Source organism: Trichosurus vulpecula, chromosome 2, assembly GCF_011100635.1.
Source record: "Trichosurus vulpecula isolate mTriVul1 chromosome 2, mTriVul1.pri, whole genome shotgun sequence".
NCBI lineage: Eukaryota > Metazoa > Chordata > Mammalia > Diprotodontia > Phalangeridae > Trichosurus > Trichosurus vulpecula.
Window position 1 is genome coordinate 1,327,000 of NC_050574.1, and position 143,235 is coordinate 1,470,234.

The window sequence follows — 143,235 nt, forward strand, 5'->3', positions numbered from 1 at the left end:
CTGACACAGATTGGGGGGAGCTATCTGTGCCTCCTGAGGGCCGGGGGTGGCAACCTCCCCAGAAAGTTTGTGTCAGAAATGGGGCTGCCTCCTCCTACCCTTTCCTGCTTTCCTTTGGTCCTGGCCTAGGGAAGTCTTGGGAGGTCAGAAGGGCCACCAAGTGCCCGTGGCCAAGCCCAGGAAAGAGGCAGCCCTGAGGAGTGCATTGCCTGACCCAGTGTATTGGCAATCAAAATGGGCTCTTAGCACTTAATTCAACCAAGTGCCCTTGAAGTGTTTGGCCTTTCTGTCCTTGATTAAATTAGGAGTCCTTAATGACCTCCTTGCCACAAGGGAAAGCCTAGGTTACATGGGATCGAGTAATATGTTTGTGACATCAGAGGCTTTTAGACCACGTCGGTTTAATTCGCATTTTTGTGAAGATTTTAGGTCACGTGGGTGAGTCACATGTATGACTCACCTTTGACCCTGAACAAGATATATAACACCAGGGGTTGGCTTTCCTTTTTCGGAGCTCTGAGCTGCAGCAGTAGTGACGCGTGACTGAGCCAGCCGTTGTCGAGCTGCCCGGCTGAACTCAGATGTTGGTAACTACGGATTGTATTTGGTCTGTTTGTAATTTGATTGTATTTGCTCTGAAGTTCAGGGTGCTGGATTTTTCCCCTGAACTAAGTGAATGATGTTTTTATGTTGGATTAAAGTAAGATTTTTAACTGCTTAATGTTGCTTTCCTTAGTAAAGCAGATCAAAAGAACTTGGGCTTTTGCAGTGTTCTGTGTGCTGGTTGTTGTTGGTTTTACACCCCCAAAGCAGCCGCTAGCCGCATTGTTGAAACACCCAGCCCTGCAAGAAAGGGCTGTGTCACCCCCAGTAGTGCCCTCTGTGCTAAAAAGGATTGCAGCCAAGGGGTTAGAGGAGAGGGAGATGGGGGATGGGGTGAAGGTCATTTTGCATTTTGGTTCCTGCTATATTTTTTGTGTCAACATCCTTTTCTGTAATCTAATTGTGAGTATCTAGGCTAAATCACTGGGGGAGAAGAATCCAGGGAGATTTTGTCACTGGAGAAATGATGCTGGAAGAAGGCATAGGAATGGGAGAGCCTGAGGGCCCCACACAGTCTATGAGGACCGGACTTTTATCACCTCGTGGGCCATGCCAATAGCTAGGAGAGAACACTTGAGATTGGGCTCAGGCTGGGAACAAGGTCAGGAAGCCAGAAAGGCCCACATTCTACAGCTCAAGGCTGCTGGCAGCACAAGCCTCTAGAGCAGAGAACTCAGACTAGTACAGAGCACTAGGGAAAAGTCCCACAAGCTCATGTCTCCCCAACCCCAAGGATTGAGTTGCTGGAGGTGCCACGTTAGGCCATGTGACTCCCAAGGAAGATACTGAGGGACCTGTGTTTTTGCTTACCTAAATGTTTCTCTCGATATTCCTCTGTCTCTTGATCTGTCCTGGACCCTCTTAGCTTCTCTGTCATAGCTGTGAAGATAATTTGGACACCCTTCCTCAATTTAATCAGCATTTATTCAGTTCATTGTGAATTGATGAGTATCAGTGATAGTATTAGTGAATTAAGTAGAATAGGATTGTTTGGGTGAGTTATGTTGGTAAATGCTATTAGGATAAGAGTTATGATTGATTAATCCACTACGTATTGATGATTACATTAGTTATAGTTGATTTATCAGCTAGATTCATACCATATCATTCAGGTCCATTCCAAGGATACGATTTTTGCCTCATCCCCTACCCCACCCCACCCCTCTCCCAGTGTAGTACCTGAAATAAGGTGTTACCTGCCACTCATTCCCTTGGTCCCTAGCAAACGGCTGGCCTAAGACTGGAATTTGATGGTTCTTATGACCTTTGGAAAGCCCCAGCTAAGACAGCCTACAGTTGATGTCCTTCATGGATATTTATAGCTTCATGACCTCAGAAAGGCCTTTGAATGAAGTGGTTGTGGTTGATGGATCTTGCCCTTGTCCAGTGATAAGAGTTTCCGTGCTACTGAAGAAACCTCCCAGGGATTCCCCAAGGTCTATAAAATCCCTCAATACCTTAACATCAGGGTCCTTGACTGGAAGGTCTAATCATTAATTGATTAAGGACCACCAGACTCTCTAATAAATTGATTGATCATGCTTGGAGCTCTGTCTAGGTGGCTTTTGTTACAGATTGGAATTTTGTGACCCATATGATAAAAATCTCTGACAAAGAGAAACTGAGGCACAAAGTTCCAAGCACAGACTATTATAATAGCTTGATTATTGTTCTGCCTGCCATGAGGGTCTCCCCCATGTAGTCTACCCTCTATCAGCTGCCCAAGGAATCTTAAAGGCTTGACTGTGTCACCCCCTACTCAAACAAAGACCAGTGGTTCTGTTGTGATTTGGGGTGCTGGAAACCCCAAAATGTCGGTACAGGGTAAGTCTGCCTGGAAAGAGTTCAACCACTCAAGCCTTCTTTCAGTCAGAGGAGCAAGGTTTATTGTGCCAATAGTAGCAGGCAGGATTCTTAGGCAATCTGAGCAATTCAATGGGGTAAGATTGGTACAATATACAAGAAAATACAGTGAGAAGATCTGGATGGGATTAAGGACTGATAAATAGCCCAGGGTGGGCCAGGTGTAGATAATGAAAGGAGTTAAGTGGTCCTGGAGCCACAGGGAAAGAGCAGTTAAAAGGATTATTGAGTATCTTGGTGCACTGGGGTGCGGCCAGATGCTTTGGGCAGAGGCACTAATGATCTGGGCTACTGAAATGTATGGGAAAGTTCAGGGTCCAGGTCCTGATGGAGTGCTTGGGTGCTTGTGCTTGGACCTAATTCTAACAGCCTCTGCTTGGGTGCCTGTGCCTGAACCCCAATTCCAAAACCACATCCAGTTCTAAAATCACATCTCTCCTTAGCTTCAAAGCATTGGCCCCAGCAGTTTCTCTCCAGTTCAAGGGCAGCATGACACCTATCTCTCCTCCTGATATTGCGGCCAGCTGCACCTATAGAATTTATTGGTCTGACTCCCTATGTGTTGCTAATTGGCTGTGCACTGGGACATAACAATATTTACTGCCTACTGACCTTACTGATATGTATCCTAGACATAGTTAAATGTATACTCCCTTACATTAATCTTAACTAACAAGACATTTGATGGAAGCAACCTGGATATTTCTAGTCAGCCCTAACTGTTAGTTGACTTAGTGAAATTTAATGGTCAAAACCACACCTCTTCCTAGCCCCCTCCCTTTGGCTATTTCCCAATGAACTCTGGGTAAGACGCCTGTGTAGTAGATACTAAAAGTGCATGTTCCTTTAGGAAGTAACCACTCCTTAACCACGCCTTAACCGCTCCCTAATCCCACCCCAAAACAACTAATCAAGACCGTTGACACGTTTCCCCCCAAAATGCCCTATATAAGATATTATCGTGTCCCCTTTTAGATTTCAGTTTCCCTAAGAACTCTTGCTGCTGTAAAGTGTAACAATAAACTTTTGCCAACTTGACTTAAAGATTGCTTGGGTCCGTGAATTCATTCTAGGTGACCTTGCCCTGGGAACTTTAGTTTTGGGATTCCTGAATCCCTGGGTTCTTTTCACCCTCAACAGTACCATCACCCCATCAACTCTCCATCACCTTCTGGATCCAATATAGAATTTTCTCCTTGGCATTCAAAGCCCCTTTAACTTGAACCCCCTCCCCCAGCAGTTCTATGACACTGGACCCCTTGTGGTTCTTCATGGAATGCCTTCCCTCTTCTGCAGCCCTGAACCATAAAGTGCCACCAAAAATCCCACCTTCTTAATTCCAGTGTCTTTCCTCTGGGAACTGTCTCCAGCCAATGCACTGTTGCTTGCTTATTGTATGCCCTGCTAAACTGTCAGCCCCTTGAGAATGGGATCTGTCTTTTCCCTTTCTTGGTGTTCTCAGCAATTAGCACAGTGCCTGGTAAACAGAAAGTGCTTAATAAACATTTACTACTATCGAGAAAGCCCAAGGATTTGTCCAGTCACCCTGGGGAAATGGCGATAATAAAAGTAAGGGCAGGATTCCAGCCCATGGATCCTTTACTCCGGGTGATCCTAGACTCAGAGCTGGAAGAATGGCCCGGGGGACATCTCTAAAGGAGTCACCCAAGCCTCACAAGAGGAGCTCCGAAGAGGCAGAAGGCCTCCTCTAAGGCAGCCCGTACCCCCTTTGGGCAGCTTCGAAGCTCAGCAAGCTTTCCCTTTGTGGAGGGGAAATCTGACCCATTCTACTTTGTCTAGCCAGGGCTTATTCCCATCAGCCACCACTCCTGTGGATCAATGGGGACAGAAAAGGGGAGAAGGCAGGAGAGGGGAGGGGTCCCTGTAGTCTTCAGGCCCTACCTCCCCTAAGAGATAAAGCATATGCAGACCTCTAAGGGAGAGGACTTTCTACCCCAGGGCTCCCTTCCCAGAAGGTATAAACTAGCTCTGAATAAGGGGAAATCACATCCCCTTAGGTAAGACCAGCTTGGCTCTGGGGGTGGATCTGGGGGGTACTGAGGCCTGGGATAAAGGCTGAAGCTCCAAAGCCCAGGACTGAGAAGGTGCTGTCCAGGTGAGGACCTCAAAGGCACCTCTTTTCCAGTCATGAGTCCTCTTTGGGAGAGTTCCCTGTTTCTGGTGCTACTCCTCTCTGTCTGAGGCTTCTTGCCCCCTGCAGGGCCAGTCCCTCCCAGGCTGGTTCTGCTCCACTCTCTCCTCCCATAGTGCTCCCTCACTCCACTGCCACGGCCTTCATAGATGTCCTATCTCCCATCCAAAGTCTCCCCAGAGAGGGCCCTGGGAGAAGGAAGCTGAAGGGTATGCTTGCCTTCAGATCGAAGGCAGCCTTGACTTCCTGGGGGCCTCAGGGTCTCAGCAACATTCAGCAAAGTAACCCATGCCTGGTGGGGGCCACACCCATCCGCAGGGTTGAGGGGTCAGTCAGTCAAGAAACATGAGTTTAGTACCTGTGCTAAGTGTTGGAGCAGGGACCATACTGGTGGGCATTTGCCTCCTACTCCGGGACACCCAGATGAGATATGGGGAATTAGAGGAGGAAGACAGTCTGTTCTGACAAGGGAGAGGGAATCTGGAGGAGGGAACACCTATGCTAGTCTTTACAAGGACCTGGGGTCCTTACCACTACCACTTTGGGTAGCTGATGTGGGGGGATAAGAGAAGACTTCACTGGGGGAGGAGAAGGAAGAGGCAGAGAAGTGTAGAAATATCCTTGGCACAGAGATTTAGGTATCAAAGGTAATTTATTATTATTGAGGAATCCAAAGGAGCTGGGCTTATGTTCTTGGCCGGGAGCAGGCTTCACTCTTCTTTGGGAAGAGGAAGCGGGGAATGCATCCATACTGATGATTCTCAGATCTATTCATGCAGCCCTAACCTCTACGGATCTCCAGTCTCCAATCTCTAACTGCCTTTCAGATATCTCGAACTGGATGTCCAGTAGATATCTTAAACTCAAAATACCCCAAACTAAACGCATCACCTTTTCCCCTGAACTTCTCCCATCCTACCTCCCCTATTACCGTGGAGGGTAAGGTTGTCCCTCTACCTCCTGAGGCTCCCAACCTTGTAGAGATCCTGCATGCCTCACTGCTTCTCAGCCGCCATATCCAATATGGCTCCATGGCCCATCCATTTCGCCTGGTAACAAATGATCTGGAATGAGACATTTGTGAAGAGTTCGGTATAATGCTGGTTTGTTGGGTTCCAACGCTGCCGATTCCTCCTTGTCTGGCCTTTTCCTTTGAGCTATCTCTCTTTTTAATCTCTCTGTTTAATCAGAAACAGGTAGTTTTGATGGTTGTTGGTTTCTAATATAATTTGAGGTCTGGAAGCGCTGTCCACCCTTCCTTCTTACCTCTTTTCATCATTGTTTTTCCAAATTAATTTTATTATTTTTTCAAGTTCTATAGTGTCCCCTTAAATCTTAGCTTCTGTAGGAAACCTTCCCCAAGCCCTCTTAATTCCAGTGCTTTCCTTCTGTTAGTTATTTGTGATTTATGCTGGATACAGTGTGATTTGCACATGGTTGCTTGCAGGTTGTCTTTGCCATTACACTCCTGAGGGGCAGGGACTAATCTTTGGTCTTTTTGGTATCCTTAATCCTTAGCACAGCACCTGGCACATAGCAGGCCAAAGACTGTCTTACAGAGAACTCACACAGGGCATGTGCTCACATGGAGGCCAGAAGAAGCAACATAAGGACACTCTCAAGGTCTCTCAGAAGAATTCTGGACAGGACAGATGTTCGCACAGGAGTACCCAGCATGGCATGCCTGCACCAAAGAAGGCATTGTACTCTAGGAACCAGGCAGAATGGCAGGAGCTCAAACAAAACGGGAGATGTGCAAACTTAGAGCCATCTCCACTCCAAATGTTCATGTGGGCTATTTGTGCCCTACCTGTGGCAGAGCTTTCGTGTTGGGGTTTAGGCTCTTCCCACCCAGGGATGCCAAAAAGTGTTGGGGTTTCATGATGTGTTCTGGTGGAACCATCTCAAAGAATTCAGAGTCAGACCACCTCTAATTCAAGTACAGGCATTTATTGAGATTGATGCCTCTCATGAAGTGGCTAAGTTCCAAGAGGAACCAGCAACTTCAAAGAAAGCAAGATGGATTTTCATAGGATAAAGACGCAATTACGGAACAGGAATGATGAATATTAAAAAGCAGGAGGGGTTTGTTAAAGGATTAGGTAATAGGGGAGGGGTCCCAGCCATGGTGGAACTGTGCATTTGATTACCCACAATGCATACAGAAAAACCCATTGGGGAGGGGGGTACATATGTAAGCCTCTCTATGTCACACGTTCACTCTAGGTCAGTTCTTTACTATTACCGCACAGGTACCTACTTAGGGAAAGTCCCTTCTATTGTTTTGGGGTCCACATGCTGCTTGGGGATCCTGGTGGTGCTGCTTTTTGATTCGCTGAGTATTGTGGTCCTGTGTGAGGCTAGATGGACAAGATTGTGATTGAGTGCATGGACACACCTGCTGTTTCCGTGGGAAATATGAGGAATGGGTCTGGGGCAGTGGCTAGCTAGAGGCAGTGGCTGGGATCCCCTCATATGGACATGCCTGCTGTTGTGTGAGAAATATGAGTTCGTGGACAGACCTGTTGTTCTAGCGAGCAGTGAGGCATATACAAAGAAATTAGGATATTTGCGGGGGGAGTGGCTAGGTAGGGGCAGTGGGCTTGCTGCTTTGTGGGGCCTATAAGGAAGTTAGAAGGTGGGGGCTGGGGGCAGCTTTATCAGGATTGCATCATTCGGAGCTCCTAGTCAGCCACGATCAGACATGTTGTACCTGAACTGCAGCCAAGTGACGGCATTTCGATCATCCTCGAGCATGAAGGATGAACAACCAACATTTCCATCTGTGTGTCTCATGAACCTTTCTGCCAAATCCATCCCGCCCCTACTACGCCTTTTTCTGTCGAGCACTTCCACCCTCTCGTCAGCAAAGTTCCCAATCGCAGTGGCGTCTGCCACCGCTACTCGCTCTCTCCCCAAGCACACCACCAGCTGTAAGTCCTGCTCTACGCCTCCGTTGTCGTGTCTTGTATACATTCCTAGCTTCTTCGAGAAACCTTTCCTCACTCCCCCAGCTTCTAGTGCTTTTGCCTGGAAGGCTGCCCTGTGTCCACCTGGGATATACCTACTTCTAGATACATTATGACCATTTTTAGAATTTTAACACCTTGAGGTAATTAAAAAAAACAAAACCAAAACAAACCTGGGAAGGAAGAGACTATCCATTTCGGATCGCAAACTATATTACAAAGCAGTAGCCATTTTTTAGGGAGTTATTTTCCTCGGTAAATTTTTGTATATCTTTTCCCATGCTACTGACTCTTTTTCCCATGATTCTCTTGTATCACTCTCATTTCTTTTCCTTGGACACATATAACCCATGTCAAATTGCTTGCCTTATCGGGGAAGGGAGGAGAGGAGGTAGAGAATTTCGAAGTCAAATTAAAAAAAAAGAATGTTAAAAATTTTTTTTACATGCAATTGGGAAAAATGAAACATAAAATCCAATTACTATCTCATCTGATCCTCATAACAACCCTTTGATGGAGGTGCTACAACAATCCCTATTTTACAGATGGAGAAATTGAGGCAGACAGCATTGAAGTGACTTGCCCAAGGTCCCTTAGCTAACGAGTGCCTGAGGCTGAACTCGTGGCCCAGCGCTCCATCCACTCAATCACCCAGCTGCCTCTCTTGTAGCACATTGGCAGTCGAGGAAAAGCAGTTCCCTGCCTGGCCACGTTCAGAAAGCACGCCTCTCATCTTACTCTAAAGCCCTCTGTATCAGGAGGGCCGAGTTTATAATCTCAAAGAAGATCATAAACATGTCTGAAAGGTTCGGAATCGCCGGATAGAAGAAACTCTCAAAGTAGAAGGCAGAAGAATCAAAACATTTATTTAGGCTCCACAGTAACCAACCCATGAACCAGAAGCCCCATTTTGATATGTTGGTCATAATCTTCCAGGCCCAATAGGTACGCCTTGAAAGAGTAACCAGGAGGCTACAGAGAAACATGATTGCGTAAAGCAAAATCATGTTTCCCCCTTGATGGTAATAAGATTACCCACTGGACTGAAGTCTTTGTTCAGCTTCCTCCCGTAGATCAGCTCTGCTGCTGGCAGCTCCTGCCTCAGCTGTGTCTGTTTCTGAAACTGAAGCTGCAACTGAAACTGACGATGTAACGGTCGTAACTGCCTCTGTAACGGTCGTTGTAACTGCCTCTGGCTCCAACTGGAAAAGGAAAGAGAGGAAAAATCTTCAAGCTGTCCTCTCCCCTCTTATAGGGTTTCTGACATCATCAAGCTCCGCCCAAATGACCAGGGCCGATTGGTTCCTGAGTTGGCTCCTCCCCCTAGGGTAGACCAGGTTCTGGAGCTAACACCTCCCCTCAGCCAGCCCCATGATTCCCCACACAGGAAGCCGTCTGCCTCCCGGCATGCTCCCCGGGCCTCCTGCCCCGGAAGAGCAAGCCACAGTGTCCAGAGGCTCAATGAGGCAAGCTGAGCCATTCAAAGAAAACAAAAGCCATTATGGCTACATTCCACCCCTTGTTATAGGATACATAATCTAATCAGCCATGTATCCTAGAACATACATTGTGATTCAATTACAAAGGAAACTAAAACATATCATTCATTATAAAGCAAAACATATCATTTGGTGACATTCCTAAACATTGGTTTAACGATTCAAATGCGATCCACCCCTAGGTCCCAGCAAAATAATCTCTTCAATCAATCATCCCCAAAATAATTATTAATAATTTAAATGTCCACCCCTAAATCCTTGTATCCATTACATAGGATCAATAATATCATAACAATAAAACAACACAGCAAGGATAACACAAAATAAGTAAACAGAACACTATCATCATTTCCACCCCCCTTGAACGATTGGGGCTCAAAATCTTGGGGTGAGGGGTGAAGGTCTCATTTTCCATAGATTCTTCATGCTGAAATTGGATGTAGAGATGGCCCTGCCCCCAAAAAGTCCCATTCCAGAGGTCATTTCTTTAAGGAGCTGGCAGGAATTCCAAGAATGCTACATGCTTAGGCAGTCACCGGAAAGTGCAGGGTGCTTAAGCCTGAAGGAAACAAAACTAGCAACAAGGTTAGCCAAAACAAAGGACAAAAAGAATAGTCTGTGAATCTATTATTATAACCTATTCACGGTAAAATATATGGTTCAGGGGTACGATTTGGTAATTATTTTCCCCTGAATAAACAACTGTTACAGTGTTGTCCTTCCCATGGGCTATAACTTCTGCAGCCTTTGGAATATCATCTGGCTTCCGTTTTACCCATACCTTAGCTCCTGACTTTATTCTATCAATGGAGCAAGACCCTTTTGCCCCTCTAGTAGTTATTTTGGGAGGAGGGTCAGTTTTCACAAAGGGTATTTTTTCACAGGGGATAATAATGACTTGAACCATCCTATCATTTCTATAAAATTGTACAGGTTTTTTACCCATATTCTGGAGTGTCACAACAATTTCTTTTTGATAATTAGAATCTATCACTCCAGCCAATACATGTATTCCTTGAGCCGCTAATCCTGGTTTAGGTAATATCCATCCAAGATGATTCTTGGGGATTCTCATACATACTCCAGTAGGGGTTTTTCTTATCTCTTTCCTATTTAACCTAAAATTCTCTATACAATGTAAATCATATCCTGCTGAACCAGGTGTTCCTGGACTTGGTAGTGGGACATCTTCCCTCACAGTCCAAAATTCAATGTTTTGAATCTCACATGTTTGCTGTTCTCTGATCTGCAGATTTGGGGTCATCATTATGGCTAGAGGTGTACTCCCCCCTAAGGGTCTATTATTCAAATTACGTAAGGCAATAGACAAATTATCCTTCCAATGTCGATATGAATTATTTGAGCTTAATTTTCTCAGCTGTTCTTTCAACAATCCATTCATTCTTTCAATTAGCCCAGATGCTTGTGGGTAATATGGAATATGATATATCCATTCTATATTATTCAACACACAATATCTTTTCACTTCTTTGCCCTTGAAATGTGACCCATTGTCACTTTGAATCTGCATTGGGGTTCCATAATATAAACTTACAATATCTAAAGTTTTACAGGTGTTTTTCTGAGTTGCGTCTTTATAAGGACAAGCCACTAGTACACCTGAATAGGTGTCAACACACGTACATACATATTTACATCCTTTATCCTGGGGTAGTGGGCCAATATAATCTATCTGCCAAATTTGGGCTGGAACTTTTCCCCTTGCTATTTCTCCAGTAACTATCCTAGGAAGAGTTCGTTCTTTTTCTAATTGGCATATACAACACTCCTCTGTTATTTGTTTTAACAACGCATGAGAAATACTGATACCTCGATCCTGTGCCCATCGATGGGTGGCCTGGACCCCTAAATGGCCAGCAGTCTGGTGGACCCATCTTGCTAAGGCTGGGTCATCAGTTGGAGTCGGAGTAGGGACAATACATTCAGTAGCAATCTTTGCTAGTCGATCCACATGTGCATTGTACTCACGTTCTGGTGTGGTCAGGGTTGCATGAGCATCAACATGAAAAACTGACAGATCTGTAACCAAAGACATGTCCCATATATTTTCCCATAACTCTTTACCCCAAACTTGTTTGCCATGAATCTCCCAATTCTGATTCTTCCATATAGGCATCCACGTAGCTAATCCATTAGCTACCGCCCACGAGTCAGTAAATATATGACACTGTCCTCCTTTCTCTGCTCTGATGGCCTGATGCACTGCCATCAGTTCAGCATATTGGCTACTTCCACCTATCCCAGAACTTTCCAGAGTTCTCCTTGTACAGGGGTTATAGGCTACTGCTTTCCAATGTCTCTTCTGTCCTAAATATTTTGCTGTCCCATCAGTAAACCAAGCATGTTTCTTCTGTTCTTCATTTAGTCCGTCATATCCATTATTCCATTTCACTAAGGATGGTACCATCTGTTGCTTAGATTCAAGGGGCTTTTCATTGCTCTCAGTATCAATGTTCGCCACAGATTCATGTAGAGCAGAAACTCCATTTTTGCCTGCTCTGGACCTATTCTGAATATACCACTTCCATTTGATTATGCTTGCCTCTTGTGCATGTCCAATTCTGTGAGAAGCTGGGGTACTCATTACCCAAGTCATAATTGGAATTCCAGGCCTTAATACCACTTCATGACCCAGAGTTAGTTGCTCAGTTTCTACTAAAGCCCAATATGCAGCTAACAGCTGCTTCTCAAAAGGTGTATATTGCACTCCAGATGAGGGTAGTTTCCTTGACCAAAAGCCTAAAGGTACACTTCGGCTTTGTTGTTTTTGCCACAGACTCCAATTTGCATAGTCATCTTGTACAGTCACTTGTAACTCCACTGGCCCATTTTGCATAGGCCATAAGTCTAGAGCTAATTGAATAGCAGCCTTTGCTTCCTCAAAAGCTCTACTTTGTTCAAGTCCCCAGTCAAATTCATATTTCTTTCTGGTGACTTTATACAAGGGTTTTAAAATCTGTCCCAAATGTGGGATGTGGTGTCTCCAATAACCAAACAGCCCTATGAACTTTTGGGCCTCTTTCTTATTGGTAGGGGTGGGAAAATCCTGGATTTTTTGTCGAGCTTGTGGGAGAATTTCTCGCAGTCCTCTATTCCACTGTATCCCCAAGAATTTTACAGTTTGAGCTGGCCCTTGAACCTTTGCGGGGTTGATTTCCCATCCTTTGCTTTTCATATGGTCAATTAATAATACTAAACTCTCCTCCACCTCCTTTATATTCTTTCCTTGTATCATGATGTCATCTATGTAATGTGTAAGCTGTACACCAGGTAACTTTAATTCATCCAAATGTTCAGCTACAATCCTGTGGCAAATAGTTGGGCTATGAATATATCATTGCGGCAGGCGTGTAAATGTATACTGTCGGCCTTGCCAAGTAAAAGCAAACTGATTCCATTGCTTGGGGTCTATTGGGATTGTAAAGAAGGCATTGGCCAAATCAATAACTGCATACCAAGTCCCTTCACGTTTTTGTATTCTCTCTATTAAAGTAACTGTGTCTGGGACAGCAGCATACAAGGGAGGAGTCACTTTGTTCAGCTGTCTATAATCTACTGTCATCCTCCATGTTCCATCTGACTTTCGGACTGGCCAGACAGGGTTGTTCCATTGAGTAGTTGTAGGGACTAACACTCCTGCCTCAACACATTCTCTTATAGTGTTGGCAATTTCATCTTGCCCACCTGGCACACGATATTGCCTCAAAGTAATTACTTCAGAAGGTTCGGGCAAAGTGATTGGATCCATCTTGATTTTCCCCACTAAGACTGCATTAATGCCTATTTTCCTCACAGCAAATTGGTATTTCCCTTCAGGTAAATTTAAGGTCATACCCTTCAAAATGTCTATTCCAATGATGTATTCAGGAATAGGCACAATAACCACACTATATTCTTTCTTGGGCAACTGTCCAATTTTCATCATCAATTTAACTTGTCTGGCTGATATTTCAGTCCCTCCTAGTCCTGTGATGGTAATAGGAGTTCCATGGCTGAACTTGTCTGGATTTCCATAAATAAGGGTGGCCTCGGCCCCAGTATCTATTAATGCCTCAGTTACCGTACTTGACCCATTTTTCCAATATATGGTCAAGTTAATGTGAGGTCTACAATCCAGCCTGTGTATTTCCTTAATTTGGACTGGGGCTCGGCCTATTCCCTAGTATTCCCTTTCATATGATTCACTTGGGTTTGAAGGTTCAACATCTGTAGCATTTGCAGGAGCAGTTCTGATTTCCCTATCTCTCGTGTTATCAAGTCCTCTATACATTCTGTATAATTCATTGGTTGGAATTCCATCTATCATTTCAAAACCTACCCCTGCTCTCAATAAAGTAGTAAACATTTCTTTCCTTGTTACTCTCCTTTGGCGCCAAGTTTGCTGGTTATTCACTCTTCTCTCTCGAGGAGATCTATCCCTTCCCCAGTCACCTAAGTCATATAACTGTAAAATCTTATTTATCACTGTTGTAAGACGGCTCCCTACTTCTCCAAGTAATAAATTCAAAATTAGTTGTTTATAAGCAGGGGGAGCTGTCCTAATTATTAAATTCCTATGAGACAGTCCCATTGGATCATTGTAATATTTGTCTGCAGTTCCTATCATAATGGCAGTCTTCATTACCTCCTCCTTTAGTCTCATGATACAATCTCTAAGTGAATACCAGGGTCTGTGCTCAGTGGGCCACATAGAATCAGTATCATATCTCTTATTGCATCCCACAGCGGCTAATGCCAACAGAGTAGTCTTGCTATCACCATCTCCTTGCTGATGATGTTCCCTAAAAGCTTGTTGAACTAGAGGATCATGGCTGATACCTATGAATCTCATGCAGTCTGTCCCATCTACTGATATTCCACCGGCCCCTTGATCACTGAGTCTTACCATCCAAGATATCAATGGTTCTCCTATTCTTTGGCTGAATCTACTCAAAATATCTGTGACCTCTTGCGGTGAGAAATCTTCCTGAATTTCCCTTGTAACTGAATCTTCACCTCGGGTTTCTGTCTTCCTCCTTTGTATGGGTCGAGCCCTTGTCTGATCATTTAACCATCTCCTATTCTCTGTGTGAGGCACATCCTGAACCCCAGTAGTGTTTTGTGCCTCAGCCGGCTCTTTCTGGGCTGGGTTGAAATGCACTCTGGGCTTTTTTGGTCTCCTGTTGCTCTTAGCCACATTAATAGAAAAGTTCTCATTTGAGTCAGTTTGGTCTTCTGCTATCTGAGATTTCCCTTCTTCCTGTGGGGTAGGAGTGCCCCCATGTCTTTCACTTAATCTCAATCTTTCGTATACTAGCCGGTAGGCTGATAACACTATCCAGCTTTGCCTAGATAGTGATGCCCCTGACTGAATCCCAACTTCTCGTAAACACTTTTCTAAATCCCTAGGATCTCCTCTCCGTAGCCTTGGTTCCCAGTTTTCACAGGGTCCAGCTTTTTTAGCCAATTCTTTTGCTAGGGAGGAATAAAATGGATCCTCCCATCCTGGGATATTTATCTCTTCCTCTGAAATTGTTCTGCTTCTAAATAGAGATCTTATACCTAGCGATCCTGTTCGTGACGCCAAATGTATCAGGAGGGCCGAGTTTATAATCTGAAAGAAGATCATAAACATGTCTGAAAGGTTCGGAATCGCCGGATAGAAGAAACTCTCAAAGTAGAAGGCAGAAGAATCAAAACATTTATTTAGGCTCCACAGTAACCAACCCATGAACCAGAAGCCCCATTTTGATATGTTGGTCATAATCTTCCAGGCCCAATAGGTACGCCTTGAAAGAGTAACCAGGAGGCTACAGAGAAACATGATTGCGTAAAGCAAAATCATGTTTCCCCCTTGATGGTAATAAGATTACCCACTGGACTGAAGTCTTTGTTCAGCTTCCTCCCGTAGATCAGCTCTGCTGCTGGCAGCTCCTGCCTCAGCTGTGTCTGTTTCTGAAACTGAAGCTGCAACTGAAACTGACGATGTAACGGTCGTAACTGCCTCTGTAACGGTCGTTGTAACTGCCTCTGGCTCCAACTGGAAAAGGAAAGAGAGGAAAAATCTTCAAGCTGTCCTCTCCCCTCTTATAGGGTTTCTGACATCATCAAGCTCCGCCCAAATGACCAGGGCCGATTGGTTCCTGAGTTGGCTCCTCCCCCTAGGGTAGACCAGGTTCTGGAGCTAACACCTCCCCTCAGCCAGCCCCATGATTCCCCACACAGGAAGCCGTCTGCCTCCCGGCATGCTCCCCGGGCCTCCTGCCCCGGAAGAGCAAGCCACAGTGTCCAGAGGCTCAATGAGGCAAGCTGAGCCATTCAAAGAAAACAAAAGCCATTATGGCTACACCCTCCATGCACTTGCCTCTTGAACAATGGGCAGTCCCTGGTTAGGCTCCCTCGGCTTTCGTCCCTGGGGGTTTCCCCAGCTTTTATGACGTCACAGATGTTCAGCGAGCGCGGTGGTGGGTCCACCTTGGGGCTGCTCATGCCTCCCAGCGTAGCCGCTGCTTCAGGGACACACACATTCCAACGCTTTCAGAAAGGTTGGACTACTTGGACTGGGCTGCCTTGGGGGAATGGGGGGTGGGGGGGGAGGGGACTAGTCAGGAAGACATGAGTTCAAAGTCAGACTCAGGCACTTGTCAGCCGGTCACCTCGGTCTGCCTCGACTTCCGCATCTGTAAAATGGTGATAATAGTAGCACCTGCCTGAGCTCAGGTCCTGGCCTGAATGATCTCTAAGAGCCCCTGAGGCTTCTGTGTTCAGCCAGGATCCTTGTCTCTCTGGGACTGGAAGATCTCTAAGCGTGCCCTCCTAGCCCAAGCCTCAGGCTAAGAGAACAAAGGTCCCAGGAGGAACTGTAGCCATGGAGACGCAACGCCATCCTAGGCAGCCTGAATCTGATTGGTTAAGAGGCTACTCTGCCTCACCCTCGCATTCTAGCCACTCTAGACATGCGCAACAGATCAAGCTGAGAAGGATGGGAATCCTGAAGGATTCTGGAATTTGTAGTCCAGCCTGTCCTAGGCGCAGGCGCACTATGCTTCCTGAGGCCAGGCTGGGCAGGCACCCGCGTCCGCCATTACAAGTGGCTTCCACTGTTACAAGCCTTGTCTGAGTGGCAGTCCACCTGTGGTGGCTTCTTTTTCACGACGCAGAGAAGCGCTTTTCTATCCGGTAGGTGTGGACTTTAACATCCCGGGCCTTCTGGCCCCCAACCAACCTCTGTTTCCCGGGCTGGGCACACGAGTTGGGGAGGAAGAAGTGTTTTGAGTGGAGTGAAAGGATGGGGACAGGTGACGTCACCGGTTGTTGTGGCTGGTGGGCAGAGTGTAGAGCTGAGGCTGCTGATGTCACTGGTTGCTAGTGCTGGTGGGGCAGAGTGTAGGGCTGGAGCTGGTGACGTCACCGGTTGCTAGTGCTGGTGGGGCAAAGTATATAGGGGAGGTTGGTGACATCACCGGTTGCTAGGGCTAGTGGGGCAGAGTGTAGGGCTGGAGCTGGTGACGTCACCGGTTGCTAGGGGTAGTTGGGGCAGAGTATATAGGGCAGGTTGGTGACATCACCGGTTGCTAGGGCTAGTGGGGCAGAGTGTAGGGCTGGAGCTGGTGACGTCACCAGTTGCTAGGGGGGTTGGGTACCATGTCCCTGATGATCTCGGCCTCTTCCCCATAGATGAATCGATTGACCCTCGTTGAGCTTGGGTGTTTGGGGGTTGGTTCTCTGCTCACTCCATCGCCTCCCCCCATCCCTGTCTTGATTTTCCTGCCCCTTCCTGGGCCCTTTGGGGGAAGCCCTGCGGAGGACATTGGGCAGCCCACCACCCTGGTACAAGGGTCAGTGCTGCTTTTTCTCCTTGCCGCCTGCTCAGGGCTTTCTGGGAGCCAGGAAGGACCCTGATGCTGTTTGGGCCCCACAGGTAAAGGCCCTGTGGCTGCACTGAGAGCTGACCACTACACGGCACTGTCATTCCCTCCCCATTGGAGCTGCTTAGGGAAGAGCTGAGATTGGGGGGTGGGTGGCAGTCACTCCCCCCAGGACTGATTTGGCACCTACTGGCCATGCTTGGGGCCAGGATCTTGAGACAAAAACATAACCAGACCCTACCCGTGGAGACCTTACATTCTCCCAAATGGCCCCATCTTGGGGAGGGCTTTGTAAACTCCATCCTGGGAAAGAATGTGTTCATCCTCCTGTGTGCCCTCCCTGTCCTCTCTAAAATAGTGAGGTCTTTGCCCAGACCCGGACCGCTCTCCCACCCCCTTCTCTGGACCTTCAGGGCTAGCAAGCTTTCCTCACAAAAGCCTTGGCAGGGCAGGCTCCATAAAGATCACAGATGGGGAAACTGAGACTGGGAGAGGCCAAGGCCTCGTCCAGATCCAGCCAAGACTCCCAGAACAGAGCTCCTCCCATATCCATGCAGCAGAGAGGAGTCAGGGCAGGAGAGACCCAGCTTCGAAAAGAAACCCAGACATGTGGCTCTGGTACGGGCCTAGGCTGGTCACTTCTCCCCCTTGAACTTCACTCGTCTCTTCTGTGAAATGGGGCAGTGATGCCTGTACTCTTCACTCACCTCCTTGGACTTTTAAGAGGCTGAGGGCTCAGGGGCTGGGATGCGACCCTCTCCTTGGGTCAGGGGCTGAACCCCACTGACCCTCATTCTCTTCCTCTGGATGAGGAGCCGGGGCCCAGCCCTGCCCTGCCTCCCTGGGCCCACTGGTGATCCTGGGCAGAGAGAGCTCTGTCTTCCCTTTCTGTTCCTCTGGGGCTTTATTGAGGGGTAATCAGGGGGACCCACGCCGGTGCCTGGAGGGTCCCTGTGTGGGCCTCTGAAACAGGCAATAAACACAGCATCAGTGATAATCATGACTCTACCTGTGTAGTTCTGTATCACAAAGTACTAGAGACTCTCCATAAAGAAGGTAAAAGAAGTGTACCACTTATTCAGACACCAGAGAACCGTACCCATAACCAAACGTTCATCTCCCAGAGCCAGTCAGCCCACTTCATCATAACAGCAAGGAACTTAAAACACCCTATCACAGCCTGGAGCCTCGCCATCCCAAAACCCCTCTGACCCCCTGCTGGGGTCTTCCCCAAAACAGACTCACAGTACAGCTGAGTCAGCCTGCCCAGTTCTGACAATCACGAGAGTGGCCATTAGCAGCCATAACTGTGCGCTCACTCTCTCTCTCGCGCTCTCTCTCTCTCTCTCAGCATTTCCTGTGACATAACTTCCTTTTCCTGTCATTAGGCTTCCTGTGATGTAATCAGATCACAATAGCCTATTAATGGGTGGGAAAGATCTTTAAATCTAATTGCTACTACAGCCTCCTGGGGCCAGCTCCTGGAGTGCTCAGTGGTAAACAGGGGGAGGGGTGGGCTATGTCCCAGGAGATGGCCGCCTCCTCAGAACCCCCCGCCCCCACTCCCTCCTGCTGACGTCTCCCCCTCTGCCAGTACCAGGGCCCCAGCGGACCAGAGGAGTTGGCCAAGGCCAAGGACCCAGGGCTTGCGGAGAGATCGGCCGACCACCGGGAACCCCTGCTGAGGACGGCCTAGCCCTGGTGGGCCGAATGCTGGAGGAGGCAGGTGAGAAGGGGCCCGGATTCGAGTCCCGCCTCTGTCACCTTGGACACAGCCTTTTCCTTGGCTGAGCCTTGGCTTCCCCTGCTGTAAAAGGAGGCCCCTGGCCTCCATGATCTCAGAGGCCTTTGAGCCTCTGAACCCATCAGGATGGGAAGGGAGGGGGCTGGCAGAGGAGCAGGGACCCGCTGGCTCTGGTGGAATCTTCCCGGCCTGGCCTTGCCAGCCTCTGGGGGATCGCAGTCAAAGTTGTCCTGTTCCCCGGAGCCCCAGGAGGCCCTTCAAGCATCCCCCAGGGCAGGGGGCTATGCCTCTCGTCCAGACCGAGGACCCGGGTCTGGGCTCTCCCTGGGGAGGAGCAGGGCTGTGCCCTCTGTAAGTGATGGCGGTGGCCTGCGGAGGCAGGCCGGGTGCTGGCTGTGCTCCTGGTTCTCAGGGTCCCTCCCATTGGCTCCCACATGTGGCCACAGCTGGCCAGTGAGGTTTGGGGGCTGGGATTGGACCCCAGCTCCCTCTTTCCTCCCTTCCAGGAACCTTTCTGCTCCCACACCCAGGATGAGCTCTGTCCCTGAAGCCCACTAGGAGCTCAAGCTGGTGCAGCCTCCCCCCACGGCAGGGTGGTGCCCACAGCTCCCTCCTCTGATGGGCAGTCTGCCAGGCCTGAGGCCTCTCTCCCTCACGGCTCCCTTCTCCTCCCCCAGCTCTGCTTGCTGAGGGTGCAGCCCACCCCCCAGAAGAGGAGGGGGGAGGGTCCCCGAGAGCCGCTCCCCAGGTGAGTTGGGCCTCCCTCAGGGTGGACACGGGCCTACTGACCGTTGTGATGGTGAACAACACCGGCTTCTGTGTTCCATCTCTGTTCAGGGTGCTTTTAGCAGCGCTGTCTCGGGGAGGTGGAGGGGGTCTTTGGGGTCATCATTTGTCAGAAGAGGAGACTCAGTGAGGCTCAGGATGGGTTCCCGGGGGGCCAGCTGACCCCGGACCTTACATCCCCTGTCATCCCTCCCCTCCCCAGAGGCAATTGCAAGTTATTTTAAAGCTTAGAGAGATGTGTGCCGTGGTGGGGCCCTATGCTCAGACCTCTCTCTACCTCAAGACTATGCAAGGTCATGGTCCCAGGAATCTTGAACCAGAACAAGGTCCTGATGGGTTAAAATGCAGACCGTGTGCCCCAGCTGTGGGATCCCTTTCCTGGGGATGGGCTTGGCTGGGAGCCGCCCTCCCTACTTACCAATTAGGGCTGGGCCTAGAGGAAGACCCCCTGTCCCTGTCTACTGCAAGGTGGGGCATGTGGGTACCTGGGGAGGGCCTGGGGGCTGTTCTCCCCGTGGTGTCACGGCTATGGGCTGGCTGGTCCAGCCCCCTCGCTTTACTGAGGCATGCTCCTCGTCACACCCAAGCCCTTCTCAGACTGGCCTCTTCCTGCCATTCCAGGCTTCGGAGCCTTCGTTCCCATCCCACCCCTTCCACAGACCAGTGACTGTGACCTCCTCCTCCTCCCTCCTCTTTTGGGGCACCTCCTGTGGTACCCCCTCATCTCTGCCTCCTAGCCTCCCTGGTCTCCTTAACATCCCTGCTGAAACCTCACTTCTGCCCAAGACCTTTCCCACACCCTGCTCCCACCCCTGCCAGGACCGCCTGCCCTCAAGAGACCATCCATTCACACCGTAGGGAGTTTGTGTGGGGTCTCCCCATTAGACGGGAAGCTCCTCAGGGCGGAGACCGGCTTTTTGCCTTTCGTTGATTCCCTAGCTTGGCATTAGGCTTGGCGTAGAGCAGGGGCCCCTGTCACTGGACTGTGCTTCCTGCCCAAAGTGCTGCCACTGGAGAGGGAACCCAGTGCAGCACAGGGAGGCAGGTTCATCCCCGCAATGCTGTCGGTCAGAGAGGGGAGCCCAGTAAGGACAGGTGACCATCCCAGTGTCACACAGTCAGGAGGGGCAGCATCCTGGGACCTGCCAGCCCAACTCAGAGGTCAGGATCACAGGAGCCTTGGAGGAAACAGGCCCAGGGATTGCCCCCAAGTCATGCAGGTAGTAGCTAGCAGAGTCCACGTGAATAAACAGGGTCTTGTGGCCCCTGGCACTGCATGGCCTCCATGGTCTGTGTATCCATCCTGATCTGGTCTTTTCCACAGCTGAGTCTCCCTTTCCCCAAGAAGACCATCAGCCCCTCAAGGCATAGACTATGGTATCTCCTGCATTTGGACCCCACTCCCCTCCCCAGGAGACCCTTGGTAAAAAGCCCTGGGTCCCCAGCCCAGCCTGGCCCTGTCCAGGGCCCCTGGGGGTCTCTGTCCTTCTGTCCCCCAGCCAGCAGGCTTGTGCTCTATGTTTCAGGAGCCTGTGACCTTCAGGGACGTGGCTGTGGACTTCACCCCTGAGGAGTCGGGGCGGCTGGGCCCCTCTCAGAGGCAGCTGTACCGGGACGTGATGCTGGAGACCTACTGGAACCTGGTCTCCCTGAGTAAGGAGGCTTCTCCCTGCATCTCTCCAGTCCCTTAATCCAGTATCTGCCCATCTGCTTCCTGGGGACAGGGTAGTGGGTGTCTAGAGGCTAAGCTGCTCTTGGTCTTGGGGTTCTTGCGCTGTCGTCATCAAGCCCAGTGCCTGCCTCTCACAGACTAGGGAAGTGGAGCCCAGCAAAGATAGGAGATGTGCTCAAGGTTCATAAGCCATGGAGCAGAGACTTGAACCCAAGACCTCACCTGGGAGGGGCCTTTCCTTTATTCCAGGGTCATGGCCCTGAAGCCCCTTGCCCCCAGGTGTCCCTCACCATCTCTGTGTCCTGACCCCAGGGACGTTGGTAGCTGGCCCACCTTCCCCTGGCCCAGGGGTCTTGAAGGAGACACTGGATGGCCCAGAGCAGGCCCCCAGGTTCAGCCCTGGGATGGCACCTTAGCTGCCCCAGCTGCCGCTACCCCCGAGGCCAGCAGAGCCCTTCACTATTGAGGCTTCTTGGCAGCCCTGCTCAGTTCCCAGCCCCTAATGTGGGCAGATAAGAGCTCTATCTGAGCTCTGAGCAGGACTCCTCAAAGCAGAGCTCCAGGTAGTTCTAACCCTGGGGGACCTGGCTGCTCTCCCAGTGCTGGGGTCCTCCCACCCATTGAGGGAGTGTCGGCCCAGAGAGGTGGCAGAGGACTTTGTCACTGTCCTGGGTCAGGGGGCTTCATTGCCTTCTCTTAGCTGTCAAATGGAGAGGTTGGATAAGATGGTCATAGGAAGGGTCGAGGGGGATGGGAGTCAGGATCCCAAAAGATCTGGACAGGCTGGTGCTAGAGCATGGGGGTGAATCTCATTGGTCAAAGGTCAAGTCTTGCACTCGAGCACCTTCTTCAGTCTAAAATGGGGGGGGGCAGGAATCAGTAGCAATTGTTCTGAAAAGAATCTGGGGGTCTGAGTGAACCATGAGCTCCATAGGAGTCACCAGTGGCATGTAGCAGCCAAAACAGTGACTGGGGTCTTGGGCTGCCTTGGGAAGGGCTAGAATGGAGTTAGGGCAGAGTCCCACCATCCTGTGCCCTGGTTCCACCTCACCTGGAAGACTGTGGTCAGTTCCAGGCCCCATGGTTTAAAAGGACATTGATAAGGTACTAAGAGGGGCCTTGAGCCCATGCCATAGGAGGAGGAAGGCGTGGCCTGAGAAGGGAAGATTTGGGAAGTACATGATAGCCATTAGGTGGAGGAAGGATTGGGCCCTAAGGGCCAGACCTGCAGCAGGAGGCAGGGAGGTCCAGGCCTGACCCTGAGCTCTGTCCAAGGGGAGGCTGGACAGTCTCTTAGGAAGGATGCATGTGGGGCTTGAGATGGGTTAGTCTGTGATCCTCTGCCTCCTCGGAGCTGTTCTGCAGACTGTCCAGAGCTCCAGAAAGAGGATTTCTTCTGCAGTGCCCAGGGCTCCTTTTCTGAGGCCCCAGGGGCTGGTTAGCTCTTGGGACATCAGCTCTAACTGTCTTTCTCATCTCTTTCCTCAACAGGTCTGCCAGTTTCCAAACCTTCTGTGATCTCCTGGTTGGAGCGAGGGAGTAAAACCTTTGGAGCGGCCACCCAGCAGCCTCCAGGTCCTTCTTCATCCTTCCTCAGGGAACTCAGTGCTTGGCCCTCTTCACTTACCACCCCATGGACCTCTGGCCTCCTTCAGGCCCACACTTCTCTCCCTTTCCCCTTATCCCATCTTGGATCTTGCCCTCAGGGATCCCAAATTCTGAACTTCCCTCCAAATTACTTCTCCTCTCTAGCTTCTCATTTCTCCTCCTTCCAGGACCTTCATCCATGTGTTTTCCAACCTTACTCCCCATCTGAGGCTCCTCCCTTTCTGCCCTTCCTAGCCATGACCCTAGAGTAGAGACCTACCTTTGCCTTGACTGAAGAAGCTGTGGCGTGGCTTTTCTCCCTTTCCTTGCATCCCAGGAGCCAATCCCCGGCTCCATGGGAAGAGGAGGCAGTGGGAAAGTCCAAGGTGGGGGGAGTGGCTCTCATGTGCAGGGAGCAGGCTGAAGGTGCTGTCAGGTGAGAGACCATCCAAAGGCCATCCTGGCCAGAGACTGCTGAGGGAGACTACCATGCAGGGGGACCAGGTGGGAATTGGGGTGGAAGGTTGGAGGGAAGTGGGAAGAGAGAGGTGTGGGCCACTGTGAGGCTTAGTGTGCTTGGGTTAGACTCGCTGAGTTTGAGACGCCTCTGGGAGGAGAGCTGGGCAGCCGTGCTCTTTCCTGCTGGTCAGTCTCTGCCATCCATCCACCCCTGAGCAAAGAGCCTATTCCTTCTTTGGTCCTCATCTTTCCTCCGGAATCTGTGACCTCTGGGATGTCATCAGCCTGCATGACTCTTAGCCGATATTCTCCCAAAAGCTTGCCATATGGAGTCCGCCCACTGTGCTGAAGGCCTTCCTTGCTCTGCTGTCCTGTCATCCCTGCCTGTCCCTCTTCTTCCTGTCAAATAGTCTGTGCCTCAGGGCTCCTCATGGTTTCCCACCCAGTGTACATGTCTCCACTGCTCATATTGGGAAACTCCTCTTCGGTTCTTTAGAGATGTGTGGCCCAGTTGGTAAGATGTTAGTGTTGAAAAGATGGGCCTTTGCCTTCAGGGGAAGTTGGGGCTGGTCGATTCCTGAAATCTTTCTAGCCTGTTGTTCTCCTTTACATCTCTTGGCCCAGCTAATTGTCCATTTGTCCTATCTGGCCCAGACAGGCTTGTGTAATGTTGGGCAGGCTCCACAGGCATAAGTCCATTCAGATGCATGTTGAAATTTGGACCACAGCCATTCTTCACCCACTTGGTCTTTCCTGTGTTGATGAACAGTTCATATTACTTTGGGTGACCCCATGTCTCTTCCTGGGGCTCCTAGAGAATTGTGGGGCTTGAAGCAGTCCCAGACAGGGGCCTCTTTTCTGCATGTCCTCCATCAAAAGGGCCAGCATACAGCTTCCTGGCAAATGTCACACCTCATGTTGATTATCAGAGGGCCATCGAACAGGATTACTCTGCTCTTAGGTCTTCTAGGAATCTTGGACAAACTTGATGTATGGATACAGGACACTTTGCTCTGGAAGTGCATTGGGAAGGCTCAGTCAGTTCTACTGAGTCAGTTTTGGTTTGGTTTGGTTTTTATAATCAAGAAACAGTCTGTACGATGAGACCTGATATTCTCTACATTTTTCAGTTAGTTGTAAGATGGTCAAGATGCTGTGGTTCCTTGTTGAATGTTTGTGGAAGAAAACCTGCTTGTTCCTACTGATGCCCTCCTTGAGAATGTCCTGCATTTGTGCATATATGACTCCTCAGGAAGAGTTTGTATCAATGGAGGAGGAAGCCTTGGGTTGGTGGTCACTGCTCTTCCCTAAACACATCTGGGGCTGTGACTGGGGCCTCTTAATGTCCTTGGAGCTTTCACCATCCTAATGAAGAAAAAAGTTCCATTTCCCTTCTGTTGACAGTCCTTCTGTTTTCATCCTTCACTTTCTTTAGAGGCACTTACTCTCCACCACTTCTCTCTGCTTAGTAAGATGGTAGTCATGATTAGCCATAACCTTCTTTGTAAGATTTTATAAACAATCCTCTCTCTCTCTCTCTCTCTCTCTCTCTCTCTCTCTCTCTCTCTCCCCCCCCCCTCCCTCTCTCTCCCTCTCTCTCTCTGTCTGTCTAATAAACCAGATGTTCACTGATTAAGGTGCTTTCTGGGCTATTCTGATCTCCTTGTGGCTATTAATTTATACAGTTAAACATATAGTTTAAATAATTATAGTTAGGGCCAATGCCATTTATTTGCAAGTAACACATATTTTTAAATTAATCTGTCCCTCCATCTACCAACCCCCAGCAAATTTTAAAAAACAAAACCTGAAAAACAAATCCCTCAGTACATATGTATGTAGTTTGGCAGAACAGATCCCTACATTGGCTGCGTCTGAACATGGATGTCTCTTGTATTCTGAGTGCATCCCTTCTCGGGAGGCAAATAGTATGTTTCTTCTTCATTCATTTGGTCTCATGGTTTAATCATTGCATTGGTTAAGGCTCTAAGGGCTTTCAGAGTTGTTTTTGTTTATAAGTTCTCATTCTGCTCACTTCTCTCTGAATCAGTTCATAGATGTCTTCCTAATTTTCCATTTTACCATTTCTTATGACACAGCAAAAATTTATTCCATTTACAAGCCACCATTTGTTTTGCTGTCCCCCTGAAGGAGAACAGCCCCTTCATTTCCAAATTTTGACCACCATAGAAAGGGTTGCTATCAATATTTTTGTACATTTGGGTCTTTCTCCACTTTCTTTGATTACTTTGGAGTGTAGGCCTAGTCATGGCATTGCTGGGTCAGAGGGCATGCAGCTGATCTCATTTCTCTTGTTCATATCCTATTTTTTTTAATGTTTTTTCCCAAATTTTATTGAATATGAAACATATCTCTACAGTTTCTATTGAGGAGGTTGACCACGTCCACGACCAAATCCACCTCTAAATTGGAATTCTGTTGCTGACCCAGCCCCGGCCTCAGCCTTCTTGTCAGCACCAGGAGGAGCAGCACTTCGTCTGTATGTGTCTCTGTCAGCTTCACCCCGAGTAAGCCGGGCAGGTTGCTCGCCCTCCAGACCTTTGGGCCTTGGCCTTCCTGTCTCAGGACGACTTCTTCGGAGTGTGGCAGGCACAATCTCAGGGGGCAGGTGAAGGTAATCCCGGAGGTACTGAATGCCCTCATTGGTGAGGTACCAGTAGAAATGCCTCCATGCACACTGCTCCTTAACATAGCCATGAGACTTTAGAGAATGCATGGCCTTCATGACATGGAGATTGGGCACATTCTTGTCTGCCAGATCAGGGTGCTTTGGCATGTGGACATCCTTCTTGGCTACCATCACTCCCTCCTTAAAAAGGAGTTCATAGATGGCAGTTCGGTTCTTCTTGGGCATCAACATCTCGGCGGTGCAGCGGGTGCTGCTCTAGACGGAGCCCGGGCTAGAAAGGCTCATATCCTATTTTTAAGTTTAAATTCCAGGTTAAATTGTTTCATTTGTATGCCACAGCTTTTTTCTCATCTTTATGACTTTTTTTTTATTCATTCTGGTCTGAGCTCAGATGCAGCAGTGACCTGCTTCTACAGGTGGTTTATTCAGTGATCACTCCTACACCGGTCACAAGTCACAATGACTTCCACTCATTTCACTCTTTGTGGTGTTATTCGGTGTTCACTGTGTCCAGCACTTAGCAATGTTTGGGGGTTTTTTGTTCAAAGAAAGTATTGCTTAGATGAGGCAGTGTGACACAGTGGCCTTGGAGTCAGAAGACTTGGGTTCAAACATTACTTCAGACACTAGCTGGGTGGCCGAAGGCAGCTCAGTGCCCCTCTCTGTGCTTCATTCAAATAAGGGGACTGGACTTGAAAGCCTCTAAAGCCCTTCTCATCTCTCACTGGAATGGGGCTCGAGGCTTCAGTGTCATCTGCAAGTCTTTGGGGATGCTCATCTTTCTTCTGAACCAAACCTCCCCATTTCTTTCTCCCCACCTGTTCATAAATCCTTAATGTCTGCTGACTGACTTGTCAAGTCTTGTTAGGTCATTTGTAGATTTTGTAGCCACTCAGTAACCACTACTGGATTACTACGTAAGCGGCCATTATTGGCATGGCAGTCTTGGAGCAAGCACTTTTCATTAGGACTGCGGTGCCCCCTGAAGTTGCTTTTTGTGGCCCCTGGGCACATAATACAAGCACCTTACCAACTCTTCTCTGTCTCCCCATGCGAGCCATCCTCCTGTTCAGCAGCTTCATGTAGGGCAAGAGTGTCATTATGGGTGTCGTTTGGTTTCTCCAGCAACATGTCCACTTGTAGGCTATTAGACAAAATCTCATATTCAGCTTTGATGACGGTCTAGAAGGAGATTCTGCCCCATTTCTTACCCGTCTGCCACCATCCCTACAGAAAGAAAGGACCCACGTGGCTTCCACGAGGCCCATATTGGAGGAGGACTTGGTGGAGTCACTCTTAGAGGCTTTGACTTCCCTCACCAAGATCAGCTGATTCTGAGCTTGAGCACTCTTTGTTTGTAGCTTGTTGGATGTCACCGTGTCTCTATGTAATGAATTCCCTCTTCACCAGTCACTAAGCTGAACAGATTTTACTTGTTGAAACAAGGGGAAATAGAATCAGGTAGCACCGGACATTCTTCCTTTTATTTATATGGCACAGTTGTGCACTTTTATATATGCACTTTCTGAGAGTGTGTGTGTGTGTGTGTGTGTGGGGCAGGGACATCTTTGAACAGCAATTCCTTTGTTTACATTCTCAGATAGTTTGTTTCACCAATGGCTATATGGTTGTCATATTGATTCAGATTGTCAAGGTTTCACCAGGATGGAGTTGATCTTATTCCACTTCAGGGCCTTGAATCTATATCCTCTGAAAACTGACTGACAGACCTGAGCCAGGGATGTTTAGCCAGGGATGTTCAGCCAGGAGAAGAGAAGATTCAGGGGTGACATGATAAAGGGCTGTCATTAGAAAGAGGTACTGGCTTGTTCTGTTTAACCCCAGAGCAGAGGACTAGAAACAGTGAGTGAAGGTGTCAAAGGGACATTCAAATGTGATATCAAGAAGAACTTAATAACAGTGAAAGTTGTGCTGGCTCAGGAGGGGCTGGGTTCTGAACAGACAATTGTCCTGTATGTTAAAGTAGGGAGTGTTTCAACAATCCGGCTAGCAGCTTCTGTGGGGGTGTAAGATCCACCCACAGCCAGCACCCGGAAAGCTGTCAACAGCATAGGTTCTTTTGATCTGCTTAACTAAGGAAAGCAAGGTGAAGGGGTTGACAAGCTTACTTTAATTCAGCATACAAATATCATTCACTTAGTTCAGGGGAAAAAGCCAGCACCCAGAACTTCAGAGCAAATTACAAACAAAGTACAAACATCAACAGACAGACCCAATACAGATTCATAGTTACCAGCATCTAGGTTCAGCCTGGGAGCTCAGAACAAGGGCTGGCCCAGAGTCATGCGCGTGCCACCACTGCTGCGGGAATGAGCTCCAAGGAAGAGGAGGCCAACCCCTGGTTTTTATATCTTTTTCAGGTCAGGGTTGAGTCACACATGCGACTCACCCACGTGACCTAGAATCGTCACAAAGAGGTGACTTAAGCCCATGTGGTCTAAGAGCCTCTGCTCTCCCAGACATGTGAAGTAGGCCCTCCCTGGAGTTAGCCCCACCTTGGGCCCCTCCTTAGTTGCCAATCCACACCCACTAAGGTTTTACACCTAATAGGGGTTTGGGCCTGGGGCTTAGCACCTAGTAAGGCTCAATGAAATACACTAAATTACTCAAAGGGAACAAAAGCCAAACTATTCAAGGGCACTTGGTTGAACTAAGTGCTAAGGAGCCCATTTTGCTTACCAACACAGGGAGTTTCTCCCAGTAGAAGCTGAGGTCTCTCTTCCTCTAAATTCTATTAATTTTACATATAAGAGTTTGGTCTGAGATTCCAGAGCTCAGAGGTCATGGGGCTAGGATTTGAATATAGGACTTCTGACCCAAACCTAGGCCTCCTTCTGCTACATGGTGCTTTCTTTCCATACTGATGTGTGGCTTATGGGCATGAATTGATGAAGGCCTGAGTCCTGGATTCATAATGTCCTTTCTGATCCTTGTACTTCCTTTCCTATTCTCCTTAAATTATTGAGTCTTTTGAGCCTAGAAACCCAGTCCTACCATAGTTTTATCTCCAAATCTCCACATTCTGCTTCTCCTAGAGGATTTCCCCAACACTCTGTATTCACCTTGCATATGAATTGCCACCCCCCCACCCTCCTCGACTTTTTGGCTTCTTCATTTATTTCTTGCCAACTTCCATTCTTACCCCAAAATGCAGACACACCTAATGGTGTTCACTATTGAATTCTTCTTGCCTTTGGGCATCATTTTTAGTTGCATTGCCACATTTTCACTATAGTAGTTTCCTTTCTCCAATCACAGGGCAAGGTGGATATTGACAACTTATTTTAATCTCTTTCAGACTCATATTCAAGGACTGAGATAAAGCAAGCCATTGCAGAGAATGAATCATCCCAGGACTTGATAATAGAAAGACTCAGAAGGGTTAATCTTTGCTATTCCATGTGGGGGAATGACAGAGAATGTGAGAACCAGTTAAAGAGGCAAGGAAGCCAGGAGAGACTTGTGAGACCAGTGCCTGTGCATCAGAAGATTGATCCTAGGGAGAACTGTGAATGTTATGAATGTGGGAAAGGCTTCAGTGACCACAGAAATCTAATTGTTGTTCAGAGCATTCATTTTGGAGAGATAATTTATAAATGTAAGTCATGTATGAAAACCTTGACACAGAGTTCTCATCTTACTCAGAATCAGAGAATCCATACTGGAGAGAAGTCGTGTAAGTGCAGTGAATGTGGCAAAAGTTTTAGTCGTCATTCACACCTTATGCAACATCAGAGGATTCACACAGGAGAGAAGCCTTATCAATGTGATGAATGTGGGAAAGCCTTCAGTCAGTGTTCACACCTTATTAAACACCAGAGGATTCATACTAGAGAGAAGCCTTATCAATGTAATGAACGTGGGAAAGCCTTTAGCAACCGCTCACAACTTATTAAGCATCAGAGGATGCATAATGGAAATATGCCTTATCGTTGTAATGAATGTGGAAAGGCTTTCAGTCACTGCTCAGATTTTCTTAAGCATCAGAAAATGCACACAGGGGAGAAGCCTTATAAATGTAATGAATGTGGGAAAGCCTTTAGTCATTACTCACACCTCATTGTTCATGAAAGGATTCATACAGGAGAGAAACCTTATAAATGCAATGAATGTGGAAAATCCTTCACCCAGTTCTCTAACCTTATTCAACATCAGAAAATTCATACTGGAGAAAAGCCTTTTAAGTGTGATGAATGTGGGAAAGCTTTTAGTCGACACTCATACCTTACTCAGCATCAGAGAATTCATACTGGAGAGAAGGCTTATCAATGTAAAGAATGTAGTAAGGCCTTCAGTAACCGATCACATCTTATTCAACATCAGAGAGTTCATACTGGAGAGAAATCTTATAAATGTAATGAATGTGGAAAGGCCTTCAGTCATTGCTCACACCTTATTGTACATGAAAGGATTCATACTGGAAAGAAGCCTTATCAATGTAATGAATGTGGGATAGCTTTCAGTCAATGTTCAAACCTTATTAAACACCAGAGGATTCATACTAGAGAGAAACCTTTTAAATATAATGAGTGTGGGAAAGCCATTAGTCACCATCCATATCTTATTAAACATCAGAGTACACACCTTACTCATACAAGAGGATTCATACTGGGTTGAAAACCTAGTTATTTCTAATTTAATTGAACTGTGGTTCTGAAATCCTAATCTGAGGCCTCATCATGCTGTGGAAGTGACCACAGTTTCTTGATCTCTATGGCATAAGAAACAAGTTTGGGAAGATTCTACCATGCTGTAAAGGCTTTGAATATTGTCCAAGTAACAGACTGTGTCTGCTTTCCAATGCCAGCCTAAGCATCTAGAGACATGTCACCATTAAGCTGGCTACTTGGTGATGATTTCTTTGGCCATGGCAACTTATATAAACCTAATAAAGCAAAATATAAACTGGCCCCTAGGTCCACATGGCTTTGGATTCTGAGATAATGGTGACTGTCCAAAAAAGGGGATAGAGGGTCCTAAGAACCAGAGTTTTAAGTCTGTCTCTAAGTTTTAATTTTGCTTTAGTGTGAGGTCTTTGTCTAGTGGCCAAGAAGTGGACACACCACTGGAAGAATTTAATAGTTGTCGTCGGTTTTGACACTCTTACTACAGATAGGAAACCAAAAGACAAAAGGAAGTTGCAGCTAAGTAGAAGAATGGCTCACAAATTAGAGAGGTAAATGTGGAATTTCACAAAATTGTTTTTTACAATGTGTTTAAAGGCACCAAGAAATATTTCATAAGATTTGGAATTTTTCCTACTTCTGTGCTAATGATAAATATTTTCAAAAAAGACCATTGTGAAATCAGTTTCAACTTAGGTACCAACATCAATGACAGAGGATGAAGAGGTGAAAAATTCGACAAGATCTCAATGAGATCCTCCAAATTAAGTCAGCATGTACTTTAGATACCCAGTGCTTTGAGCACAAAATTGGGGATAGGCAAGGATGAAGAAAAATGTTGGGAAATACGGTTCAGGAATTAAGAATGAGCATAGACTGTGTGGACAACACAGAATTCTCAGACCTATACAGCAGAAATTGGTATCAAAGTCACAGAAAGACTCATGGACTAAATTATTCCTGAAAAATGGTGACCAAGACAGCATCAATTGCTACTATTCCATCATACCTGCTTTCCTATTATGTAAGAAATTTATAAGAATAGTCCATGCACTCAGTAAGGCTATTCTTTATAAGAGCATTAGAAAGGAGAAGGCAAGCTGTCGTAAGGCATACTCCACAATAGACCACATCTTTACCATCACACAGTTGACTAAAAGATTAGCAAATACAAGGTTCTCCATGCTTATTTTTGATGGCTATAGGGAAGCATTTGGTTTAGGAGAGCAAAATACTGCCTTAAGGGCTTTTCTCCAATGTATCTTTAATGCATGTTTCAAAGTCAGATAAGTTCTCTTAAAAGATGAAAGAGTAGAGATGACCAGGCTCAATGCCCCTTTAACCATTAATATCAAACAAGCCATAAAACAGGGAGAGATATAAGCCCACCAGAGCTGTGCAGCCTTCCCATTCTTTGGGAAAATTATTGGAGAATATGGACCTGGTGTGGATTGTGATCTGTATCACTTGAGGCAATACTTCTATCAGTGAGGTGATAGATCCATTCGTACATGTGTAGAGTTTATTCCTTTGCATTAAATGTATTTCCAGTAAGCGACATAATGATGTTTGATTCCATTGATTTAATGCAGAAATTCATTTGCTGTGATAGAGTTTTGCTTTCTGTCATTTATGTTCGTGCTTCCTGGAAAGGGTGAAATCTTTTTTTTTTTATTGATTCCAACTCTTGGTTTTAGTTAATAAAACATTCTCTTTCAGTTTTTTTAGGCAATTTGTATACTTTCCTAATGCTAATTCCTTTTGTATACTTTCCTAATGCTAATTCCTTTTGTGTGTGTATATATATATATATATATATATATATATGTATATACATATATATATATGTATATATATATACATAGTAGTTATATTATTGACATTGCTTCAGTATCTCCAGTTTGGTCAAGTGACTAAGGAATGGCATGGTTCTCTCGCTCCATTTATAAACAGCTGTCAGCTTGTTGATGATCCTCCAGTGATGAAGTGCTCCTCTTCCTGATTCTAAACTTCTTGCTGACTGGCCCCATCCATACTACCTCCAAACACATCAACATCTCTCCTATTACTTGACCCATTCATCCTCTTAAGACTGTCCAGTAGCTCTTCTGCCAAACCCAAAAAGTCCTTGAAAAAGTTCTCTCCATTCACCCAGCAAGCACTTATGAATGCTGGGTCTGAAGCATCTAGGATATATAGACAAAAATGAGGCCACCCCAGCCTTCACAAAGCTTATATTTTATAGGGGAGGAAGGCAGTGGCAAATGGGAGGATTACAGATGGCCTCACATGGGAAGTATTTCGGCTGTTTTAAAGAAAATGGATTCTAAGGATTCTGAGGAAGAGCTTTCCTGGAAGGTTGGAGATAGAACAAAATGTGTGAGAACCAAGTAGCAGGCTGATTATATTAGGAAGGCAGAATTTATGATTTCAAAGAGAATCTCATATGTGCCTAAAAGGTCCGGAACCGCAAGATACAAGGAATTCTCTAGGCAGAAGGCAGGAGAACTAAAGCATGTATTTACACTCCACAATAACAAGCCCACAAACCAGCGTCCCCATTTTGATATTTTCATCAAAAGCTTCCAGGCCCAATAAGTCCGCCTTATAAGGGTAACCAAAAGGCCACAGAGAAGCGAGATAGTATAAGGCAAAATCGTATACATGCTTCCCCTCTACGGTAAGAAGATTACCCACTAGCCTCTAGTCAGCTCTGCTACTGGCAGCTCAGCTTCGGCTGTAGGAGTCTCTGGCTCCAACCGGAAAAGGAAAGGAGGATCTTCAAGCTGTCCTCTCCCCTCTTATAGAGTTTTTGACATCATCAAGCGCCGCCTGAACAACCAGGGCCGATTGGTTCTTGACTTGGCCCCTCCCCCAGCGTAGACCACGTTAACACACCTCCCCTCAGCCAGCGCCACGACTCATCACACAGGAAGCTCTGGTCCTGCCCCGGAAGAGCAAGCCCCAGCGTCCAGGGAAGCTCAACGAGGCGAGCTGAGTCATTCAAAGAAAACAAAGTCCATTCTGGCTACACTCCACCGCTCACAATGTTCTAGGATGCACAATCCAATCATAATTCAAATTAAATTATATATCCCAGAACATTGTGATCCAATTATGCAGGAAACTAAAACATATCATTCACAATAAAGCAAAACATATCATTCAGTGACATTCCCAAATATTGGTTTACGATTCAAATGTGATCCACCCCTAGATCCCAGCCAGATAATCTCTTCAATCAATCATCCCAAAATAATTATTAATAATTCAAATGTCCACCCCTAGATCTTTGTATCCATTACATAGGATCAATAATATCATAACAATAAAACAATATAGCAAGGATAACACAAAATAAGTACACAGAACACTATCATCATCCCCCCCTCAAACAATTGGGGCTCAAAATCTTGGGGTAAGGGGTGAAGGTCTCATTTTCCATAGCTTCTTCTTGCTGAAATTGGATGTAGGGGTGTCCCTGCCCCAAAGAGTCCAATTCCAGAGTTCAGTTCTTTAGCGAGCTGGCAGGAATTCCAAGAATGCTACATGCTTAGGCAGTCACCGGAAACTGCAGGGTGCTTAAACCTGCAGGAGACAGAACTAGCGACAAGGTTAACTAAAACAGAGAACAAAAAGAGTAGGCAAGTATGGGCTGTTATCCTTCAAATAAAATCATCTCCAGTTTAGTTGAAATTTCAGTTATGCAGAGATCCAATATCAGAGCCAAACTCAGATGGGAAATGTTTCTTTTTAAACGGAACACAATGAGGAAACTAAGCCAAGAAGATGCCACCCTAGATGGAGACCAGGATTGTCCTCCCAGCCTTTCCCCAGATGTACAAGGGAAACCAGGAGGATCCCATCCTAGATAGACTAGGATTGTCCTCCCAGCCTTTCCCCAGATGTACAAGGGAAACCAGGAGGATCCCATCCTAGATAGACTAGGATTGTCCTCCCAGCCTTTCCCCAGATGTACAAGCTTTCATCCGTTAATCACACAAAGTCACCTTCCCTCTGAGTGGCTTGTGTCAATTACCAGCATCAGCCATACCTGTGGGGTCCGTGAATCTAATATTATAGCCCTATTCATGGTAAAATATATGGTTCAGGGGTACGATTTGGTAATTATCTTCCCCTGAATAGACAACTGTTACAGTGTTGTTCTTCCCATGGGCTATGACTTCTGCAGCCTTTGGAATATCATCTGGTTTCCGTTTTACCCATACCTTAGCTCCCAACTTTATTCTATCAGTGGAGCAAGCCCCTTTTGCCCCTCTAGTAGTTATTCTGGGAGGAGGGTCAGTTTTCACAAAAGGTATTTTTTCACAGGGGATAATAATCACTTGACCTATCCTATCATTCCTACCAAATTGTACAGGTTTTTCACCCAAATTCTGGAGTGTCACAACAATTTCTTTTTGATAATTCGAATCTATCACTCCAGCCAATACATGTACTCCTTGAGCTGCTAATCCTGGTTTAGGTAATATCTGTCCAAAATGATTCTTGGGGATTCTCATACATACTCCAGTAGGGGTTTTTCTTATCTCTTTCCTATTCAGCCTAAAATTCTCTATACAATGTAAATCATATCCTGCCGAACCAGGTGTTCCTGGACATGGTAGGGGGACATCTTCCCTCACAGTCCAAAATTCAATATTTTGGATCTCACATGTTTGCTGTTCTCTAATCTGCAAATTTGGGGTCATCATTCTGGCTAGAGGTGTACTCCCCCCTAAGGGCCTATTATTCAAATTACGTAAGGCAATAGACAAATTATCCTTCCAATGTAGATATGAATTATTAGAGCTTAATTTTCTCAGCTGTTCTTTCAACAATCCATTCATTCTTTCAATCAGCCCAGATGCTTGTGGGTAATATGGAATATGATATATCCATTCTATATTATTCAACAGACAATATCTTTTCACTTCTTTGCCCTTGAAATGTGACCCATTGTCACTTTGAATCTGCATTGGGGTTCCATAGTATAAACTTACGATATCTAGGGTTTTACAGGTGTTTTTCTGAGTTGCATCCTTATAAGGACAAGCCACTAGGACACCTGAATAGGTGTCAACACACGTACATACATATTTACATCCTTTATCCTGGGGTAGTGGGCCAATATAATCTATCTGCCAAATTTGGGCTGGAACTTTTCCCCTTGCTATTTCTCCAGTTACTATCCTAGGAAGAGTTCGTTCTTTTTCTAATTGGCATATACAACACCCCTCTGTTATTTGTTTTAACAATGCATGAGAGATACTGATACCTCGATCTTGTGCCCATCGGTGGGTGGCCTGGACCCCTAAATGGCCGGCGGTCTGGTGGACCCATCTCGCTAAGGCTAAGTCATCAGTTGGAGTTGGAGTAGGGACAATACATTCAGTGGCAATCTTTGCTAGTCGATCCGCGTGTGCATTGTACTCACGCTCTGGTGTGGTCAGGGTCGCGTGAGCATCAACATGAAAAACTGACAAATCCGTAACCAAAGACATGTCCCATATATTTTCCCATAACTCTTTACCCCAAACTTGTTTGCCATGAATCTCCCAATTCTGATTCCTCCATATAGGCATCCAAGTAGCTAATCCATTAGCTACCGCCCATGAATCAGTAAATATATGACACTGTCCTCCCTTCTCCATTCTGATGGCCTGATGTACTGCCATCAGTTCAGCATATTGGCTACTTCCCCCTATCCCAGAACTTTCCAGAGTTCGCCTAGTACAGGGGTTATAGGCTACTGCTTTCCAATGTCTCTTCTGTCCTAAATATTTTGCTGTCCCGTCAGTAAACCAAGCGTGTTTCTTCTGTTCTACACTTAGTCCATCATACCCATTATTCCATTTCACTAAGGATGGCACCATTTGTTGCTTAGATTCAATGGGTTTTTCATTTCTCTCAGTGCCAATGTTCGCCACCGACTCATGTAAAGGAGAAACTCCACTTTTGCCTGCTCTGGACCTATTCTGAATATACCACTTCCATTTGATTATGCTCGCCTCTTGTGCATGTCCAATTCTGTGAGAAGCTGGGGTACTCATTACCCAAGTCATAATTGGAATTCCAGGCCTTAATATCACTTCATGACCCAGGGTTAGTTGCTCAGTTTCTACTAAAGCCCAATATACAGCTAACAGCTGCTTCTCAAAAGGTGTATACTGCACTCCAGATGAGGGCAGTTTCCTTGACCAAAAGCCTAAAGGTACACTTTGGCTCTGTTGTTTTTGCCACAGACTCCAATTTGCATAGTCATCTTGTACAGTCACTTGTAACTCCACTGGCCCATTTTGCATAAGCCATAAGTCCAGAGCTAATTGTATAGCAGCCTTTGCTTCCTCAAAAGCTCTACTTTGTTCAAGGCCCCAATCGAATTCATATTTCTTTCTGGTGACTTTATGCAAGGGTTTTAAAATTTGTCCCAAATGTGGGATGTGGTGTCTCCAATAACCAAATAGCCCTATGAACTTTTGGGCCTCTTTCTTATTAGTAGGGGTGGGAAAATCCTGAATTTTTTGTCGAGCTTGTGGGAGAATTTCTCGCAGTCCTCTATTCCACTGTATCCCCAAGAATTTTACAGTTTGAGCTGGCCCTGGAACCTTTGCGAGGTTGATTTCCCATCCTTTGCTTTTCATATGGTCAATTAATAATGCTAAACTCTCCTCCACTTCTTTTATATTCTTTCCCTGTATCATGATGTCATCTATGTAATGTGTAAGCTGTACACCAGGTAGCTTTAATTCATCCAAATGCTCAGCTACAATCCTGTGGCAAATAGTTGGGCTATGAATATATCCTTGTGGCAGGCATGTAAATGTATACTGTCGGCCTTGCCAAGTAAAAGCAAACTGGTTCCATTGCTTGGGGTCTATTGGGATCGTAAAGAAGGCATTGGCCAAATCAATAACTGCATACCAAGTCCCTTCATGTTTTTGTATTCTCTCTATTAAAGTAACCGTGTCTGGAACAGCAGCATACAAGGGAGGAGTCACTTTGTTCAGCTGTCTATAATCTACTGTCATCCTCCATGTCCCATCTGACTTTCGGACTGGCCAGACAGGGTTGTTCCATTGAGTAGTTGTAGGGACTAACACTCCTGCCTCAACACATTCTCTTATAGTGTTGGCAATTTCATCTTGCCCACCTGGCACACGATATTGCCTCAAAGTAATTACTTCAGAAGTTTGGGCAAAGTGATTGGATCCATCTTGATTTTCCCCACTAAGACTGCATTAATGCCTATTTTCCTCACAGCAAATTGGTATTTCCCTTCAGGTAAATTTAAAGTCATACCCTTCAAAATGTCTATTCCAATGATGTATTCAGGAATAGGCACAATAACCACACTATATTCTTTCTTGGGCAACTGTCCAATTTTCATCATCAATTTAACTTGTCTGGCTGATATTTCAGTCCCTCCTAGTCCTGTGATGGTAATAGGAGTTCCATGGCTGAATTTGTCTGGATTCCCATAGATAAGGGTGGCCTCGGCCCCAGTGTCTATTAATGCCCTAGTTACTGTACTTGACCCATTTTTCCAATATATGGTCAAGTTAATGTGAGGTCTGCAATCCAGCTTACGTATTTCCTTAATTTGGGCTGGGGCCTGGCCTGTTTCCTAGTATTCCCTAGCATGTGATTCACTTGGGTATGAAGGTTCAACATCTGTAGCATTTGCAGGAGCAGTTCTGATTTCCCTATCTCTCCTGTTATCGAGTCCTTTATCTCGGTACATCCTGTACAATTCATTGGTTGGAATGCCGTCTATCATTTCGAAACCTACCCCTGCTCTCAATAGAGCAGTGAACATTTCTTTTCTTGTCACTCCATTTTGGCGCCAAATTTGCTGGCTGTTCACCCTTCTCTCTCGAGATCTGTCCCTTCCCCAGTCTCCTAAGTCATGTAACTGTAAAATCTTATTTATCACCTCTGTAAGATGGGTCCCTACTTCCCCAAGTAACAGATTCAAAATTAGTTGTTTATAAGCAGGGGGAGCTGTCCTAATTATTAAATTCCTATGAGGGATTCCTATGGGATCATTGTAATATTTGTCTGCAGTTCCTGTCATAATAGCAGTCTTCATTACCTCCTCCTTTAGTCTCATGATACAATCTTTAAGTGAATACCAGGGTCTGTGCTCAGTGGGCCACATAGAATCATTAGTATATCTCTTATTGCATCCCGCAGCAGCTAATGCCAACAGGGTAGTCCTGCTAGCATCATCTCCTCGCTGATGATGTTCCCTAAAAGCTTGCTGAACTAGAGGATCGTGGCTGATACCTATGAATTTCATACAGTCCCTCTTATCTACTAATATTCCACTGGCCCCTTGATCACTGAGCCTTACCATCCAAGATATTAATGGTTCTCCTACTCTTTGGCTGAATCTACTCAAAATATCTGTCACCTCTTGTGGTGAGAAATCTTCCTGAAATTCCCTCGTAACTAAATTGCCACCTCTGGTTTCTGTCCTCCTCCTCTCTACAGGACGAACGCTTGTCTGAGTATTTAACCATCTCCCATTCTCTGTGCGAGGGATGTCCTGAACCCTAGTAGCGTTTTCTGTCTCAGCCCCTAACACTGTCTCATTTTCCCCCCACTCGCTTCCCCTGCCACCATGGCAAGGACAAAGCAGGCAGTCAGGCTTGGTCTGGGCTGAGTTGGGATGCACTCTTGGCTTATTTGGCCTCCTGTTGCTCCTAGCCACATTAATAGAAAAGTTCTCATCTGAGTCAGTGGGTTCTTGAGCAGCAATTTGTTCTCCCGCTATCTGAGATTCCCCTTCTTGCTGTGGGGTAGGAATGCCCCCATCTCTTTCACTTAATCTCAATCTTTCATATACTAGCCGGTAGGCTGATAACACTATCCAGCTTTGCCTAGATAGTGATGCCCCTGACTGAATCCCAACCTCTTGTAAACACCTTTCCAAATCCTTAGGATCTCCTCTCTGTAGCCTTGGTTCCCAGTTTTCACAGGGTCCGGCATTTTTAGCCAATTCCTTTGCTAAGGAGGAATAAAATGGATCCTCCCACCCTAGGATATTCATCTCTTCCTCTGAAGTTCTTCTGCTTCTGAACAGAGATCTTATATCTAGCGATCCCATCCACCTCGTCGCCAAATATATTAGGAAGGCAGAATTTAGGATTTCAAAGAGAATCTCATATGTGCCTAAAAGGTCCGGAACCGCAAGATACAAGGAATTCTCTAGGCAGAAGGCAGGAGAACTAAAGCATGTATTTACACTCCACAATAACAAGCCCACAAACCAGCGTCCCCATTTTGATATTTTCATCAAAAGCTTCCAGGCCCAATAAGTCCGCCTTATAAGGGTAACCAAAAGGCCACAGAGAAGCGAGATAGTATAAGGCAAAATCGTATACATGCTTCCCCTCTACGGTAAGAAGATTACCCACTAGCCTCTAGTCAGCTCTGCTGCTGGCAGCTCAGCTTCGGCTGTAGGAGTCTCTGGCTCCAACCGGAAAAGGAAAGGAGGATCTTCAAGCTGTCCTCTCCCCTCTTATAGAGTTTTTGACATCATCAAGCGCCGCCTGAACAACCAGGGCCGATTGGTTCTTGACTTGGCCCCTCCCCCAGCGTAGACCACGTTAACACACCTCCCCTCAGCCAGCGCCACGACTCATCACACAGGAAGCTCTGGTCCTGCCCTGGAAGAGCAAGCCCCAGCGTCCAGGGAAGCTCAACGAGGCGAGCTGAGTCATTCAAAGAAAACAAAGTCCATTCTGGCTACACTGATTCAGCTTGGCTCTACCATGTGTGGAGTTGATGGAATCCTAATAAAGCTGCCCCCAGCCCCAATATTCTAATTTCCTTATGGGCCCCATGGAACAGCAGGCCCACTGCCCCTACCTAGACACTCATCCCCCACCCCGTATCCTAACTTTTTCATATATGCCTCGCTGCTCACTAGAGCAACAGGTGTGTCCATGAACTAATTTCTCACACAAACAGCAGTCTTGTCCTTATGATGGGATCCCAGCCACTGCCCCTACCCAGCCATTACCCCCAGATTCATTCTTCATATTCCCCACAGCAGGTGTGTCCATGCACTCAACCACAACCACATCCACCTAGTCTCAGACAGGACCACAATACTCAGTCAAGCAGAAAGCAGCACAACCAGGATGCTAACCCCAAAACAACAGAAGGAACTCTCCCTAAGCAGGAACCTGTGCAGTAATAGAAAAAGCTACCCTTTAGGTGAACTTGTGACATAGAGAGGCATATACCATCTTTCTCATACATATATACTCCCCCCACTGGGTTTTTCTGTATGCATTACAGGTGGCCACTTGTGCAGTTCCACTGAGGCTGGGACCCCTCCCCTACTACCTAATCCCTCAACAAACCCCTCCTGCCTTTTTAATATTCATAATTTCTGTTCTGTAATTGAAACTTTATCCTATAAAAATCCATCTTGCTTTCTCTGAAGTTGCTGGTTCCTCTTGGAACTTAGCCCACTTTATGAGAGGTGTCAATCTCAATAAATGCCTATACTTGGATTAGAGGTGGTCTGACTGAATTCTTTGAGATGGTTCCCCCAGAACACATCATGAAACTGCAACACAGTAATGTGTAAGAAGGGGCCCAGGATTGGCTCGATTGAAATTGTGAAGAGCCTTCAAGGCTGAACAGAGGGATTCACCTTTTATCCTGGGGACAGTAGGGAGCCATGGTGGCTCCTTAAGCAAATGATGTGGTTTAAGCACTAGCATTTTGACAGCTCTGTGGAAGAGGGTTAAAACAGGGTTGGGGAACATGTGGCCTTCTAGGTCCTTGGATGCAACCTTTTAACTGAGTCCAAATTTCACAGAACAAATCTTTTTATTAAGGGGATTTGTTCTGTGAAGTTTGGATTCAGTTAAAGGACCACACTTGAGGAACCAGAGGGACACCTGTGGCCCCGAGGCCGCAGGTTCCCACACCTGGTTTAGATTGTTCCTTTCCCTTCCTTCTCACTCAGTTCTTAAATTCTTATTCTGGCTTCTATCTCCACCATCAGAACTGCTCTTCCCTGCGGGTGGAGCCAAGATGGCAGCTGGAAAGCAGGGACTTGCGTAAGCTTCCCTTCAGGTTCCTCCAAACACCTATAAAAAATGGCTCTGAACAAATTCTAGAGCTGCAGAACTCACAAAATAGCAAAGGGAAACAGGACTCCAGCCCAGGACAGCCTGGATGGTCACTGGGAAGGGTCTATCATACGGATCTTGGAGGCAAGGGGAGCAGAGCCCAGCATGGACCGTGCCACGACCAACCAGACCAGGAGCCAGGCAACACAGGCCATTGTGCCCTGAATCAGTAAGCTGTGGCAGTTACCAGACTTCTCAACCCACAAACACCAAAGACAGCAGAGCAGGTTAGTGGGAAAAGCTGCTGGGAGAGAATGAAAGGAGTTGGCAGTTTGCCCACTGCCCCGAGGACTGAGGAGGTGGCACAGCTATGAGGTTGCTTCCAGAGCTACAGCTGCAGTTGCTTCCAACCCCAGGCCCACCAGGTGGGAGGAATTAAGTGGCAGATTAGAGCAGGAGTGCAAAGCCCTGCCTGAATCTGGGCCACAATCCTGGTTGGTGGTTCTTGGGGGAGATGGAGCACTGGTGTGGCAGAGCTTGCTGTGTAGAAGTAGCTCTGAAAATAGTAGCACAGCCCCTCAAGCTTGGGACAAAGTACTCTCTACTCTACAAGCAGTCATACCCCAACAAAAAGCTCAAGGGTCAAGTAGTTGGCTGGGAACAAGAACAGGCAGAAAAAACTCTCAGATTCAGACTCAGACTTTGGAATCTTTTTTTTGGTGACAAAGAAGACCAAAACATACAGCCAGAAGAAGTCAACAAAGTCAAAGAGCCTACATCAAAAGCCTCTAAAAAAATACGAATTGGTCTCAGGCCATGGAAGAGCTCGAAAAGGATTTGGAAAAGCAAGTTAGAGAAGTAGAGGAAAAATTGGGAAGAGAAATGAGAGTGATGAGAGAAAACCATGAAAAAAAAGTCAATGACTTGCTAAAGGAGACCCAAAAAATACTGAAGAAAATAACACCTTAAAAAGTAGACTAACTCAAATGGGAAAAGAGCTCCAAAAAGCCAATGAGGAGAAGAATGCCTTGAAAGGCAGAATTAGCCAGATGGAAAAGGAGGTCCAAAAGACCACTGGAGAAAATACTACCTTAAAAATTAGATTGGAGCAAGTGGAAGCTAGTGACTTTATGAGAAATCAAGATATTGTAAAACAATACCAAAGGAATGAAAAAATGGAAGACAATGTGAAATATCTCATTGGAAAAACCACTGACCTGGAAAATAGATCCAGGAGAGATAATTTTAAAATTATTGGACTACCTGAAAGCCATGATCATAAAAAGACCCTAGATATCATCTTTCAAGAAATTATCAAGGAGAACTGCCCTGATATTCTAGAGCCAGAAATTGAAAGAATTCACCGACTGGTCCTGAAAAAGATCCCAAAAAGAAAACTCCTAGGAATATTGTCGCCAGATTCCAGAGCTCCCAGATCAAGGAGAATATACTGCAAGCAGCCAGAAAGAAACCATTTGAGTACTGTGGAAACACAATCAGGATAACACAAGATCTTGCAGCTTCTAAATTAAGGGATCGAAGGACTTGGAATACGATATTCTGGAGGTCAGTGGAGCTAGGATTAAAATCAAGAATCACCTACCCAGCAAAACTGAGTATCATGCTCCAAGGCAAAATATAGATTTTCAATGAGATAGAGGACTTTCAAGCTTTCTCAGTGAAAAGACCAGAGTTGAATAGAAAATGTGACTTTCAAACACAAGAATCAAGAGAAGCATGAAAAGGTAAACAAGAAAGAGAAAGCATAAGGGACTTACTAAAGTTGAACTGTTTTGTTTACATTCCTACAGGGGAAGATGATGTGTGTAATTCATGAGACCTCAGTATTAGGGTAGCTGAAGGGAAAATATATACATATATATATATATATATATATAGACACAGGGTGAGTTGAATATGAAGGGATGATAAATTAAGGGATGAGAGAGGAATATATTGAGAGAGGGAGAAATGGAGAGATAGAATGGGATAAATTATCTCACATAAAAGTGTCAAGAAAAATCAGTTCTGTTGGAAGGGAAGAGGGGGCAGGTGAGAGGGAATGAGTCAATCTTGCTGTCATGGGATTTGACTTGAGGAGGGAATAACATACACACTCAATTGGGTATCTTACCCCACAGGAAAGGAGGAAGGAGATAAAAAAGGTGGGACGATAGAAGGTAGGGCAGATGGGGGAGGAGATAATCAAAAGGAAACACTTTTGAAAAGGGACAGGGTCAAGAGAGAAAATTGAATTAAGGGGGACTGGATAGGAGAGAGCAAAATATATTCTTTCACAACATGAGTATTATGGAAGGGTTTTACATAATGATTCATGTGTGACCTATGTTGAATTGCTTGTATTCTTAGGGAGGGTGGGTGGGGAGGGAAGAGGGGAGAGAATTTGGAACTCAAAGTTTTAAAAGCAGATGTTCAAAAAAAAAAGTTTTTTTCATGAAAGCGGGAAATAAGATATACAGGCAATGGGGCATAGAAATCTATCTTGCCCTACAAGAAAGGAAGGGAAAAGGGGATGGGGGGGAGTGGGGTGACAGAAGGGAGGGTTGACTGGGTAACAGGGCAATCAGAATATATGCCATCTTGGAGTGGGGGGGAGGGTAGAAATGGGGAGAAAATTCGTAACTCAAAATCTTGTGGAAATCAATAAATAATAAAACTGCTCTTCCCAAGAACACGAGTTTTCTATTAATTGCAACGAATAGGCCCCGTGCCTGAGGTTAGAAGACCTGAGTTCAAATACTACCTGACACTAGCTGTGTAACCCTGAGGAAGTCACTTAACTTCTGCCTCCCAGAAGTCATAATAGCGCCTGGTGCAGAGGGCTGCTGTGGGGATTAATGGATATCTGTAAAACAGCAAAGCGCCTGGCATGGTCCAGGCCCTGACTAGCTCCTTCCTTCCTTCCTGGCGCCACCCCCTTGTGTCCTCGGGTTCCGTGTTCCTGTATCATCTCTAAGCAGGTGCCCCCCACACTGACGCCTCCCCTGAGCTCTAGGGCTGCCTTTCCCAGTGCCCGCTGGACATCTCCCCCAGCTGTCCCAGGGCATCCGAGCAAACACCGTCTCCTGGCTTCCTCCTTCCACTGAGGGCACCACCATCACTCCGGCTGACTGCCCCCGGACAGCTCCTCTCTGAGGAAGGCGCCCCCCGCCGCCAGTCGTCTCTTCATTCCCTGCCCATCGTGCCGCATCTTCCCTCATGCTCGGCATACGACCCCATTGGGGGTTTCCTTGGCAAAGGTACTGTCTTTTCTCCAGCTCATTTTACAGATAAGTAAACTGAGGCAAACAGTTGCGTGACAAGAGAAATTAATATCCTACTCTCTCGATACCTAACTGTTCCTTTTTGATGCCCCCTCTCTCCTTGCTGTTTCCCCGGAACATCCTCCAGTCAGTCTCTGATGGGATGGATTGCCTAGCCCCCCGGCGCAGGCTCATCAAGTGGAGGCGGCCGGACCCCACCAAACCAGGCTCCGTCTTTAGACTCTAAGCCAAGCCTTCTCCGGGAGGAGGAGCCCTCTGTCCCCGGCCCCCTTTAGAGTCTGAGCTAGCCCAGCTCAGGAAGGAGAAAAGTGGCTGGATGTGGCTTCCGTGGTCCGGACTCTGGAGGCCGCCGAGTCTCCCGATGCAGCCCCATTCTCACGAGAGGCACTGAGGACCCCTAGTCCCTCTCCTCACATTCATGCGGCCCACCGAGGGGAGCTTCACTTTGAGGGGGGTTACTTTGCTATCAGAAGGCACAAGCCCGATTCAAGGTGGTTAGGTCTCCCTTACCATGGCGTCATGGATTATTGCCTCATTAGCTAGCCTAGGTGTCCCCGTGGTTTCCCGCAGATAATGGGCAGCAGGCGCCTTCGGGGATGGGGGAGGATCCTTGGAGAAGGCGGGGCGTGGGGCGTGGAGGTCAGTCCCGGGGTTAAAGCCCCATAGAGCCTCCCGCCGGCCCTCTGGGCCCTTGCCTCCCCCTTCCGCGCCTTTGCACAGGCCGTGCTCCCGCATCCCTGTCTCCAGCCGCCTGCCTGTCTCCATAGGTCAGGGTTTGGGTGTTGGCTGACTCATACTTTTTAAACTGTCCCACTTTTAACCCTTTTCCCCTCAAAGCCGTCGCTGGGACGTCGTAGGTTAGCAGGGTGGTCAGGGTCCCGGAAGTACTGTCCACTGGACCGAGCCGGCCTCTAACCTGCGCATGGCCGGGCTACCGGCACGTGATCCAGCGATCAAACCGAAGCTGGGCTTCCGGCTGAGGGAACCGCCTTTCGGTGACGTCCTCCTCCCTAAAAAGGGGGTCTCATTCTTTTATGGCGGGGAAAGGCCTGACACCCCGTCTCTGGGAATGCAGGGTCGGAATCCCTCAGGCGGGTGCCATAGAGATGAGAGATCCTCCCGCACGGGCATCTAGGGGAGAGAAGGATGGCCATTGATTGGCTGAGAACTGGCTGGAGACTCCCCTATGGACATGCGCAGTGGAACCTGAATGGGAGCCCTCTAGGTGCTCTCTAATCTCTGTACCGGAAGGAAGCGGAGGGGGAGTGTCGGCACAAGCACTTCCTGAGGCATACTGGGATGTGTAGTCCGACGATGAAAGGCGCGCAGGCGCACTGAGCGCCCGAGGCTGGACATGCGCGTGCTGCCGCGTCCACCATTGCAGGCCGAGTCCGCCCGCTCGGCGGTGGTGTTTTCGCGGCCTCTTCCCCGCGCCCCGTCATCGAGGTGTGTACGTGCGGACCCCAGCGCCCGAGTCCCCTGACTCCTCCCGGCGAGCCGTTATGCGCGCCGACACGGGAAGGGGCGGGGTCCCGAGGGCAGGGCGGGGAGGGGGAGGGAAATGTCGACGGGAGGAAGAAGAGGCGCGGCTTGTGACATCATCTGTTGCTGGGTCCTCGGGCCAGGAAAGGGGCGTGGCCTGATGAGTGACGCTGGGGCTTGAGTGGGCGGGCCGAATAAGGGGCGGGGTCAGATATAGGCCGGATTTCAGGCTTCTCCTGGGACACTTGGTCCCCTGTTCATGTTCTCACGGGAGGGGCCTGGGTGCGGGCATCTCGGAAACCCGGGCTCCTCCTCTGCCAGGGCGTCCTGGCGGGGGGAGTGGGAGGGCGTGGGCGCCTGGGGACAAGTGAGGAAACTGAGACCCAGGGAAGGGACCTGGCCAAGGTCACACACCGGCGGGAAGTGACCCACCCACTGCCCCTCGCTCCCATCCGAGCTAGGTGGCGCTGCCCATGACAGGTGGGGAAACTGAGCCCCAGGCACCTGGCCAGGGTGGCACACCAGGACGTGACCCCAGCCCAGTGACTCTCGGTCCCCAGCAGAGCTCCCCCCCTTCCGTATGCCCAGTGGGGATCGTGGGTAGAGAGAGCAGGAAATCATTTCCTGGGGGGGCTGGGGGCGGGGGAGGGGATTCGCCAGCTCCCTGGAGCCCCTGAAATAGTCTTTGGGGGAGGGTCTCTTTGGGGCCCTGGGGCTGCTCCCTCCCGCTGACGCCCCTCTCCTGCCCACAGGGGCCCCCCTAGAAGGGACGGGCCCCAGGGCTCCAGGCTGGGCCCTTGGAGGGTGACTCCCTGTGCGCACCCCACCCGAGGAAGCCCGGACCCTGGGAACCTCCCCTGAGGACGGCCTAGCCCCGGTGGCTCAGATGCTGGAGGAGGCAGGTGAGAAGGGGCCCGGGTTCGAGTCCCGCCTCTGCCACCTAGGGTACGCTTCCCTTGCCCGAGCCTCAGTTTCCCCTGCTGTAAAAGGAGGGTCCTGGACTCCATGATCTCAGAGGCCTTTGATCCCCCAGAACCCATCAGGATGGGAAGAGAGGGGGCTGGCAGAGGAGCGTGGGCTCCCCTGGCTGGTGTCCTGCCCCCACCGGCCCTGGGATCTCGGGCTCTTATCTACTGCCCCCCAGCCTGTTTCCCTACCTCTATAATGGCCAGCTGCTGATCATCCGTCCCCTCCCCCTCCTGGGACATCTTGTCCACTTCTACCCCCCAGAGGAGGGGGAGGCCTGTTGGGCCTGGGGCTGCTCTCCCTCAGGGCCCCTTTGTCCTCCCCCAGCTCTGCCATCTGAGGGCGCAGCCCACACCAGTACCCCCGGGGACCAGGTGGATGAAAGCATGGCCCACACTGGGCCCCCCGCGTACACTTCCAAGGTGAGTTGGGGTTTCCTCCTCCCTTCCTGAAATGCTGTCAGGTCTCAGGGCCCCTCCTCGTGCCAGTAGCAGCCCCTGCTGTGCCCCGGGGACCCCGGACCCCCCCAGAGGGTGCTGGATGTCTCCCTGCCCTGCTTCCTGGATGCTCATCATAGGCGGGGGAGGGGCCCAAGTCTTCTGCTCGGGGGTCTGCAGAGAGACCAGAAACCATGGTGTGTCCACGTGGTTGGCGGCCAGGGGAAGCTTCCTCTTAAATCCTTTAGTGCCCCTTCCATCTGCCAGCTCACCCCAGCCCTGGCTCCCCGCGCTGACCACCCAGCCTCCCATGGTCGCTTCCAGCTTCTCCCCCTTCCTCCACCAGTCCATGCCCTCTGAGATCCGAGCTGGGGGTCACACAGGACGCGCCCCTTCCTCCCTCTGGGAGCTCAGTACGAGCTCCTGCCCTCCCACCTGGGGACTCCCACGTAGACACTGGCTCTCCCTCAGACCTCTCACCTCCACCCCCTCGGCCACATCCTGGATCTTGCATCACCCACAAATGTAGGACCTCCATGGCTACTCACCTCCATGGTCTAGAATTCCGGAATCCCCTTATCCAACCATGATCTACTGGCTTTCCCCTCTCCCTCTGGCTCCCCTTACATACCCCTCCCCTCCCTGACCCCTCAGCCTTCCCTGCACCAGCTGCTGCCTCCTCTTCTCCCCATCTGGACCCCTTGGGGAACCAGCTCAGCACTACACTGTCCTCCTCTTGTGAATCCCTTGACCTCTCATAGCCTCCCAGGCCTCAGCCTTGGCTCACTCCACTATTCACCTCCTTCACACATACACACATGGTGGTGAATGAAGGTGGAGAAAGCCGGGCTCTGACACCCCCCGATGGGCCCTCCCTGCTGCCAAGCAATCCCACACTACCTCCTTCATCAGCTTCCTCTTCTCTCCCCACTCTCAAATGAGACCCTGCCTCCTAAATGGAGGCCATTCACCGGGAGCTGCCTCTCCTCCTCTCTACCTCCCCTCCCATCATGATGAGGCAGGGCTGACCCCTGACCAAGACTGACCCCTCCATCTGCCCAAGTGACCCCCTTCCATGCCATCTCCTCCCACAGATGGCCACCTGTCCTCTCCCTCTCTCAGTTATCTTTAATCTCTTCCATCCTGTAAAAACCCTCCCATCCCCAGAAGAGACCCTTCCCATGTCTCTTCTGCCCTTTGTGGCTAAACTCCCCCTAAAGGCTGTCCACAATCAGTGCCTTCACCTTCTCTTCTCCCTTTTCTTCCTTCTCTGTAGTTGGGTCATTGAAATCACTGCTCACACTGCTCCCAGTACCCAGGTGCCTCAAGGGGGGGGGCGGGGGGGAAGGGTGGCAGGTTCATCCCCCAATGCTCTCGATCAGAGAAGGGAGCAAAGTGAGGGCAGGTGACACAGCCAGGAGGGGCAGCGTCCTGGGTCCTGCCAGCCCAATTCAGAGGTCAGGATCACAGGGGCCTTGGAGGTAACAGGTCCAGGGATTGCCCCCAGGTCACACAGATAGTAGCTAGCAGAGTCCAGGTGAATAACAGGATCTTGCGGTTGAATGTCCAGTGCCTGGCCCCTGGCACCGCGTGGCCTCCCCGGTCTGTGTATCCATCCTGGTCTGGTCTTTTCCACAGCTGAGTCTCCCCTTCCCCAAGAAGACCATCACCTCCTTGAGGCAGAGACTATGGTATCTCCTGCATTTGGACCCCACTCCCCTCCGCAGGAGACCCTTGGTAAAAGCCCTGGGTCCCCAGCCCAGCCTGGCTCTGTCCAGGGCCCCTGGAGGTCTATGTCCATCTGCCCCCCAGCCAGCAGGCTTGTGCCCCGTGTTTCAGGAGCCCGTGACCTTTAAGGACGTGGCTGTGGACTTCACCCCTGAGGAGTGGGGGCGGCTGGGCCCCTCCCAGAGGCAGCTGTACCGGGACGTGATGCTGGAGACCTACCGGAACCTGGTCTCCCTGGGTAAGGAGGCTTCTCCCTGCATCTCAACAGTCCCGTAATCCAGTATCTGTCTGGGGAGGGAGGAAGGAAGGAGACAGTGTTGGGGTCTCTGGGGCCTGAAAGGTCAAAGTCCTAGGGGAGGTCAGGGCTCCTGATAGCTTTCATTGGATTCATTCCCTTCCCTTGGTCTTAGGTTCTTCATCCGTAGAGTGGGGAGCTTGGGTGAGGCTCAGAACCCGTGACTTATAAGATGGGTCAGTAGCCCACAGCTGTCCCGCGCCGGGGCTGTCCCATGGAGGCACTGGGCCTGCTCCTCCTGACTCCGGCACACATCATGGCTTCTCTTTCTCCCTGTGAATAGGGCTTTCCATTCCCAAACCGGCTGCCATCTCTCACCTAGGGCAAGAAGAGCCATGGATGGTGGAGGGAGAGGTCCTGAGCGGCCCGCATCCAGGTGCGTAGGTGGGGAGAAAGGGTCTCAGGGTGGCTCTGGCTCTCACTCCCTCCCCTTTGGCTCACTCTTCTGCATCCTGCCCCTGTTGTGGGTGATCTCTGGCCCTTGGCCCAGCCACTTCTCCTAGGTTGCCCCAGGGTGAGAAGGCCCAGGTTCAAGACCAGACCTCTGAAAACCATCACCCCTTCAGTATGGGACTGTGGCCTCAGAGGCCTCCCCTTTCCCGGGGGGGTGGGGGCGTGCAGTTCTCATCGTACAGATGAGAGGCTGGGGCAGGGAGGGGAAGGGGATTGGCCCAACCCAGGGCAGGCCTGGAGCGCCTAGCATTCTCTGCAGGGACCTTGCCTTTCCTTCAAACCTGTGCAACCTGGACCAGGTGGATCCCATTTTCTGGCTTCTTGTGGCCCGCCCAGGGCTGGCGTCAGGCTCCTCCTTTGCTTGGTTATCAGCACCCCATGGGTCATCTTTATTTTTTAGCTGAGACATCTTTTTTCTCAGCAGAAGAAATCAGCGTCCATGTCCTGCCCCTTCCTCCCCTTTCCAGATGAGGCTCATCCCCACAGAACAGGCATGAGAGGCCTGGGCCAGGGCCGTGAGGAGGAGCTCAGTGCTCTGGTGCTGGCCTGGTTGTCTCACCTTCTTCCCCCAGGCAGAGGGGCTTCATGCTGGGATTCCTTGCAGCTGCTGAGCTAGTACCTGTCCAGCTATCCTTGGAGGCCTTTTCAGTTTGAGCTACTCAGGGAGCTCCTTGGGCTGTCCCCCTCCCCCCAGGGCAGCTCCCCTTTGTCCTCCTTCCTGGACAGCCAGTAGCCTTTGCATCCTGGGTGGGGTCTTCTTGTACTTCCTCATTCTCTGCACATCCACCAAGGCATGTCACGTGATGCACAGGTTTCCTCTAGTCACTTTCCTTTGGGATTCCTGCCATTCCCCCCCCCCACCCCCGCTTTCCCCGTAACACTCTCCCAAAATGCCAAAGCTGGAGACACCCAGGCATGGTCCCATGTCCTGGTTTCACACTCAATGAGGTAGCGGGATCATTAAGTCCAATCTGGGCTCTGCTCTGACAGAGGGTCACCTCGGAATTGCTTAGATGCAGCATGGGATTTCTTACCCAAAGAGCCCAGAAAGGGGACAGAGCCTGCAGGGGGTGGGGGGTGCCTTGTTAGGCACCTGTTGGGGGCATGCTGGCCCTACAACAGTCTCCTGGATCCCCTTCTCCTCCGTCTGTACTTGGCACCTCCTCCTCCCAAGTTTGAATCCCTTCTCTCCTTCTTGTGCCACCTGAGCCTTAACTGTGTCAGCTGTGAGCTGAGGGGCTTGTACCCAAGGTGATTCAGAGGCTCCTTCCAGTGTTAGCCTCCTTCACCCCACCCCAAGCCTTCCTCACTTGTCCGCACTGCCTGAGGCTGGAAAGATGGATCACTCCTTTTGTATTCCACAGTTTCATACTTCCCAAGTTCCTACTGGCTAGTTTTTAGAGTCATATTCAGCCAGCATTGATTAAACAATTAATGTGTTCTGGGCCCAGACAAGCAGCCCTCACCCACACAAGTCCCGGGGTCTACTAAGGTGATCACATGTGGACACAGACAGTCATTCCTTGTAGATATTACTAACAGCTTGTATCTGATCCTCACTGCAGCAATTACCGACCATGGGGTCAGTCATCCAGTTGGCAATCATTTGTTTTTATTAAGGGCCTGATATGTGTTAGGTACTTGTGATACCAAAGCAAAAATGAATCCAATTCTGCTTTCAGCATTCTTACATTCTATCAGAAGAATGGGGATGTTTCCATTTCTATATGAGGTGTGAGAGCCCTGAGTGGGAAGGTGCTGGCAGGGAGAGGATCAAGAGTCTTTGTGGGCTCTGGAGGGGCCCCTTGGGCTCAGTCCTGAATGAAGCCAGGGATTCTAAGATGCTGAGGGGGGAGGGAGAGCATTGGAGGCCTCAGTAAAATGCAGAGGCAGAGAAAAGATGATCTGTGGGCTGATATGGCCCGACTGTGGATTGGGAAGGAACAAGATACAGCCAGAGGCTGGAGAAGTCAGGAGAACCTTACGTGCTAAATAGGAGAGGTTATATCTGACCCTGGTGCTGGCACTTGGTGGGTAGGAGGGTGACATGCTCAGATCTGGGCATATTAGTTTTGTGTTAAATTGATTTCAGATCGGAAGACTATACCTGAAACCAAAGAGTCAGCCCCAGGTTGGGATGTTCCTGAAGGAGGAATATCCCTTGGGATGATGATGGGAAGATTTGCCCAGGATGGCTCTTGGAACCCCACTTTGGGGAAAGCTTGGACGTGTGATGGACAGTTAGAAGAGCAGCAGGAGAGACATTGGAGGCAAAGGAGTGTCACCAGTAAGGAAAGCCAATCTGGGGACACAGGCTCTGAGTGGGATGAATGTGAGAAAAGCATCAGTCTGAGACCACTGCTGATTCTCCACCAGAATCTCTCCTTGGCTGGAGAGAGGGCCCATAAACACGATGGGAGTGGGAAAAGCTTCAAGCAGCTTTCTCACTTGTTTGAACATCAGATCATCTGTGCAGAGAAGAGAGCTGACAAGTACAATGAATGTAGGGAAGACCTTCTGTGTGGCTCACCTGGGGTGGCCCCTCCCAGAAGCCATCCCAGAGGGAAGCCCTACAAGTGTAAAGAATGTGGGAAAGCCTTCAGCCAAACTGCACTTCTTACCAAACACCTGAGGGTTCACACCGGAGACAAGCCCTATGAATGCAGTGATTGTGGCAAAGCCTTCAACCAGACGTCACACCTGAGACAGCATCGGAGAATTCATAATGAAGAAAAACCCTTTGAATGCAATGAATGTGGGAAAGCCTTCAGGGTGAGCTCCTCCCTTACTGAGCATTGGAGGACTCACACTGGAGAAAAACCCTATCAGTGCAATGAATGTGGGAAAGCTTTTAACCGGAGTACCCACCTTACACAGCACCAGAGGATTCACACTGGAGAGAAGCCCTTTGCATGTAATGAATGTGGGAAGGCCTTCAACCGGAGCACACTCCTTACTCAGCATCAGAGAATCCACACTGGAAAGAAACCCTATGAATGTGATGAATGTGGGAAGGCCTTCCGAGTGAGCTCATCCCTCACTGAACATCGGAGAATTCACACTGGAGAAAAGCCTTATGAATGTAATGAATGTGGGAAGGCCTTCAACTGTAGTAAACTACTTACTCAGCACCAAAGGATTCACACTGGAGAGAAGCCCTATGAATGTAGCCAGTGTGGAAAAGCCTTCAACAAGAGCCCAAACCTTACTCGACATCAAAGAATTCACACTGGAGAGAAACCCTACATATGCAGTGAATGCGGTAAAACCTTCAACCAGAGTACCCACCTCATTCAACACCAGAGAATTCATACTGGAGAGATTTTCTATGATCCTGTAACCAACACATATCTGTGAAGGTCCCCTGGTACTTGAAGCCTGCTGTGGTTGCCTACTGAGTTTGCCCTTGGGCTGACGAAAAGAGAGGTCCCTCAGTCTGTCCAGTTGGCATGGCGCTTTGAGGGGAAGTGTTAGTTGGCCACAAGTGTGGTTTTCCCCTTGGCATTCCCTTTTAGGGAGTCATACTGCCATACTCCATGTTCATTGAGAGTGAACCTCTTAATTCCCCCAGGCCAGCCAGAGAATTCCTTAGACCGTATTGATACCAGATTTCTTCTCCAGAGTTAGTGGGAGAGCAGAGAAGAGTTTTAGACCAGATGGGAGTAGTGAATGTGCATTACTACTGGCTTGTTCCATGAAAAAGCAGGTGAAGTAGCCACAGGGGTCTTTCGCCCAGCCTTTGTGGGCTTGGCTGCTGGAGATCCAGGGATGATAATGTCCCCAGGTAGCGGCATTTTCATTTCTCTCCTGTATACATTTCATTTTCTCCTCTTCACCTCACTCTTTACTCTCCCTCCGTTTTTCTCTAACCTCATATCATGGGGGTGGGTGAGAGAGGGGAGCAGGAAGTCAGAGAGAGTGATCAGGGCCCTTAGGAGAGATGCTTTCTCCTAATACAAGTTATCCATAGGCCATTGCTGTGATGGGGAAGTAATTCTCGGCTGCCTTTTCTGGGGTTTGTCTCCCATGTGCGTAGACTGGTTGGGGGGTGAGGTGGGAAATGAAAGTATAGACTTTGGTTGGCTGACTTGCACCTGGACAGAGGGTCAAAATCCTCTCTGTCCTGTTCCCCAACCTCACATTCCTAGGGGCATCCTGGGGGAGGGCCTCTGCCCCCTGCCTCCTGTATCCCCTCATGCACATGCTACTGTGTGCATTAAGGATGGTCAATAAATACTCATCCCTTCATCTTACATAACTGTCATTACTATGGCATTCCTACTGCCATTTTGTGGTCCCTAGGCTGCCACCAGGTGATGGCAGTGAATTTTGGATTCATGTATCCCAGAGAGAGGCCTCCTTTCCCTGACCACCAGCCCTATACTCCACCGTGTGTTCTCACCCCAGAGCGCTACCAAAATCCTGGGGACTGAAGGGGGAGTCCTCAGATGAGACCAGATTTCAGTCCAGGCCTTAGCTGGGTGGGGGTAGTGGGTTCATCCCACCCTAGTACCCTCTCAGCCTGTAACATACTGGGATCACAAAACAGACTCTCAGTGAAATGATTCACCTGCCTCACAGCAAACACAAACATGGTTTCCTGTTCTTAATCAGATTTCAAACTAGAAGAGACCTCAGAGATCACAGACTCTCGCCCTGTCATTTCCAAGAGGAGGAAATGAAGGCGGAGCAGAGAAGGGAAGACACTTGCCCAAGGTCACGCCTGTGGGGCAGAACCAGGATTTAGAGGTCCTCAACTCCACTAACTAGAAGCAAAACCTTGATCAGTCATGGCTACTTCGTGGCCTCATTTGGGGTTTTCTTGGCAGAGATACTAGAGTGGTTTGCCATGTCCTTCTCCAGCTTATTTGACAGGTGAGGAAACTGAGGCAAACATGGTGAAGTGACTTGTCCAGGGTCACGGTGTCTGAGACTGCATTTGAACTCATGAACACTAATCTTCCTGCTTCCAAGCCCCATACTCTATCCGCTGTGCCACCTAGCTGCCACTTTGCTAGAAGCAAACACTACTTATCCTTGAATTTGGGGGCCCTGCAGGGCTCTCTCCAGCTTCCCAGTGCATTCCAAGGGAGAATATGATAGTTCTGGAGTTAGGCTGCCTGTGTTGGCGTCCTGGCTCAGCCCCTTGCTAGCTATGTCCTTTGACCCATGGACCAATGTCTGTTTACTTGTCTGACCCTCTGTCAGTGGCATGGTTTGGACTAGGTCACCTCTGAGCTGATGCCCACCACCTGCCATTATTTGGGGAAACCTGGCCCCTTCTTCCACCTTGCAAGAGTCAACAGGACACTGTCGTTGAGCCCCTACCAGGGGCAGGATTTTCATTTGGGCAGCAATGGGAGAGATGAAAAGATGGCTTTCTGCTGGGTAAGTGCCACTGCCCCTGCATCAGAACCCCAGGAGGATGGGCCCAACACAGACATCATCCACCCCTTGCTCCATTTCAAAGTCTGACTGTCTTGACGCTGCCATGCTTCAGTCCTAAGTCTGAAACCTTGGGTCCACTGGGACCCCTCCCTCACTGCCCAGTTTGAAACTTTCCGCTTCCCACCTCAGATTGATGTGGGCTCCCCAGGTCTCAAAGGTTCCTTAGGCTACTGCACTAGCCTTTTCCTTGATCTCTCTGCTATGGTTCCCCACCCCCACCCCATTCACAATCTTACAACTGCCAAAGTAATTTTCCCCAGACAAAGATCTCCCCCAGCTATTCTGTGCTCAAGGAGCTCCCCGTTACCTCTAAAACAGAAGTGTCTGTGACCTTAACTCGACCTCCCCGGGCCTCAATTTCCCCCATTGGGGGGAGGGTTTGATAATAAAATGTGGAAGTGCAGGAAGTGCAGTGCATTGGGAGTTGGGGACCTGGGTTATTAAATCGCTTCAAAATGTGCTTCATCTTAAGCTCCTGTTTCCACCCTCTGAGCCCCAGGGAATTCTGTAGTCTCTGCTCATGATCTTAGTGAGGGGTCTTCTGGGTATCAGCCTTTTGAGTGAGGTGGCAGGAAGCATTGCCCCCATTCTCAAGAGGTGGAGACTGAGGCTGGATGGACCTCAGAGCTGCTGGGCTGGGCCCTAAGGTGTCTCCCAGCTCCAAATCTAGGGTTCTGTGGGCCTGTAGAGAGCCCTGAAAGTGAGAGCTGGGCAGCTCCTTCAGTCACTTAGGAACACAGCTGAACAGTGTCCCTGGCACTTAGTGGCTCCAAACCCAGGGTTTCCACAGAGGGTACAGAAGGGAAAATGAGGAAGGTGGAGACCTTCTAAAGTCAACAGAAACAGTCCTCAGGCCAGGTCATCTCCTGGTGGGAGAGGCCAGCTAGGGCAGGAAGTGGAGGGGGGAGACATCTAGAAAAAGGCCTTCTAGACTATGCAGTGATGCCCTCTCCCCCACAGTTCTAATAAAGCCAGAGGCTCTTATCACTATTTGCATAATAAGGCCAATGTCACCCACATGCCTTGGTGAAGCTGAAATCAAAGATAGAGAGTGCATGACCAGCTACAAGGGGCCTGGGGGGAAACACTAGAGACGGGCTTAGCCAACCCCCCGGGCCAGAAGGACTGGAACCCAGCCCTTTCTCACACACGCTGAGAATGGTGGCATGGTGCTTTTCTGCAAGGGGCACTTGTGCAGTCCTGAATCTGCTCCTTTGGGGTTGGTGGTGGCAGATGGCCTCCTCTGGTCCTGAACCCACAGTAAAGAGCCTTGCTTTTTCATCATTTCTCACTCTGGGCCCCAAGACCACTCAGCAAAACTCATGGTCTCTGCCCAGGAATCAGCAGAAAAATATCTTCCCCCTCTCTCCAAGCTTCCTCATGCCAGTTGAGCAGCTCCCAGCTCAAAGGCCTGGAAGCCTTTGCCCTGCTGTCATTCCTTGAGGAGTCTCAACCCCTCCTTACTGGATTAGTGGCTGTTGAGGTCCAGAGAGGACATCTCTTACAATGAGCAAAGCCACCAGGGACCAAGCCATCATTCCTAGGTCCTCATGGGTGAGGGTCCTTTGGATAACAGAACGGAACAAGCATTGTGGCTGCTCCACAGCCTGTCTGTGAAGGGCACTCACAGTAAGGCAGGTGATTTGGGGTCTACCATTTCCATTACACAATGCAAGTCTCATGACCTACTTGGCTTGTTAGAGGGATGATCTCACATCAACTCCTAGGGGACAACCCTGGATCGAGGCTATGACCCTGCCTTTTCCACTCAGCAGCTATTAGAACAGCAGCAGAAAGCAACTACTTCTAAAATGTGCATCCAGCAGCCACTTTAAGGAGTTTAGAGGCCCTTTATTCTGTCTGTTCCCTGGCACCTGCCAACGGCCTCATAGAGCCTAGCCTTTATGGACAGAGACCTCCAAAAACACGGGCTCCACAGGATCCTGGAGACACAGGGAGAGCTTGCTGGCATTTTGCTTGAGATCCTCCAAGGTATAGTTGGACTCTGCTCTCCCACCTCTTGAGTGGTCAGTGGCAGGGCCCCGAGCTGAACTCTGGAGGGTGCAGACTGGGGAAGTGTTCATCAGCAGTAGGCTAAGGGTCCCTGCTCTTGAGCCAGGATTGGAAGCCATGTGGGCATGGGAAAGCAAAGCAGAGGCAGGGTGTCCACCAAAAAGGTGAGGCCAGCACTGTGGCGGTGATAGCCTTTGCTAGTAAGTAGGATGGGGGCTGTGCTACTGACATGGCTTTGACAGTTACCAAAGCCATAATTCCCTTTCTCATTCTCTCCTTGGACTCTAGAAAGCTTGAAGACTTTCCTGGACAAGGGGAAACTGTTTATCTTTGTTTGAAAATGTATTTTGTGCGTATAGACATCCTTAATGCCAGGTACCTGCTTGTCTGGATCATTTTACTGGGAATGCACATGGGTAGAGGCAATTGAGGGGGAAGATCCCTGGAGCAGCCAGCTGGCAGGGCCTGGAGTCTGGAGGACCCGATTTCAAATGCAGCCTCAGACACTTCCCAACTGGGTGACTCTGGGCAAGCTACTTTATCCTGTTTGCCTCAATTTCCTCACCTGGAAAATGAGCTGGAGAGGGAAATGTCAAACACTCCACTATCTTTACCAAGAAAACCCCAAATGGGGTCACAGAGAGTTGTAAGACTGAAAAACGACCACACAACAACAAATGCCATCCTTGGAGAAGGGGGAAGGGTTTATGCTGTATGTAGTGTTTAGCCAGGCACCTTTTCCTGGTGGGGGCTCAGACCTAATTGAAATGGAGAGAAATATTCATCCTTTTACCTTGCCAAGGCAGAAGATTGAGCATTTGAGCTAGGAACCCATGTAAATGAAGTCCTGTTAGGGTGGGGGTGGGGTGAATGACCAAACCAGCTCACCTCCCCATCCCCAAGTAAACTTCACAGGACCCCTAGGAGTCAGTCAGCAGGTGAACTCTGTTTAGCACTTACAGGCTTCCACCTGATTTCACATCCCTTTTCTCAGGCAATCAAGCATTCCTAACCAATTCATATGAACACACACTGACCTTTGGGTTGCAAGCAACCTGTCTTATTCTGTGGTTGCCGTGGCATCGCCAGACTCTGTACCTTTAATCATGCTGTATGTCCTCAAACCCAGAATGTGCACCCCTCAAGGCCCACCTCAAGTACCACCTCCTCCAAGAGGCCTTCCCTGGTGCCTCCAGTGGTCAGCACCTGGTTCCTCCCCCATACCTGTTTGTTTTGGTCATAATGTCCTAGATCCAGAGCTAGAAGGGACCTTGAGTCACTAAAGACATTTCCTTCCCAGCTCAGGGGTGGTTCTGCCTGGACACTTGTAACAGCAGTGTGGATAGCAGCTGCTGTAGGGTGTAAGGCCCAACACCACCAGCTCATAGAAGGCTGCCAGCACAGATTCTTTGGTCTGCTTTTCTAAGGAAAGCAACTTTATGGGCTTAACAATCTCACTTTAATCAAACATACACACATCATTCACTTAGTTCAGGTGGAAAAGCTAGCCCCCTGAGCTTAAGAGCGAATACAAACAGAAATTACAAACAGAGACAATGTAAGCAGAGCAAATAACACAATTCAATAGACAGGCTTTGTCTGATCAAGACATCACTTACATAGTTACCAAAAAGAGAAGCGCCAACATCAGGATTTCTTCAAAGCCGGGGGGACTCCAGTGGCTACCCAGACTCTCCACATCAACACTCTTCCAGTGAATGACAGCCCCAAACAAAACGCTAACCTCTGAATTTATATACCCTGTTCAGGGTCAAAGGGCATCACAGCCATGCTACCCAAAACCTAAGTGAACTAGGCTTTCCTTTGACATAAGCAGGTCATCAAAGACTCCTGATTTAATCAAAAAAAACATAGAGCAGGCTCATCAAAGGCACTTGAATTATCTAAGGGCTCCCAAAAAGAAAACGGTAAAAAAGTCTCACTTTAATTACCAATACAACACTGCCCTGAGCATCCAAGCATGGGGCACACAGGAGCACAGAGACGTGTTGGCAGAGGACACACAGCTGTGTCCAGAGAAAAACACATGTGGACAGGGGCATGGACAGGTGGCTACAGGGGTGCCCATGGGCATCCAGGTATGTCTAGAGGCATCCCAGGAGTTCACAGGTGCAGCAAGGCAGCCCTTAAAAGCGCTTCATCAAAGAAGGGTGGCTTCGGTGAGATTTAGCACTTCAAGATCTTTAAGCACCTTCCTATTTCGGACCCCTAAACCACCCCTGAGCTCTCCTCCTCTTCCCCCCCTCCCCCGTTGTCATGGAACCTCAGTGTGACGCCAGCAGGCTGATGCCAGATCCTTCAGATGCTCCTCAGTTACCATGGGGACCTAGGGCTCACCGTTCCCCAAACGTTACCATGGAAACCCCTCCGCACCCTAGGTCCAGATCCATCAGAAGAGCGGACTCTTGGGAGCCTGGGCCGGGTCGGGGACAGGGGGTCAGTGGGAAGAGACGGGGGTGGGGGGTGGGGGGTGGGGTGGGAAGGCGGTGGGCGCCTGCGCAATGCGAAGCGCGCGCCTGGGAGGACTAGGTTTTCCTCAATGCATTTTCATTCGTGGACTTCATTTCCCAGAGAACCCCGCGAGAGGACGAAAGGCAGGCCCGAAGCTTCCGCCTTTAGACAGCGACAGCGTGAGGCCCGGGCGCGGGGTGTCGCTCTCCCGTCTCGGGGCCCCGTCGCTAAGGCAAGCCTACGCGGGGCATCGCCCCAGGTTCAAGGATTCTGAGGCCTGGTTCTCCTTTGAATCGAGGAGGATTGTGGGAGTAGTAGTCCACAGGTCTGACCTTGCGCAGGCGCGCTTGCCGCAGAGGGAGACACCGCCGAGTGCGTAAGAACAGCATGAAGAGCGTGAGGTGACCTTGAACCTTTGGCCCAGAAGTACAAACACCCAGTCCCGAATGTTTCTGGGATTTGTAGTCTGGTGGGCCCTGGGCATCTCGAGGCGCAGGCGCAGTCTATTGCGAGGCTTAGCCGCAAGCGCTCTTGTCCCGCTCTGCCGGGTGAGTCTGGCCCCCGAGCGGGAGGCGGAGGGCGGGGAGGGGGGGCGGGGGGGCACGGGTCTCCATGGCAACGACGGGGGGGGCCGAGGTATTGCTGCTGGTCTCCCATGGTTATGGCCTGCGCGGGAGGTGGGAAAGGGTTCTGTGTCTCCATGGCGATGACCCGTTGGGCGGGGCCCTAACGCCTGCTGTGGGCGGGGCCTGGAAGGGGACGCTCCTTAGAGAGTCTGTTACCCCAAACCTCCGTAGTTCTTACGCACAGCCGGAGCCTACTAAGTGTCGATTGATTAACTGGGGGTGGGGGGCGGAGAAGCCAGAGCCTAAAGGTGCTTAGAGATCCCCTCCAGCGCCTGCGCACTGTAGGCACTTGCCCACCCCTCCTTCTGCACACAGCAGGTGCCTACTAAGTGCTGGCTGACAGACGGGGTGGGGGACCCTAGTCAGAAGGTGTTTACACCCGGCCCCCTCCCAACACCTACAGCCTACAGCGGTGCTTATTGTGGAGAATCCGGGGCTGGAAGGAAGGTGCTTGGAGAGGCCCCGCCCCGGAAGGTCTGACTCTTGAGGCTAGGAGCCTGAGGCTGGGCCCTGGGGGCGCCCCCTGCAGTGACAGGAAGGTGGAGGCTGGGGAGGGCTGCAGGGGCCTCAAGTGCTGCCCGGACCCAAGCCGAACCTCCCAAATCCCTGTTAAAGGATCTGTTTGTAAAAGTAGGGCTCAGCCGAAAGGCCGCCCCCGAGGACCTAGAAGGCCACCTGGGGCCCTCTAGGCCCTCAAGTGCATCCCTTAGACTGAATCCAAACTTCCCAAATCACTGTTAAAGCATCTGTTTGTAAAAGTAGGGCTCAGTCGAAAGGCCGCCCCCGAGGACCTAGACAGCCACGTGTGGCCTCCAGACCACAGGTCCCACCCCCTGGTTTAGGGCAAAGGAAATGAGTTGTGTTTTGAGCCTCTTGCCTTTACCATGTCTCTGGACATCCAGTTCCAGTCGGAGATTGAGCCTGGAGGTCCGCGGAGACTGGGGCAGGAAGGTGGCCCCTAATGCCACGGGAGCTGATGAGATTCCCCAGGTGAAGTAGTGTAGAAGAAGAAGAGAAGGGGGCCTAGGATGGAGGCCGAGGGACCCTTAGTGGGTGAGCCCCGGCTGAAGACCCAAGAGAGGGGACAGAAGGAGTGATCAGCTCATCAGAGGAACGAGTCCAGGAGGAGAGTGACACGAGCGTCCAGGGAGAATGAGGCCTGAGATGAGGCGCTGGGGTTTGGCCACTAAAGGGCAGCGGTGACCTTGGAGGGGTCAGTTGGAGTGGAATGATGAGAAGTCAGATCGTAAGGGAGCAGAAGAGGAGAGAAAGCGGGGTCCCTGCTCGTAGACTGCCTTCTGGAGGAGGAGAGATTGAGCGTGAGAGTTAGCCAGGACAGACGCGGGCACCTTTGTGGGCAGAGACTCAGGATGGCAGATTCGGATCGATCCTGCACTCAGCTGCCATATCAAGAAGCATCTTTGTGTCCCAGGGTAAGAGGATTTAGATTTAGGAATCCTGGGCTCTGTTGTTTCATGGGGAGCCCCACCCCCCCATCTCCTGGACAGAAAACTGCGGCCCGAAGAGGAACAATGAGATTTGGTTGCAGAATCAGAAACACTGCCACAGGATTTAAATCTGAGAGACACTTAGGCATGTTTGAGGCCATTTCAACTCTTGTTTGGAAGATGGGCAAGCTGAGGCCCATGAGGAAGAATGATCCAAGAGCCCGTTGATTGGGTCGTGTGGTCATTCACCCCATCGATGAGACAGAGAGTTCTCTAAGGTTTGTTATGTTCAGAGAGCAGACGCACCTATGTGAAGGTCAGAGCCCAGAGCATGGACATCAGCCACCTTCTGGTGCAGTGTGCCTACGGAGCTGCATGGAGCTGCACGAGAAGTGGGATTTTACAGAGAATAGGCAGGGAAGAGAAGGGGGTACTGGTCAGGAGGGGGAGAGCAAGGCCAGCCAGTCAGGAGGGGCCAGCCAGTCAGGAGCGGAGCTGGGCGGTCCTCTCCAGCCAGGTTTCTGCAGCTGTTGGACCTTTGAGCTTGGACATCTGGAAGCTCGGACTGGAGCCTGGGGCAGTGATCAGAGGATCACTGATCATGGTGGGGACAGAAGTCCTTCAGGAGAGGCCCCCAGTCAGGGAAATGAGCTGGAGTTGCCTGGAGGCCTCGAGATGGGCCTCATCTGACCCCGGCCTTCTCTACAGGCACTTCCCAGTTTGCAAACAGTCGCTGGAGAAAATGTGGGCGACAGGGTCCCTGGGGAACCAGCTCCTCAAGACTGATGTTGAAGAGGCCACAGAAGGTGCTGAGCCTCCTGCCAGCGACTTCTTCACCAAGGGGAAGCCACTTCAGGCAGAGGCCCTCAGGGCCTGGCTCTCCATCGAGGGCCTGCCCCCGGAGCAGGGGGTGCGAGATGAGGGGGCCCTGGGTGGGGAGGGAGGCCCTGTGCTACGTTCCCTCCTCTCTGAACACCCCTGCCTGCTAGGCCCCTCTCCATGGGGTTCATCCTGTACCCTTCCAGGACAGATTGCCATGATGGTGGGAGCTATGGCCTTTGCCCCCAGTGACAAAGAAATGCTGAGGGACAGGACCCTGGAGTCCGGGAGAGCCAGGCAGCCCCGGTTGGCCAAAGGTACCCGGGGGCCATGCCACAGGCTCAGGCTCCCTCCAGCTTTGTGGAGGAGAAAGCTGAAGGCCAGAGGGATGGGGTCCTCAGAGCAGCCCTGGGGGCCAGGCCCAAGGGGTTCCCCCTCGCCATTATGCAGGGGAGGGAGCAGGCCTGGGGCAGAGCATGAAGGAGAGTTGGGTGGGGCCTTCTATTCTGGAGCCCTGGCAGCTAGAGGAGAAAGGAGAGGCCTGCTTCAGCTTAGCCTGGTCTGAGGATCCTGTGGAGCCCCTGCCTCCTGCCTCTGGGGCTTCAGCACTAGGGCCTGAGGTAGCTGCTGAAGACAGACAGGGCTGGGTCTTGGGAGCCTCCACAGCTTGGCTCTGGGTCTCAGTTTCCTCCACTGTCAGCTCCAAACCCCTGGCTGAGCCAAGCCAAGCACTCACGTGGAGCCATCTAGGCACTGTGTCCGAGGACACAGGCCAGAGCTCAGGCCCTCCTGGGCCTTGGGGAGCAGTGTCAGAGCTCCTGCTTCTCCTGGGTGCTGGCTGCCCCCTGGGGAGGGGGCCTGGCCTGGAGGTTCTCCACCTCATAGCTGCTTTCCCTTCCCCAGCTCTGCATTCTCAGGACTTGGCCCTTCCCACAGCAGGCACTCCACAGGAGATGGGAGAGACCCCAGGGCTGCTGACAGCCACGCCCCAGGTGAGCGGGCTTCCTCTCTTCTGGTGCCCCCAGTGGCCATGGTCAGTGGCCTGAGCTTTGGCTGCTTTGCCTCAGTGGAGATAATGGTCCTGTCTCTTCCCAGCGAGCACCTGGGTAATCAAAAGCTGCTGGGGGCTGTGTGTCTGACCCAGGCCCCCAGGTCCGACTTCCTCCAGAGGTGCTAGGGTGGGGGGGTAAGCCTGAGGTTTGGAGACCTGAGGGAACCCAGGTCCAAGCCCCTCATTCCCATCCTCTACATGGGAAAGACAGCTCCAGCATCCTATTGGTGGTATGGTCAGCAGATGGAAGAGGGTCAGAAGCTTGGGAGGAGAGGCAGGGGCTCGGTGAGGATGGGAACCCCTGGCCAGCTGAGGCTGGCCCGAGGGTCTGGACTGAACCAAGATCCTTCACCTGGAAAAAAGAGGCTGCTCGGGGGTCTGAGGAAAGGGATATGAAAGCTGTCCTCAAATCTCTGAAGGGTAGTTATACAGTGGGCACGGTGACTCTGGGCAGACCGAAGGGCAGCAGGTGAACCTTGCAGGCTGGATGTCAGGAGGGCCTTCCTGAGGAGGGTGGTCTGCTGTGGGGCAGCCAAGTCCCCAGCCAAGGTCTATGAGGCAGCTGCTCTCTGGTGGGATGGGTCAGGAGTGGTAGCGGCACCGCTGGGTCGCCCAAGAGCAAATGCCATTTTTTTCTCTCTGTCATTGTGTTACAAGGGATGGCTGGCAGGGGCAGGGAATGACCTCTTGGGAAGGAATTGATACAAGAAGGAAAGATATCAAAAAGTAGGATTGTGTACAAATGTGAGCAGAGCCCAGGCAGTGACTGGCCTGGCCAGGGTGGAGGAGCTGCAGGAGCCCACTGGGCAGAGGAGGAAGCGAGGCCCAAATGCAGTGGATTTGAGTTAGGGTTAGTGTCAGAGGTGGGATTTGAGCCACCGACTTGAAAGCCCATTTCTTTTAAAAATTTTAACAGATTTTATTCATTTTAAATTACACTGAATATGTATCCACATCCCTGCCTCATTCTGCACACTGAGACCCGAAATCCTCCTCCTCCTCTTTGTCAGAAGCGGGTGAGGGTGGGATGTGTCATCTTGAGTCTTTGTGGGTCCCGTGGCTGCCCCTGCGTGTCTCAGACCCAACCGTCTCTGGCACGTGGTCGTTGTCGTCCGCCTCCTTCCCCATGTTCTGTCCCCTCCCTCTGCTTCAGTTGGTGCCCATCTTCCTGGGCTTCTCTGACACTGTTCCCTGCGTCTGCCCTCGTGTTGATGACCTGAAAGCTGCCTGGCCCAGCCCCATGGATGGGACTCCTGGTCCCTGTTCTTTGTCACCTCAGGAGGAGCCGTGCGTGCCTTCATCCATCGTCAGAGCTGGTTTTGGTTAATACCAGACCCTCCCTTAGGAGGCCCTCCTTATCCCCCCTTTTCCTTTTTCCTCCTCTTTCCCTGTTGAGTGAAATGTATTTTTATACACAGCTCTGCGTGTGTGTGTGTGTGTGTGTGTGTGTGTCTGCGCGCATGTGTGTGTGTGTGTGTGTGTGTGTTTTCTTCCTTCCTTTGATTAGTTCAGATGAGAGTGAGGTTAGCTTTGTGACCCTGGGCCAGTCACTTTACCTCTCTGCCTCAGTTTCCCTGTCTGTATAATGGTGATACTAGCAAAATAGCACCTACCTTGTGTGACTGTTGTTGTCAAGCTCTTGGTGCACAGCAGGTGCTGCCTAAATGCTTGCTTCCTTCTTCCTGGAAAGCTGGCTCCGTGCCTGGCCCTTTCTTGGCAGCCATGGTGGTCCTCAGGCAGGGGTGCAGGAGGCAAAGGTCTGCCCAGAGAGGCCTTGGGATTTGAAGGTTGGGGCACAGAAGCTAAGCTCAGAGGGCCTGGCCTGGCCACATCTCAGCTTAGAGACTCCAGCAAAGGTGGCCCAGCCCACAGCTATGGAGGGAGTCCTGCCCTTCCGGGCCTGCCTGCTGGCACCAGACTGAGGCATCATTCTGAGGCTCAGGCCACAACTTCCCCCAGCAACTCCACCATGGTCAGGCCCCTCCCTGTACACCTTCCCCAGCCCCATCGCGGGGCTTCACTTGACAGACCATCTTTGGTTGGGTCATACTCGCTGCAGATTCTTTATTTCAGGAGCCTGTGACCTTCAGGGATGTAGCTGTAGACTTCACCCCTGAGGAGTGGGGAAGTCTGGGCCTCGCTCAGAGGGAGCTGTACCGGGACGTGATGCTGGAGACCTACCAGAACCTGGTGTCCCTGGGTAAGGTGGCTCCCATCTACCTCTCACCCTGTTCAGCCTGCTGCTTGGGACCATCACGCTTTCCTCTCCTGTCATCCTTGGGATGCTGTGTGGCTCCTGAGGCTGGATCTCCCAGGCCTCTTTCCACCCTCAAGGCCTAGCCTGGCCCCCACACATGTTGCCCCATCAGCCCTGTGACAGCCTGTGGTGCCCTGATGCTCTTCACCGCTTTCCCAGGCATAACACTCGGGTGCTGGCAGAGGTCCCATGCCCCCTCCTCTGGGCTTCCACACTGGGGCTTCTCTTCCTTCCCAAATAAGGGCTGGGGCTTGGATTGGGGAGAGCTCTATCCCTTGCCCAAACACCCAGGTCCTCTTTTCTCCCTCCATATGCAGGGCTTCCCATTTCCAAACCAAAGGTGGTCTCCCAGCTGGAGCCCAGGGATAAGGCACAGAGGGCCCAGAGAGCAGCCCCTCTCAGCACCTGGTCAGGTAAGGGAGAGAGGCCACCCTTCTTCCTAGACCCCTACCTAGAAGAGACCTTAGGCTTCCTCTGGTCCAACCCAGGGGCTCTGGAGAGTCTTAGGGGGAGACACGATAGCAGCCCTACAGAAGCTGACATGCCGTTCATGTGGAGCCAGTCACTCGGCCATTCCCCGGAGCCATTCGGCAGTGTCTTAGTCACTCCCTCCTTCCCTTCAGCATTGCCTCCCCATCCACCTCTTCATTCCATTCTGTGCAGGGCTTGGGTTTTTTTCCTAGGCAGATTGGGAGGTTTGTTCCACTTCTACCCTGATTTTTTGTTTTGTTTTTTATTAATTTATTTTAAGCTTAAATATACAATAAGAAAAGAAAAAGAAACATTATAAACTTAAATGTTAAAACTTAAATACAAAATAATAAAAAACATCGCCATGTGCATAGCAGAACATGAGAGAGGATTCAAAATAGACAGCAAGAAATTTCCATTTCCAGAAAGCCATATGATAAATACTGCCCTTGTGTTCAGAGCTGTCCAGCTTTCCTTTGCTCCCTCATACATTTTCTTTTGTTCTCTGCTGTGCGTTGTTTTTTTCCCTTCTTCCTTCCTGCCCCCCAAGACGGCTACAAATAAACTTGGATATATTTATATATACACACATATGCATACATACAAACACACACATGCATATATATACGTGCACACAAACACACACATACATATACGTGTACTGCATACGAACACACACAAACATACACATGTGCATATAAATATACATACATGCAAACACACATGCATACATAGAAACCTATACAATGCATATACACACACAATGCATATACATATACATGCACACATGCATATGCTGCATACGAACACATACACAGAAACATACACACATGCACATAAATGCACATGCATACAAACACATACATGCATGCATAAACACATGCATATATACACACATATACATACATACATACACATACAAAGATATAATACATACATATACACAAGTACACTTCCATACACATACATGCCCTTAGATATCTATAATAATACTCATATATAGACATATACGTTCCTATGCATCTATGTAAGACTGTACCACACTTATTTGTCTTCTGTTTCTCTGAGGATGGATGACCTCTTCTTTCATAGTTCCATGTTTCTCCTTATTTTTCTAAGCCCACCAACTTGCCATTTCCTACACCACAACAATATTCCAACCTTATACTGGCTAGTTATTTTAACTAGTCTCAAACAATATTGATTAATATGGCTGATGTAGTTTCCCTGTTTCTCTCTTTTTATTAAACCTATTTTAGCTTTCACTTTGTTTGAGATCATGATTACTATCCTTGCTCTTTTTTTCCCTAATAAATTCTGTTCCTGATCTTTATTTTATGTTTGTGTGTATATCTTATTTCCTATTCCTCCTAACTCCCCTACTTTACTTCAACCCACTACCTTGCCCTCCTATTACTTAACCTAGCCACACTCCAAGGATCCCTCTCTTATCCTCTCATTCCTGTTAATCTAAACACTCTTCTGTTACCCTCCCTTTATCCTATTCCCTCAACCTCCCCTCTAAAAATCCCTCCTTTATCCTCTCCTCTCTCTCTATCCCCTTAGCCTTTTATTTCTTTCTGAATTTAGAAGACTTGTACCCTTCTAGATATATATGCATTGTTCGCTCTTTAACCCATTCCTGATGAGAGTAGGGTTCCAGAGCTACCAGCCCTTCTTCCCATCAAATGCCTCTATGTCAGTTCTTCCTCTCACATCTTATTTGTATAAGATAATTACTATTTGTAACTTTTCCTAAATGGTTTTACTTTTTAGAATCACATCATACTCAGGTCTACCCCAATCTTTCTTTTGAACTACCCCATTACTAATAACATTCTTAGACACATGGTTTACATTTCCTCATATAAAAAGTAAATAGTCTATTGAGTCCCTTCTAATTAGTCTTTGATATGTACCTTATATTTCTCTTGGATCTTATATGTCACATCTTCTATTAAGTTCAGAGTACTTTTATTTTTATTTTTTTAATCAAAATCCGGAAAGTCTGGAAATTCATTAAATATCCTTTTTAAAAAATTCAGGATTATCCTTAACTTTGCTGGATATGTCACAACCCCAGTTATTTTGCTCTTCATTATATATAGTATTCCAAAACCTGTGGTCTTTTAGTGTTGCTGCTGCTAGGTCTTGTGTGATTCTCATTGTGGCATCACCATATTTAAATTGTTTTTTTCTTGTTACTCATAATATTTTCTCCTTGGGCTGGGGGTTTTGGAATTTGACTATGATATTCCTGTAGGTTTTCCTCATAGGATCTCTTTCAAGTGGTGATCAATGGATTTTTTCTATTTCTACTTTCCCCTCTTGTTCTAACTCTTCAGGATAGTTTTCTTTAATTATTTCTTGTGTTAAACCTGAAAATTTGGTTGAAGGAAACAACGGAGCTAGGTGATAGAAAAATCCATGTTGTTTATTATTTTCCCTTAAAGCATAGCTAAGCTAGCTTACTTGTACGTACAAGGAGTCAGAGCATAAGCTCTGGCTGCCTGAACAAAGCAATGAGAAAACTTATACGTTATTTTAGCAGACCTAGCAAGCCTGTATGACCTCATTTTTATGACCCCCATGTATGTTTAACCATGATACAAGAAGAGGATTTTCCTTAATGGAAAGAATGTTGACAAAGGTCAGTTAATATTAAGTGAGGTAGTCTCTCTTGGTTTAGGGTCTCATCCTTTAATGGCTAACAGGTATCTGGCCTTGTTGACAGAGGTAAGGGTATTTCCTGAGCAAACTTTAGAGAACAAAGAAGCCCAGGTCCTGGATCTTCTTCCAGTTACTCATTAATTCAGGCTCTGGGTCTAGTTGAAATTAGAAATGATATAAAATAGTATAATATTTTCCACACTTGTATTATTGTATCAATATTCTTTTTTTTTTTGATTGTAGCTTTCAGGTAATCCGATTATTCTTATGTTTTCTCTTCTTAATCTGTTCTCCAGATTGGTTGTTTTTCTTATGTGATGCTTTACATTTTCTTCTATTTTTCATTCTTTATATTTTGTTTTATTATTTCTTTGTCTTTTACAACTTCACTGGCTTCCCCTTGCCCAATTCTAATTTTCAAAGAGTCGTTTTCTTCCTTAAGATTCTGGGTCTCTTTTTCTAATTGGTTGATTTTCATAATCTTGTTTTTCTTGGGTTGTTCTTTTTAAAAAAATTTTCTCATTCTCCCTCATTTTATTTTTGAAGTCTTTTTTAATTTCTTCTATGAATTCTTTTTGGAGAGGTGACCATTTGACATTACACTTTAGGGTAGGAGAGGCTTTTTTTTTTTTGCTTCAGTATCCTCCTCTGAAGATGAAGCCCAGTCTTCTCTATTCCCATAGTAACTTTCTGTAGATTTTTTTCTCCTTTGTCTGCTTTTTTTTTTTAAAGGTATAGCATCAGCTTGTTATTGTAATCACCTCTAGTCCTGGAATATGGGAGATCATGCCTCTGGCGTCAGATCCTCCTTCAGTTCTCCCCTCTGGCCTGGAACCAAAACCAAGAACTCTAACCTCATTTAAGTGCCCACAGCCATCCTTCAGTGTTTCTGCATTCACTGGGCATGTTCTGGTTTCCTTCTCACCCAGGGCCACATCTTGGCAGCACAGCTGGGCCTGGTTTCCCTTATCATTAGAAGTTCCCTCAGTCTTCCCTGGCTCAGAGGCAGTCTGGGAGGTGAAAGTTCCTGTGGTTGGGGCTGAGGCTACCTCCCAGCCCAGGTAGCTCCAGGGCTCACTGCTTGCCATTTCAGGGAACTAGCCTGGAGGTGTTTACCAGCCACAGGGACCAAACCTTGTCCTGGGATTTTTCTGTGGATCTTCTCTGATTGTCGCAGGAGGACCACTGTTCTGCCCCAACTCTTGTTTACATTTAACTGCTCTGTGTTTGCATTCAGGCTCTATTTTATCTTGTTTGTGGGGGGAATCTGGAGAGCATGGAATTTTCTGATCTACTCCACCATCTTCCCAGAATCCTCTCTCCTTGATTTTTTTTTAAATCATTGGGGCATACACACTACACAGGCACTTGCCCTTAATTTCCCTCTTTTTTTCTTGGATTATTTGAAAATGACCCCTTTTGGTCATCTTACACTTCTTGCCCTTCTTAGATTTTGTCTCCTGTGAGTTCCTAGGTTTCCACGGGGCTAGCTGACTTGGTCTTTTTTAGTGCCCCTCTCATACCTAGCGGGGTGGATATGCATTGGTGACTTTCTTCCTCCCCCCTGGATCTTTTCCATTTAATACTCATTGGAATGGATCCTTATGATTCGAGGCAAGTGCATTCTTACCTAGCTAATCTCCCCTAAAGAAGTCTTTGCCTTTGTTAACCTGTAAGTTTGGTTAAAGGAGGCAAACAAAGTAGGTGATAAAAAAATCCATATTGTTTATTCCCTTGAAGCTAGCTAAGCTAGCTTACTTGTACGTACAAGGAGCCAGAACATAAGTTCTGACTGACTTATACAGAAGAATGAACAGGTTTTTATATTTTTAGAACAGTCACAATTCAGCATGTTTTTGTGTTACTCAATTTTATGATCCCCATGTATGTTTTACCATGATACAAGACAAAGATTTTCCTTAATGCAATAGGTTGTAAATACGATAAGAGTGTTGACAAGTGTCAGTTAAAATTACAACCCAGCATTTCTGTGTTTAATTTACCATTAACATTCCATAGCATAGTGTGTGGGATGGATTTTACGAATCCAAAAATTAACAACAGAGGCTCAAGGTGAAAGTAGAAAGGAAAATTTATTACGATCCTGCAGGAAAGGGCCACCCGGACATCGAGAGGACTTGGGGGTCCTCTCAGTGTCAGAGCGCACTGGACACAGAAAATTGGGGTGTTTATATAGGTCCCTAATCGCAATTCCCCCTCCCAACCTTCTTCCTCTCAGCTTGCAGATGTAAGCTTTGAGGGTACAATCTAGATGCGATAAATCTACCCAGGGGCAAACAGTATAGTTATTTTTACAAGCAGGCCACAGTCATAAACCTCCCACCATCCTTACTTCATTCTACTATCAATTTCAAGGTAGTAAATCTGTCTTAAATGACAATGACGATTAAACAAACACTTCGGTTATCGGTGACAGGCAGGAATTAGTTGTTAGTTACCTAATCCTGCACATCTATATTGCACCTGGCTTTTCGGCTTTCCATCCATTCTTCCCCAAACAGAGGTTCTCTTATCTTGGGGTCAATGTACAGGGGTGAGTATCCTGTGTCTTATGCTTATCCTCAGAGAATTTTATGGTTGCTGACTTATTCACCTCAACCCTTCTTTCTTCCAGGCCTCTTGCCATTAGGTAAATACACAGGACCTGTTCTTAATCTCGGGGGCCTTATGGTCACTAGCTAGGCTTGTGGAGGGGAAAATATCTAAGTAGAGAAATGGGACTCACTATCCTACTTATTTCTATTTATCTAATTTGTTCCCTTTTATGAGAGGTCTTCACTCATCCCACACAGACCCTCCTCTTTTATTTGCTCAATGAAGACCTCTCACGCCAATCTTGATGTATTTTCTCCTAGAGCCTAATTAGCCTATTGAGGATATAAATTGGGGTTCTACACCCTCGGCTCCCATCTTGAGCCCAAGTAGCTGGTCTATAAGTTTGAATGATCCTTTCTGGGGTTCACTCATTACCCCTTTAAGTAAGTATGGGAAGGACTGATCGACACATGGATAAATCAAAGGGGCAGTCCCCTTTATCAATACAGATACAGACACCCAAAAGAAAATAATGATGCAATTGTCCCTTTAAGATTCAAAAAGTCTTTTCCTATACAGCTGTCTGGCATCATCAATGAAGTCCTCTGGCCCTTGGTATTTGTTCCACCCGTCTCCTGTCAGCATCTTCTTCTTCTTGTCTTCTTGTAGGAACCAGCTTTCTTCCATTCACCTACAAAAGTTACCTCAACACAACTTTGAGTTATCATTTCTATAACCTTTTAGTCATGCCATGTTTCCTTGATGACATTTACAAAATAAACCACAAACCATTCCTTTAACATGACTAATTGTAACAAAACTTTAGACAAGTTTGATATTAACCAAATAATATTCTCACAAGCACTTGATCTACTCCTTCTTTCTTCCAAGAAATTAAAAGACCCCAACTTCTACAAGACCTTATACAAGGCCCTTATAAACTACCCTTAATTTATATGGGACCACACACAGGAACACTAGTCCCAGTCCTATAGTAACCTAAGATGTTCCTTAATCAATTATTTTAATAAATCTGTTACTATACTTACAAAACTTTCTGATTATAGAAATTTGCCACCAAGAGATCAGGAACTTATAGTCTAGTTTCCTGTCAACTCCAGGTAGAAGTTATGTCAAACTGCAAGCTGCATTGAGCCAGGCTCAAAGTCTGCCAAGCTTCAGCTAAGGGATCAAGTCAAGAGGGTCCCACCTCAGCACAGGCTGAACAGTTGCTCTCTTAACTTTACCATGAAATCATACCTGCAGTCCACGCCTGTCCTTCACAGAGCTGCTGCTGCATCATAGATCAGTGGCTCAGACAGCCTTCCTTGATATTCACACCTGGAGTTAGACTCAGAAAAACAGTCAGTTAACAGTCCCATTAAGTCTCTGAATGGCAAGTTTCAAAAATCAGTTTCTTAAGGAACATCTTTAAAGTGAGCCTTAAGTAGCTTGCATGCATTTTCTCCCTTGTTCATAAAATCTTCCCATTAAGATTATAAGTTATTGTTCTAACACATTTGCATCAGTTTCCCAGACTCTTCTATTCTCCTCTAACTGTGCCTGATCTGAAAGAATGAGATATTCTTCAAGAACTGAATCATATAAATATGATAGGTTCAAATATTAACTTCATCTTTACATTTTGGACCATGGAATGAATTCAAATTCAAACAACCACATTTAACTTGTTCATCAATGCAAAAATATTCTACAACTTATCTCTCTTGAAGAGACTTACACATTGAAATTCTTTCTCCCAAACTGGAAATGTCTCTGATTTAATTCCAGTAATTAATTACACCATTTGTCTTAATATCCAACTGCTTTTACATTTAAGGGCCTTACTCCACATAGATACAGAGTAACTTTAAATCCCAGCCTTAATCTATGGGATAATGATTCAACCTTACACTTGTATCTTTATTTTACAAACTTCTAAATTATTCCCATTAATATTTTCAAAGAATATTATCTTTCATATGACTATACAAGAGCACCAATTTACCCAATCATTTGATTATTACTGGATAATTCTTACTTAATATAACTTAGTACAGTCACTCAAATTTGGTTTTCCATTTTTGAAACTTCAGAGAATTTCAGTTTATATATATATATATCACCTGTTGTTTTCTATCCCTACCTAAACCTTGTACCTGGTATAAGAATCTTTAGAAATGAGCTCATCTATCCTTTTTAAACTATCAGACAAATACCTTAATAAAGGAGAAATAATCTTGCTTTTACCATTATCTTATACAATTTGTGCAAAAATCCAAATTTAAAATCTGTTTATCAAAGCATAAACCAATAATATACATCTGTATATAATTCTTAGAGAAATCAATCTGATCCTGTTAATTTTCTCAAATTTTGCTTTCCTATTTAATTAGACATCTATCACATTACATCTTTGTCTAATCATCTCCTCCTTTTGTAGGATGTTATCTCTATATGATATTTATTTGGGGAAATATAGGTCAAAATTGTAAGCTATTCATTCTTGCATCCCATTGTAGTGACTCAGAGATATTCCAGTATCTATCTATTATCTAATAGATATAGCATTGTTTACAAAACTTCTTGATAATATAAATTTGCTATGAAAGGAAAGAGGGACTATGTCATATATCTTAACAGAAGGAAAGAACTTCCTTAGCTCTGTTTGATTCCAGGCATGAGTCATATCTGTTAGCCAATCATATAGCCATTAGATGCTGAAAGCAGGGCTTAGGAGTAATCAGGTGGGGATTTTCCTTTTCAGAAAGGAAATAGCAGAATTGGGAAATAGAGTCAGGAAGATCCTACCTAGGTTGTGTCCAAGGTCATCTTCAAGACTTTCTCCCAGGCATAGACATCCACCTTTAAGAATTCTCAGTCTGTAGTGCCTGCCATTCCACTACTGGCTTCATGTGACCTATACCTGTAATCAGAGCTTAAAATAATAGTAAATCGAAGTCCCATAGAATCTTAAAAAGCAAATGAATGTCCTTCAGATAGTACTGTCCCAAATTTCATTGAGCTAATAATTATCAAATCAATGTACATATCTTTTCTGTCTCCTAAAATACTTCCTCATATTTTCTCAACATAACAACTATGTAGGGGACAGGAAGGGCTTGAATAACTCCCATTTGTCCCCAGACCTCCTTATATGCCTTTTGTATTTCCAATCAAACCTTTATTTATCTTTTCCAAATCTCTCAAACCCATTATTCAGCTTTCCTTTATGTTTCAACCATAAGACAAAATAGCTCGTAAAATAGTACTTCTTACTGACATAACTGTCTATACTGGAATCCCATTCCAGCTTCCTAAACAAAACAAAGAGGTTAATGACCAACCTCACAGGCTGATGGATTTATGTCCCTGCTTACTCATTCTGGAGGAAAGGGACACTTTTAGGAATTAAATCTTATACACACTGGTAAGCTCTAACTTGCTTAAGATCACAAAATACTTTTCATCCTGATGTTAAAAAGAATACTCACTAAACTTTTCTGAAGAAAATTATTTGGAAAGTTTTAAAATGATAACATCTCTTTTTTTTCTTTCCTTAAAGCAAATTAACCCTTAAACATTAGAATTCATTAACTAAGTTGGTGGAAGATGTCCTCATTCTCAAATATTTATACAGAATTCCTAGATATTATAAAGTTCCTTAGTTAAAAAGATGTTGCAATGTGGAGGACACTTAGTTTCTTAAGTTAAGAACATACCCAATTAAATTAGCCTTATCTTTGTTTCAGTTAAACCTCAATTTCAATTCTTAATATAACAACATCCAGATTATAAGAGGAATTGTTTTTTTTTTTTTCTAACAACATAGGTCAAATCAAATCTGGAGTCATAATCACTAGTGGTAACATTTTAATTTCTAAGGCCCAATACTCTTAGCATTGTAAAGATTATAAAATTACATTTCTTAACAGTTTATAATGTATCCTGAATTGACTGAAATTGCAAGAGGAGATTCTTGTTTAAACAGGGCCTGTATAAATACTTGATCTATAGCAAAAACAATTTTAGCTGAACTTCCTTTTAGATAAAGACAAAACTTGGATTTCTTAGGTTATAGCAATTGTCCAGCTTCTTAACCTAATACAATTCTAACAAATTTCAGATTATAGAAACATCAATCTCATTACCAACACATGGAGATTTAAAAGTAATATTACTTGCTCATAACCAGATATAACAGTTTCAAACTATCACATTTTTATCATACCCTTTTTAAAGACCAATTCATATACATGACAAAATTTAGACCTCACAAGGGTTTCTCAAATTTACAGCTTAAGAGAACTATAAAAATACAATTTAGAAATAAGATGACTTCAATTACGTTTTCAGATTATCACATATAGAAATTATTAATCCAATTACTTCTGGTATTTATATATTAATACATTAATATATATAAATACATACATTAATACATCAATACCTTAAATATTAGCTTTAGCCAAATTAAAATGCCCCATGAATTTGAGAGAGGTGTGGCCACGTCCCTTTGTGTGGCGGCAAGAACTTGGGGGCTTGAGAGGAGAGGTTCCTCTGCTTGCCTCCCCCATTTTCCCAATCAGAGGAGGATAATCTCAAATTCCTTACCATTACTTTCTTCCCTTATCTGATCCAGGATGGGAATCTGCTAAAAGGTTTTAGCTGCTCTAACTTTTATCGCAGCCCTGGCTCGGTCAGAGACAGGACAACTAACTTTCACCTGGGTGAATTTCACTCCTGTGTTCACTCCTTAAAAACTTTCTTTATCCAATCAGGAATAACACATTTCCCTTAAATCTGAGGGAAAAGTTTCCCACTCTCTCTTATTTCTCTCCACCCCAAATTTGGCCAGAACTTGGAATGGAGGGAAAAAGAAAGAGCACTTTTCCTACAACTTCCCAAAAGTTTCCAAAACTTTTACTCTCAAAACCTCTATTCACACTGTCCATGCAAATAGATTATATCTTCCTGACACTTCTCTTACTCTCTTTAATGAGTGACTGTTCAGTCTCTCAACCTGTTTCCTTTTCTCCCCAGCCTTCCAGGGACCTTTCTTTTGTTAATTACTTCCTTTTCAACTTCCCTTTTCCACCTAAAAATACTTTTCTCTCTCTTTCTCCCCCTCCCGCTCTCTGATGCTGCCTGCTGCCACAATCAGAGAGGAAGGGGAAAGAAAGGGCTGCACTCTTAGAGATAACACACTCTCTTCACACAGAAACACAGACAGATACAGAGAGAAATCCACAGAAAGAATCCAAAAGCTCAGGGGGGATTGCCAGACATCCCCAGATTCCTTTTTTCTCTTTTTCTATCCCAGCATCTCTAAGCCTACTCCCAGAGAGTAGGGATATTAGCTTCAGGGATATTAGCTGTCTTACACTGTTCCTTTCTCAAGACTTCCCAAAGTCTTATCCGGGGGGGACAGGGACCCTACAGACACCAACTGTCTAGTTTCTCCCTCTCTCGTCCCCTCCCGGTCACCCAAGGCCCCATTGCCCTGGGCCGTGTGCACACCACTTACGGACCGATCAGCAACCCAGCTTCCTCAGCTGTCTCTGCAGTCTCTGCAATCTTCGCTAGCACAATCAGGAGCTCCGTTCTATTTCGTCTCTACTTTCTCCGAGTTCCTCTCTTCGAGATCTTTTGTCCTGCCAGGAAGAGCTCTCCCCCAGGGAAACCCCAGGGCCTCCGGAAAAACGGAGTGGGTACCCTGCCCCCAGGGGTCGCAGCGGGACAGCTTCCTCCCAGGCGAGGACTAAATCTCGGTGGGACCTCCAACTGTGTGGGATGGATCTTACGAATCCAAAAATTAACAACAGAGGCTCAAGGTGAAAGTAGAAAGGAAAATTTATTACGATCCTGCAGGAAAGGGCCACCCGGACATCGAGAGGACTTGGGGGTCCTCTCAGTGTCAGAGCGCACTGGACACAGAAAATTGGGGTGTTTATATAGGTCCCTAATCGCAATTCCCCCTCCCAACCTTCTTCCTCTCAGCTTGCAGACGTAAGCTTTGAGGGTACAATCTAGATGCGATAAATCTACCCAGGGGCAAACAGTATAGTTATTTTTACAAGCAGGCCACAGTCATAAACCTCCCACCATCCTTACTTCATTCTACTATCAATTTCAAGGTAGTAAATCTGTCTTAAATGACAATGACGATTAAACAAACACTTCGGTTATCGGTGACAGGCAGGAATTAGTTGTTAGTTACCTAATCCTGCACATCTATATTGCACCTGGCTTTTCGGCTTTCCATCCATTCTTCCCCAAACAGAGGTTCTCTTATCTTGGGGTCAATGTACAGGGGTGAGTATCCTGTGTCTTATGCTTATCCTCAGAGAATTTTATGGTTGCTGACTTATTCACCTCAACCCTTCTTTCTTCCAGGCCTCTTGCCATTAGGTAAATACACAGGACCTGTTCTTAATCTCGGGGGCCTTATGGTCACTAGCTAGGCTTGTGGAGGGGAAAATATCTAAGTAGAGAAATGGGACTCACTATCCTACTTATTTCTATTTATCTAATTTGTTCCCTTTTATGAGAGGTCTTCACTCATCCCACACAATAGTATATGCCTGTAAAATATTAAGTGAGGTAGTTTCTCGGGATTAGGGTCTCATCCTTTACTGATTAACAGGGGAAGGACTGTTCTTAGGTCAGCCCAATCTGGCCTTATTGAAAGAGAAAAAGGTATTCTCTGAGCAAACTTCAGAGAACAAAGAAGCCCAGGTCCAGGCTCTTCTTCCAGTTGATCATTAATTCAGGCCCTGGCCCTTACTGAAATTACAAAAATGTTATAAAATGGTATAAAATGTTCCTCACCTTTGATCAGCATTTGCAATGAAGACACCACCTTTGTCCTTGAGGACTTCAGTATCCTGTGCAAATTTCTGAGATTCCTTTGGTCAGAGTCATTTGCAGTTGCACTTGAAGAAGGCATTGGGTATCCATTTTGGTGACTCTTGGAATTTGATACATCCTGGTTTTGTCTACCTTCTAGCACCAAACAGAAGCCCAATTTCCCCTCCATTCAGGCTTTGGGATTCATTCCAGCTCTGAAAGTCATAAGCTGTCCCCTCTCCCCTTCTCATATCCCATCTTTATCTTGCTGACATCCTCCCCCCCTCCCTTTTCTGTCTGAGAGCTTTCAAACTTCCATATTCCATCCCATTTTCAGTGCTGCTGTTTTCTTTTTTCTAGCATGAGAAATTTGAATTTTTTTATATCTTTCAGCCTGGAAGTCAAGGCCAGAGACCAGAGTACCAACTCCGAAGGAAGGCTTTACTGAGGAAGAGCCATATAAGTGGATGATAATGGATGGACCTTGGCATAAGTTGGGAAAAACCTGGGAGAAATATGAAGACATGTTGGAGAAGTGTCAGGGAAACAAGGAGAGACTTTGTGAGGAAATGAATGTCCCCTATGAGAAAATTTTTACTGAGGAGAGAGACCAAGAAATTAAAGATTTGACAGGAAGCTTCAGTTTGAGATCACCTCTCAATATGCAACAAAACATTCTTGGTGGAAAAACTCAGATATGGGATAAACATGGAAAGAGACACAAACAAAATTCAGACCTAATTAATCACCTGAAAATCTATTCAGGGAAGAAGTGTCATAAATGTAATGATTGTGGAAAAACCTTTGCCCGGATTTCACACTTTACTGAACATCAGAGAATTCATACTGGAGAGAAACCCTATAAATGTAACGACTGTGAGAAAGCCTTTGCCCGAATTTCTTGCCTTAATAGACATCAAAGAATTCATACTGGAGAGAAACCATATAAGTGTAATGATTGTGGAAAAGCCTTTTTCTATATATCACAACTTACTGGGCATCAGCGAATTCATACTGGAGAGAAACCCTACAAATGTAACAAATGTGGGAAAATGTTTGGCCATAGCAAATCCCTTACAGTACATCAGAGAATTCATACTGGAAAGAAACCCTATAAATGTAATGAATGTGGGAAAGCCTTCAGTCAGGGCTCAACTCTTTCTTTACATCAGAGGACTCACAGTGGGGAGAAGCCCTATAAATGTACTAAATGCGGGAAAGTTTTCAGTCATCGATCATACCTTATTCGGCATCATGTAGTTCACACTGGAGAAAAACCATATGAATGTAAAGAATGTTGGAAATCCTTCCGACTCAGCTCATCCCTTTCACTTCATCAAAGAATTCATACTAGAGAAAAACCTTATGAGTGTAATGAATGTGGAAAAACTTTCAGTCTGGGCTCTTACCTTTTATTGCATCAGAAAACTCATATTACAGAGAAGTCCTATAAATGTGATGAATGTGGAAAAGCCTTCAACAATAGTTCCTCTCTTGCAAAGCATGAGAGGACTCATACTGGAGAGAAACCCTATAAGTGTCATGAATGTGAAAAGGCTTTCAGCCGGAAGTCCTCCCTTCCTAAACATCAGAGACTTCACCACAGTGGGGAGTTACCCTTTAAATGTGATGAATGTGGGAAAGGCTTTATCTGGGTTTCACAACTTACTGAACACCAGAGAGTTCATACTGGAGAGAAACCCTATAAATGCCATGAATGTGGGAAGGCATTCAACATCAGCACATCCCTGATTAAGCATAAGAAATGTCACACTGGAGAGAAGCCTTATAAATGTAATGAATGTGAGAGAGCCTTTTTTGACAGCTCTACTCTTATTGTACATCAGAGGACTCATACTGGAGAAAAACCTTACAAATGTGATGAATGTGGCAAAGCCTTCAGCCACAGCTCTTCCCTTGGTCAGCATCAGAGAATTCACAGTAGAGAAAAATCTTATCACTGTCGTGAGTGTGGGAAGGCCTTTACTCGATTTTCTGGACTCAATATACACCAAAGAATTCATACTGGGGAGAAACCATACAAATGTGAGGAATGTGGCAAAGCCTTCACCAATGGCTCTTCACTTAATCAGCATAAGAAAATTCATACAGGAGAGAATTCCTATAAATGTAGTGAATGTGGAAAAGCCTTTAGACAGAGTTCACGCCTTATACAACACCAAAGAGTTCACACTGGAGAGAAACCCTATACATGTACCAAATGTGGGAAAGCCTTCACCAGTGGTTCATCTCTTGCAAGACATCAGAGAATTCATATAGGAGAGAACCCTTGAAAATGCAGTGAAAGTGGAAGAAAGCATCAATCAGACTTGTCATATTGTAACGCAGAATCATGGTACACCATGGGACACTAAGGACTAGAGTTCTTTTCTCTGTTCTCCTCTGTCATTAAACAGTCCATAAATACTTAGAATCACCTACTATGTTTGAGTTCCTGCCCTCAAGGAGCTTACATACAAAAGGAAGTTGAAAAGGGAGGCTGGGAGGGAGGTCCCTGAAAGTCCAGAGGAGTCTAGCAGGGTGGGAAATTAAGAGATGGCTGCTGGCTTAGGCCCCTTCCTCAAATGGAGGTTCTAGAAAGAAGTCTCTCCTCTCCACCCCACCCCCCAATACCCCAGTGGAGGGTAGTGACAAGGTGTGCATGTGTGAGTTCCGGGACCGAAGTGACCTTTCAGGATGAGGAGATAGAAAAGTTTGTGTGGGTATGCTGAAAAAGTCCAGGCAAGGCAGCTTCTGGATTGAATAGACCCAAGAACCACCAGATGGGGATGGACTTGCTTGAGTCTGAGGATGAGGTGGTGGGTCTGCAATCTGAAGGTGCAGCTGCCAAATACTGATTTTTCCAAAAATTAGTTATTAAATTTTTCATTAAAGTGAAACTTTATTCATGAACAGAACAGTGAAATAAAGTTTGAACTTTCTAGCAAGTAAGAGAAATCATTAGATTTCATCCTTATCATGATTCAACTCTAACCCAGTGCTTGGATTTAGTCAAATAAGAATATAACCAAAAACAAACTTTAAGTTCATCCCTAATTTCACAGAAACTCAGGAGCTGGCAAGGAACCTATGAGCTCAGCTAGTCCAACCCAGTTTTGATTTCAAAACTTCAGCAATCTTTCTGTCTTGTGTTAGCATATTCCTGCCCCTACCCCCCCCCCCACCCAACATACACACATCCCCTGTCCCTCACCCCATGGCCTTTTGAGGTAGTGGAGTGACCCAGAGTAAATTAGAATTTATCTAAGTATCAGCATGTTCCTGGGTAAAAGGTACATGGATTTGGATGCCAAACTCACCCTTTTCACCTAGATAGCACATTGTAAAACACGTCTAGGTAATTAATGATTTAATATTTGTGGATAATCCCATCCCTCTCTCCTTCCAACCCCCTTCCAATGGTGTTGAAAGGTGGTAAGCCCCAGCCTCACCCATCAACTACTACTAAGGGATAACTCCAAAATTACAGAACTGGGTAACCAAAGGATAGTGGTGCCCCCAAAAGAAACGGAGAATTTGAGAGAAGGGGTGGGTAGATAAGTTCTGTTCTGAACTGGAGGAATTTGAAATTTCATTTGGGACATCCAGCTGAAGATGTCTAGCAGGCTGTTGGTGTTGCAGGCCTGGATCTCAAGAAAGACACAGACCTGGAAGTCATTTATACAGAGATGATCATTAAACCCATGCGGGCTCATAAAGGCACTGAAAGAGGATGTATAGGAAGAGAAGAGGGCCCAGGAGAGAGACTTGAGGGATCCAGAGATGAAGAATGGTTAAGGAATGGTCACAGAGGCAGGGAGAGCTGGGAGAGAGCCATGTCCTACAAAGGAAGTATTGGAGGGAGGGGGAAATTAGTCTGTCAGTAAACATTTACTCAGCACCTTCTATGTGCCAGGCATGTGCCAAGCACTGGCTAACTACTAATCAATGACTGACTCTTTTTTTTTTTTAATGAGAGAGTTTAAGTAGAATGAGAAGCCAGAAAAGGACCTTGGAGTGGCAATAAAGAAATCCCTGGTTACATAGGAGAGAGCAGTTTCAGTCAAGTGATGGGATTGGAAGGTGGATGCGGAAAAGTGAGTAAGAAGGAGAGAAACATGAGATAATAGGCATAGATGGCTCTTTCTAGACTAGGAAAGGGAGAAGAGGTTTAGGATGAGAGATTGAGGTGTTAGGGTCATTCTGAGGATGTTTGAGAGGCCAATGCATGTCTTGATTTTCCCAAGTTGGGGGGAAGGGTTTGGGGTAGACAGGAAGGCTATGGGCCAGGCTCTAGATTCCTTGAGGAGGAGGAGGGACCCAGACTTCGGATGGATGACTGGACTAAGGATCTGAAGCTGGTGATGGATGGTTGGGAGCCTGAAGGACTAGGAGGATAGTGTTGCCCTCCACAGTGATAGAGAAGGAGGTGGGCTTAGGGGGAAACACTCTGTGAGGGCTGTCCCTAAGTCAGTTGGGCTACTTGGGCAGGTGGTGAGCTGACTCCAAGATGAGGCTGAATGATCCCTTGTCACAAAGGTTTGAATGGTCAGTCTTTCTGTGCCTGGTTGGACTGGATGGCTGCTGGGGACCCTTTCTGCGATTCTGTTATTTCCGATTCTATTGCTTCCCCCTACACTAGTGGGGGGACAACTCTTCCTTGTAAGAAAGGATGAAAGCAGAGCAGAGAGGCAATTCAGCAAAATAAGGCACTATTCCACCACCACAGGCCTCCACCTACACAATGACTGGAGTCATTGCTTTTTCCCAGGGGTCTTAGACCCTACAGCCTGTCATTCAAAGGCTCCACAGCATGGTTCCATCCACTGGAGAGTCATTCCTTCAGAGTTCAAATTCTAGCTCTGCCCTTTTTCACTCAGTAACCTTCAGCAAGCTAAGCTTCCTCAGTGTCCCCTTCCTTAAAAAAGATATGCAAGGGAGGGTTGGGAAAGTCTGAGTCCCTCCATGGCTGACTTGGCAAGGAGAGACTTGGGCCTGAATTTCTAATTTAATTTCCTCTCCAAAGCCCATCTCTAGCCTCTACTCCACAACATAGGGGCAGGGACCTGTTAACATTTGCCTCCAGGGCTGCTTCTGCTCAGTATTCTGTATTCAGGAAGTGGGTCTGCAGACAAATTCAGGCAAAACCATTACAAATTGCCTCCAATTAACAATCCTGCATGAAGTGTCTACCACATGATGAGCACTGTGCCAAGCACTGGGGACACAAAGGCCTCCCCTCAAGGAGCTCCCACTTAGGGTCCAACAGAAGTGATGCTCATCCAGATCCCAAGCTTGGCCTGCTAAGTGGACGACAGGGCTCTTCCCCTCACCTGCATCCGTACAGCCAAGGCCCAACTTAGCACCAAACGTTTTCTGAATGGATGCATGACTGGGGAGAAGCCCGACGAGGGAGAAATGGAGAAACTCCCACGGGATGGGAGAGTGAGTAGGGATGGCAAACAGGCCACCCTTCACCACCCTCTCCCACGTCCCAGCCAGCCCTGCCCTGTACAATGTACCCAGGACAATCTCTGCTAACTCCAAACTTAGCACTTTCTAATGCACACTGGGGAGGCTTTGGCCAAGGCCTTTCCTTCCCCACATCTCTCTGGGCTTGCTGTTTGTCCAGAGATGATCTCAGTGGGGCTCCCTGGCTAGGAGTGTGTTTGTACATACATACCTGTGATCAGACGGCACATGGTCATGGGTCAACCCTGGACTTAAGAGGATCTGGCTTTAAGTCTTCCACCCACTCTAGCTTACTTTAAGCAAGTCCCTCTCCCAATCTGGGCCTGTTTCCTCATCTGAAGAATGTTGAGGATGGACTAGATCCAGAGATCATCTCATGAGGTCTGTCCCTTCCAGCTCTAACCTTCCTGAATTTGGGAGAATTTTAAAGACACTAGTCGGTGGAGTACCTGCCTGCCTGCCATAGAAGGCAGGGTTCGAGGAGGGAGAACCTGGGAACTACTGAAGTGGGGCTCAGAGGCTTCAGTCCAGAACACAGGCCACAGGCAGAAAGCCCCCCTTCCCAGCCCTTGGTAGGGGGTATTTCTCTCTCCTTGGTCCTGGCTCCTTGAGAGAAACTCCCCTAGAAATCAGAGCCATGCTCCTTTGGCCTGCTGTGGGGGGCGAGGCACTCACTTTGCATCCCTCACAATGAGGGACACCAAGAAGCAAGATGCCCCAAGTTGGGGCAACTCTCCTCTCCTCCCCATGCCTCACTCCACCCCCCAAGGAAGTGCTGGCCTACTGCATTTAGAGGGTTTCTTTGCAAAACTCAGATCACAGAAGCAACCCCTGAGATCTCACTGTCATCTAATCCTTTTGAATTTCATCAACAATGAAGTGGTCTGAAATTGAGGGGCTGACCCAACTGAGCTCTTGCTGGAGCTCACTGGGTGGGGTGATCCCACTGAGGTGGCCAGACTCCAAGGTCAGGTCTTTCCCAACCCTAAATCTTTCTCCTCCCTAAATCTGGGTGCCAGTGCCCATTTCCCCACATGGTCCAAGGGAGAACAAGCACCTCTGCTGTCTTCAGTTAGTGGAGACTTCCTGGGTCACTCAGCAACTGCCACAGAGGACACAGGGGGATGGCCCAGGGGACCAGGGAGGTCGGGGTTGGGGGGGCTGCAGATTGAGGTCACTGACATCACCTGGCCTCGATGTGGATGGGGATTTGAAAACCAAGAACTCTGATCTAGGTTTTGGGAAAGACTAAGAATGAGAGCTCTGGGTCCACATTGCTTTACCTTTCCTGATTTCTCTGGCAGCCCTCCAGAGATGGAGGGAGGGCCTATGAGGGAGCTCTTGGCCCCTGGGCTAACGGCTGAGGACCACGGTCCTTCAGGGACTGGATGTCACTCCCCTCTTTTCTTCAGGCTAAATAACATGCCCAGCTCCTGGAATCATTCTTCCCAGGGCAGGGCTCAGCCAGGACCTGAGGGCTGAGGGGAGCTCTAGCTGTCCGTCTCAGTTCCATCACTGGGGCCTCCGCTCTGCCCACCTGTGGCTGCCCCGTTCTGAACCTGGATAGACAGTGGGACCCGAATCCCCCTTGTTTTAGTGGAACCTTTCAGACTCTTAACATAAGGACACAGCCTAATGGTTTCCAGTTATCTTGCACTTTACCATTTGTAGAACATTTCCTCACAACAGCCCTGTGAGGTAGGCAGGGCAAGTGGAGGAGGACACTGAGACGCAAAGTGGCCACATGACAAATGTCCCAGTGGGACCTGAGCCCAAACTCTGTGCTTTCCAAAGCACCAGACATCATTTACTGCTCCATGTTGAGACCTGCAGGATTAGCTCTCCTTCCTCCTTTGTGGCAACTGTAAGTTTGATTATTCTGCTTTCTATGTCTTACCAGTGCTTTAATAAAGAAATGTAGTTATTTATGGGGAAAAAAGTCCCACTTAAATAGGTGAGCTAGAGCAACAAAGAGTCCCATTCAGCCTCGCCAGGGCCTCTTCCTCTGTCCGAGATGTAACATTCCAATCAGCCCAGCTCAGCTCACGTTACTTTGCCTTTCTGCTTTTCTCTTGCAACCCTCTAAGGAAATCAGTTTTGCCAATCACAGAATTCGATTGATTCTCCATAGCCATCTCCTCCCAGAAGAGTTTCTAAGATGCCCTATGGACCCACACCACCTCCAAGAGGCCTGCACTCTTGAGCTCTTTTACTCGGCGTGATGTCCCAGAGTCAATTCAATACTGCTCTAAGTCAAGGTGAGCCAGACGAATATGAACTCCACAAAGACAAAGCAGATTTTTCCTAACCCCATCTAGTGCCTACCAAGGTGCCTGGCACTTAATGTCTGCTAGGTGAATGAATCACATTGATATTTTCTTTCCACTTACAAGTGACTGAGGCTCAACAGGTATTGAACTGTGGCTGAAGCTTTTGCCACAGTCATTAAGTGAACATGGTTTTTCCTCACTATGAATGCTCTGATGCTGAGTAAGGAGTAAAATTTGACTGTAGGCTTTCCCACATTCACTACACTTATAGGGTTTCTCTTCAGTGTGTGTTCTCTGGTGTCGAATAAGTGCTGAGGAGAAACTGAAGGCCTTCCCACACTCATTACATTCATAGGGTTTTTCTCCGGTGTGAATTATATGATGTTGAATAAGGTATGAACGGTTACTAAATGATTTCCCACATTCATTACATTTATATGGTTTTTCCCCAGTGTGAGTCCTCTGATGTAGAGTCAAGGATGAGCCCTGGCTGAAGGCCTTCCCACATTCATTACATTTATAGGGTTTTTCTCCAGTATGAATTTTCTGATGTTCAATAAGGGATGAGCCATGACTGAAAGTTGTCCCACATTCAATACATTTATAAGGTTTTTCTCCAGTATGAATTAAATGATGTTGAATAAGGTGTGAACGATTACTGAAGGCTTTCCCACATTCATTACATTTGTAAGGTTTCTCCCCAGTATGAATCCTTTGATGCTGAATAAGATGTGAAATCTGAGTGAAAGCTTTTCCACATTCATTGCATTTATAAGGTTTCTCTCCTGTATGAATTCTCTGATGTTCAATAAGGGATGAACTTTGACTGAAGGTGGTACCACACTCATTACATTTATAGGGTTTCTCTCCTGTATGAATTCTTTGGTGTTGAGTAAGGTGTGAAATCTGGGTAAAGGCTTTCCCACATTCACAACATTTGTAGGGTTTCTCTTCTGTATGAATTCGCTGATGTCTAATTAGTGCTGAAGAGAAACGAAAGGACTTCTCACATTCAGTACACTCATAGGGTTTCTCTCCAGTGTGAATTCTTTGATGTTCTATTAAGGATGAACGATTCCTAAAGGATTTCCCACATTCATTGCATTTGTAGGGCTTCTCCCCAGTGTGGGTCCTTTGATGCTGTGTAAGATGTGAAATTCTTGTGAAGGCTTTCCCACAGTCATTACATTTATAGGGTTTCTCTCCAGTGTGTGTTTTCCAATGTGAAATGAGATAGGAACCCTGGCTGAAGGCTTTTCCACACTCATTACATTCATAGGGCTTCTCCCCAGTGTGAATTCTCTGATGCAGGGTAAGGTGTATGCTCTGGCTAAAGGCTTTCCCACATTCTTTACATGCATAGGGCTTCTCCCCAGTATGAACCCTCTGGTGAAGAATAAAGGCTGAGCAGTAGCTGAAGGCTTTCCCACATTCATTACATTTCCAAGGCTTGTTCTCTTCACAAATTCCCTCTGGTTTGATTGGGTTTGAATTCTGTTTTAAACTTTTCCCACGTGGATCAGGCTTCGGGGGTCTCAGCTCCATAGGTCCTCTGACTCTTGGAACCAAGACTGACTTTGTACTTATGGAATTCTTGCTCTCATTGTGCTTGCGGCCATTGTCCTCAGCTGTGGTTTCAGGGGAGCTTAAATGGGTCTCTTGCTTTCCTCTCTTTTCCCTCTTGGCTTCTCCCACTTTGGAGTCCAAGGAAATGTCCCTTGGGAATCTTTCCATTATCTCTGTCTGAGAAGATCTTTCTTCAGCAACACCCTGCTTTCCAGCTGACTTGTTAGCCACCCAGTCTGAAAGAAACAAAAAAACCTATCTCTATAAATGTCCAATTGAATGGTCATCTCTTGTGGTATGTATCCTTCTGCTTTGGTATCCCCAAGGACCACCCCAGCTGTGGGTGTTCCTCAAGCTCCCATGGGGTGAACCAGTCATCCCTTTGCAGAGGACTCCCAGGTCTATCTATCCAGCCTCAGTCTCTTCCTGGACCTTCTATCCCATATCACCAAGTGCTTACTGGACATTCCAAGCTGGATGTCCTGGAGGCTCCCTCACCCTTCCAGCCTCCCAGGCTCATAACCCTGCAGCATCACAGACTACCTGACGTGCACACCTGTCCCTTGGCTTCCTCCTCTCTACACCACCTTAGACCCAAGGCACCTCTCTGCCAGTCTCTTCCCAGGTCAGTTAAGCCTTTGTGTTGCTACCAGAGGGATTTTCCCAAATGCAGATTTGGCCATGGCTTTAAGGCCCTACTTAATCAATCCTTTTCAGTCTCATTAAGTGAGGCTCCCTGCGAGTCTCAGCAACCCAGTCAAAAAGGCCTCCTCTCTGTTCCTTCCTAGAGACAATTCTGGTCCTGTGTGCCCGCCTTTGCCCACCTGCTGTCTGTGCCACTCCCAGCTCCCAGCGCCCTTCTCCTAAGCCAAGGCCCACAACTGATTCTGGGGAGCCCACTAGGCCAGGCCAGCCCCACCTCTTCCCCCTCCCCGCCTCCCTCATCAGAGCAGGGATCAATCCATTCTCAGACTTGTGTCCCATCCCCCCCATATCCAGCACCCTGCCAGGAACCGTGGGGGGCGTCTGCTGGGGGCCTGTGGTGCGGACTCTCTGGGGGTGGCCAGATGGGGGGCCTCCATCTTCCGTCCCCACCCCTCTAGCTGGGCTTCCTGGACCCTCAGGAGGAAGGAGGCCGTCCTTGATGGCCCCCCACTCCATGCACTCCAGCGGCTCCCAACGGTCCCTGGGCCCTGCCACACCCCCAGATACACAGCAGGAGATCACTAAATGAAAGCTTATTGACTGACCGAACTTTTAAGAAATAGCTGCATCTGTGTTTGAGGTTTCCTTTAGCGGGACTTAAAACGGAGGCCCCACAACACCCAACGTACTCCTCCCCCCATGATTGCCCAGGAATCTCCCACGGCTCCCTGGGACTCCGCTCGGGGCCTTTATTATGCACCTACTGTATGCTGGGGGAGGGGGGCCTGGAGTGCCCAATGCACAGGAGTCCAGACCCTGGCCAGGGGTGGCTGAGGGGGTAAGGGGCCTCAATCCGAAGCCTGCCTCAGTTTCCTCCTCTGCACTGTGGGGATCATGAGGGCAAAGCGCCTGCTGAGTCCCTCACCCGTGGGAGCCTGGGAGAGTGGGGGCTGTTCCCCTCTCTCCGCCCCAGAGACCCCGCCTCCAGGATCTCTAAGCGGGTTGTTCCCAACCCAGCTAGGCCGGAAGCCACGCCCTCAGGCCTGCCCCGCCCCACTGTTACCATGGAAACCGCGAACCTCTGCAGCCCCACCCGTAGGCAAAGAAACGCACGGTCCTCCTTCTCCTCCCTCCTTCACTCCGGCGCTGGATGACCCCTGACCCCTCCCTCTCCCCGTCCTGGTCCCCCTCCCGGGCGCCACCGGCCCGGACTCCACGCGTGCCCCCCCCGCCCCTCCCACCGACGCGGCCGCGCGGAGGCGGACAAAGCAGGACGCGTAAAACGCGGTGCGCCTGCGCACAAGAGAGGCGGTGGAATCGGGCTGAGTAGTTGCCACAAGCCCCGGGGCCTGCGCCTGCGCCCGGGCAGCCTTTGGGGCAAGTCCTCAACTCACCGGCGGATGCGCGTGCGCACTCGCGAACCCGCGGTGGTGGCCGCTGGGCTGGACTCAATTTCCCAGCGGCCCTAGCGGCGGGGGCTCGGCTCCCGCGGTCTCTGTAGGGGTCGAGGCCGGGTCCGGGCCGAGGCTTGAGAAGCGATTTCAGTCCGACTCGGACCCACCTGCCGCCCCTCTCGGATTGGGAGCACGGCCCGCGGCGCTCTAGGTTCGACTCGGATACCGACCCCACTTGACCTTGGGCAAGGGCCTCTCTACAGCGACGAGGGCCTCGGCGGCCGCAGTGGAACTAACGCCATCTACGGAGGCGCTGTGGGAATTGTACGCTGTGGCTTTCGATGCGCAGGCGTCATTCTGGTGCATTGTGGGACTCGTAGTCCTAGACCCACCGCGCATGGACGTGGCGCAGGCGCACTCTGACTCGAGGCCCCAGTGTCTCTGGCTTTGTCTGGCTCCGCGCACGCGGTGCGGGGGGTGAGTCTGGCTCCACAGCGGCCCCTGCTGGGCAGGGGAGGAGGATGGGTCATGGGCTCCATAGCTGGAAAGGGCTTAGAGATCCTCCGGTGTTGGGGGTGCTTAGAAATCCTGAGGCCATACTGTCTTAGGCTCTATAGCTGCAAAGCGCTCGGGAATCCTCAAAGTGTAATTAATAACGCTGATAATAATAGTGGAGACTTATCTAGCGCTTTACAAACATCGTTTCGTTTTACCCAGCAGTCCAAGAGGCAGGGCTGTCATGAGCCCCATTTTACAGGTGAGGTGATGAGGTAGGAAGTATCTGAGGCCTTCCTGACTCTAGGCCTAGGGTGCATCCAGTGCATCACCAGGTGCCCCTTGGGCTCAAGCTTAGAGATCCTAGCCTAACCTTATAAGATCTAGCAGGAGCTGTGGAGCTGATGGAGACCCTTGAGTCATCTTGGAAGGTGCTTAGAGATGTTTCCTGGAGGAGAGGCCACTGAGGCTGGGCTCTATAAGACCAGGAGGAGAGTCAGGGCATTCCAGCCTGGGGAACAGCCTGAGCAGAGATGGTCAATGGAGAGGTTAACGAGATCAGGCTGGAAAGAACTCGGGAGTTTGCCCTCACTTGGGAAGTACTACAGAGCCACTAAGGATCATGGAGGAGGGGGAGTGCCTGGATTTGGTTTTGCATAGTATCATTTTAAATGGAGGGGAGCAGCATGTGTTTGGACGGCTGCAGTTAGTAACTGGAGAGAGGAGGTCAAAGAGCTGGGTGCTGGAGGCTGCAGAGAGCTCTGGTGAGGACTCGTCCTTCCTCTGCAGCTTCCACCTCCTGCTCTCTCACTTGCCGGACATTAAGCGGAGGTCTTTGGGGACATAGTTTCCCTTCTTCTGACTCTATCTTCACCTACTTAATTTGTACAGAAGTTTTATCCATTAGTACTTGGTTGCCTCAGAATCCTCCCAATCCCCCTCTCCTCATTTTTCATGGTGTGAGCTCAGTGTTCAGGTCATTTCCCCCCAGGCCCTCCTGGGGCCCCATTGTGGTGGGAAATGCTCCCAATGAATTTCTACCCAACTTTTCCAGCAGTCTTGTCAAAAAAGGAACCCCTCTCTCAGAGATGCCTCAAGTAGGGGGGCAGGGGGAGGAAGAGGAGGGATGTCTAGGGGAGATGGCTCTTCCCCCCTTGGGGATTGGGGAATGGGGGGAAGAGGAGGGAGGCTGGAATCTGATGGCTAGGGGAGGTTCTCCCTTTCCCCCCTTAGGGATGAGGATGGGGCAGGGCAGACTGGGACACTGGCTGTCTTGCTCTTCCAGCTCATCCCCTGGCTCAGGAGGGAGCTCAGCACTGGAGGGATGGCTTCAGGATGCCAGGTGAGTCTGGATTTCCTCTTGGCTTCCAGATGCCCCAGGTCATTCTCAGGAGGCAGTTGTGTGGGCCTCTGTGCCCAGAGCTCCCCTGTTGTTCCCCCACTTCACTCCCCATGCTCCTCCAGACATCTGAGGCCCCCTATTTTCACTTCTGCCTCTAACTCTCCCCCCCCCAACCCCCCCACTGCCTGAGCCAATGTGTTTGATCTGGGCAGTGTGGAAAATATTATGCTATTTTATATCATTTTTGTAATTTCAATAAGACTCAGGGCCTGAACTACTTAACCAGAAGAAAAGCCTGATCCTAACAGTCTCTTTGTTCTCTGAGTAAGCTCAGAGAAATCTCTATCTTGTATCAACAAATCCAGATGGAGCATTTCTTGCTCTGTCCATGGCCATTAAGGGTGAAAACCTTGAGCCCAGACACTATCTTGAATTATGTGACTTTTCCTTATCCTAATATTTCATGGGCATATACTATGTTGTGGAATGTTAATGGCCAATTAAACACAGAGATCCTGGGGTTGTAAATCCAACTGACACTTTGACAACTATCTAATTTGTTGTATTTACAATCTATTCCATTAAGGAAAATCCTCTTCTTGTATCATGGTTAAACATACATGGGGGTCATAAAAATGAGGTCATACAGGCTTGCTAGCTCTGCTAAAATAACGTATATAAGTTTTCTCATTGCTTTGTTCAGGCAGCCAGAGTTTATACTCTGACTCCTTGTACGTACAAGTAAGCTAGCTCCGCTATGCTTTAAGGGAAAATAATAAACAACATGGATTTTTCTATCACCTAGCTCTGTTGTTTCCTTCAACCAAATTTTCAGGTTTAACAGTAGTGTTTGCAGCCAGTGCCCAGAGGGAGGTGGGGTGGGGTTGGGCTGTAGAGCTAGGTCACCAACCTTGGTGGGGGGCAAAGCAAGATGGGCCTCCCAGGCAGGGTGGCTCTAGCCAGGCTCTGCTGGGACCTTGTGGCCCCAGAGGGGCCTCCCTATGGGGGGGGTTGGGCTGTGGAGCAAGGTTTCTGAAGGCCCCCCCCCCCCACTCCCGCCCAGGAGCTGGTTCATCCTGTTGTTTGAGGTGAGGGTCAGATTTCCTCACAGCTTCTGCCATCCCGTTTTTCAGTGGAAGAAACTGAGCCAGGAGGTGACCCTGGAGTTAGGCTGCCCGGGGCAACTCCCCTCTGGACACTCCTCCTTGAAGCTGGGCTCCTCTGACCTCTCCAGACCCCTGGCCCTCATTCCCCCCTCCCCTCCAAGGTGCCTCCAGGGGATAGTGCTACCCTGCCCACCTGCTATTTTGTATCTTTTGTGTTTGCTTTTCTGTGGCCCTCCGCTACTCCTCCCCCCCAGTAGAAAGAAGATAAGCTCCCCGAAGGCAGGCGCTGTTGGGATTTTTGTCTTTGTGCCCTCACCAAATACTGTGTTCACTCGAGCTCCGAGCGGAGTGTGAAGAGGGCTCTGTGGTGATCCTTGAGTGTGGCGCTTGTCCCCTCGTGTGCTCCCTCCCTCGGCAGGTGCAGGACTGGATCCACTCACGTCAAGAGATGACTGCGTGGTGGTGGAGGGAATACCCCCTGGCCTCCCGGGGCGGGAGGGGGGGGGAATCACAGGGGCCCTGGAAGGGTGGGACTTTAGAGGTCATTGAGCTAGGTAGCCACCCCCTCCCTCAGCGGAAGAGGTGCCGAGGTGGCTTCAGTGTTTGCAGGGGGTTTGGTGCTCAGTATCTCATGGGATTCCTACAGCCACCCTGGGAGGCGAACACTTATAAGGAAGCTGAGACTTGCCCAGGGTCATCCCTGTGTCTGAGCCTGAATTTGAACTGGGGGCTTCCTGACTGCAGGCCAGTGCTCCATCTCCCATGCCAGCTGACTCCCCCCACTATGCAAGATGGCAGTGTCAGACTGGCATCAAACCCAGGGCCTCTGACTCTGCACTCAAGGCCTAACAATCCAAACTTTCAGTCTTTGGAAACATTTGTCAAAGGACATCCCAAGGGTGGGCCTCAGGACGAGAGTCCCACAGCCCAGTCCATCTCTTGCCTGCCCCCTCCATGGGCCCCAGAGAGGGAGCAAGCCTAGATCCTGGGCTTAGGGAGCTAGAGGGGAGCCAGCAGTGAAGCCTAGCCTCTCTGCACCCGAAGCCATGGCTCTCCTGCTCCCTGACTTCACTCAAATTGGGCTTGCTGGTTTGGGGGCTACCCATCACCCTGGCCTCGCCCCAAGGTCACAGCCAAGGCTGCTTGGGGGTTCACTTTCCCATCCAAAGGCCCTTTGTGGCTCCCTACCCTACCCAGCAGGGTCCTCCAGCTAGCAGGCTTGTGCTCCATGTTTCAGGAGCCTGTGACCTTCAGGGATGTGGCTGTGGACTTCACACCTGAGGAGTGGGGGCAGCTGGGCCCCTCCCAGAAGCAGCTGTACCGGGACGTGATGCTGGAGACCTACCGGAACCTGGTCTCCCTGGGTAAGGAGGCCCCCATGAATTATCCTGATAGCAACACTCACTGCAGAGACCTCAGATGCTGTAGGGTATTGGGGGGTGGAACTCAGGGGCCAGGGAACCTGAGCTTTGGGGAAGAAAACATGGCTGACTCCTCCATTGTCCCCATAGGCTAGGAGCGGCCCCCCCAGCCATGGAGTGTTCCCACCAGGGCCGGGGGCCTTCCCACTGGGGCAGGGGGCATTCCCACTGTTTCAACAATTTAGCTAGCAGCTGCTGTGGGGGTGAAAGACCAACACAAGCCCAAGAACAAGCATGCTACCAGCATGCTGCAAAAGCCCAGGTTCTTTTGATCTGCTTTACTAAGGAAAGCAATGTTAAAGGGTTGACAAGTTTACTTTAATCCAGCATACAAATACCGTCCACTTAGTTCAGGGGAAAAAGCCAGCACCCTGAATTTTGGAGCAAATACAAACAAATTACAGACATTGACAGACAGACCAAATACAATTCATACTTACCAACATCTGAGTTCATAACAAGGGCTGGCCCAGAGTCATGAGCGCCACCACTGCTGTGGGTAAGAGCTCCAAAAAAGAGAAAGCCAACCCCTGGTTTTATATCTTTTTCAGGGTCAGGGGTGAGTCACACATGCGACTCACCCACATGACCTAGAATTGTCACAAAGAGGTGACTTAAACCCACATGATCTAAAAGCCTCTGATGTCCCAAACATGTCACTCAAACTCATGTGTAAATTAGGCCCTCCCCTGAGGCAAGGAGGTCACCAAGGACTCTCAATCTAATCAAGGAAACAAAGGCCAAACTCTTCAAGGGCACTTGGTTGAACTGAGTGCTAAGAACCCATTTTGTTTGCCAACACACCCACTAGAGCCAGGGGCCTTCCCACCAGGGTGGGGGCATTCCTACCAGGGCCAGGGGCCTTCCCACTAGGGCCAAGGTTAGACCAGGGACCGTGCAGGGCCCAGGAGGAAGGGCTTCCTGATTGTGGGGGGCCTCTGGGGGAGGCAGTGGCTGCTCCCCCCTACCCTGAGGAGGCTGCCCACTGTCCAGGGCTGGGCTTGAACGCAGGGAGGAGTCGACCTCCCGGCACAAGCAGCCATGGCCTGTTTCTCTCTCCCCAAGCAGGGATTCCAGTTCCTGCCCATGACACCATCTGCCATTTGGAACAAGTGGACATGCTGTGGGTTGTGGAGGGAGCTGGTGAGTGAGGGTCCCCCGAGCAGGGTCCCTGGGAGGAGAAGGTGGGCCAGGGATGTCTGAGGCCCATCCTCTCCAGCTCAGGCTCAGGATCCATCACCCCAGAGCTTTGAGAGGCAGCTGGGGTGCCTGCAGCCATGTCCACTGCCTCCAAATCTTGGTTTCTTCCTCAGTAACCCCGGGGGGTGGGGGGGGGGGAGGGAGGGTGGGGGAGTATCTGCCTCGCTAGGGTGGTTCCCTGTGGGCTCTGTTGCCCTCTTGCCTGCCCACTGTGGGTCTCCTTTCCATCGGAGCCCAGCAGGGGCCCCCTGTCAGTCTGGTGCAGCTGGGCCAGACTCTGGCTCTGTCCCATTGCCCCTTGGGAACCTTGGGCCAGGCCAGGGAAGTATCTTGTGGTCCCTCCTCAAGCTCTCTGTGCTGAAGCTCCTCTAGGCCTCCAGCTGTCCTCTCTCCTTCCTGAGGATCCTCCTCCTCTTTCCCCTCCCCCTGTCTCCTCCTCCTCCCCCCCCCCCCCCCCCACCTCCTGCTCTTCTCTGTGGCCACTTACCTCAGGGCTCATGCCCTCCTTTTAGGCTGGTAAGCTCCAGACTTGACCTTTGACCTCTAGCCCCTATCTCTTCCCCCATCCTGCCCCCCTGGCCAGCTCTACTAGGATGTCTCCACTTCCCCTGCAGCTCATTGTTCACCAAGTCCCCTCCAAGCTGCCCCTTTCTGCCAGGAGTATTGTGGGCTTCCCAAGCCTGAGACGCCAGAGCCACTCTTCTCCTTCACCCCATGTCCTGTCTCCCAACATCTGTCAGTTCGTTCTCAGTGGGGTCTCCTGGAAATAGTCCATTTCTCTCCACTCCTGTGGCTGTCACCCCATGTAGGCCTTCCTAACTGCAGGCCTGGTGTTTGTTGTAGCCTTTTAGAGCTAGACTCCCCTCCCACTCCCCCAGGGCCCACTGCAAGGTGCACCCTCCCAAAGCTGGGCTTTCCTCGGGAGGAGCTCCCCTGCTAAGAAATTCTGTGGTTTGGCAAACATGGCCCTGTGCTTGCTGGCCCTGGGGCCTTGCCTGTGTGAGCTCAGACTGAAATACTCTCCAAAATAAACACTGCACCAGGTAGTGTGTCAGAGGTGTGATGGGAGAGAGACCTTTATTCAGGAGAGTCAGGGAGGCATCCTGGAGGAAGTGGCCCCGAGGGAAGTTCTGAAGGAGCTTGGGGCTGCCCCTTTTGCCCACCCCTTGCCCCTCCTCCATCTCCCCTCCCTCTCTCCCACCCCTGCCCTCCCTACCCCCTGGCCCCTCCCCTGCTGCCCTGATCCCAGCCTGTGCCATATAACTCCCCTGTCTTGTCTGTTCTTCCTTTTCTCCTTCCCTGCTCTTCTCTTTCCATAGTCTGTGGCTGACAGGAGGCCCCCTAAGCCATGCCACTGCTGGTGGCACTGATGATGATTTTATCCACTTGGGAGTTTTTCTTCTCTGACCACAAATGGGTCATTTGAGGGTTTCATAAATTTCTTTCAGATGGGAAGACTAAGCCAGAGGCTTTAAGCCCAAAGCAGGACACAGCCCAAGAAGCCTCCTTCCAGCCAGCAAGGGACAGGACACTGAGAGGAGCCTGGACCTCCATAGGCAGGTTTGAGAGCAAGCCAGGGAGCGAGGACAGACAGGTGATGGAAGTAATCCTCTCTGAAAACATGCCCACAAAGGACAGATATGGTGTGAGCACCACATTCCCTGCAAGGGAAAGCCTTCCTGAGTGGGATGCCTGTAGAAAAAGCTTCCCCCAGAACGAAGTGAGGAAAGCCTTCACTTATTGCTCAGGCCTTATTGGCTGTCAGAACACGATGATCTCTGAACACAAACCTTATCCATGGAATAATGAATTTGGGAAACCTTTGGGGGACCACACAAGCCATACTGCACATGAGAAAACTCATGCTGAAGAGAAAGTCTATCCATGTAGGGTATGTGGGAAAGTTTTCCATCAAAGCTCACACTTGGTTCAACACCAGAGAGTTCACACTAGAGAAAACCCAAGGGAAAATAGAAAATCTCTAAGTCACCACTCAGCCTATGTTCGGTACAATGTGAGTCCTTCTGGAGAGAAACCCTATCAATGCAGTGCATGTGGAAAAACTTTCAGCCGGAGCATATACCTTACTGAACACCAGAGAATCCACACTGGAGAAAAACCCTATGAGTGCGATCAATGTGGCAAGGCCTTCAGCCAGAGCGCACCCCTTGCCAAACATCAGAGGATCCACACTGGGGAAAAACCCTATGAGTGTGAAGCATGTGGGAGAGGGTTCAGTTGCCGTTCCACCCTTGTTCAGCACCAGAGAATTCACACTGGAGAAAAACCTTATATATGCAATGAATGTGGAAAAGCATTCAGCCAGAGGACACACCTTATTCAACATAGAAGAATCCACACAGGAGAGAAGCCCTATGAGTGTGTCGAATGTGGAAAAGCATTCACTGAAAGCTCAGCCCTTATTCAACACCAGAGAATTCATACTGGGGAGAAACCCTATGAGTGTAGTGAATGTGGGAAGGCCTTCAGACGGAGGACTCACTTCACTCAACATCAGAGAATTCATACTGGAGAGAAAATCTATGAGTGTAACGAATGTGGAAAAGCCTTTAACCAGATTGCACAGCTCACTCGACACCAGAGAATTCACACTGGAGAGAAACCTTATGAATGCAGCGATTGTGGGAAAGCCTTTAGCCAGAGTTCATCCCTTACCAAACATCAGAGAATTCATACAGGAGAAAAGCCCTATGAATGTCATGAATGTGGGAAAGCCTTCAGTGACTCCTCAGTCCTTATTGTACATCAGAGAATCCATACTGGAGAGAAACCCTACAAGTGTCATGAGTGTGGGAAGGCCTTCACTCAGAGCATATACCTGAATAAACATCAGATAATTCACTCTGGAGAGAAACCCTATGGATGCAGTGATTGTGGGAAAACTTTCAGCCAGAGCAAATACCTTTCTCAACATCAGAGAATTCACACTGGAGAAAAACCATATGAATGCAACGAGTGTGGTAAAGCCTTTAGTTACTGCTCGGCCCTCAGTAGACACCAAAGAATTCATGCTGGAAATAAACCCTATGGGTGTAATGAGTGTGGGAAAGGCTTCCAGGGCTTGTCAGCCTTCCTCAGGCATCAAGGATTTCACACCGCTGCCCAGCTTTGAGGTGGTTGAGGAGGTTTGTTAGATGCCCATGATTATACAAGAGGGCAAGAGGGTGAGCTGCCCGAGCACAGGCTCTGCATCTGTCAACCCTGTACAGTGCCTAGGACTGCAGGCAGAGATAGAGAGAGAGAGAGAGAGAGAGAGAGAGAGAGAGAGAGAGAGAGAGAGAGAGAGAGAGAGAGAGAGAGAGAGAGAGAGAGAGAGAGAGAGAGAGAGAGAGAGAGAGAGTGAGAGTGTGTGTGTGTGTATTTCTGAATGCTTGCTGAGGCAGTGATCCAGGAAAGTGATGAATGGAGAGCACTTTCATCCCTGCCCTCAGCCTGTCCTTACTGGTTCTCTTCTGGAGGCCAGTATTCCCAGGAATGCCTTCACTGTCCACCTTGTAGAGCACTGCCAGTGACCTTCTCTGAGCAGTTGGAGGAGAGATTCCTGCCATAGGCAGAGCCATGACTCATTGGTCCCAGGTTTTGGATCCTTCTCATCATTTTCTTTCCCCTTTATAAAAATATCTGACCTGGGAAAGGAGACACAGAGAAGAAGAGAGACTCTGGGGACTCCTCCCTGACTTAGCTTTTCTCCTGTGATTGCATGGGTTGCTGTGCTGTTACCCCAGACTCTGGATTGGGAGCCCAGAGATGTGGGCTGCAGCCCCTGCTGTGCCAGGACCTCATTGTGTATGGCTCCAGGCTTCTGTAATGTGGTAAGGGAGGCTTGCGCTCCAGAGATAGCTCCTGTGGTCCCTGCCAGCCCCCTCTCTAGGATTCTGAGTTCTGATGCTTGGGCTCTTGCCTCCTCTTCCTCCTCAGTCCTCACTGGTATAGTAAGGTTCCCCCAGGTAGCCTTTCCTCCAACAGCTTGGGGAGCAAGGAGTGCTTCTGGGATTATGATTGCCATCTTACAGATGAAGAAACTGAGGCCTTCCTGGGAAATGCCACTGCATTGTGATCCTTGGATGTTCTGATATACGTGGGAACGCCTCAGAAGGGGGGCTTCTATCCAGGGATGCATGCCTGCCTCTCCTGTGCAGCTCTTCCACTGGGCTGGTCGTCCCAAAGCCCCAGGTTAGTTCTCTCTCATTGTAAGAATGGCCACTGTTTCTGTCAAGGTTAGGGAGCATTCTGGCCTCCTCTCCCTGAGCCAGTGCTCTAGGTGTAACCCTGAGGGGCTGAGGGCATCATTTGCTAATGCCTTTGCCTCAGGCCCTCATTCTGGCCTTGGTTAACCACCAGTGACTGGTACCCAAGTTCCATTTAACCCCTCTAAACATGCATTAGCTTTTTACAAAGGGCTGTTTACTTCAGAGATAGAGCAAATGCAGGAGTCCAAACATCCCTCCTCCATACCTCAGGGGTAAGCACTCTAGTACCACCTCAGGCTTTGGGGAGAGAGGATTTGGACTTCAGGCAGTTTCTACATAGCACTGGTCCTACCAAGTCCCTGTCCAGAGGTGGCATCTCTGCTGGGTGAGTCCTGGGCTCAGCTGCCATCCATCCCTAAGGCTACTCCCTTCCTCCATCTTTGGGTATCAGGGCTGAGTTGGCTGCAGATCATGTCCTGCCTCCACCCCTGCCAAGGCCCGCAGTCAAGGCCTGTATTCATAGGGCCACAATTGGCCTTGGCCAGCAAGGGCCCACGACTTCCCGCCTCCTTACAACATGGCCTCTCTTCTTTTACCAGAATGCTGATAAGCAGAAAGAATTCAGCCCAAAGAAAAGATCCCACCAAGAAAGGACTGGGCTGACTGAGGCTTTTGGAATTCCCTGTCCCAGACAGGGCCTTGTTCTGCAGCCAGTCAAAGAGCCTCCTCTTCATCCTGTGCTCTCAGCAGACCTAAATCATTTCCAAAAGGTCTGCATATGTTCCAGGCCTCCCCATTGCACACATCCTCACAGCTCTCCTGAAACCTCCCAAAGGCTCCTCATCCAGGCCCTTGTTCTGAAAGGAGAGAGGCATCCCTACACTGCCTGAGGACGCCTCCTTCCTGATGGTGAGGCAAAAGCACTTTTGGAAGGGAAAAAGGTGAGTTGAAGTCTTGCATAAAGTTCTTTCTATTTCTGGGTAACACCCTCCCCACTCAAGGGATAGCCCAGCTTGGGAACCAGGGCTAAGGAAGAGGTGGGGGTGTGGTGGGAAGGGGGTACGCTTCCTGGGGCACCACCCTCCAGAGAAGTCTAATGCATTGTACTACTACTTTGCTGTCCTCACGGCTGTGAGGAGGTGGTTGTCCCTATTTTATAGGTTAGGAGCCTGAGGCTCTGAGACATTCTCAGACTTGAAGCTACATCTCTAGGATGCAACTGAACTTCATCAGACCCTCCATTCTTGGGGCTGCCCCTGTGGTCCATGCAGGGGAAGGCACAACATTTCAGGGGCAGAAGGGGCCTGTGGAGCAGTCTTCCAGTTCAACAATTCACCCACCAAGTGATTACTTGTCTGGCCTTTGCCTAAAAGGAGAACCTGCTTCCCCTTGACAAGGCCTCCAGACAGCTAGCTCTCATTGCTACCCTTTGGTGCCAATCAGAGCAAGTGGGCCCCTTGCTCCCCTTGACAGCCTCTAAATTCCTGAATAGAGTCACCACAACCCCACCTTTCTTCCCCACCCTGTCCCAAGTCTCCCATTCTCCAGACCAAATATTTCCAGTTCCTTCCAGCAGCTCTCATATGAGAGGGGCCCAAGACCTTTCCCCCATACTGGCTGCCCACCTCTGCACGTTCTTAGGCTTATCAATGTCTTTCCTACACTGGGTTCTCCAGATGGGTCTGATGAGGACAAAGCATAGTGCAGCAGCTGGGTCTTAGGGCTGACTCACCTAGAGCTTGCAGGCCACTAAAGCCCCCAGGCATTTTAAAAAAGAACTAGTCTAACCACATTCCCCCCTACCCCAGGGAAGACAACATTTATTCCTACCCCATTTTTATGTGAGCCCATGGAATGCTGGGGGTCAGTGCCACAATCTAGCCTCATGGTCTGGATGCTTCCCAGCTTCTGGGAACTCTGCTGGCCCTGGCTGCTGAGATCTCTGCTAGCCCCTCAGTCATCATGGGGGACATCCTCATGCTCAGCCCACAGATCCAATTTCTTGTCACATCTCAGGACTCCACCTGTCTCTAGGATCCTGATGCTGGCCCTCCTCACCTTTCCTTAGGGCTATTCCAACAGCCTCATCTGCTTTCTCACTCTAGTGATCTAATAGCCTAGGACTGATCCTATCTCTTCCTGCTCCATGGGTGCCAGTGGCCCTGTTTCCTCAAATAGAAACTCCTCTGGCATTCAGAATCCTCCCTGAATGCCTCCCTAGATGGGCCTTTTCAACCTTCTCTCTTCATTCTCCACAATCCAGCTACACTGGCCAGGCCAGGGATGCTTTGGGCTTCTCCAAAGTTGCACAGGCAGACCACCTTCCAGAAAACCTAACTTTGAGGCACCAGGCGTTCAGCCAGTAGTCTTTCTCATCGAATGTAAGCTCCTCCAAGGCAGAGACCGTCTTGCCTTTCTATCCCTAGGACTAGGGCAACAAATGTTTGGGACACAGTAACCACTCATTGGGCAGCTAGGTGGGGCAGTGGATAGAGCACCAAGCCTAGAGTTGGGAAGACTCAAATCTGGCCTCACACTAGCAGTGTGACCCTGGGCAAGTCACTTAATCCCATTTGCATCAGTTTCCTCTTCTGCAAAACGAGCTGAAGGAACAGCAAACCACTCCAGTATCTCTGCTGAGAGAACCTCAAATGAGGCCATGTAGATTTGGCTGAAAAACTAAAGCACTTCATTGACTGAGCACCTTACTGCTTGTATGACCTTGAAGAAGCCCCAATTAGCCATTTTCAACGATTTACCAAAGATTTGGTCCAAAGAAACAAAAAGAATCAGTTTCCCCCTTAACTGAAGGTTTACCCTAAGAACAAATAGAATGGGGTTCACCTTACCAAAGGTTAGAATGAGGAACAAATGGAATCAGGCTGTACATATGCTATAACATGTTTATTTTCATTAAGCCAGAGTCAGGCATTGCATGGGAGTCAGAAAAAAATTCTGACCTCCTGAGGTAAACAAGCTGAAGGACACCCTTTGTACACTTAGAGCAACCTCAGATCAGGATGCCTGGGTCAGCCACAATTATAGTCTCTGTATGTGTTTATAATGTGAAAAAGAAATTTCTTAACGGAATAGACTGTAAATACGATAAGAGAGTATCAAGGAGTCAACTGAAATTACAGATCAAGGATTTCTGTTTTTCTTTTATCATTAATATGACATAAGAAAAGTCCCATTATTCAAGATAGTATCTGGTTCAAGGTGCCTGGTCTTTGGCATTCATAAACAGAAGAATGCTCCTGGTCATCTTCATCGGGCCCTGTAGTTGCTGATGTGCGAAGGAGCATTTTGAGTTCACTCACAGAGCAAAGCATGTCTGTTATGCCAGAGCATGCAAGGCATTATGATAGGTTAAGCCAAAATGTCTCTCCTGATTGGCCCATCCAGGTTTTAGGCCTTTCTCAGGTCTTGGGGGTTCAGAATGGTTTGGTGAGATGTTCACACTGTGAAGGCCTCAGTTTCCACTAAGTGCTCTCCAAAGTCCTTCCTAGCTCTGTGATCCTGAGAATGCCTGAGGCTCTGAGCTTTCCTAGATGTGATTTCTGATGTATTCCTTAACCTTCAGTTTTCCACTCTGCGACATGGCAAAAATGTGACACTTCTGATCTTCGCTGATGGACGTTGTAAAGAGCAGTGAATGGAAGGCCCCCGGAGGCGGCGGCTGTGCTGTGGTGGGGCTCATCCCCAGAATGGGGAGGCCTCATCGGCCAAAGATCAGTGTCGCTAATGGCAAGACCCGAAGATGCAGCAGTCAGGAAACAGTCCCCGGGCTCATCTTCTGCCTTCTTGTGCCAGGCCCGGTGGGGGGCACTTGGGGAGGACTCTTCTGGGCCTGTTTCCTCATCGAAGATGGACACGGGACGCTGAAGCCAACGGAGCCGGGAGGTGGGGGTGGGGCCCGCCTGCCCCAGTTACCCCGGCGGTAAAACAGCACCTACTTCTTTCAGTGTTGTGAGGATTAAATGAGATGCTTATAAAAAGCACTTTGTACGCTGACCAGCACACAGTAGGCGCTTCAATAGAGAATTTTTACACCAACCTCTGCGACTCTGGGAAAATCCTGCTTCCTGTCTCGGGGCCATCCCACGCCTCCGACCTGGGCTCCAGGCCTGGAATGCCCCCCGAGCTTCCTCCCAACCATCCTCGCCATCCCTCCCGCTGCCGGCGTCCTCCTTGTGGGCAGGGGCTGCGTCGTCTTCGTGCCCCCAGCACCCAGCAAAGGACCCGGCACCCTTGGGTGCTTAACGGACGCTTTCTAAAATTCGGTTACGAGCGCTTGCTAAGCGGCCCCTGGGTGCCCGGCCCTGGGTTGAGCACTGCGGACACAGGGGGCACAGGGCGGCTCAGGCCCTCGAGGAGCGCGCAGTCTGACGGGACAGGATAAGGAGGCAGGCGGTGCCCCGCCCCCTCTCATACTCTTATTTTATAAACACTGTTCCGGAAACAGCCGCTAAGGGACTGGGAGAGACTTCCTGCAGGAGGCGGGACTTAAGCTGAGTCCGAGAGAAGCCAAGAGGCTGAGGAGGGAAAGGGACTGGCGGAACGACCGAGGAACAACTTCACCGGAACTCTCGGTTCGCGTCCGGCGCGGAGCCTTCTGGGAGCGTCGGCATCTGCGCATGCGTAGATGCGCCGGCCCGGCTGGCGGCGCGTGTGAGGACGCGGCTGCGGCCGCCCCGCGGGACCGGGGAGTTTGCGCTTCGCGGTGACCATGGTGACCGCGGCGCCTTCGGGCCGCGCGTGACGTCACGTCGCACGTCGCGTGAGGGGGCGGAGTCGGTGCCTCTGAGCGTGCGTGGCGGCCGCCTGACCCCGCCAGACCTCCAGCTGCAGGTGCGTGCTCACGAACAGGATCGGGGTCAGGGTCCGAGGCAAGGGCACGCCAACCCATCTCCTCCCCCTCCCCTCGCGGCGCGGGCGGGGGCGCGTTCCCGTGGCCGAGAGGCGGAAGTCCTCCTAGGAGAGGTCCCTGACTTCCGCGGGGGGAGCAGCGCGCCGGGGTCTCGGGCTGCGGGTGGGGACCAGGGGTCCGCTCCTTCTCTGCCCCCGGGCCTGGAGGCGGGCGCTCTGGGGGGTGAGGAAGGGAGCGGCCCGGCTGAGGTGCGGGACGGGGGACGGGGCGCCCGAGCCTGGAGGCGGGGTTATTGTGGGAGGGGCCTCCCGGAGGAGCCTGTGGGTGAGGATCCCCCCACTTTGCCCTCCGCCCCTAGGGGAGGGGGCATCCCGGGCTTGGGTCAATCTGCGGGGGGGGGGGTGCGGCGCGAGGTCCCCCAGGGAGGCTTGGAGTCCCAGGGGCCGGCCTGGGTGGTGGCCTAACCCTTTCTGGGGGTGCCCTGGTTAGGCAGTCCGGGTGGGGGCGGGGGCCTTCAGGGCCCTTCCCGCCGGACCTGCCCCAAGCCCCCCCACCCCACCTTCGCTCTGATGGGCAGGCCTGGCCAGAGCCCCTGATCGGAGGCCCCGAGAGGTGGAGGGAGACCTCCTGTCCTTGAACCGCGGCCCCCTGCCCCCCAGCCTTGACTTAAGGCCGTGAGCTGGGAGGGAGGGTCCTCACCCCCCAGGCCGATTCGCCTTCAGGGGCTTGGTCCAGGATGGACCCTTCCGGGGTTTGGGGGGCCGGGAGGGAGGGGAGGATGATCCCTGACTTCGGTGCCCCCCCACCCCCAGGGCCCTCCCCAGCCCTCCTGCGTCCTCCCTCTCCAGCCTGGGAGGAGAGGGCCCTGGGGGAGGGAGGGAGCCTCGAGGCCTCCTGTGGAGGACTTCCTGTCCACTGCTGCAGGCCAGAGGGCATGGACGCAGTACGAGAGGGGAGGGGGTGTCTGAGCCCCTGTCTGTGCCTGGGGGAGGGGCGGCCCCCTTGTGCACCCGCGGCCCCCCACTGTCTTGTGTCTCTCCCTTGGGGACAAGGATCCCGCGCCCAGCGGCAGGGCACTGGGGCTGATCGCAGCTTGTGCTGGAGATCCTGCCCTCAGCCCAGGCGGGGCCAGGCCTGGATTTGATTCCAGCCCGTCCGTGGATCTTAGTTTGCCATCTGTTAAATGAGAAAATTGGGAGTTCCCTCTAATCTCTCACCTTTGAGCGTCTCCCCAGCTTTCCGGTGCCAGAGCCCCCTTACCCACTTAAACACCCATGAGGACCCCACACCCTGAGCTTCGGCTTCTCCGGGTTCTGTCAGTATTTCTGAGGGCTTCGTGTGGTTTTGAAGATCATTGGGACCCTTGAAGGGGGGTCCCTTTGAGAGCCGCTGGCTTCATGACCAAAGCCTTGGACTCAGTGGCATGGATCAGCTTTGTCGGCGTGGCCCAGTGTGTCCTCCGGGCCTTGGGAGGCCCATCTGCCAGCCCTCTGCCAAGGGACGGAGATGTGAGCGAGAAGGTCACTCCTCTCTTTTTAGGTGACTGACCCCCAGCCTCACTCTGGCCTGGAAACGTCCCCCCTCCTCTCTTCTGGACCCCCTAGAGCTGTGTCTCCATGGAGGTGACCATGCTCTGGTGGGGACACGACATTGAGTCTGGTTCCCCTTTGAGTGGGAGAAGGGCTGGGGCCTCAGGACGGGGCCACCCGAGGAGCAGAGGTTCCGAGGTTCGGTCAGCCCCCGGCCTGGACGCCAGAGAGGTGAGTGCCCTGGAGGCTTGTGTTTGGAAGGGGCCTCTTGGGGACATTGGTAGGTGAGGAGGGGTCTGTTGTGCCAGATTCCATTTATTCTGCAAGGCCCTGAAGGCAGAATTAGGAGTGTGGAGACTTGGCTCCAGGAAACACTTGTAAAAATTAGAGTGATCCCACAGCCCAGCTTCCTGCTGCAGGGGCCTTTCCAATTCTGAGAGTGGGTGATGCCAAGGAAGCCAGGCATGCCTCTGAGTCCTTCCACTGCCCCTGAGGTTGTCTGGGCCCTTAGACTCCTTGATTCTGCGAGCGTTGATAAAGCACCTACTGTGTGCCGGGCCCTGTGCTAAATGCAGGGAATGTTGAGGAAGGCAGAAGACAATCCCTGCCCTCACAGACCTTATAATCTAGTGGGAGAGACCATACACCAAAGGAAGCTGAAAAGGGGTGGCGGGGGCAGCACGGGAAGTGGGAGAAGACTCCAGAGCCCTGGTGCCTATGGCCCAGCCCTGCCCTCCTGGCAGAGGGGCAGAAGGCATCAACAGGAGGGCTGTGCAGAGTAATGAGATTCCCCACCGAAGGGTTTCTTGGAAAAGGGCAGTGCGGTAGAAGAGGACCTGTACAGGATCAGTTCATTGAGGGGTGAACATCTGGGAGGAGGTGGACAGGATGTGGGGGGCAGAGTGTTGGGAGATGGCCGCAGACCTATTGGGTGCTCTCACCACTTCACCTGTCTTCCAGGACAGCATTTGCCTGCGCCTCCCCGAAGGGACCCCGAGCTGACTTGTGGCTGGCTGGCCCGAAGGTGGCTTCCATCGCAGGGGAGACTCGGCCAGGAGCCGCGTGCAGCATGTCTTCCACGTTGTTCCCCACTGGCCTGGTGCCCTTCGAAGATCTCTTCTCCAAACCCCCGAATCCCATGCTCGGCCCCAGCTTGACTCAAGGTCAGCACGTCTTGGACCAGGAGGGCTGCGGGAAGCTGACCTGCCCACAGTCGAGTCCTGGGCTGTCCATGAACGCTCCACCCACTGGGCCCTCACCTAGCCCCACCAGCTTTGGGGATCTGGCCCATGAGCCTTCAAGCCCCTGCCGGGCCTCAGACCCTCCTTCCTTGGAGCCCAGCCCTGGCTGCAGCAGCTTGGAGGATGTATTCTGCAAACTTCCCAGCCCTGATGACCCTGGGGCCACACAGACACTGCCTTCTGGGGGTTCCCCCTGCTGGGATTTTGGGGACCTGTTTTGCAAACCCCCAAACCCCATGCTTTCCTCCAACATGGCACTCTCAGGCTTAGGAAGTATGGCCTGTGAACCTCTCCTCCTGGTGCCAACTCCAGCCTTGCCATCCTCCAGGCCTGCTCCTGGCCCAAGGCCCAGGACAGTGAGCCCAGACGATGCAACCTGCAGTCCCAGACCAGGGGAAGCCGGGTCCAGGAAACATAGCGGCCAAGGCAGCGGCCCATGGCTGGACAGCAAGAAGAGAACCAGGGAGTCCAGGGCTTCTGCCAAGGGGAAGCAGCCCCAGGAGGAGGACTTTGCTCAGCTCCTAGAACAGTATAGACGTGACAGGGAGGCCCTGGAGGCAGCCCCAGGGTCCCCGCCTGAGGAGGGCAGGACTGAGAAAGAAGCCAAGCGGAGTGCTGGGGGCGGGAATGCCAGCCGTGCCAAGAAGAGGAAGCGGGTGGGGACGGCAAAGGCCCAGGGCCCCACACGCCCTCCGGGCCCTCCTGCTGCCCCAGAGCATGCCCCCGTGAGCCAGGAGTTCATCCTGAAGAACACGGTGGCCCTGGGCTCCCACAGGGTGTGTAAGTACTTCCTGGCTGGACAGTGCGTCCGTGGAGAACAATGCCGGCTGGACCACGGGGCTGACGGCCTCAAGTTCCAGAAGCTCTGCAAGTACTATGTGCAGGGCTACTGTACGCGGGGTGACCACTGCCGCTACTTGCACGACGAGTTCCCATGTAAGTTCTTCCACACGGGTGTCAAGTGCTACCAGGGCGACCACTGCAGCTTCTCCCATGCGCCTCTGACGCCTGAGACGGAGGCCCTGCTGAGGTCCTCCCTGGCGGGCCCGGGTCCCACAGGGGCAACTCCTGCGGCTCCCTCCTGACAGCCAAGGGCAGACTGAGGGCCTCTCTGATGAGGCCTCGACCCGACCCTGAGCCTCGACTCTGAGTCCCTGCCTCGACCCAATCCTGAGCCTCAACCCCGACCCCGACCCCAAGCCTCGTTTCTTACTCTGAATCTCTACCTCAACCTCGACCCTGAGTTTCAACCCAGATTCCAAGCCTTGAACCCTGACTTCTGTGTTTGATAGAGATGGTAATTATTTTCCTCTGGTTAGCACCATGATTGCAATGAGTCATACTAAAAATGCCATGGAGTTAGGAGTAGTTGTTTATTCCCAACCCCCTGAGGGTTGTGGGACTTAGCAAAAGACAACTTTGAACCCAGTAAGGACTCTCTGGTGCACTTGTAGGACTGATCTCTGAAGGTGCCTCCAGCCAAGCTGTCTCTCACCCCCTCCACTGGCTACCTGGGATCTTCCCTCTTAGGGGCCCACACTTGGGACTTCTGTCTTGGGCAGACGAATACTGCTCTTCTGGGATACTAAGAAGGGAAGAGGCCTCCAGGGCTGAGGACATCAATGTTACTGTGCGGTGGGCCCTCACTTTTATTGTTTTTAAAACATTCCCACGTTAGTCATGTTGTATAAGAAGAATCAAAACAAAAGGGAAAAACCACAAGAAAGAAAAATCAAAAAAAAGAGAAAATATTGTATGCTTCGATCTGCATTCAGACTCCATAGCTCTTTCTCTGGGCGTGGTTAGCATTTTCCATCATGAGTCCTTTGGAATTGTCTTGGATCATCGCATGGCTGAGAAGACAAGTTTGTACACGGCACACTGTGGCTGTTACTGCGTCGGTGTTCTCTTGGTTCTGCTCCCTTCACTCGGCATCAGTTCATGCAAGTCTTTCCAGGTTTTTCTGAACTCTGCCTGCTCCTCATTTCTTATACCACAGTAGTATTCCATGACATTCCTATCCCACAATTCTGATGGGCATCCCCTCTGTTTCCAGTTCTTGGCCACCACAAATAGAGCTGCTAAAAGTATTTCTGTACATGTGGGTCCTCTTTGGGATACAGCCCTAGAAGTGATTGCTGGGTCAAAGGGTATGAACATTTTGGGGGGGGGGCAGGGCAGTTGGGGTTAAATGACTTGCCCAAGGTCACACAGCTAGTGCATGTGTCAAGTGTCTGAGGCCGGATTTGAACTTGGTCCTCCTGACTCCAGGGCGGGTGCTGTACTCACTGCACTACCTAGCTGCCCCAGTATGAACATTTTTATAACCCATTAGACTTAGTTCCAGATTGCGTTCCAGAATGGCTGGATCAACTCCACCAACAGTGCATTAGTGCTCTAGTTCTCCCCCATCTTCTCCAGCATTTGTGATTTTCCCATTTCGTCATGTTAGCCAATCTGATAGTTGTGATGTGGCACCTAACAGTTTTGACTCGCGTTTCTCTAATCAGTGATTTAGAGCATTTTTGCACATGACTGTACATAGCTTTACTTCCTCTGAGAACTGCCTGCTCATATCCCTGGACCATTCTTTGGTAGCTCCCTCACTGTTACTGAGAGACAGCCTGAGGAAGGTTCTGACACATGTTGATCATGTTGCCTTGGACGTGTCTCTTCCACTTGACTGGCTCAGTTTCCCTCCCAAGGAGCAGGTGTGAGGCTGGATGAAGGGAAATGCTTTTGATGGACTCAGGCAGTGCTTAGTCAGTAGGTGAATGTCGGCTATCCTCCTTGGGATATGTCCCCCATCTCGGGGTGAGGGGGCAGAGCATCCCCCATCTTGGGGGCAGGGCTCCCAAGTCCACTGTAGCAGCCACCCTGGGGCGCTGGCAAGTCCACGGAATGGACTAGCAGCAGCTGGGACGTCCTGTACCTCTGGTGTCCCTTGGTTTACAAAATGATATCTGCCCCCTGAGCCTGGGAAGTAGGTTGTGGGAGGAGGGAGGCCCCAGGACTGCAGCTGGCATGCCCACTATGCCCCCTTGCTATTAGGGAGCAATGATGGTACTGGAGGCTCAGCAGTCAGGATCTCCCCCATTGCAAAGAAAGGGAGAGAGCTGAGTGTTTGAACAGGAAACCCTGTCCTGGGGACTGCTGGGAAAGCAGCCGCTGTCACCCCTCAGGGACGGCCCGCTGGCCTGCACACAGAACTTCCTTCCTGGTTTGGATGAGTTGGGCTTGTCTCAGGGCAGCAATCGCTGGGGCTGGGGGCAGACCATCAATCGCTGGGTGGCCGGGTGACCTTGAGCAAGCTCAGATCCTTCCCTTCCAACAACTCTGTCAAGTGGGTTGAAAGCCCCTTTCACACCTTTGATTCTTAGGTGCTCGGGGATGGGAGGAAAGTCATATAAGCTGAGCTCATCCTTTAAGTAGGATGGGATTGAAGTTCTGTTGGGGCCGCTCCTGAGGGCCCTGATGTCCCCATTAGAAATGAGGGATACGGTCCAGAAGATGTCCCCTTGACGGTCAGATAGGGCAGCCTTGTGCTGGAGGGAGGCCACAGCTTCCTCTTTGCCCTTGGCCCTTCCTGTTTGGGTCCGTGGCCTCCTGAGCAGTAACACACTCGATCACAGAATCCCAGCTATTGGAGCTATTGGTCCTGTAGAGATGATCTAGCCCAATGCCCTGTCTATAGATGGGGAGACTGAGGCCCAAGAGAAGGGAAGGTCCTGTGAGAGGTAGGATTCTGTCTCATGAAGGGGCACACTGAGTGTCAGGAAGAGGAAAGCCAGCTACCACACTGGTGCCAGTCAGGCCTGTGGAGACCAAGGCTGGAGCTGCCCCACCCCTCTGCCCGAGGGCTCTTCTCACCATCTTCATCTGGCGATATGCCCTGAGGGCCATTTGGAGGGAGGAGAGCAAGGAAGAACTAGGCACTTTGCAAATATTAGCTCCTTGGCCCTTATTACAGACTCGTGAGAGAGGGAGGTGCTGTTAGGACCCCTAGTTTACAGTTGGGGAAACGGAGGCAGGCAGCAATGAAGTGACCTGCCCTGGATCACCCAGCTATGATGTGCCAGGTCTTCTAGCTCCAGACTCCAGACTCTGCATTGTGGTGCCCTTCCCTTCCCCCCACTCCCAGCTGCTGATGGGCTTCCTTTGCCTCATCCATCTAACCCCATCCCCCAATCTGACTTGCACTGCCCATCTTGGCTTCTCAGGCCCAGTGTCTAAGAGATGACAGGCGGAAGTGAGGTCTAGGGAGGGAGGAGGGTGATGAGGAGGCAGGTGAAGACATCAGGGCTCTTCCCTTCTTCGGGATTCCTGGGCAGGGCCAGGAGAACAAGAGGCCTGGGAGTAGTAACTTCTAGAACTCTGGAAGTCTTTCAAAGCCTGAGCCTGTGAGGCAGGTTGGGCAGGCATCCTCAGAGGAGAAGCAAGATCAGTGAGGAGCCAGGGCCTTGACCGAGGGGCTTCCCCACCTCCTTGCAGAGCCCTGGGCTCATGCCCAAGTCCTCAGTGCGAGTCATGGGTGGGCATCCAATCTGAGAAGGCCACTCCAGGACAGAGGGACTTGGGAGAGACATAACGAAAAGACCCTCTGAGGGCACCAAACCCAACCCTTCTTGTGCATGTGGGGAAAGAGAGCCCAGAGGGATGGGGCAGACTGAGCAATGGAAGGTGCTTATTGACTCCACGTCCAGTTACCTTTGGTCCCCAGCACCTTGATTTCCCTCCAAACCAGGATCTTGAGGATTGGTGAGGGCCAGGGCCTGACCTGCGGCCGAACTGATCCTGGGCCATAGGAGCAGAGACTTAAAGGACCCAGAGAGCTTCCAGTCTTGGGGTTCTTCACCTTCTTGTGTGTCAAGGACTCCTTGGGCAATTCCATGGCTCCCCTCCCCCCACTCTCAGCTGAGACCCCTGCTTCCTCCTCACCATCACTCAGGTGCTTCTGCCCATCTCCCATGATGAGGTGGGGCTGACCCCTGACCAAGGCTGACCCTTCCACCTGCCCAAGTGACCCCCCTCCATCCCATCTTCTCCCACAGATGGCCCCCCTCTGTCACTCCTACTCTCAGCTGAGACCTGTACTTCCTCTTCACTTCCTCACCATCACTCAGGTGCTTCTGCCCCTCTCCTCCTTCCCCATCTCATCTTCAGTCTCTTCCTCTCTCTTGTATCTTCTACTGGCTACAAACATGCCCATATCTCCTTTCTCAAAAAGCCCTCAGATGATCCTTCATCCTCACTACCTATCATTCCCTATCTCTTCTCCCTTTCATGGTTAAACTCCTTGAGGAAGCTACCAGTACTCAATGTCTGCTTCCTTTCCTCTCACTCCATCCTTAATTCCTTGCAATCTGGCTTCCGATCTTCTCCCTCTATCCTACTTGGCTTGGTGATCTAGTCTCCCAAGGATTTAATTACTGTCTCTATGCTGAGGATTCTGTAGTTTTCCTCCCTTCCGCTCCCTGGGCCAAGCAGGATGAGCCTAATCCAGCTTTCCCATGGGCCTCCTCAACTCAGAGAATATCGTCAAATAGACCCAGAGAGGGAGAGGAGTGATGATCCAGGTCCCACGCAGATCCGGTGGGAGAACTTCTGGCTGCCAGCCCTGGTTTGGGAGACCTGATGCCTGCTTACTACCATCTATGAATGAGGGGATTGGACTGATGGGTGTCTAGGATCCCTCTTGGCCGCAGGTCTGTGACCCAAGGGTCCAGGGCAGTGCTCTCTGTTGAGTTGATGAATGAATGCAAACAACTGGAGAGAAGGGGAGTGAGCAGTACCTGGGCCCTGGTTGGGGAAAAGGATGGCAATTTGAAATGTTGGGCCATAGAGGAGCTCCATTCTGGTTCAAGAAAGGCACAGAGCATAGGAACACTGGAAAGGACCCTAGAAAGCCTGGAATTACCCCCTCTCATTTTACAGACTGGGAAACTGAGGCCCAGAGAGGTAAAATGCCTTGCTCAAGGTCATCCAGGGAGTAGATGGCTGAGGAAGGATTTGAACCCAGGTCCTCTGGCTTCGGACCCAGTACTCTACCAAGCAGAATCCCCTCTATGCTAGGAAAGAAAGAAGGGCCGTAGAACCTGGATGACTGTCACTGTCCCACCCATCCCAGCAGGAGTTAGGGTCAGGGTTGGAGGGGATGCTCCTTTGTGAGGCTCTCGGGTTCCTCCCAGCTTTCCTGCTGTTAAAACCAGAGGTCTGTTTGTCCATCCTGGCTGGTATACCCTTGCCTTCCTCTGGAGACTGCTGGGCATGAGCCTGATTGTGACTCTGCTTTAGGGTGAAATCCAGCCCTGGCTAGCCACCAAACCCAGCCCAGCTGTGATCACTCTGGGTGGAGGGAAGGGTCACTTTCACACTCAGCCCAGGCACTCCAAGGCTTTGCCCCTGTCACCTGAAATCTCATTGAAACCTCTCATAATACAGAACTGGATAGGATCTTAGTGTTTTCAAGGTCAACTCCATCATTTTACAGACAGGGAGCCTGAGGGCCAGAGAGGGAGAAGGCCTTGAATCCTTCCTGGCCTGGAGACTGTGGTCTTCTGGATATCTGAGAATTGGTTGACATACCTAGGGATGCTTTGGCTAGAAAAGGGAAGCCTGGTGATGGGGAGAGACTGGGGCACAGTGCAATAGAAGTCTTCAGGTGTCTGGAAAGTTGGCATGTGGAAGATGGATTAAACTTATGCTGCTTGGGGGGACAAAGCCAAGATTTCAGAGTTGTTAGCATTCATACTAACTCTTCCAATGTTCCCTTCTAAGTAACTTTTGAAAAGCACGTCAAATTGAATTCTAAGAAGCATGACCAAGGAAAAGTCACAGTGAGTCATGTTTCCAGTCCAGGACAGCTTAGAAGGGTAGAAAGAGAGGTCTGCAGCACTGTGGTGGGGGTTGCCCAGGAGGGCAGCTTGATGGAAGGGACACCGGCTGTGGGTCTCGAAGGTAGAGGTGGCAGCGGTGGCGGCAATGGCAACACCAAGACTGCTCTGCGCCCAAAGACAGTAAAGTAATCAAACTCTTGGTCATAACGAGATTATAGGGGATCCCTGCGTTCCTACCAGTGCAGGGCAGGGCAGCAGCCAGTTCCAGGGTGGAGTGGAGTGAAGACCAGGAGGGCAGTAACCAGATCACTCATTGATCACACTACCTTGGAAGCACCAAAAACTTACAGGCCCCCAGACCTAGATGTGAAAAGAGTAGGTCATCAAAGCCTAAAACTTAGAACACACACACACACGCACACGCACACGCACACGCACGCATGCACACACATGCACGCACACATGTGTACACACACACACGCACATGCGCACACACACACACGCACACACACACCTCAGAGGTAAACAGAATCTAACATAATGGCCAGAGATCCAAAATAGATTGGAAAAATGAGCAAACAACAAAAAAAGAACCAGACCATAAAACGCTACTTAGGCGACAGAGCTGAAGACACAAAACTCAGAAGAGAGTGATATGAAAACAGCCACAAGCAAAGCCTCAAAGAAAAATGTGACTTGGACATAATCCCAGGAAGGTCACCTTGGATAGTTCTTAAGTAGGAGTGTGTGGGTAGATTTATCTTCCAGTTCTCGCTGACCCCTAGAAACATTATTGTTGCTTTTGACCTAAAAATCCCAGCGTTGGTAACCTATCCTGCCAGTGTTACCAAGAACCAAACAGGGAGCTGTTCAAAGACTTTCATTGTTTGTTGATGCAAAGCCTGGAAGCCCCCTAAATGCCCACCCATAGAGATGCATGAAGTCAATTATGGTTAATTAATGTAATAATGTACTGCAACTAATATTAGATTCAGCTGACTTCTGCAGGCATTAATGTGGCCCCCACTGTGTACTAGGTGATGGAACAGGTACAAGGGATGCCAAGACAAATCAAAGCAGGCCCTGCCCATCAAGAACCTTGTTATAGATAGATCCCAAAGAGTGAGAATAAGAAATCCCCTTTGCAACTCTTGCGTTGTTCCAATTCTCACTGTATATTATAGTTGGAACCAGTCACCACATTTTACCGACTTATGTATGTTCATAACTTTGAACAGTGCAAATTTAAGAAAAATGGTTTTCCCCAATTACACATAAAAACAACTTTTACCATTCATTGTTTTTCTTTGAGTTTTGCTCCTGAGAGGGTAAGCAATCCGATTGAGGTTATATACATGTGATCGTGTAAAACGTTTCCATATTAGGCATTTTGAACAGTGCAAATTGGAATGGAGTCAACCAGAGAGGATCCATTGTTCAAATGCATGGAGAACCCTGTGAACAACAGCAAGAAAAAGGAAATACAACATGCTTGCACAGTAAACAGAGGACACTGGAGGAGGTGCTGGGTTGCTGGCCTTCATTCTTGGTGAGAACCAAGATGACATCACTGTGCTGGAACCGAGATTCCGTGTGTCCGACTGTGGCTGATCAGGCCAACAGGAGCTCGGAATGCTCTACCTCAGGTCAGGCACTAACAGTCCCTGTGAACATTTGGGGTGGATGCTCCAAACTTGCCCATCCTGCACTTCCTTTGAGCTGTCTCAGTTCTGCTTTGCTCATAGAGCACAGCGCCTTCTCTGATGTGGGCACACCAGGCTGAGCGGTTCTGGGCCAGTGGGTCCTATGTCACACAATCAATTCCAGAGTTCTTGAGAGAGACCTTGAGAGTGTCCTCGTGTCCTCGAGAGAGGCTCCACATCAGAAACCGCTGAGATTTTATCAATGGCAATGATATGAAAAAAGAGGCCTGACTATCTACTTTGCTGTTGCCCCTGAGAACCCTGGGACCTTCCTATCAGACTTGTAGCTAAACCCTTACCTGGCTGTTGTCTCCACCATTAGTGCTGGTGAACTCCTAGGGAGCAGGGGCTGTCTCACTTTGCCCCAGTACTTAACACAAACTAAGGACTTAATAAATGATTCCTTCCTTCCTTCCTTCCTCCCTCCCTCCCTCCCTCCCTCCCTTCCTTCCTTCCTTCCTTCCTTCCTTCCTTCCTTCCTTCCTTCCTTCCTTCCTTCCTTCCTTCCTTCCTTCCTTCCTTCCTTCCTTCTCATAGTAGGTACTTAATAAATACTATCTGACTTTTTCTGTTTCTGGACACTTCCCCTCCTCAGCCTCTCTCCCTCCTTTTCTCCCTGCTCCTCTCCCACTCCCCACCCCTGGCTGCCTGCCCGTCTCTTGTCTTAGAAGGAGGAGCTAAAAAGGATCACCGATACCTTGAACCCCACAGTTTCGTTTCGCAGGGGAGGACACTGAGTCACAGTGAGGGGTATCCTGGTCTCCACATTGAGCAGATAACCCAGAAGGAGCAGCATTGCATTTTAGAAGCAGCTGTGTCCCCACCTCACCTTCTCCCTGCTTTTCCCCTCTTGGGCTCCTGCTGTGACCCGGACTCTCCCCAGCTGGCTCACCCTTTTCCCATCTCTTTACACCTCTAGCTCTCCACACCTCAGTGTTTCTCCCGCAACTGTCTTCAGCCTCCTTCCCACCCAGCCCCATCTGTCTGTCTCTCTTTTTCTCCCGGATCTCTGACTGTCCAGAAGTCTCTGCTTTTGTCAACCAGATCATGGAATTGCAGCTCCCGTTAGGAGCAGGCCAGGGAGGAGGTACAACAGATGGGAGGCAGTTTCTTGGTCCTTCTGTCACCTCATTTACCAGAAGGCCCCCTGCCCACCCCCACCCCCCAGAGACTCAGCCAGGACTGACTGAGCCAAGAACAGAACCAGAAGGGGGTGGGACAGGATTTGGCGTTGAGGTGCTAATGGGGCTGTCAGGAACAAGGGCCCAGGGGAGCAAAGAGAGGTGCAGGGAGGAGGGAGGACTCTGAGGACTGGGTAGGTCCAGGCTCCAAGGCTGTATGTATCCTGGGCCTGGAATACGGGGTTCTGCCAGGATAGGAGTTTGGGGGATCTAAGCAGTGGCTGCCGGAGCATCAGAGGGGTTCAGTGTTCATGTACGTGGATGGGGGTGGGGTAAAGGGAGGCTTACTCAAGCCAGGTCTTTGCTTATTGCTGATCCCCTCCCCTGGAGCACCATCTCTCAGCTACCTCCCAATTCACTGCCTTCCCCTTCTACCCCAAATTCTAGGAGGCCAAGCTCCAGTCCAGCTTCACTTTGGGTGGGTGAGGTGTGGGGAGACTTTGGAGACACCCTCCTGAGCTCCTCTTCACAAGCTCTGTGTCCCCAGTAGGCCTAGGGAGGCTGGCCCATCCTACTTGGCCCCTCATCTTACTGGGGCACAGCACCCATGGCCTCATTCCTCTGCTCCAGGTGGTACAGGCAGGCCTGGGAGCTCAGTGGTGGGAGGTGGAGGGTTCCCCACATCAGAGGATTTCTAGAGGAAGATGCCGGGGGGCTCCAGGGCCATGAGGAGACTGAGGCCCAGAGTATGGGCTGGACTTGGCCACAGGCCCATGTGGACATACCTGAGCTGGGACCTGAAGCTGAGAAGCAGCATTCTCCCTAAAATCCCTGCCTCAGCAAGGAGGACCCTACCCTTTGGGGAAGCCAAGGGTCTGAGCAAGTGCTAGGGTGGGCCCAAAGGGCTGAGATGAGCAGCCACAGAAGGCCTGACCTCAAATCATTTTCCTTTTTTTCAGCCTCTGCCCCAGCCAGGAACACAGGCAGGGTGAAGGAAGGGGAAGCCACCATCTCCTGAGGTTAGCAACCTGTCTCCCTAGCCCAGCAAAGGCTACACCTTGCTCAGTCTGGGGGTCCCTGGGTGGTCTGAGATGCTAAATCTCAAGGCCAGAGCACAGGGGAGGCATACCCAGGAGCAGACATACCTGGCCCCAAAATGTCCTGTGGATCCCTCCAAGAGAATGTCAGCTCCTCTCACCTGGAGGTCAGGATGTTGAGGGATCGCTCCCCAGGGATGTCAAAATGAGTATCCTCTAGGGATAGGGGATGGACCAAGTGACTGCTGGCACCCATTCCAACTCAGAAATGCTGTAGTTCTGTAATATCCTTGAGGGAAGGGGTACCCAGCAGCCAGGACAAGAAATCAAGAATTTAAAGTGATTTAATAAGGAGGGAGGTGTTAGGGTCTTGACCAGCAAGTTGCCCTATCTCAGTACGCAATGATGAGGCGGGAGCAAAGATGGATATAACTCCAATTTGTTGGAAGCCATTATCCATTTTTATAGGTTTTTGCACTACATAAGCAGAAGCAGGTGTTCAAGGGGATGAAGGCATGGGAAAAAAGGGATACACTTCAGTAATGTATTGTTGCACTTAGATTAGAAGTAAGTAGCGATATCTGGTGGGAAGAATCTGGATTATTGTAAACTATGCTGCCTACAAGCGTATGGGAAAACTAGGGCTGTGGTAAGGTGGTTTCCAAAGGAGTATGGGAACAGGAGGGGGTGCTATTCTACAGTGACAGGGAAGGCTGAGAACAGGAGGAGAATGCTGTTTCTACAGTATCTAAAGAGGCCTGGGAAGGCTTGGGCAGAATACAAACTGGTATCAATACTGTATGAGCTATGTGAGGCATGGGGCAGGATGCCCTTGTAAAGTATCCAAGAAGTTCTCACTAATTAAAGCATGTTTGTGTTAGGCACTGGTTCAAGAGCATTAGGCAGTGGCCAGCTGGGTTCCTCCTACTGGGCTTGTGAGTCCTTGGTGAATGGACTCTGCCTGCATGAGAAAGGATGGCTATCAGAGCAAGAGGGGGGCTGCTAGGGGGGCTGTTAGGGACGGAAGTCTTTCCTCCGGGAGTGCTAGGGTCCGAGCAGCCCCAGGGTCAGCACTAGCTCCCTACAGGGAGGGAGGGAAGGAAGAAAGGAAGGAAAGAAGGAAGAAAGGAAGGAAGGAAAGGAGGAAGGAAGGGAGGAAGGAAGGAAAGAAGGAAGGAAGGAAGGAAAGGAAAGAAGAGAGGGAGGGAAGGAAGGAAGGAAGAGAGGAAGGAAGGAAAGGAGGAAGAAAGGAAGGAAGGAAGGAAAGGAGGAAGAGAGGAAGGAAGGAAAGAAGGAAAGGGGGAAGGGAGGGAGGGAGGAAAGGAGGAAGGAAGGAAGGAAAGAAGGAAGGAAGGAAAGAAGGAAGGAAGGAAGGAAGGAAGGAAGGAAAGAAGGAAAGAAGGGAGGGAGGGAAGGAGGAAGGGAAGGAAGGAAGGAAGGGAGGGAAGGAAGGAAATACACATTTATCAAAGACCTTCCATGTGTCTTGACTCTTGTGCTAAGCAGCACACAAGCAGAGAAGATGGGACATAGTCTCCAGAGAAGGTGCTGATATTTTGAAGAGACATTCAGGACCTTTTGGATACTTAATCAGTGTTGCTGAACTGAATTAATGACAACTGACCCTCCTCCCTGGGGTAGAAACAGAACTAGAACTGTTTTACAGATGAGGAAACTGAGGCACAGACAGGTTAAGTGACTTGTCCAAGCCTCTGAGGTGGAGCTTGAACCCAGAGCCTCTGGCTTCAGAGTCAAGGTTTATTCAGAAGCAGATCTATGGGAGCAAATTCCCCTGAGGAAAGGCATCCCTCCCTCTAGGAGTAGGGGTCCTTTCCTACTAAGAACAGGGAGAGGGAATAACAGGGCTCCAGGAGAAACCTGGAGGAAGCTGGGAGTTGGGGTTCCTTGAGAATAGCTCTGGGGGAGCTTCCCTTGGCCTAGCTCTGGGGAGCCCTAACTCAGCCCCCCATCCACAATAACCCACTTCTGTAGGCCGCCAGATAGTCACGGGTGACTTTCTTGACTACAATTTGCTCAGTCTGCATGCAGCAATCTCTCTGTCCCTGTCTCTCTGTGTCTGTTTTTCTTGGTTTCTCTGTCTCTGCCACTGTCTCTCCAGCTCTGTGTCTGTCTGTCTCTGTTTCACTGTGTCTCTCCCCGTCCCTGCCTCTGTGACTAAGGTCTCCAACCTCTTCTCCCTCACTCCCACCCCTTCCCTTCTTCAAGTCTTCTGGGAACACTCATTATCTTCCTCTCAAGCCAATTAGTCACTTTGGTAATTTTCTCTTTCTGAGCACAAATGAAAGGGGGGCTGGGGAAGGAGGGGGATTCATGTCAATGTCCCTTGAGTTGAAGAGAGGGTTGAGTGAGAAAGGAAGGAAGTGGAGGGTTGGTGAGATGGGACTAGCAAAAGGCCAGCCTGCAGGTCGGCTCCAAGCCTCCCACCACCTGGCTTCAGGACCTGGATCAGTAGTGAGCTCTCCATCACTGAAGTGTTTAGAGTGGATACTATGGGACCACTTGTATGGGCTGTTGTAGAGAAAATTGGCAGTCCTGTATTGACTGGTCTAGGTGACCTCCAGGGTGCCTTCCTGTTCTGGAGTTTCAAGATTCCAGTCTTTGAAATAAAGACAATGGTTTCCACCTTCTATGGGTTCTCGTGGACTTCTCTCCCTGCTAGTTCCATATGCAGGGCCCAGATAGAAGGAGCATTAAAAGTGACATGAGAAAAGAGGAAAACAAGGAAGTGAGCAAGAGCCCCAAGGTACTATTGTTTACTTTTGACATAGGGGCTTAGTCTGATCTGGTTATTTTCTCAGAAGTGTCGGCTCTGATTCCAATTCCTTTAGAGGATCAGATGCTATCGAGGACCTGAATCGATCCATGTAACAGCACTTTGAAGGTAGAAGCTTTCTACCCTTATGTTCAATAGTTATGCAGAGGAATTTACTTATAAGAGACTGACTTTTATGCTAATTATTATAAAAGACTTGGGAAGAATGTTCTATTCCAGGGATTTAATCTTTCACATGACTATGCAGGAGTACTAATTTACCCAGTTGTTTGGGATGTGGGATGACTGCACATTCAGATTGAAAACAGGAAGATTTCACCTACTTGCATTGTGCTCACATCTTTTACTGACCACTTGCTTTGATTACAGAAATTGGCCATGAAAAGGAAAAGCAAGGACATGATTAGATAAATGTCACAGTTTTCCAACCTACCTCATAGCCAGACTTAGGAATAGTCAGGTGGGAAACATTCCTTTTCAAAGAACACAATGGGGAAACTAAGCCAGGAGGATCCCATCCTAGGCTGAGGCCAAGATTGTCCTCTCAGCTTTTCCAGATGAAGACCTCCACCTTTAACAGTCACACTCTCTTTGAGTAATTTGTGTCATTTCTCTCATATGGTGGATTATTGACATTGATTATTGATGTATTATTATGATCCATCAGACAACTCAAAAATAAAATCCATTATAGTCCCATGAGCTTTTACCTCAGATGGCAAGCTTTGCTAATCAAAAGTTTTACCAGCACTTACAACTCAAATTTAAACTTGTCCTTGTACAAAAGCCAATCACTAGAGCTCACTTCTGTACACTTGCAAATTCTCAGCAAGCCAAGTTCTTTTGTTTAGGGACTCCATAACCCAACAAGCTTTTTGGCAAGTTTACACATGACAGAACTGATACAAAAGTTTACCAATTTCAAACTTGAAACAAACCTATTACCAGTCAGGTGACTTCAATTTTGTTGAATACATTTCTAAAGTACTTTACACAGAGAATCAGCATCTCATGTTTAACATGTTAAAACTACAACTTTAAGAGAGAGGGCTTACCCAAGTTGGGAGGCTGGCTGATTTCTCACCTCCTGTAGCCTGGGAGATACTTCCAGACTGTAGCTGCTGCCCCTTTCCCCTCCTTCCTCTCACCAGGTGGGGGAAGGGTGAAACTCTCTTTTCCTATTCTGATCTAGGATGAGAAGGGTTAACAGGAAAACTCCAGGGATGTTTGCAGCCATACTGAGATACCCTCTTGACTCAAGGGAAGGGAGTAGGTGAAGGCAGTGAGTGGCCAGGGCTGTAAGGAGGTATTTCAAAACTCCTTAATGATCAATCACAAAACTTCCAGAATCTGCTAAGATGTTTTTAGCTGTTCTAACTTTTCACCGTTGTTCTAACTTTTCATGGCCTGGTCAGAGCCAGCACTACAAGAAGAAGAATCTCAATTTTTTCTTTGGGAACCTAAGGGCAACTCTCAGGGAAGTCCTGGTGAGTCCAGCTGGGAGCATCTGGTGGCCAGAAGGCAGGAGAAAAGGGGGATCCTGCAGACATGGGTGTGGGGACAAGGAGTCTTGGGGTGTAGAGGGAAGGGAATACTTGGAGTTTTCCCAATTCCCTACTGATGAGAGAATTGAGAGTATTGGGTTCACTCTTCTTGATAGGGCTTTGGAAGGTGTGCCCATGGCCTTGAACTGCTGGACCAAGAGCCTGAGAGCATCAGGCCAAGTGTGAGACAGACTTATAACTGCCTGCCGTAATGGCACCTGAGAGGTCAGGCCAGAAAAGCACCTCCAAGTCTTCCCAGGTGCTTGGAGAGTGACCCCCACTGCAGGGAGAGAAAGGGATAGGGAGAGAGGGAAGGCTAATATACCTTCCAGACTTGGCTGGAGAGGAGCTGTGGTTCTTTGTCTCTCTTACCTTTGAGACTTAGATTAGAAAATGCATATCCCACAGGGGAGGGGAAGAAAAGGATAGGGAGAAAGGGGAAGCTTATATCTAGGCAGTTTTTCCAGGCATAGAGGTCCACCTCCCCACCTCCCCAGTGTCCCACGGGGAGGGGGAACAACACAGGGTGCAGAAACCCTGAAACTCTGGTGCACAGACCCCCAAAACAAAACACACACAGATGGCCCTCTCCCCCAATGTCCCACAGAGGAGGGGAAGGAATGACACAGGGTAAACCAGAGTGCAGGGGGAACAACACAGGGTAAAAAGTCTGCTCAAGCAGAACAAGGTGCCTTTTCTTTAAGTTTTGGAGACAAAATTTCTTACTAAGTTTCTTTTGTTTAGAAATCCCTTTCACAAATCACTTTTCTAGATGATATTGAGGTCAGAGTGTTACAACGGAACACTAGGTGCTTTTTCTTAAGATCTCCTTCCCAAATTTCCCTCCTAGCAGTCTCCTAGCATGGCTGCTCATCATAGCATCCTAGGACAGAGGGGAGAAAAAATGTGACTGACCCAGTACAAGGGTGTCTCCTTACATGAGGGTCCACAGTCCAACTGACTGCCGAGAAGTCAGTGGACATTCAGAAGCTGCTGTCGGTGTCTGGGCATTCCAGGGTTCTCTCAGGCAGGGAGACAGTAGGAGCAGAAAGGTCTGGGGAAGAGAAGAAAGAAAAGGGTGCTTACCCCGTGGCTAGGAGAAGATCATTGGAGTCCAACTAATATTTGGAGTCCTTGTATGGGAAACCAAAATGACGAGATTTAGAGTTGGAACAGCTGGTTCCGGTGTGAAAGATTCACTTAGATAATTTTCTTCTAACCAAGGGGAGCTTTATTGATACAAAAGCATTATGGGACTCCTAGCAATTAAGCTAACCCTGCTATTTGGGAGAATTGTGCTTATATAGAGGTTTCAGAATGGTGATGTAGTTTTAGAGGTTTTATGTGGGTTAAAAGATTGGGAAAGGATGAGGAAGGAGACACAAGGGAGACACGGGAAGTTTTGTGACCCAGGATGGGGGGAGACAAGGAATTTTGTGGTCCAGAATAAGGGAGAATTTTTATGGCATTTCAAGATAAGGGGAAGAGACTTTAGGATGCCTTCTGGTTAGAGAATAAACTAGGGGCTTCACAAAGTACTGAAAAGCAACTCTTAACCCTTAGGGCACCGTTTGTATCCTCATCAACATCAGGACAAGCTAAGGACGAGTGTTGCCCCAGAGTGGAGTGGGTGCTTGGGAGGTCTTCAGGCAGACTAGACAGCCTCTTGTCAGGTATGTAAGAGTGAGCAGTCCTTTTGTGGTGGGCTGGCCTCAATGGCCAACGAGCTCCCTCCCAACTCTTGGATGCTGTGGTTCTGAGATGAATTCTCTGGCCAGATAACCCAGAAGACAAAGGACAGGACAAAATGGCTCTCAGCCGACGCCCCGCCCAGCTTCTAATAGTTAATAGCTAGCATGTAGAGAGCACCTACTGGGCGCCGAATATTAGCTCGCTGTATCCTCACCACAACACTGGGAGGGAGGGGCTCTCATCGTTCCCTTTTGGCAGGTGAGGAAGCCGGGGCCGACAGAGGTGAAGTGACTTTTCCAAGGTCACACGGCTACAAGTGTCTGAGGCTGGATATGAACTCTCGTCTCCCTGGTGCCATCCCCAGCACTATGCGCAGGGCCATGCACTGACTCTCTTCTGTTATACAATTTGTTTCATTTAATCATTTGAAGCATTAAAATCAACAAGGCAGTAACATAATTGCGCTGTGTGTTGCCTTGTAAAGAACTGTCAGGGACCAACCCAGCAACCCCCAAACAACTTCACCCAAAAATCGTAATTTGGGAGACAGGAAAAAATTCATGATTGATGTGAAATCACCCTGATGGGGTTGAGATCTGAATCCCCAAAATGAAACGACCACATCTTTGGGATCTGGGCCCCCAAAAGGAAAAGCCCCTGGACCTTCCCACATGGCCCAGGTACCTGGTGTTCACCTGGGGCTCCTGGCCCTTCTGGGTTCTTCTCTATTACCTCCCAGTCACCCCAGACAACTTGGCCACTCCCACATCCTTATACACAGTCTTTCTGTCTTGCCCCCCATTAAATTGCTCCAATTCCTTAGGAATCTGGCCCCCTTGCATTAGTGATACAGATGCTCAGATTCCTTAAGAGTGGCCAATGCTCAGATTCTTAAAATCTGGCCAATAGTGTAGAAGTTAATAATGGAGTTATGTCTCACACAGAAGACAATGGGCAAAGCAAGGATCCAATTGGTTTTATCTTGTTTTGAAGTTAGAAGTCAGCTAAGTGCAGTAAAAGGTAAGTCTTGCTTGGAATGCTCATGCATAACAAATTCATGCATATTAACTTCTCCTCTGGGAGGGCTAAAGATTTGTTTTAATGGTCATACAATGCATGTGGCGAGAGGGGGAACATATCAAGGGGAACTATATAGTAGGCGTATAGGAAAGTTGTATACCCTGCATTACCCAGCCAGTGGGGAAACAGGGGAGCGACTTTACTGTGGGCATGGATATTTAGGCTTGCTTTTGTTTCTATAGAGGTGTGACTATTTTAAGAGACACCTGCCACTGCAGTCATACACAATAAACTTAACTTTTATCTTCTCCCCTCCTGAGCCTGAATGAGTTATTTCTCACAGTTTTGGTGTATTGTCCAGGAAATTTATAGGCATTGGAGTGGAAAGAGTCTTTACCTTCAAAGAATGAGGAGGCTGGCCCCATTCATTTTAACGGCCTCATGTATTGGCGGGTGAATGCTCTCCCCATCCAACTGCAGAGACACGACACTAATTGAAAAGGAGGGGTGAACGGAAGAGTGTAAATTGGGCATGGAAACCCTGGCCACTGCTTAAGCTTGTGCGCAGGGCAAGGTAAGAAAATTGGACTATTGAAGTATTGCCTTGTCAGTAAGGGAGACATCCCATGGGGTCTAGGGTTGAGTAAATATCGGGGTGGTCTAAGACCATGAGAGTGTGGAAGATGTCCACACAGGAGTTTAGAAAGTATCTACACAGGAAAACGTGACAGGAACAGATGAGAATTAAGTAGGATATTTACAAGAAACTCTAGAGGTGGAGAAGTAAGATGCGGAATCAGAAAAGTAAGACGCCAGAAAAGGAGAAAGGAAGTTCTCTGGGAAACATTCCTCCAAAATAGTCCCTCGGGAGGATATGGGAATATCTCAACATGTCGGTGGTGCTGGCAGGGCAGAGATCAGGCCTTGGGAGGATATCCTCTGTAAAATTGGCTAGAAGTCAGTCAGAGTGAATTGGCATGTGAGAAGTCTGAGTTTCAGCTGGTCTAATCTTAATCCTAAATTGGCTTATCTCCTAAAAAGTCAACAAGAAAATTAGGTTGGTGGGCACTTTGTCTTGTCAAGTGTCTGATTTGTGCGTGGGATTTCTAACCAGCCCCTCTGAGCTTTTGGATTCTCCTTGTCATTATCTGTAACACTCTGTCTGTATCTGTTCTGCGTTTGTGTCTGTGTGCAGTCTGACAGCCTGTAAGGTTTAAAATGCAGCCAGCCAGCAAGAGCAGCCTCTGAAGGCTGCAGCTGGACTTTTTGTGGAATTTCGTTATCTCTTTCTCTCCTCCTCTCCCTTCCTCCCTGATTGCAGCAGCATCAGAGGAGTGGATGGATGGGAGACAGAGAAAGGCAGAGAAAATACTGTACTGTTTAGGCTATATGATGGCTAAAAGGAAGTCAAAGAGGGTAAGAGAAGTGTCAGGTCAGAATTAGAAATAAGGTATGTGCAGTTTAAAGGGGCTTAATCAAAATCCACCAGAGGTGGGGGGCGGAGCCAAGATGGCGGCTGGTAAGCACAGACTAGAGTGAGCTCCCTACCCGAGTCCCTCCAAAAACCTATAAAAATGGCTCTGAACCAATTCTAGAACGGCAGAACCCACAGAACAGCAGAGGGAAGCAGGGCTCCAGCCAAGGACAGCCTGGATGGTCTCTGGGTGAGGTCTATTCCACACGGAGCTGGGAGCTGGGAACGGAGTGGAGCAGGGCCCAGCCTGAGCAGCGTGGACGATCCAGACCAGAAGCTGGGCGGAGGGGGCCCTAGCGCCCTGAATATGTGAGCTGTGGCAGTTGCCAGACCCCTCGACCCACAAACACCAAAGACTGCGGAGAAGGTTAGTGGGAAAAGCTGCAGGAGTGGAAGGAGTTCCCGGTTTGGCTTCCAGCCCCGGGGGAAGCGGAGGTGGGGCAGCTACAGCTGTTGTTACTTCCGGCTCCAGGCCCACCTGGTGGGAGGAATTAAGTGGCGGATCAGAGCAGGAGTGCAACAGCCTGCTGAAGATCTAAGCCCAGTCTGGACTGGGGGTCCTTGGGGAAGGAGGAGTGCGGCTCTGACAGAGCTGGCACCTCCCCCCCAAACGTAGAACATAGAACTCGTTAGTCTACAAGCAGTCATACCCCACTGAAAAACTCAAGGGTCAAGTTAGTTGGTTGGGAATATGGCCAGGCAGCGAAAACGCGCCCAGATTCAGTCTCAGACTTTGGATTCTTTCTTTGGTGACAAAGAAGACCAAAACATACAGCCTAAAGAAGACAACAAAGTCATAGAGCCTACAACCAAAGCCTCCAAGAAAAACATGAACTGGTCCCAGGCCATGGAAGAGCTCAAAAAGGATTTGGAAAAGCAAGTTAGAGAAGTAGAGGAAAAATTGGGAAGAGAAATGAGAAGGATGCGAGAAAACCATGAAAAACAAGTCAATGACTTGCTAAAGGAGACCCAAAAAAATACTGAAAAATACACTGAAGAAAACAACACCTTAAAAAACAGACTAACTCAAATGGCAAAAGAGCTCCAAAAAGCCAATGAGGAGAAGAATGCCTTGAAAGGCAGAATTAGCCAAATGGAAAAGGAGGTCCAAAAGACCACTGAAGAAAATACTACTTTAAAAATTAGATTGGAGCAAGTAGAAGCTAGTGACTTTATGAGAAATCAGGATATTATAAAACAGAACCAGAGGAATGAAAAAATGGAAGACAATGTGAAATTTCTCCTTGGAAAAACCACTGACCTGGAAAATAGATCCAGGAGAGATAATTTAAAAATTATTGGACTACCTGAAAGCCATGATCAAAAAAAGAGCCTAGATACCATCTTTCAAGAAATTATCAAGGAGAACTGCCCTGATATTCTAGAGCCACAGGGCAAAATAGAAATTGAAAGAATCCATCGATCGCCTCCTCAAATAGATCCCAAAAAGAAATCTCCTAGGAATATTGTTGCCAAATTCCAGAGCTCCCAGATCAAGGAGAAAATACTGCAAGCAGCCAGAAAGAAACAATTTGAGTATTGTGGAAACCCAATCAGAATAACCCAAGATCTGGCAGCTTCTACATTAAGAGATCGAAGGGCTTGGAATGCGATATTCCGGAGGTCAATGGAGCTAGGATTAAAACCTCGAATCACCTACCCAGCAAAACTGAGTATCATGTTCCAAGGCAAAATATGGAGTTTCAATAAAATAGAGGACTTTCAAGCTTTCTCAGTGAAAAGACCAGAACTGAATAGAAAATTTGACTTTCAAACACAAGAATCAAGAGAAGCGTGAAAAGGTAATCAAGAAACGGAAATTGCAAGGGACTTACTAAAGTTGAACTGTTTTGTTTACATTCCTACATGGAAAGATGATGAGTATGATTCATGAGACCTCAGTATTAGGGTAGTTGAAGGGAATATGCATATATATGTATATATGTATGTATATATATATGTTTATGTATATATATAAGTGAATGTGTATGTATGTATATATCTATGTGTATATGTATGTATGTGTATATATATGTGTGTATATATGTATATATATATGTGTAAAAGAGAGAGAGCAGACACAGGGTGAGTTGAAGATGAAGGGAAGATATCTAAAAGAAATAAAATGAAATTAAGGGATGAGAGAGTAACATACTGAGAGAGGGAGATAGGGAGAGATAGAATGGGGTGGATTATCTCGCATAAAGGTGGCAAGAGGAAGCAGTTCTATGGGAGGAGGGGAGAGGGCAGGTGAGGGGGGAATGAGTGAACTTTGCTCTCATCAGATTTGGTCTGAGGGGGAATACCATACATACTCAGTTGGGTATCTTACCCCACAGGAAAGAAGAGGGAGGAAGATAAAAAAAAAATAAAAGGCGGGGGGATGATGGAGGGGAGGGCAGATGGGGGTGGAGGTAATCAAAACAAACACTTTGGAAAGGGGACAGGGTCAAGGGAGAAAATTCAATAAAGCGGGATGGGTTGGGAAGGAGCAAAATGTAGTTAGCCTTTCACAACATGAGTATTGTGGAAGGGTTATACATAATAATACATGTGTGGCCTAGGTTGAATTGCTCAACTTCTTAGGGAGGGTGGGTGGGAAGGGAAGAGGGAAGAGAATTTGGAACTCAAAGTTTTAAAATCAGATATTCAAAAACAAAAAAAGTTTTTGTATGCAACTAAAAAATAAGATACACAGGCAATGGGGCGTAGAAATTTATCTTGCCCTACAAGAAAGGAAGGGAAAAGGGGATGAGAGGGGAGGGGGGTGATAGAGGGGAGGGCTGACTGGGGAACAGGGCAACCAGAATATAAGCCATCTTGGAGTGGGGGGGAGGGTAGAAATGGGGAGAAAATTTGTAATTCAAAATGTTGTGATAATCAATGCTGAAAACCAAATATGTTAAATAAATAAATTGCATTTAAAAAAAATCCACCAGAGGGATAAGTGGATTGAAGGAAAGGCAAGAAAGTTGAAACATGTAAAAAAGAGAGGAGTGTGGGTGGAAAGGAAGGCATAATCTATTTGTGTGGACAGTGCTAATAGAGGTTTTGAGAGTAAAAGGTTTGCAGACTTTTGGAAAGTTGTTGGGAAAAATTCTCTTTCTCTCGACATTCCAACTCTGGCCAAGTTTTGAATGTGGAGAGAGAGATTTAAAGAAAGAAAGAGGGACTCTTTTTTCCCTCAGATCAAAGAGAGGCAGGTTGACTAGCCCTCACCTAAAAGAGAAAAGTTTTTGTTGTAACAGGACACAACTGAAAGGTAATTGAATTTATTCTGGTCATATTTTAAGTGAAATGTGTCACTTCTAGTTTGATGCTTAAGATAGGTCAGAATTTATTATAATATTTGGCACTAAGGTCTATGGGAAAAAGTGAGGACAGACTCTGCCAGAAGTTAGTGGAAGATTAGCAAACAAAAGCTCAAGTAGTCAGCCTAAAGTGAAAGGCTGAGAGGATTTGATTTATAGATAGTTGGGCGTAAACTCCCCCTAAGATCTAAAATGTGCTGAGGAGCAGGACAAAATTGGGACGAGTCCGGTCATTTATTTATTTATTTAAAATGTAAAGGAAAGAGGAAGCAGTATGAGTTTGAAAGATTAGGAGAGAGAAATAAAAGCTTGAGTGAAAATATGGAAGGTAGGAAAAATATATATACATATGTATATTATATGTGTGTTTGTGTATATGTATGTGTATATATTTATATATGTGTGTATGCATGTGTATGTATATGTGTGTGTATATGTATGTATATATGTATACACACACATACACATACATATACATATATATGTATGATTTGGAGAAATGTGGGGGTGGGCAGCAGCAAGCCCATGTGTTTTTGATCGTCCCCTCTCCCATCCTGCTAATTGTTGTTCTGGCTATGCTTGTGCCAGCATGGTTTGAAAATGTTAAGAGGGTGTGAGGAAACTTGGTTTTGTTTTAAGTAGAAGAGATTGAAAATGAAAATTTGTCACCTGATTTGAAAACCAATAGACAAAGTTATGGGAAGATAGAAGGAATTATATGCATCTACCTTTCCGGATGGATCTGTGGGAAGGTTTTATTGAATCTAAAATGGGTATTTGCTATGGTAAAGATACTGGTTATTATGATTTGTGATTATTACTGTTCAGTCAATTATCAATCTCCAGAGGCATCTCCTTGGAGGGGAAGCTGACCACACCCTGTCAGCATTGATTTAAATTCCTTGGGTTTTCCTGGACCAAAAGAAGCAGTTAGAGTATTGGCCCAGCACATTTTAAAATGACCTGATTATAATTTTAAACTGTTTGTAATACTTTCCCAGGAGAATGTGAATGTGAATGGGGAACTGACATGATAAGGGCATATATGAATCTGTAGATAATATTTCTTTTTAATAGGGCCAAGAATATTGGACTTAAAATGTATATTTATACAATTAAGATGTTTACATATTTTTATTTGGCATTAAGAAATTTATTAACTGCATGGCCCCAAGAAAGTTCTGTTTTACTCAGTTTACTGTTCTGTCAGGGGATGGTGGTGGAATCCACTTCCCAGGGATATCATGGGGATCAAATGATTGTAAAGTGCTCGGAACAATGCTTGGCATAAAACAAATGCTATCTGAATGTTAATTGTTTAATTAAATATCTTTGCTTCATATTTGGTAACTTTATGTGGGTGTTCTTAGATGTGAAGTTTATGTCAATGGTGATGAGATGAATGAATTTCTGTGTAAAGCAATTTGGAAACACATCAAACTAAATTAAAGTCTGCAGATTGGTAATTAATTGGTTTTGGTTTCAAGTTTAAATATATGATAATTATTTATGGTATTGTTATATTTCTAAATTTTCTTTTACTGTGTAATTTCATAAACAATTGTAACATCTGTGTCATTAGAAAAGAAATTTCTCTTATAATCTAAATGTTGTTCGATTACTAATTGTACTGTCAGGGGAATAGAAAGATGCTGAATAGGTCATTCTGACCATGCATTATAATATTTTGAAGTATTGTAATTTAAAAAACCCAAACTTTCAAGTTTTGTCTTTATTTGAAAAGAAGTTTCAGTTAAAATTGTTTTGCTACCATTTATGAAATTTGTGAGATCATTAACTAAGCTATTTGGGGATATTGTTTAAATCAAGTATTTCCAAAAGTATGTTTGTGAAAAGAAATTTGGTAATTATGCATAGAAAAGACCTTGTGAAATCTCTTTTTACAAGTTTTGTCAATTACGTGCAAGAGGTTTTGTTACCAGAGAATTTAGGAATTGTGCGATAGTTAGGAATTAACAATATCAGGAGAAATTGTAAGCTGTTTATAAGAAAGGGGAATACTTTTATGAAGAAATGTTTTGTAAAATCTTCTGTGCAATTTTTAGAAGGCCTACTAAATTTCTATTTGCAAGCTAACTTGTTGCAATAATTTGATACTGATGACAATTATGTTCAAACCGATGCTGAGTTTTCTAAGTTTCTTTCCTAGGTTTATTGTGCCTTTGGATCAGCCTTGGATAAGTGCTTTCAGAGAAACAGCAAAGGATAACAAATAGCCCCAAGGTTTTTCTGTTAACATTTCTCATCCCAGATCAGATTAGGGAGAGAGAAAGACAGAGAGAGATTTATTTCAGGCTCCCCCCTCACCAAAAGTACGATAAGGGGGGAGGGACCAACATAAGCCAGTGTTAAGGAACTTGCCACTTCACAGGAATGATGCTAAAGCTTATACAGGAAAAGTAGTGGATTACCTGGCAGATATACTAATTAGGTGATGATTTACAACCTTGGTCACAGGCATCATTCACTACTGGAAACCAGGGGAAGGGGTGCGTTTTTGGTCTGTTATACCTGTAGCAAGATAGCTTTGAGCCTTGATTTCTATAGCTTGACTTCTGGACTGAATATGATAACTTTGAGAATCAATACATGATAATTCTGTGGTCACAAGATAGTCCTGTGTTTACAAGAAAATTTCTTCAGAGGTCAGCCTGTTCTTGTGATGGGGAAAGATAGTTTGTTTTACTGGGGCCCAGTCATGAGTAATTATGGGGAAAGGTAGTTTGTCTTACTGGAGTCCACTCATGAATTATTGCCAGGCATAGTGTCCTTGGGGAAAAAACTGTCAGGGATCGTATTTTGAGGCTAGGGAGAAATGTGGTCTTGGAATTGGGGTACAAGCCCAAGCACACAAGCACCCCATCAAAGCCACAAAGGCTGGATGATCACTAACACAGCATCTCACGATGGTGGGAGAAGTGCTACAAGGAAAATCTGTTAAGAGGATCTTGGTAAGACACCCCAGGGAAGTCAAATCTTTGCAAAACGCATTTAAGGAAGAAAATGAAAAGATAAAAATAAAAAGGGAAAAGAAAAGAGACCAGAAAGCTTCTCTTGACAAACTGTACACCATCCAGGACAATGGCTCCATCGTACTTGGACTCTAACATCATAGCCCCTGGTGTCTAGCAATGATAGTAAAGAGTAGAGAGATGGGAAAAGCAGCCGGACTGGACCAAATATATGGAGAGATCTCTGTGGCAAGCACAAGTTTGATAGCATTAAGAAGGTGACTTATAAAGTCTCTGAAGGTGGAGAAGATAACAAAGGGGTGTGTGTCTGTTTGGGAGGAGGAATCTCCAACCTTATTAAAACAGGAAAAGGGAGTGGGAAGAGAACAACTACTGCCAGCTTACCTGTCCAGTACATACAAAGCTTCATGGAATTTGTCCATACATGGATTGAGAGGGTCCTCCAGAAGGGTATTAGTGGGAAAAGCAGACTGTCTGTAATAGTAATTAAGCTGGGACTTTTTGCTGTTCTCTTAAGTGCCTTTTTTGTTTGAATGGGGCAGATAAAGTGGGATCTTTTTGTCTTGGAGTAATTCTCAGCACTGAGACAATTGGGAGTCACTGACTTGTATATGACATGATACTGGGGATGGGGAACTTTCCCACACCCAGCCAGGGTGAGGTCAGAGCCCTCAGGGCTCTGAACAGGATGTAATTGAGGACAGCTTGGCATTTGGCTTTTGGGGCACACTCATGGAAGGAGTGTTGAGACTCTGGGCAAGCTATAACTGCCCCTCAGCTTCACTGACCCAGATGTTGGTTCTTCTCTGGTAACTATGAATTGTGATTTGAATCAGACAAAGTCTGTCTGTTGATGTTTGTAATTTCTGTTTGTATTTGTCTTGAAGTTCAGGGGGCTGATCTTTTCCCCCTGAATTGTGAATGATATTTGTATGTTTGATTAAACTGAGATTGTTAACCCCTTAAAGTTGCTTTCCTTAGAAAAGTGGATCAAGGAACCTGTGTTGGCAGCTTTTTGTGTGCTGGTTGTTGGCGGGTGTGTTGGTAACCAAAAATGGGCTCCTTAGCACTTAATCAACAAGTGCCCTTAAATAGTTTGGCTTTTTCCCCTGAACTAACTGAGTGCTGTTTGTATGTTGGATTGGAGTAAGCTTGTCGGCCCCTTCACCTTGCTTCCCTTGCTTAAGCAGATCGAAAGAACCTGTGCTTTCCCGGTCAACCCCTTTACCTTGCTTAAGCAGATCGAAAGAACCTGTGCTTTCCCCGGCATACCTTACACCCCCGCAGAAGCCGGATGGTTAAAAACAGCTTCCGTTGGAGCCAGAGGCTGCTACAGCTACAGCCACAGCCACAGCTGAAGCTGAAGCAGGAGCGGCCAGTAGCAGAGCTGACCTACGTGTGGATCGAGGAGTGCTGAACAAGGACTTGAGGCCAGTGGGTAATCTTTTTACCTTAGAGGGAAAGCATGTATATGATTTTGCTTTATACTATCATGCTTCTCTGTGGCCTCCTGGTTACTCTTGTGAGGTGGACTTATTAGGCCTGGAAGCTTTTGATCAAAATATCAAAATGGGGATGCTGGTTTGTGGGTCAGTTACTGTGGAGCCTAAATATATGCTTTGATTCTTCTGCCTCCTACTTTGAAAATTCCTTATATCTTGCAGTTCCGAACCTTTCAGACATATATGTGATCCTCTTTGAAATTATAAACTCTGCCCTCCTAATACAGTGGGTCTTACACCCCTACAGCAGCTGCTAGCAGATTGTTGTTACACTTTCATACTTGATATTTCACAATGGACCACATCTTTAACATCAGTCACTTTAAAAAGTGATTGAATAATATAGATAGAGAAGGCTACATTGTTTGTGGAAAACCATTTGATTCTGTCCACTGAAATGCCACCTTATGGGTTCTTTTCGTCAAAAGTATCTCCCATCTGATGTACACTAAAACTGTGGGAAATTCCTTGGAAGAGGCAATAATCGTCTTGTTCAATGACATTAAGCGTAAACATCAGAGGAGCCAGAAAATGAAGATGAATCTATGTTCAGCCCATGTGTACTCCAGAGGCACAGAGGGGATCTACCCCAGAGCCCAGCTCAGAGATGGTTTGCTGAAGATGGTGAGGTCCTTCTGCTGCTTCTGTTTGTGGATGACATGGATTACTGGCATCAGGCCCAGAACCACTGCAGAGCCTCCTGGTCCAGACCCATAACCCCTGACAGAGTGGACATGCCCAGACACATAGTACACAGTGGATGTGAGCAGACTCCAACATGTAACCAGGGCACAGCCATGATGAAGATGGGGAATAAAAGAAAGTGGCAAGAAAATGAGAGATAGGAAGAGAAAGTGGACTTGGATTCACAGATCCATCACCTTCCTTTGGAGTTCCCCCCAAATCTCCTTTCTGACCCCAGGTCATTAGTGTTCTCTAATTCCTCCATTATCCTTGTCCCATTCTTAGCTGAGGACAAGCTATGTCCTCCCAGGAGAATCAAAGATCCTCAAGGGCACAGAGTGTTTTGTCCTTGTCTTTGTATCCTCAGTGCCAGCCTGCTGTTGGCATTTCCCCCAAATCAGCACTGACTCAGACCTCACTCCTGTCCCTTAGGAAGACCCTAACCTAAGCAGCAGTGCCACCTTGAACTCTAAATTTCCTCCATGATAAACATTTACTAAGTGCCTTCTATGTACTAGGCACTGTGCCTGGGATAAGAATAAGAGGCAAAAGACAGTCCCTGTCCTCAAGGAGCTAACAATTTAATGGGGAAGTCAACAAACAAATGTATACAAAACCAAATTATATACAGCATAAATAGGAAATAGTCAGCAAAGAGAAGGTGCTGGAATTAAAGAGGGTTTGGGGAAGGTTTCTTGTAGAAGGTGGGATTTCAGTTGGGATTTAAAAGAAACCAGGGAGGTCAGTGGGTAGAGGGGAGAGAGATGGCAAAAAAGCCCAGAGCTGAGAGATGGAATGTCTTATTCACTGGTCAGAGGCCAGTGTCACTGGATCTGAGAGTAAGGAGGTAGAAGATTGGAAAGGTAGAATGAAGCTTGTTTATGAGGAGCTTTGAATGCCAAATAGAACACTGTGTGTTTGCTCCTGGAGGCAATAGGAAGCCACTGGGGGCTATTGTGTAGGAAGGGGTGACATGACTGGACTTGCATTGTAGGAAATTACTTTGGTGGCCAAATGCAGGATGGATTGGAGTGAGGAGAGACTTGAGACAGGCACACCCCAGCAGGTTATGGTGATAGTCCAGGCATGGGGTACTGAGGGTGTCAACCATTTACCAAAGATTTGGTCCAAAGATACAAACAGAATCATTGTCTCCCTTAACTGAAGGTTTGTCCAAAGGACAAACAGAATGGGGTTCCCCATTTACCAAAGGTTTGTTCAAGAACAAACAACATTGGGGTCCTCCTTTACCAAAGGTTTGTTCAAGAACAAACAGAATGGGGGTCCTTCTTTACCAAAGGTTTGTTCAAGAACAAACAGAATGGGGTTCCCCCTTTAAGGTTTGACCAAGGAACAAACAGAATCAGGCTATACATGTGCTCTAACATGCTTTTTATTTTCATTAAGCCAGAGAGTCAGGCATGATGGAGTCAGAAACGAATTCTGAACTCAGAGTAAATAACCCAAAGGAAATCCTTCATATGCTTAGAGCAATCCCAACTCTGGATGCATGTGTCAGCCAAAGTTATAGTCTCCATATGTGTTTAACCATAATGTGAGAAAGGAATTTCTTAATGAAATGGGTTGTAAATACAATAAGATATGAGAATGTCAAGGTGTCAATTGAAATTATAGATCCAGGATATCTTTCTTTTACCATTAACATGACATAATATAACATAAGAAAATATAAGAAAAGTCCCATTTTTTCACGATAGTGTCCAGATCAAGGCATACTGCCCTGGACAGTCATAAACAGAAGAATGTTCCCGGTCAGCTTCATCAGGCCTTGTAGTTGAGGACACAAGAAGGGGCATTTTGGGTTCACTCAGAGAGCAAAGCAAAGCATGTCTGTTATGCCAGAGCATGCAAGGCATTATGGCAGGTTAAACTCAGAGTGGGCCAAAATGTCTCTCCTGATTGGCCAATCCTCTTTTTAGGCCTTTCTCAGGTGATGGGGCAGGGCCCAAAATGGTTTATAAGGGTCTGCACCAGGGTAGGGGCAATGTCCAAAGACAGAATGGGGAATGTTTAGGAGATGTTGCAAAGGTGAAATCAACAGGTCTTGGCAACAGCTTGGATATGGGGGCTGGTGGTGGTGAGAGCAATCCAAGATGACTTCTGCACTGGGAGTCTGAGCCTGGTCCTATCTGCAAACCTGAACTCAGCACAATTCTACACTGTCCCCCTGCTTTGACTGCAGAGTGCTGATCCTCAGCCCAGATCTGAAGGAAATCCAGCATCATTTAGAGCACTGACCCTGACCCCAAGTTTACCCTAATGTTAGCCCTCACTCTCAGCACACACCATTTCTGTATTGTGAGTTTGACCTAGGAAAAGGCCTAATCCTTACTCCACCCTTAGGGATGTGCTGCTAACCCTCCAGTCCCAGCCCAACCTGCACTGGCACCACACTCTTGTTCTACCAGGACTCTGACTCTAACCTCATTCCCAATGTTAAAATCAAGCCCAATCTTTTAACCCAACTCCTTTTTTCTTTCATTTCCTTTCTTCCTCTCTGTCTCCATTCTGCTTCCCACCTCCCTCTCACTGCATTCTCCTTTCTCCCACCTTTTCCTTCCTTCTTTCCTTCCCATCTTTCCTTTGTGCTCTGCTCTCTGAATCCCTCCTCCCCTTGATCCCTCCATTCCTTCCCTATCTATCTTCCTTTTCTTCTTCCCCCACTATCCTCCTCCATTTTCTTCCCTCTGTCTCTCCCTTCTTTCCTCCCTTTTTTCTTCCCTTTTTTTTCCTTCCTTTTCCCTTTTGACTTTTCCGCTGGCCCATCTACAACCTGATGCCCCCTCACTGTCACCTTTCCAGTGTTCTCCCACATTCCTTCCCTGAAATTATTCTATGATCTAGTGACATTGGGCTCGACTGGTGGTGGAGCAAGCTACCCCATCTCCTGGTTTCTGATGCTGTCACTGGACTACAACACTTCCACCCTCCTCTTTATCTCCTGACTAGCTTCAAATTCCAGCTAAAATCTCAGCTTCTACAGGAAGCCTTTCCCCGTCTGCCTTAATTCCAGAGACACTTCCTCAGTCCTCTCCACTTGGTCCTGTCTAGAGATCATTATCACATGCAGTTTCCTTGCTAATGGGTTCCCATTAGACTTGGAGGCAGCTGGGTGGTGCAGTGGATGGTGTCGGACTTTGAAGTGGGGAAGACTCGAGTTCAGATCCAGCCTCAGACATTTCAGAGCTGTGTGAACCTGGGCAACTCATTCCCCTCTATCTGCCTTGCTTTCTCCACCTGTAAAATGGGAGTAAGAAAACAGTCTTTCCCTTGCATAGTTGTTGTGAAGATCACAATGGAATTGCATTTCGTTATAGTTTATACTAGGTTTATACTAGGTAATTTATACCAGGAATTGAAAAGTGCTGAGCTTGGTGCCGGCAAACTATCAATGGTGCTCTCGCTGGACGCTTGGACCCCCCCTGCACAATGCTCTAAAACGAGTTAAAACACACTCTTAATCCTCAAGAAGATGAAGCCAAAGCAGAAGCGTTTTTATTTGTCACAATCAGAAACTGTCTGACTGGGAAAAGGGAGCGTTTTGCAGCGGCTTTGAGACGCACAGAAAATCGCGCTCCTTTTCCAGAGAAAAGCCAGGGCTTAGCAGAGAGCCGGCTCTGGGGAGAGGTTAGGGCCGTGATTTGCGAGGTGGGGAGCGCGGCTCGGCTGGCTTCCCCACGTGCTATCCCCCCTAACTCTGAGCCAGGGACCCACAGAACCCAGGCCAGAGTGTGTTAGGAAAGAGAGGAGAGGCTGCTGAGCCTGAGGCGGGATGCGGGCGGTGTGCTCGGCTCAAGGCACGGGCTCGCCCATAACTGTCAGGCGCCGACCCTCCTGGTTCGAGAGAGATGCCGGGGAATTCCCGAGCGGGCTCTGGGAGCAGACCTGAGGGGGCCCAGTTCGGGGCGCAGCTGCAGGAAAGGGAGGAGAGGAAGCAGCAGCAGTGACCGGGGGCAGTGACACTGGAACAGTGACCAGGAGAGCAGGGAACCGATCTCTCTCCTTTCCACCACCTTGGAAGCACTGAATTACTACGGGCACCCAGGAACAGCGGGGAAACAGAAGCTGAAGCTCCACAGGACCCCCTTCCCCCTCTGTCCTCCCCCTCCAAATGGGCAGACGCCTGCCCTGACTTCAAGGAGGACGGGGGAGTACTGAATAGGCATATGAAGAGAAGGGGAATTCTGGGGTGTGAAAGGCTGTGGGGGAAATCAGAAGCAGGAGAGAGGCAGAGACAGAAAGACAATCAGAGACCTCCAGACAGGTTGAGAGGAGAAATATAAATAAAGACACAGAGAGACAGTGAGAAGGCAAGAGGAAGGGAGGGAGAGGTATAGAGAAAGAAATGGGGTATTTACAAGAAATTAGAGATAGTTTACACTGATACAGTATAGACCTGAAACCCAATTAAAAGGCAACAAAGTGGTATGAGCCTGGGCAAGTCACTTAACCCCAATCACTTAAAAAATGAAATGAAAAGTATATAAAGTTCCTCCCCAAAGTAGCAACAATAAAAACATGAGTCTTCATTTTGATTCCCCAAAAGGAGGAAAATAGAAGTGGTTATTTGTCCCCTAAGGTGGGCAGTGCCCAGGCCTCATCTTTGCTGGCCAGTGCAGTCCCTGCCATGGGCCCAAAGACAAGCCAGCATTTAGGGAAGCATTGCAGAAGGCTGAAGGGAGTTTCTGGATGTCATTGAGAGAAGAGGAGACTGGGGGCATGGCCAGGACTGACAAGCTGTGGACTCCACTTGGAGAAATGCTTGCTTCTCCTTCACAAAGCTGGAGTTAGTTCTGGGGTTGATCATGATTCCAAAGTTGATTTCACAGATTAAGAATAGCATGTACTATGTTCCAGGCACTTTACAAATCTTATCTTGCTGTTCCCTCACAATAACCCTAGGAAGTAGGTATTTTAATCCCTATTTTACAGTTGAGGAAACTGAGGCAGACAGAGGTGAATTAAATTCCCCAGGGTCACACAGCTAGTAAGGCTCTGAGGTCAGATGAATTGTTATGACAAGAAGGAGGTGAGCTCCTCTTTCAGCCTGAATGCTGTGATTTTATAACTTTGATGTATCACTTATTGGACAGAGTGTCCCTTGGTCAAAGACAATCTGAAGGACTCAGATGGGTACATTCTGGTTTGCCAAAACAAGGTGACTCAGTGATTGCGGAAAGAGACGAGAGACCTTGGGAAGTCTCAGTGTCAAGAGGAGAGTGGAGAGAATGAATGTTCAGCCTTGGTGAGAAAATAAAGTCTTCTCAGCTCTGGGACACAAACAGCTGCAGGAATGTGGGCATGGATGATGAGAATAGGTCGTTTCTACCCAAGACGAGACACATGCAAGCGCGCGCACACACACACACAAACACACACACACACACACACACACACACACACACACACACACACACTGGATTCAAAATTTGCATATTAGGTAGTGAAATTCTCCATGAGGTGTAGTGTCTGACTACTGATTAAGGAATCTCTGGAAACTAACAGGATCAGTGGATCCTCCTCTAGGATACGTCCCAGTTACACCAGTCAATCCAGTTTGGCTCAGTGGGCTCTGGTTTTAAAGATTTCCCCTTTGCCCCTGGGGGTTGATATTAAGCAGCATCTTAAGCTCTCCCGGCTAACTGTAACCCGTGCCCTTCTGGGTTCTGAGTGAACCATCCTGCATTGATTCACTTTGTGTGAAAGTCACCAGAATGTGCTCATTTCCTTCATGTTGAGGGATGGATTTTTTGCATCAGGTGTGTTAAATGAAGAACAGAAATTAACCAAACGAAACCTTTTGGTACTAATTGTTATTGATTATGGACTTACCACTTTTACTGCTAAGCTGAATAACAACTGTGGCCTGGCCCAAGCTGTAAGCAGAGGAACTCAGGATGAGAGCAGAAGCCCTTGGGCCAGTCATGGCTTTGATCTGAGTAGTCGATGCAGGCATGTCTGTTTGAATGGTCATTAAGCCAGTCCTCCACCAGTCAAGGACAAAAGCCCAGAAATGTACTTCAGGCTTGTTGTAACAATCTTGCTAGCAGCTGCTGTGGGGGCAAAAAACCAACACAAGCCCAACAACAAGAATGCTGCAAGCCCAGGTTCTTTGGATCTGCTTTACTAAGGGCAGCAATGTTAAGGGGTTAACAATCTTACTTTAATCCAACATACAAATATCATTCACTTAGCTGAGGAGAAAAAGCCAGCACCCTGAGCTTCAGATGGAATACAAGAAGAGCCAATAAACACAAATCAACAGACAGATTTCTGTCTGACAAAATCACAATATACATTTACCAGAGAAGCATCAACATCAAAGCCGGGGAGCTAATAACAACAGGTGGCCTAGAGTCATGCACCACTCCTGCTGCCACTCAGAGCTCTGAAAAAGAAAGCCAACCTCTGCGTTCACGTATCTTGTTCAGGGTCAAAGGTGAGTCACACATACAGCTCACCCACATGAACTGAAATCATCACAAAAATGAGACTTAAACCCACGCAGTCTAAAAGCCTCTGATGTCACAAACATGTCACTCAAACCCATGTAAACTAGGCTTTCCCTTGAGGCAAGGAGGTCATCAAGGACTCCTAATTTAATCAAGGAAACAAAGGCCAAACTCTTCAAGCACACTTGGTTGAATAAGTGTTGAGAGCCCTTCTTGATTCCCAATACAAGGCTTTGAGAGGAAATGCTCACGGGTCAAGTGTGCATCTTTCAAATGGGATCCAGAACAGGCTACATTCAGCCCTGGAAGACCTAAAGTAGATGGTTCATCAGTCTCTCTCCTTGCACCTTCAAGGCCTATGTTTCTAGAGGCCCATGTCCACCAGGCTGAGTGGATGGATGGCCAGAAGGGCAACAAGTAACCTGGAACAGCCCTTCACTAGATCAATTTATTTTTAATTAAAACTTTTTATTTATTTCCTTTTAAATTTGTGGAATCAAAGAAGCATTTCCATAACCTAGAACAATAAAATAATGATTGCATGTGAAACTCCAAATCTACTATTCTCAAATTGCTATTCCTTCCAAATGTACAACAAAAGTAACAAGTAAATTTCTTTTTTTCCTTTTTTGTCTTCCAACTCTGATCCTTAATGCCTTCATTCCAACCCTAATCCTCAGACTCCAACCTTAATCCTAAAATCGTACACACACACACACACACACACACACATGCACACATACACACACATACACAGACACATACACAGACACACATAAACACACATACACACACATACACAGACACACATACACACATATACACACACATATATACACACATATACACACATACACAGACACACACATACACAGACACATACACATACACACATATACATACACATACACACACATACACACACATATACACACACATATACACACATACACAGACACACATACACACACATACACACACATATACACACATACACACATACACACATATACACACACATATACACACACACATACACAGACACACATACACACACACGCTCACTCTCTCTGTCTCTCCCTGTCGCTCCCTCTCCCTCCCCCCTCTATCTCTATACATATATATATATATATATATATATATATATATATATATATACATATGTATATGTAAAATTGTTCTATACATACTTCTATTCATCAGTTCTTTGTCTCGGTACAGACAGCATCTTTCTTCATACATCCTTTACAGCTAATTTGGGTATTTATAATAGTAAAAATAACTTATTCACTCCAAATCATTCTTCAAAATATTGCTGTTACTATGTACAGTGTTTAAATATATACATATATTTATAGAGAATTTCTTTT

General features: G+C 48.4%; 3 protein-coding genes and 1 pseudogene across 4 annotated transcripts; 2 read left to right on the forward strand and 2 right to left on the reverse strand.

Annotated features, from left to right (window-relative positions):
• The first annotated feature begins 16,194 nt into the window (after positions 1–16,194).
• LOC118835921 lies at positions 16,195–98,963 on the forward strand (annotated as a pseudogene).
• Positions 25,541–26,095, reverse strand: LOC118835920 (40S ribosomal protein S10-like). The gene has a single exon (XM_036743216.1). It carries the CDS (start codon positions 26,081–26,083, stop codon positions 25,586–25,588), a length of 498 nt encoding a protein of 165 aa, XP_036599111.1. The 5' UTR covers positions 26,084–26,095; the 3' UTR covers positions 25,541–25,585.
• On the reverse strand, positions 86,034–90,583 carry LOC118835909 (zinc finger protein 835-like). The gene is made up of 2 exons (XM_036743206.1): positions 90,267–90,583; positions 86,034–88,463 (listed from the first exon to the last, which is right to left on the reverse strand). Exon 2 carries the CDS (start codon positions 88,393–88,395, stop codon positions 86,755–86,757), a length of 1,641 nt encoding a protein of 546 aa, XP_036599101.1. The 5' UTR covers positions 88,396–88,463; positions 90,267–90,583; the 3' UTR covers positions 86,034–86,754.
• A 5,850-nt stretch (positions 98,964–104,813) lies between the features above and the next one.
• On the forward strand, positions 104,814–109,399 carry LOC118835913 (zinc finger CCCH domain-containing protein 8-like). 2 transcript variants are annotated; one of them, XM_036743210.1, is made up of 3 exons: positions 104,814–104,892; positions 106,451–106,671; positions 107,401–109,399. In XM_036743210.1, exon 3 carries the CDS (start codon positions 107,510–107,512, stop codon positions 108,764–108,766), a length of 1,257 nt encoding a protein of 418 aa, XP_036599105.1. In that variant the 5' UTR covers positions 104,814–104,892; positions 106,451–106,671; positions 107,401–107,509; the 3' UTR covers positions 108,767–109,399. The 2 variants fall into 2 exon arrangements, with proteins under 2 accessions (XP_036599105.1, XP_036599106.1); XM_036743211.1 differs by lacking the exon at positions 104,814–104,892 and having other exon boundaries at positions 105,908–106,671.
• Positions 109,400–143,235: the final 33,836 nt, after the last annotated feature.

Bases quoted from the DNA above. Each gene is read 5' to 3' on its own strand.
- LOC118835920 (XM_036743216.1), bottom strand. From the start codon at position 26,083: ATGTTGATGCCCAAGAAGAACCGAACTGCCATCTATGAACTCCTTTTT.
- LOC118835909 (XM_036743206.1), bottom strand. From the start codon at position 88,395: ATGGAAAGATTCCCAAGGGACATTTCCTTGGACTCCAAAGTGGGAGAA.
- LOC118835913 (XM_036743210.1), top strand. From the start codon at position 107,510: ATGTCTTCCACGTTGTTCCCCACTGGCCTGGTGCCCTTCGAAGATCTC.